The 144,179-nt window shown below is 40.6% G+C and overlaps 4 protein-coding genes across 7 annotated transcripts; all 4 read left to right on the top strand.

Moving 5' to 3' along the window:
• The first annotated feature begins 13,055 nt into the window (after positions 1-13,055).
• Positions 13,056-24,409, top strand: LOC125247916 (receptor-type tyrosine-protein phosphatase eta-like). Its single transcript, XM_048159467.1, has 8 exons — positions 13,056-13,136; positions 13,424-13,672; positions 13,868-14,128; positions 16,228-16,473; positions 16,656-16,904; positions 23,069-23,317; positions 23,602-23,850; positions 24,045-24,409. Exons 2-8 carry the CDS (start codon positions 13,438-13,440, stop codon positions 24,299-24,301), a joined length of 1,746 nt encoding a protein of 581 aa, XP_048015424.1. The 5' UTR covers positions 13,056-13,136; positions 13,424-13,437; the 3' UTR covers positions 24,302-24,409.
• A 25,061-nt stretch (positions 24,410-49,470) lies between these two features.
• Positions 49,471-51,386, top strand: LOC125247920 (receptor-type tyrosine-protein phosphatase eta). Its single transcript, XM_048159470.1, has 4 exons — positions 49,471-49,908; positions 50,108-50,356; positions 50,643-50,891; positions 51,085-51,386. Exons 1-4 carry the CDS (start codon positions 49,674-49,676, stop codon positions 51,351-51,353), a joined length of 1,002 nt encoding a protein of 333 aa, XP_048015427.1. The 5' UTR covers positions 49,471-49,673; the 3' UTR covers positions 51,354-51,386.
• A 7,529-nt stretch (positions 51,387-58,915) lies between these two features.
• On the top strand, positions 58,916-72,918 carry ptprjb.2 (protein tyrosine phosphatase receptor type Jb, tandem duplicate 2). The gene is made up of 10 exons (XM_048159469.1): positions 58,916-59,445; positions 59,539-59,583; positions 59,784-59,871; positions 60,008-60,098; positions 60,947-61,020; positions 67,850-67,984; positions 68,092-68,208; positions 68,326-68,486; positions 70,360-70,495; positions 72,676-72,918. The coding sequence occupies exons 1-10, from the start codon at positions 59,312-59,314 to the stop codon at positions 72,805-72,807; spliced, it is 1,113 nt and encodes a 370-aa protein (XP_048015426.1). The 5' UTR covers positions 58,916-59,311; the 3' UTR covers positions 72,808-72,918.
• A 5,010-nt stretch (positions 72,919-77,928) lies between these two features.
• Positions 77,929-143,784, top strand: osbpl5 (oxysterol binding protein-like 5). 4 transcript variants are annotated; one of them, XM_048157653.1, is made up of 23 exons: positions 77,929-78,450; positions 100,645-100,702; positions 111,230-111,386; positions 112,998-113,071; positions 119,076-119,156; positions 120,710-120,811; positions 120,894-121,097; positions 121,178-121,262; positions 121,350-121,512; positions 128,186-128,387; positions 130,610-130,794; positions 130,913-130,994; positions 132,500-132,598; positions 133,876-133,972; positions 134,072-134,170; positions 134,439-134,536; positions 134,619-134,708; positions 138,573-138,709; positions 139,532-139,711; positions 139,870-139,999; positions 140,110-140,224; positions 142,205-142,307; positions 142,404-143,784. In XM_048157653.1, exons 3-23 carry the CDS (start codon positions 111,251-111,253, stop codon positions 142,537-142,539), a joined length of 2,598 nt encoding a protein of 865 aa, XP_048013610.1. In that variant the 5' UTR covers positions 77,929-78,450; positions 100,645-100,702; positions 111,230-111,250; the 3' UTR covers positions 142,540-143,784. The 4 variants fall into 4 exon arrangements, with proteins under 4 accessions (XP_048013610.1, XP_048013609.1, XP_048013611.1 ...); XM_048157652.1 differs by lacking the exon at positions 100,645-100,702 and having other exon boundaries at positions 77,932-78,450; XM_048157651.1 differs by lacking the exons at positions 77,929-78,450; positions 100,645-100,702 and adding an exon at positions 82,972-86,389.
• Positions 143,785-144,179: the final 395 nt, after the last annotated feature.

The raw sequence follows: 144,179 nt of genomic DNA, 5'->3' as shown, positions 1-144,179 counted from the left end.
CAACGAGTCTGTGCCAGTAGCTCCATGCCCCGCCGAGCCGGTAGCTCCATGCACCGCCGAGCTGGTAGCTCCATGCACCGCCGAGCCGGTAGCTCCATGCCCCGCCGAGCCGGTAGCTCCATACCCCGCCGAGGCCGCTCCATGCACCAAACCTGCTCCAGCCTTTCATGAACCTGCTCCAGCCTGTCACGAGCCTGATCCAGCCTGTCACGAGCCTGTTCCGGCCTGTCACGGGCCTGCCCCAGTCTGTAACGAGCCTGCTCTAGCCTGTCACAAGCCCGCTCCAGCCTTCGCCACCATCGAGCACGTTCCTGCCACCACGAGCCCATTTCAACCATCGCTGAATCTACTCCAGTAGTCAATGAACCCTTCAAACTCCTGAAGTGGGGTAACCAATCTTTTCCTGGATGTTTCCCTACAAGTCAAGTTCCAAGTCGAGTTCCAAAAGGCTCTTAGGAGGATCCATGGCTGTGCTACATCCATTGAGAGTCCATTGGAAAAAAGCTCCATCGACATACCTGACAGTTACTCCCTGGCTCCAGACCCGCCGTGGCCATCCCTGTGAAGCCCAAAGATTATTGCCCCGTTGTAAACACCAAAAGTTTACATACTAAATGGTAGAATGTGATTCCTGGAAAAAAACAAAATATGTTTTAAGGGTTTTAGTGAACAAAAATAACACCTTACGTTTAATATTGCATCTTAACCCCCTGGCATTTAAGAAAACTAAAGATAATGACATGTCAACAACCAACCTTGAACAAGAGCTGCTTCAGTCAGCTGAATAATATATGCTACTTTGCCAATAAACAAAATAAACTGTGAAAAAGTAACTTATATACATAATACAGAAAGACCTGAGAATCAGTGTTTACACCAAGTAAGTTTACAAACAAACATGGCTTCATACCATTGCACTGTTCAAATTAGTCAGACATCGCCACTGAAGGAGGAAAGACCTCCCTCCCTTCAATAAAAGCTTGGCCACCCACAAAATATGCTTTCTTACCCGCCTTGAGTGCGGTATCAATCACAGGCCATAACAGCTGTCTTTTTTCGCGATCAGTTTTACACAGGTCTTCGGTGAAACGAAGCTTATTTTCTTGCAAAAAAGATGATTTTTTGGCTGCTTTCCAAACTGTCACGAAGTGCACGAGAGCTGAACTTCATGAATCCTTCTGCTCCTTCCTTTCGGGACCCAGGCGATGTACTGCTTCTATGCCATCCACAAGCCTAGATTTCTCGCCTAGGCAGATCTTTGTGACTTCCCTCCAGACGTCCTCTGCCTCGGTCTCGCGAACTCCATATAATTTAAGGTTCCATCGCCTAGAGTATGCTTCCAAATCGTACACATGCTTTTCAATCTGATCGACCGAAGTAGTACACCTCTGCACCTTTTGTTCCATGCAGAAAATGTTTTCTTTAAGCATAACAACTTCAGCACAGCTTGATTCAATTTTTTTTCTCCAATTCGTCCAATCTAGCACCCAACTTTTTTTCAATTCTGTCCGCCCTATCGTTAATGAATTGGGAGAGCGTGGTGATGATATTGTCACTATCCATTGTAATTTCTTTTCTTCTTTCTCTTTTTGGAGCAGGAGATTCCCTAAGAGTAACTGGCAATTGAGGGAAGTCTTCGTCATTAACAGTTATCAACTGTTGGACATAACCATGACAGACGTCCATCAAAACATTCAATTCAATTCACATTTATTTGTATAGCGCTTTTCACGATACATATCATTTCAAAGCAGCTTTACAGAGAATGCATGTCAACATTACAATTTAAAGAATGCAGTTAGCAAATAATGTAATAATTTAGGCAATTAATTTACAATCACTGTTAGCAGTTTAACTGAACATAGAAGCAATGAGCTCCTGAAAAATGAATTACATTAACAATAATTAGGATATAGAAATTGTGTAATGTGCATGTTGATCCAGATGATTGCATCTTCTGAAGTCCTCACAGGAGTTGGCGCCGTCTCTTCATAGGTGTTGGTCATCTGAGGTCTTCTTAAGAGGCTGGATCCAAACTGAAGCTGAAGTCCTCTCTAGTCACCTTGGGACGGGTGTCCCGAGGCAAAACAGAAAAGTAAATGGAGAATAATTAGCGTAGCTGCTGTTCATAACATTAAGCAAAGATAGTCATGTGCAATTGATCTGATATGAGATGCATTATGTGAATGCTTGGCTAAAGAGATGCGTCTTTAATCTAGATTTAAACTGGGTGAGCGAGTCTGAGCCCCGAACATTATCAGGAAGGCTATTCCAGAGTTTCGGAGCCAAATGTGCAAACGTTCTCCCTCCTTTAGTGGACTTAGCTATCCTAGGTACAACCAGAAGTCCAGAGTTTTGTGATCTTAAAGAGCGTGAAGGATTGTAGGGCGACAGAAGATCAGTTAAGTACACAGGAGCTAAACCATTTAGAGCCTTATAGGTCATTAGCAATACTTTATAATCGATACGGAACTTAATAGGTAACCAGTGTAGAGATGATAAAATTGGTGTTATATGATCATATTTTCTTGACCTGGTAAGAACTCTAGCAGCTGCATTTTGTACTAACTGTAGCTTATTTATTGAGGAAGCAGGACAACCAGCTAATAATGCATTACAGTAATCTAGTCGAGACGTCATGAAAGCATGAACTAACTTTTCTGCATCAGAAACAGATAACATATTCTGTATCTTAGCAATGTTTCTGAGGTGGAAGAGGGCTGTTTTTGTAACATATGAAATATGATTTTCAAAGGACAAGTTGCTGTCTAATATAACACCCAGGTCTTTAACTGTCGAGGATGGAGTAACAGCACATCCTTCTAAATGCAGATTGTAGTCTGAGAGATTCTGTGTACAGGTTTTTGGTCCAATAAGTAATACTTCAGTCTTATCTGAATTTAATAGAAGAAAATTACTAGTCATCCAAAGTTTTACTTCTATAATACATTCTGTCAGATTGATTAATTTAGAGATTTCATCTGGTTGTGTTGAAATATATAACTGAGTATCATCGGCATAGCAGTGGAAACTAATTCCATGTTTTCTTATAATATTGCCGAGTGGCAGCATGTATATTGAAAATAGCAGAGGGCCTAACACTGATCCTTGCGGCACTCCATAGTTTACTATCGTGATCTTAGATTTTTCCCCGTTTAGATAGACAAAATTGTGACGGTCTGATAGGTATGACCTAAACCACCGTAATGCCTGTCCCTGAATACCAGTGTAATTTTGTAGCCGATCGAGGAGTATTTTATGATCTATAGTGTCGAACGCAGCACTGAGATCAAGTAACACTAGTATTGAGACACAGCCTTGGTCAGAAGCTAGAAGTAAGTCGTTTGTAATTTTAACGACCGCAGTTTCTGTCCTATGATGAGATCTGAATCCTGACTGAAATTTTTCAGGAGCATAATTGGACCCACACCACTTTTTCTAGTATTTTAGACATAAATGGAAGATTTGAAATGGGTCTGTAATTTGCTAATACATTTGGATCTAATTGTGGTTTCTTAATGAGAGGTTTAATAACTGCTAGCTTGAACGGTCGTGGGACGTGACCTAGAGATAAAGACGAGTTGATAATATTGAGAAGAGGCTCTTCTGCTACAGGTAACAATTCTTTCAGTAGTTTAGTGGGTATTGGATCTAATAAACATGTTGTTGGTTTAGACGCAGTGATAAGTTTATTTAGCTCTTCCTGTCCTATAGTTGTAAAGCACTGCAACTGTTCTTGAGGGGCGATAATTGAGGCTGAATCATAAAAATCTGTTAAAGGTTGTACATTTACAATTGTATTTCTGATGCTTTCGATTTTCTCAGTAAAGAAATTCATAAAGTCATCACTACTAAACTGGAATGAAATGTTTTGTTCTGGTGATGTCTATTTATTTGTTAATCTAGCCACTGTATTAAACAAGAACCGTGGATTGTTTTGGTTAATTTCTATGAGTTTGCGGAGATGGTCGGCCCTGGCTGCTTTCTATAACGGGACGAGCTGTCTTTCCACGTGATTCTGAAGACCTCTAAACGAGTTTGTCTCCATTTGCGTTCTAGATTGCGAGTTTCTTTTTTGATAGCACGAGTAATACTGTTGTACCAAGGTACAGTATTTTTCTCTCTAACCTTTTTTAATCTCATCGGTGCAACAGTATCTAATGTACTAGTGAAAATGGTGCACATGCTGCTAGTCATTTTCTCAAGATCATTTGTGTGTTTAGGTACGATGAGCAGTTGAGACAGATCAGGCAGGTTATTTGTGAATTTATCTATAGTTGTCGGGAGAATTGTTCTGCCTAGTCGATATTGCGGCGCAATTTGACAAATATCATCAGTATGCAGTACGCATGTTACAAGGTAGTGATCAGAGACGTCATCACTTTGCGGTAGAATTTCTATATCGGTTGGATTGATTCCATGTGATATAATTAAATCTAGTGTATAATTAAAACGGTGAGTGGGTCCAGTGATGTTTTGTTTGACCCCAAATGAGTTTAGTAAATCAGTAAACGCAGCCCCTAACGTATCATTTGTATTGTCAACATGAATGTTAAAATCTCCAACAATCAGCGCTTTATCGATGTTGACCAATAGGTCTGAGAGAAAGTCTGAAAACTCTTTTAGGAAATCAGCATAAGGCCCTGGAGGTCTATAAACAGTAGCTAAAGCAAGAGATAGTAGCGACTTTTTACTTATATCTGAGAGTGTAACATTTAGCATAAGAATTTCAAATGAATTAAACCTATAGTTTGTTTTCTGAGTAACATTAAGATTATCTCTATAGATTGTTGCAACACCACCGCCACGGCCAATCAGACGGCATTTATTTTTATAACAGTAGCCAGGTGGACAAGACTCATTAAGACCGAAATAATCATTTGGTTTAAGCCATGTTTCAGTAAGGCAAATTAAATCAAGACTATTAACTGTGATCATTTCATTTATAATAACCGCCTTAGGTGTCAGTGATCTAATGTTTAGTAGCCCTAGCCTTAGAAATTGTTTTTGTTCAGTAATTTTGCGAATTTCTGGTTTGATCACGATCAGATTTTTTCTAGATCCTTTATTTTTATTGTTAGACCTCACTATTCGGGGAATAGACACAGTTTCTATAGACTGTACTACACTCACATTTCTATCAATTAAGTGGGCAGAACACAGACTGTGATTTGAGGTTTGACTTACTAGTCATACGGTGCGAAGCATCTTGGAGATGTTCTCCGACAGAAGACTGTTCTTGAGGGGAGATAATTGAGGCTGAATCATAAAAATCTGTTAAAGGTTGTACATTTACAATTGTATTTCTGATGCTTTCGATTTTCTCAGTAAAGAAATTCATAAAGTCATCACTACTCATGTCATCAGCTCTGATTCTGCTGGGGTGCAGGCCATCAGCACGGAAGAGCCTAGGACGCTCCCAGAAAAGATTCCAATTATTTATAAAGAGCAGCTTCTGTTCATTACACCAAGACATCAACCATTCATTTAAAGCAAATAATCTACTGAACCTTTCATGTCCTCGTCGGTACGTCGGAAGCGGTCCGGACACGATGATCCTCGTCGCGGGCGATGTGGCTCGTACCTTCTCGATCAGGCTCCTGAAGTCCTGCTTCAGCACCTCCGTCTGCCGCAGCCTGGTGTCGTTCACCCCCGCGTGCAGCACTACAGCTCCAATGGTCTCAGCACCGTTGAGGATCGCGGGAACCTGCGCAGCGACATCGAGAACACGAGCACCAGGAAAACAGTGACTGCGCACCTTATCTTTGGCTGTGGTAGCGTGGACGTGGCGGACGATGGAGTCTCCGATGACCACGGCGTCGCGTTCCGCCTCGCGAAGAGGGGAGAAGCGGTTCCGTGTCGAGACCTCGAAGATCGGGGGCGGCGGAGGAGGAGAGGTCCTGGTCCGAAGCCTGGCTCACGTCTTCCGCTGCTGAAGCACCCAAGGTCCCTGGTGAGACGGCGCCGGAGTGAACGAGGGCTGGGATGAACGCGTTCTGGGTGCTCGGGCCCTGTGCAGAGAAACACACGGCGTAGAGGAAGCAGGAGTGTTAATATCGCGCTGTAAACTTACTGAGGAGCGGTGAGCGTCAGCACGGGAAGTTTCCAGCGCTGTCTGCCGCTCGCGTAGCTCGGCCTGCTTCTCGAGAAGGGTCCGGATCTGTCGCTTCACGTCCTCCAGTTCCAACTGCACCGCATGCAGCTCAAACGTGTCCTCACCTGCACACAAAGGTAGAGAAGCATCCGATACACTCGCCATTAGAATAGATGAACAATAATATAGTGAGAGAAGAGTACAAACGCTAGTGTGCCACGCCACTATTGCTAACGGGCTAAAGCTAATAGCGAATGTTCGGGAAGTCGGATAAAACTAGCGATATCAAGGTAATCTGAGTGTTTTTTTATGTAAAATATTGTTGGGGATGTGTTCCCCCCCCGAAAAAGAAAGAGTGATATGTTATAAGTTTGATTTTAAGAGACAAAAACAAGCAATTAGGAATCAGCTTGACGGAGCTCTAGCTCAAACAGCATGGCAGCAACAAACAGGAAGTCCCAGGAAGTCCACTACTACATTGGTAGTAGTGAGGGAGTTAGCACCTGTGTTCGATCCTTTTCTTTTTTGCTTTAAAGATATGTTTCCACCACAAGCCAACCAAGTATCATATATATAATTTACTTGAGATGAACGATAGAGAACTGGGTCTTTTATAATGAAAAAAATACCTTTTCACGGTCAAAATACAAGTTGGCAAAGCAGAGCTAATTAAAGCACGTCTTCTCTCTGTGCCATCTTGCCATCCCCCCAGCTGCTGTCATTTTGCAACTATAGAGAATACAAATCTGACGTCACGCCACATTGAGTTCTGGGTAACTTCTTTGTTTATCTGCCATACTGACAGAATCGCGCAGCCTTTCCGTCATTGAGTTTAGTGCAGTAATTTGTTTTCTGTCATGATTGTGAAAAAATGCCACCACTGTATGTCATTAATGCTGCAACGATAATGGCGATAGTAACTCTGATCATTGTTCTGAGAGAAAACTGGACAGTGAAAAACTTTTTTTTTTTTTCGCCTTTTCTACATGTAAAAACGCCAAGGGAAGCAGGTCGAGGAGATGATGAGAAGACGCCGGATGGCAAATCTTTTAGTAATGGCACTGACTAAACCCACTGCTTATCTCTCAATAAAAGAATCACATTGCTAAGTGTTTTTGAACGTTTTGATTTTGTTTGGTTTAATAATTAACATTATTACCTTTTGCGAGTCTGACTCTCACTCCGCTTGTGAATTAGCAGAATTTGAACGGCGACATTCAAATGCTTAACAAGAAAAACACTTCATGTGGCTTAATGCACAGAGAGAAACACAAATTCTGTACATATTTATTTAAGCATACTGTGTGGAAATGCGCACATGAGCCCAAAATATGAACGCAACACGTTAAGTGCGGTTTCCTCTCATGTAAAGAAAACACTTAAAGGGATAGTTCACCCAAAAATGAAAATTTGATGTTTATCTGCTTACCCCCAGGGCATCCAAGATGTAGGTGACTTTGTTTCTTCAGTAGAACACAAATGATGATTTTTAACTCCAACCGCTGCCGTCTGTCAGTCAAATAATGCGAGTGGATGGGAACTTGGATCAATAAGAGTCGAAAAAACATGCACGGACAAGTCCAAATTAAACCCTGCGGCTCGTGACGACACATTGATGTCCTAAGACACGAAACGATCAGTTTGTGCGAGAAACCGAACAGTATTTATATCATTTTTTACCTCTAATACACCACTTTGTCCAACTGCGTTGATCTGATCGCGCTCTGACAACGGCAGTGATGTCTCGCAAAAACCGATCGTTTCATGTCTTAGGACATCAATGTATCATCACGAGCCGCAGGGTTTAATTTGGACTTGTCCGTGCATGTTTTTTTGACTCTTATTGTTCAAGACAGTTGACAGAGGGCAGCGGTTGGAGTTAAAAATCATAATTTGTGTTCTACTGAAGAAACAAAGTCACCTACATCTTGGATGTGCTGGGGGTAAGCAGATAAACATCAAATTTTCATTTTTGGATTAACTATCCCTTTAATGTTGCTTAATGCACTGAGACTGATATTAAAGAGACCAAATTCTGTTTACAAATAAAGCATTTGTGCAGAAAAACAGATGAGACCAAAATATAAACTTTCAGTATCACTTAAAATGCAAGCATATTAAGCATTTTCTTCATAACAGTTTTATAAAGGTAAGAAATTGCTTAATGTGTAAATAATTAAACGCGCTGTGTTCATATTCTGGGCTCATCTGCACATATTTTAATATAAGTACACTAAGCCAGCGTTTTTAAAATGTCCACTTGCAGGGAGTCACTACTAAACTGTTCACAAGCTCCCTGGGTTTTGATTTTGGTTGTCATTTGTTGAAATAAATATAAAAATACAGTGTGTTCGTGTCCATCTGTCTGCTGAATTTGACCCATAATCTGATTCTCCTCATCTGTGATCGTGGAAAAGGGGAATATTTACAATGACAACAGTTGTAGGCCTACTCAATATGCTTGTTTAAGCATCATTTAAACGTTTCCAACAAATAAATGAATCAACTTTTCTCAGCGTGTTGAACACATACTTTTATTTGGATATTCATGTGATGGCTGAAGCAGCAGTGAGCGTCCAGCGTGCAACACGATAAACAGATCAACATTATAAACAAAATTCTACAAAACTTAATTGAAAAAAAATAAAATAAATAAACAATGAGGCATGACGTCGATTCGTATTCTCTATTGTTTAGTTCACTGTAATGGATTAAGACAACACACAGACTGACACGGTCCAATCTCATATATGTCTTATCCCCATTATTATTTATGTGGAGTGAAGTTTGCAGTCACCATCGTGGTGACAAGTGTTTGCTTTAGTTGGGCTCTTGACTCTTTTACATTAGCTTTCTCTGGCTGCTGTAACTGAGTGTTTATAAAACACATTTGTTATGGCAGGAAAAGGCCAACGTAAAGTTGATCAGGTGTTTGGCTGTTGTGATGATTCTGTAATCATCTTGGACTTGTCTAATTCACTGATCTCTTTCTGTGTCTATCTTTATTGATTGTACTATATCTGTGATTCAACAGCATAAGAACAGTGAAGAACAGTGATTCAACAGCGTAAGAATACATAAATCTTACAATGCATATAATATTTTGAGCTCCTGCATAACTTGGACAGCAGAGACATCAACAATCAGAATATGAATCTCAACAATGGTGACATCCAAAAGTTTAATGTTGCAATGCATGCTGGATGCCAGCATAGTACAAAACTCCCAGCATGCACTGCAGAATGAATAAATTATGCAGCTTTATTGCCACCATTGTCGAGATTGATGTGCTGATTTTTGATATCTGTGTGTGTCTAAATAATGCTGCAGCTGTTTTTAGTGCATGGCATTTAAAATAAAAATAAACTCTTTTAGCTGATTGTTGTTGGAACTCTTGCTGTAGTTTCACAGTATTGATAATGTAAAATATTAGTTTGTTAATAATGTAACAATGGACAAAACACAGTATGAATTCAGTGAATCGAGAGATTATGTGATGGTTATGTCTTCAACACATAACTATCAGCACTCAACAACCTTTTTTTCTCTATATTTGTTTCTGCCATAAATATATGAATAGTTTAAGAAGCCAGAGAGAAAAAAAACTGATATATTAAAAAGTCATGGGTAAAGAGCTCAACTAAAGCAAAATCTCCTCAATGGTAACATCAAAACAAACATTTTCACCAAAATATCAACATCTAAACTCAACAACAACAGTGTTGCCAGTATTTTACTGTAAAAAAAAGCCCAGCAAGGTCTAACAGTGTAGCAATAGCATAAAGCATAAGATCCCACCCTCCCTTCAGAGCGTCTCCAAAGGCTCACCTCCTACAAAACACATGAAAGCACACAACCAGAGCAGAGTCTGCATCATGAGAGAGGGTGTAAATTTACCTTGTGTCTCAAAGTACTCATGCAACAATTAGACAAACATATTTTGGTTCAAACTTTTTTTGAAAAACATTGCCTACCTTAGCTTTAAACTTTTGATTTAAAAATGTAATTTTGTAATCTTGAACGAAGAATCTTCTGAGACTTAAACCTCTTAAGCCTTAAAACCTCTTATTTAATTTTGCTTTGAAAACTGTAGATATCATGTACTTTTTTGTTCTTTGAGTAACAAAGAAACTTTTCATCACTACTTATCATTTTGATCTCTTTTCCAGGCACAGGGCCAGATGTGATCAGTAATCTCAAAGTGACTAACATCACAACATCATCTGTGTTTCTGAGATGGGATGAACCAATTGAAAATATAACTTTCTTTAAAATTACATGGACTGGTGATGATGCAAATGTTGATGAAAATACAACAACAACTAGCACTTCCTATGACATCACTGGTCTGACTGCTGGAGTTAAGTACACATTTTGTGTCACTGCTGTTATTGAACATAACAAGAGAGAAAGTGAACCATCCTGCATCTCAACATATACTGGTATGTACAGTTTTAAAATATCTTTTGTTGCATCATACACATCATGCACAAACCGACTTATTACCCAAGAATAATTATTCCAATTCCTAAATACAGTAGAACTATTACTGAAACTATTACTGTAGTGTAAACTCAAAACTGCGGGGAAGAAACTCAAAACAGTGGAACAATAGAAACCCTACCGCCAAACAGCGTTTCAGCAGTGTAATTGCAGAGCAAACGCAGACAGAACGAAGAAGTATAAATACTCACGGCAGTGTCGGCTTTATGTGTAGTCTAGAATGTAGGCTAAGACGTACACTCAATGCAGAAGTATAAATTGGCCTTTAATGTCAATTGTATGACCCATTTTAGGGGCGATCAAAATTACATTTTTAATTCAATCAGAGCTACAGTATTACTTTCTGGGGGGATCAAGCCTTAATTATTGGGGTCAGACAAATGCTGTATCAAAGCATAAATGTATCATTACATCTGTTCTTTCACCACTTTCATTCCCCCACACAGAGCCAAATAGGATCAGTAATCTCAAAGTGAACAACATCACAACATCATCTGTGTTAATGACATGGGATGAACCCATTGGAAATAGATTTTTCTTTAAACTTAATTGGATGGATAAGAAAACAAATGTAAATTCAACAGAAACTAGTAACACTTTATTTAACATCACTGATCTGATTCCTGGAGTCAATTACACATTCTGCATCACTGCTGTGGCAGCAGATCATTCAACAGAAGGCAAAGCTTTCTGCATCTCACAATATACAAGTATGTAAAATTATAAAATATCTGTTGCTTGTAAATTGTAAATTGTAAAAGCAGTAGAACTGCTACTACCACCACTACTAATTTGCCTCCTACTTTTTTTTCTTTCCTTTTTGTTTAGTATAAATCTCTATCTAAAGCTTCTGATACAGATTAAATATCAGAATTATGCCTTCCATCTTGTCAGTCTATTATTTATTAATTTTCCCCACCAGTTCACATTTCTTCCTAATTGTATTTATACTTTGTTTGTGTGTTGTTAAAATTTGTGAATTGCTCATTTCTTCCCATGCACAGGGCCAGATGTGATCAGGAATCTAACAGTGTCTGAAGTCACAACATCATCTGTGTTTTTGACATGGGATAAACCAATTGGAAATAGATCTTTCTTTAAACTTCAGTGGACTGATAATGAAACAAACAGAAATTACACAAAAACTAGTAACATTTTCCATCTCATCACTGATCTGATTCCTGGAGTCAAATACACATTTTGCATCACTGCTGTGGCAGCAGATGAAGACGAAACAAAAGGCGAAAATTTCTGCATCTCACAATATACCAGTATGAAAATTATAAAATATGTTTTTTTATACATAGTATGTTTATATTAATTGACTAGACTCCCATAATTTTTTATAATAATTAGAAATGCACTCTAACTATACACACGTCCACCACAACTCATTTGCTGTATCTTCATTTTATACAAATATCCTTCCAAAGCTCTGGTTATAGGTACTTCAGAAAAATGCCTTCCCCCTCGTCAGTCTATATTCCATTATTTGAGGTGTGGATCTAATTGCAGGCTTTAATAATGAAATCCAAAACTTAGACATACAGGAAACATCCTATTTCAACCTCTAAATCCTACAGCATTAGAGTTAAACCTGTCAGCATAAACATGGATTGTGTTAAACAAGATCTGACAAACAACTCATGAAAAGGAAGGGTATGAATACACAAATTATAGAAACTAAACTAGAAAGAGCTGAGAATGATTAGTAACTAAGTTAACCATGATAAACAGGAAATAAACTACAGTAAGCAGAAATACAACCAAGAGTCTGTGAACATATCAAAATAAAAGTCTTTGAATGTAAAACAACACATGATTTTTAACATTTTCCCCTCACCCCCTTAAATGGCAGTCCTCATGCCAAACAAAACAAATCAGTTCAGGTGGGCATTGCTTGTAGGTGGCAGTAATGGGAGGGAGGGCCTGGGCCATAGAAGAACAAATCACAGCTCTAGAGAAATAAAAAAATAAAAATAAATAAAAATATGAAGATAAGAATGTGACTACTGAGAACACTTCTATCCAAATAAATGATCTAATTTCTGGAGCACATTTCTGATTGCAGTTTCAGCTGATCATGTGACTGAGGGGAGACCCAGTAAGACCATTGTTTGGATGTTAATGAAACAACTCAACATTCAGCTACAAAAACCATTAAATATTTATTCACTTTAAGCAGAAAAGTTACAGTAACTCCTTAGGATCCCAGAATTTCTTAACTCTAGTCTAATTACAAATGCTATTTGTATTTCTAATTGAAATTATTTTTTTTCCCGCAACACAGAGCCAAATGTGATTGGGAATCTCATAGTGTCTGAAGTCACAACATTATCTGTGTTTCTGTCATGGAATGAACCAATTGGAAATAGATCTTTCTTTAAACTTAAATGGACTGACAAAACAAAGGAAACTAGTAACACTTCCCATAACATCGCTGATCTGATTCCTGGAGTCAATTACACATTCTGCATCACTGCTGTGGCAGCAGATAATTCAACAGAAGGTGGTGCTATCTGCATCTCACAATATACAAGTATGTAAAATTATAAAATATCTTGTTGCTTGCTACATAGTATGTTTAAACTCATTGACTTCTGACCCACCAATATTTTTGGTCTAGAACATTATAAAAGCACTAGAATTATTCCCATGTCCACCACCACTCATTTGCTCCCTTCTTTTTAGTAAAAGGATATTTCTCATAAGCCAGATACATCCTAACATTCTTATCATTGCTAATGCCTTTTCTATCTATAAAGCCTGAAAAAGTTTTTAATGCATATTTTAAATGCCAAATGTTCCTAATTTTTTCACTCACAGAGCCTGATGTCATAATGAACCTCACAGCTGATGATATTACAACATCCTCTGTTTTACTAAACTGGACTAAACCAAACGGTCAAAGCTCCCGTTATCGTGTTGAATATGAAAATAAGAATGTGACTACTGAGAACACTTCTATCAAAATAAGTGATCTAATTTCTGGAGCACAGTACACATTCAAAGTGTTTGCAGTTTCAGCTGATCATGTGACCGAGGGGAGATCCATTCAGATTTCACTGTACACCAGTAAGACCTCTGTTTGGATGTTTATCTTAATGAAACATCTCAACCTTTAGCTACAAAAAACACTGAATATTTACTTGCTTTAAGCAGAAAACTGTACAGTAACTCCTTAGGATCCCAGACTTTCTTAACTCTAGTCTAATTAGAAATGCTATTTGAATTCCTAATTGGAATTCTTTTTTTTCTCCCGCAACACAGAGCCAAATGTGATTGGGAATGTCATGGTGTCTGAAGTCACAACATTATCTGTGTTTCTGTCATGGAATGAACCAATTGGAAATAGATCTTTCTTTAAACTTAAATGGACTGACAAAACAAATGAAAAAACAAAGGAAACTAGTAACACTTCCCATCACATCACTGATCTGACTGCTGGAGTCAATTACACATTCTGCATCACTGCTGTGGCAGCAGATAATTCAACAGAAGGTGGCGCTATCTACATCTCACAATATACAAGTATGTAAAAGTATAAAATATCTGTTGTAGGGGTGGCCCTGACTAAGGATGTACATAGTTGAATCAGAATTGTGAAGTCTTGCCTATAGTTGACTGATAGTTGACTCATTGCGGGGGTGGGTGTGTCTGATTCACATACAACAGCGCATGTGCGAGTGACTTGAGCTCCTGAAAACAGCAGTCCACTAGATAGTGTGCACACACGAACGCGTCTTTCTGTGCTCAAAGTCCAAAGGAGTAGGCTTATACAGGCTTATAGTATATATAAAGGCTTGTGCGCTCAACTGTGCATGAGACGGAGCAGAACGCGGAAAATTAAGTATACCTAGGCAGTGTTGCCAGGTTACTTTTGGGCTATTTTTACACTGTTGCCGCAGGTTGTTTTTCATGTCTGCATGTTGAATTGACCCAAAATAACATGATATTTAGTCCCTGGAATGCAAATTTTATCAGGGGAGCCCCGCCAAAAATGCTAATTTTACCCCCCGGAACGCGATTTTCACCGTGGGACCCCCTAGTTGGGCTAGTTTGGGGCTAGTATTGAGGAGAAATTGGGTGTGTTTTGTTGTGAAAACCTGGCAACCCTGTACCTAGGCCTTAAGACCACTTTTATTTTCTTTCACAAACATCACACAGAAACAACTTTCTAATAAAGTGACCAAAACTGCCTGTCAAGTGATAGACGAAACTGACAATGCCTTTTTATCTATTTTAAATTAAAATGAAAGGCAATGTGGATAAACATTCGTAAAGCGATTCCTCATAACATTTTACAGCTACAATGTACAAAACACCACAAAGATTTAAAAGAAAATGAATAAAAACATTTTGGATCATTAAACCTAAATAAATAACTGCAGAAAGGCCACACTGCAGACAGGATTTGCATTTCACATGTCGGCAAATTAAATTAAATCGGCTAAATTGCCTGTGCGAGCACACTCTAGCCTACAGTTCAACATCGATGCACTGAAAAACAATCAAAAATTAATTTACAGAATTGAATTATTATATTATATTCAAACACATATATTATTTTCAAAACACAAGCCAAAAATAGTTAAATTAGATAGCTCAGAGTGATCAATAAATAAAATAAAAATAAACAAATTATTAAAATAATGAAAGTATAGCCAGCATTGTCAACTTTGTCTTTTTAACTGCAGAGACATCAATAAACACTAAACTGGAGTGGCAGTCTTTTTAGCTAAACATGTTCAGAGCATCCAAAACTCAAATTAGAACTGGCTGAAATGTTTTGAAATCACTTGCAACCTACCTGATCGGCGGGGGGAATCCAGTCTTTCACTCAATCTGCTTGTCTCAGTTTGAGTCTTTTTAAATAGTTTGCAAGGAAAACCGACTTGTTACCATTGACCGGCAGAAGTGCGCCTCAATATTTGTTGTTGAGTGGTAGGACATGAGCTGTTGGCACAACTTGCATCTTACTTTTTTTGGATCATCTTTTACTATTTCAAAGTGCATCCAATTCCACACTTTAGATTTTCTTATCCCAGACATTATTAAAGATTTAAATTTCTGCCGCCATGATGCTCCTCTGTCACGGATCATGGAAAGTAAAACTTAAATCTGTCACAGGAGTGGTTGGTTTTATTTATGCATGTTAAATAATATTTATTAAAAGCTTTTTTCTTTTCACATTTTTATTTACAGCTTGATCATAATAGGCTGTATATTAACTTATTGTGAGAAAACCAGTAGTTCTATGTGAAATCAGACATTGAGCAACCCCATATAGCCAAAACGGCATGATCCTCATCTGATAACACCCCTGTGAAAATTCAACTGTGAGATTGGTAGTCGAATCAAGCTCCTCCTATCGAAGCACTGAATCTTCAACTATTCAGTGTCACCTCTAATCTGTTTCTTGCTTCACAGTAACTCATTGACTTCTGATCCACCAATATTTTTTGTCTAGCAAACTGTAAAAGCACTAGAATTATTCCCATGTCCACCACCTCTCATTTGTGTTTGGTTACTAACATTTTATCATTGCTAATGCCTTTTCTATCTATATAGCCTGAAAAGTTTTCAATGCAAATTGTAATTACCAAATGTTCCTAATTTTTCACTCGCAGAGCCTGATGTCATAATGAACCTCACAGCAGATATTACACCATCCTCTGTTTCACTAAACTGGACTAAACCAAACGGTCAAAGCTCCCATTACCGTGTAGAATATGAAGACAAGAATGTGACTACTGAGAACACTTCTATCAAAATAAATGATCTAATTTCTGGAGCACAGTACACATTCAAAGTGTTTGCAGTTTCAGCTGATCATGTGACCGAGGGGAGATCCATTCAGATTTCACTGTACACCAGTAAGACCTCTGTTTGGATGTTTAATCTTAATGAAACTTTTCAACGTTCAGCTACAAAAACCATTAAATATTTATTCGCTTTAAGCAGAAAAGTTACAGTAACTCCTTAGGATCCCAGAATTTCTTAATTACAAATGCTATTTGAATTCCTAATTGGAATTCTTTTTTCTCCCGCAACACAGAGCCTAATGTGATTGGGAATGTCATGGTGTCTGAAGTCACAACATTATCTGTGTTTCTGTCATGGAATGAACCAGTTGGAAATAGATCTTTCTTTAAAGTTAAATGGACTGACAAAACAAAGGAAACTAGTAACACTTCCCATAACATCACTGATCTGATTCCTGGAGTCAATTACACATTCTGCATCACTGCTGTGGCAGCAGATAATTCAACAGAAGGCGGCGCTATCTGCATCTCACAATATACAAGTATGTAAAATTATAAAATATCTGTTGCTTGCTACATAGTATGTTTAAACTCATTGACTTCTGACCCACCAATATTTTTGGTCTAGAACATTATAAAAGCACTAGAATTATTCCCATGTCCACCACCACTCATTTGCTCCCTTCTTTTTAGTAAAAGGATATTTCTCATAAGCCAGAAACATCCTAATATTCTTATCATTGCTGATGCCTTTTCTATCTATAAAGCCTGAAAAAGTTTCAATGCAAATTATAATCACCAAATGTTCCTAATTTTTCACTCACAGAGCCTGATGTCATAATGAACCTCACAGCTGATGATATTACAACATCCTCTGTTTTACTAAACTGGACTAAACCAATCGGTCAAAGCTCCCGTTACCGTGTAGAATATGAAGATAAGAATGTGACTACTGAGAACACTTCTATCAAAATAAATGGTCTAATTTCTGGAGCACAGTACACATTCAAAGTGTTTGCAGTTTTAGCTGATCATGTGACCGAGGGGAGATCCATTCAGATTTCACTGTACACCAGTAAGACCTCTGTTTGGATGTTTAATCTTAATGAAACATCTCAACCTTTAGCTACAAAAAACACTGAATATTTACTTGCTTTAAGGAGAAAACTGTACAGTAACTTCTTAGAATCCCAGACTTTCTTAACTCTAGTCTAATTACAAATGCTATTTGAATTCCTAATTGGAATTCTTTTTTCTCCCGCAACACAGAGCCAAAAGTGATTGGGAATCTCATAGTGTCTGAAGTCACAACATTATCTGTGTCTCTATCATGGAATGAACCAATTGGAAATAGATCTTTCTTTAAACTTAAATGGACTGACAAAACAAATGAAAAAACAAAGGAAACTAGTAACACTTCCCATAACATCACTGATCTGACTGCTGGAGTCAATTACACATTCTGCATCACTGCTGTGGCAGCAGATCATTCAACAGAAGGCGACGCTCTCTGCATCTCACAATATACAAGTATGTAAAAGTATAAAATATCTGTTGTAGGGGTGTCCCCGACTAAGGATGTACATAGTCGAATCAGAATTATGAAGTCTTGCCTATAGTTGACTGATAGTTGACTCATATGTTTATGCGGGGGTGGGTGTTCAATTTCAATTTTCAATTTCAAATGAGCTTTATTAGCATGACTGTGAATCACAGTGTTGCCAAAGCATTAACATATTATACATAAATAATAAAATAAACAAACAAAAAAAACATATATTTATACATCATGTTACATGCAGCAATGCAAACAAATCCATCTTAGTAAATTAATAAATAAAGCAGGTCTCTAGAGAGTTATCCATCTCTAATTTTGTGAATGGCTAACACATATTTTGCAGCTAGTGTAGCTGTGTTATCATCTTCACCAAGCATGAAGGGTATTTTCTCAGTATCACTCAGTTCAGTGAATGATGGAATTAGTGTTCCAAGTATGGAGAGAAATGTTTCTCTTGCATTGTGATATTTAGGACAAACGAGTAGAAAGTGTTTCTCATCCTCTATTTGCTGTAGATCACAGTGTCTACAGATCCTCTGCTCTCTCGCTATCCATGTTTGTCTATGTCTTCCTCTCTCTATTTCTAGATCATGGTCACTTAATCTGTATTTGGAGAGGATTTTCAGGTGTTTCTGATTCACATACAACAGCGCATGTGCGAGTGACTTGAGCTCCTGAAAACAGCAGTCCACTAGATAGTGTGCACACACGAACGCGTCTTTCTGTGCTCAAAGCCAAAGGAGTAGGTTTATACTAGTATATATAAAGGCTTGCACACTCAACTGTGCATGAGACGGAGCAGAACGTGGAAAATTAAGTATACCCTAGGCAGTGTTGCCAAGTTACTTTGGGCTACACTGTTGCCGCAGGTTGTTTTTCATGTCTACATGTTGAATCGACCCAAAATAACATGATATTTAGTCCCTGGAATGCAAATTTTATCAGGGGAGCCCCGCCAAAAATGCAAATTTTACCCCCCGGAACGCGATTTTCACCATGGGACCCCCTAGTTGGGCTAGTTTGGGGCTAGTATTGAGGAGAAATAGGGTGGATTTTGTTGTGAAAACCTGGCAACCCTGTACCTAGGCCTTAAGACCACTTTTATTTTCTTTCACAAACATCACACAGAAACAACTTTCTAATAAAGTGACCAAAACTGCCTGTCAAGTGATAGACGAAACTGACAATGCCTTTTTATCTATATTAAATTAAAATGAAAGGCAATGTGGATAAACATTCATAAAGCGATTCCTCATAACATTTTACAGCTACAATGTACAAAACACCACAAAGATTTAAAAGAAAATGAATAAAAACATTTTGGATCAATAAACCTAAATAAATAACTGCAGACAGGATTTGCATTTCACGTCGGCAAATCAAATTAAATCGGCTAAATTGCCTGTGCGAGCACACTCTAGCCTACAGTTCAACATCGATGCACTGAAAAACAATCAAAAATTAATTTACAGAATTGAATTATTATATTATATTCAAACACATATATTATTTTCATAACACAAGCCAAAAATAGTTAAATTAGATAGCTCAGAGTGATCAATAAATAAAATAAAAATAAACAAATTATTAAAATAATGAAAGTATAGCCAGAATTGTCAACTTTGTCTTTTTAACTGCAGAGACATCAATAAACACTAAACTGGAGTGGCAGTCTTTTTAGCTAAATATGTTCAGAGCATCCAAAACTTGTTGAGTGGTAGGACACGAGCTGTTGGCACAACTTGCATCTTACTTTTTTTGGATTATCTTTTACTATTTCAAAGTGCATCCAATTCCACACTTTAGATTTTCTTATCCCAGACATTATTAAAGATTTAAATTTCTGCCGCTATGATGCTCCTCTGTCACGGATCATGGAAAGTAAAACTTAAATCTGTCACAGGAGTAGTTGGTTTTATTTATGCACCTTAAATAATATTTATTAAAAGCTTTTTTCTTTTCACCTTTTTACTTACAGCTTGATCATAATAGGCTGTATATTAACTTATTGTGAGAAAACCAGTAGTTCTATGTGAAATCAGACATTGAGCAACCCCATATAGCCAAAACGGCATGATCCTCATCTCATAACACCTATGTGAAAATTCAACTGTGAGATTGGTAGTCGAATCAAGCTCCTCCTATCGAAGCACTGAATCTTCAACTATTCAGGGTCACCTCTACTCTGTTGCTTGCTTCATAGTATGTTTAAACTCATTGACTTCTGATCCACCAATATTTTTTGTCTAGCAAACTGTAAAAGCACTAGAATTATTCCCATGTCCACCACCATGTTACGGTAGCTGGTAGAAGGATGAGGCAGATACGGATTTCCACAATAATACTAGATATACTTTAATAAACCAAAGGCAGGGAACACCAACATACACAAACACAACAGAGAACCGACGAGGAGTGAATGGAGTGAGTGCAATATAAAGGCAGTGAGGATAATCAAGTCCAGGTGCAGGTGATGAGTGATGATGGGGAGATGACGAGGGAAGTGAGTGCAGGTGTGGAGAACAGGAGGATCATGGGATATGGAATCCAGGGGAACAAGGGATCTGTAACAGTACCTCCCCCTCCCGGTAGGCGCGTCCTCGCGCCGTAGATGTAACAACCGGGAGGGGGGTGGGCGCCCTGGAAACCTTAAGCCGGAGCAGGGGGAAGAGCAGACTGGAGTGGAGGTCTCCAGGGCGGGCTCAAAAGCCATGGCGGGTCAGGGGCCGAGGGCAGCCATGGCGGGTCAGGGGCCGAAGGCAGCCATGGCGGGTCAGGGGCCGAAGGCAGCCATGGCGGGTCAGGGGCCGAAGGCAGCCATGGCGGGTCAGGGGCCGAAGGCAGCCATGGCGGGTCAGGGGCCGAAGGCAGCCATGGCGGGTCAGGGGCCGAAGGCAGCCATGGCGGGTCAGGGGCCGAAGGCAGCCATGGCGGGTCAGGGGCCGAAGGCAGCCATGGCGGGTCAGGGGCCGAAGGCAGCCATGGCGGGTCAGGGGCCGAAGGCAGCCATGGCGGGTCAGGGGCCGAAGGCAGCCATGGCGGGTCAGGGCCGAAGCCGAGCCGTTGAGCCCAGGCGTCACTGAAGGACTGGCGGGTGATGGCGGAACTGTAGGCTCCGCCGACCGAAGCGCAGCCGGGGCTCCAGAAGGCCGTAGTGGAAGCAGTAAGACAGCCAACAAAACGAACACCGGGGGGAGTGAGGAGGCCAACTGAAACCGAGGGACAGAGTGACGGAGAGGAGACGGAGGAGTGTAGTCCAGAGGGGAGGGCAGGCTGACGAGTGACCAAGGTGTGAGTGGAGGCAGAATGGATACTGGTGATACTGGTGGACTGATGGGCAACAGTGGAGCAGAGGGAGGTTGGAGCCGGGGTGAAGGTAATCGCCCAGAGGTCCGAGGTGGAGATCTGGGCGAGGGGGCTTGAGGTGGAGGTTCAGTATGGGCATGGATAGGAGGAGGCGGGAGAGGGAGGCAGGGAGGGAAAACAGTCTTTGGATTGGAGAGTTCAATAACACAGTTCATAATAGAAGCGGGCTCGGCGGCGGAGACTGGCGCTGCTTGCTCGGCGGCGGAGACTGGCGCTGCTTGCTCGGCGGCGGAGACTGGCGCTGCTTGCTCGGCGGCGGAGACTGGAGAAACTCGCTCGGCGGAGACTGGAGAACTTGGCTCGGACCAGAAGTCTATGAGCCAAGCAGCATCATCTGGCGGCTCGCACAGGGATGGAGCTGCAGGCTCGGAGAGGGCTAGAGCGGGCTCTGGGGTTGATTCTCTGGCTGGAGAGGGCTCCATGGAGACTGGAGCGGCTTGCTTCCTCCTCCGCTTGCGGGACCCAGTGGAGGAGTGTGGGTCCAGCATTGAACAGGCAGGAAGTTCGCTGGAGGGGTATGCGGAGGAAGACGGTGGCTGACTGACTAGCCCGGCCAACCGTGTTTCTGGATGGACTGGAGACATACACTGATCCTGAACCATATCCAAGAAGAATTTGGAGCCATTTAACCACAAAATTAAATTGATAGTTTCACTTAAGGAGAAACGATAATCAGGTTAATCAAAACGGATAGTGTCATCATCCAGTCCATCCAGAAACAGGGAGATTAAACATGCTTCAGGCCAGTCAGACAAAAAAGAAAGCTCAATGAACTCCTCCACATACCTCTCCAGCGAACGACCCACCTGTAGGAGCCCGATGAGGCGATCGCCAGCAGACAGAGTTGTAGCGTGAGGCATGGGAGAAGTTGGAGCCTGGGAGACCGAGAATCCCTCCATGTTGTGGAAATCCAGTCGGTTTATGGTCGGTTCTTCTGTTACGGTAGCTGGTAGAAGGATGAGGCAGATACGGATTTCCACAATAATACTAGATATACTTTAATAAACCAAAGGCAGGGAACACCAACATACACAAACACAACAGAGAACCGACGAGGAGTGAATGGAGTGAGTGCAATATAAAGGCAGTGAGGATAATCAAGTCCAGGTGCAGGTGATGAGTGATGATGGGGAGATGACGAGGGAAGTGAGTGCAGGTGTGGAGAACAGGAGGATCATGGGATATGGAGTCCAGGGGAACAAGGGATCTGTAACACACCACTTATTTGTGTTTGGTTACTAACATTTTTATCATTGCTAATGCCTTTTCTATCTATATAGCTTGAAAAGTTTTCAATGCAAATTGTAATTACCAAATGTTCCTAATTTTTCACTCACAGAGCCTGATGTCATAATGAACCTCACAGCTGATGATATTACAACATCCTCTGTTTTACTAAACTGGACTAAACCAAACGGTCAAAGCTCCCATTACCGTGTAGAATATGAAGACAAGAATGTGACTACTGAGAACACTTCTATCAAAATAAATGGTCTAATTTCTGGAGCACAGTACACATTTAAAGTGTTTGCAGTTTCAGCTGATCATGTGACCGAGGGGAGATCCATTCAGATTTCACTGTACACCAGTAAGACCTCTGTTTGGATATTTAATCTTAAATGAAACTTCTCAACGTTCGGCTACAAAAACCATTAAATATTTATTCACTTTAAGCAGAAAAGTTACAGTAACTCCTTAGGATCCCAGACTTTCTTAACTCTAGTCTAATTACAAATGCTATTTGAAATTCTAATTGGAATTCTTTTTTCTCCTGCAACACAGAGCCAAATGTGATTGGGAATCTCATAGTGTCTGAAGTCACAACATTATCTGTGTTTCTGTCATGGAATGAACCGATTGGAAATAGATCTTTCTTTAAAGTTAAATGGACTGACAAAACAAATGTAACTAGTAACACTTCCCATAACATCACTGATCTGATTCCTGGAGTCAATTACACATTCTACATCACTGCTGTGGCAGCAGATAATTCAACAGAAGGCGGCGCTATCTGCATCTCACAATATACAAGTATGGAAAATTATAAACTATCTGTTGCTTGATACATAGTATGTTTAAACTCACTGACTTCTGACCCACCAATATTTTTGTCTAGACCATTGTAAAAGCACCAGAATTATTCCCACGTCCACCACCACTCATTTGCTCCATTCTCTTTAGTAAAAGGACATTTTTCATAAACCAAATACATCATAATATTTTTATCATTGCTGATGCATTTTCTATCTATTATAGCCTGAAAAAGTTTTCAATGCAATTTTATTTGCCTAATGTTCCTAATTTTTCACTCACAGAGCCTGATGTCATAATGAACCTCACAGCTGATGATATTACAACATCCTCTGTTTCACTAAACTGGACTAAACCAATCAGTCAAAGCTCCCGTTACCGTGTAGAATATGAAGACAAGAATGTGACTACTGAGAACACTTCTATCCAAATAAATGATCTAATTTCTGGAGCACAGTACACATTCAAAGTGTTTGCAGTTTCTGCTGATCATGTGACTGAGGGGAGATCCATTCAGATTTCACTGTACACCAGTAAGACCTCTGTTTGGATGTTTAATCTTAATGAAACTTCTCAACCTTCAGCTAAAAAAAACATTGAATATTTACTTGCTTTAAGCAGAAAACTGTATAGTAATACCTTCAGATTCCAGACTTTCTTAACTCTAGTCTAATTACAAATGCTATTTGAATTCCTAATTGGAATTATTTTTTCTCCCGCAACACAGAGCCAAATGTGATTAGGAATCTCATAGTGTCTGAAGTCACAACATTATCTGTGTCTCTATCATGGAATGAACCGATTGGAAATAGATATTTCTTTAAAGTTAAATGGACTGACAAAACAAAGGAAACTAGTAACACTTCCCATAACATCACTGATCTGACTGCTGGAGTCAGTTACACATTCTGCATCACTGCTGTGGCAGCAGATCATTCAACAGAAGGCGACAGTATCTGCATCTCACAATATACAAGTATGTAAAATTATAAAATTTCTGTTGCTTGATACATAGGCCATATCATAAACCTGACGCAATGCTGCGCCAGGCTCAACCAAGTGTTTTTCGGTAGTTTCAGCCTGACACATGTATTATTTTCACGTCCTGCACCACGTTGTTTAAACAACAAATGCATTTGCAGCCATTTGTGCGTCCATGGGAGTGCTGGTCTGAAAACGTGTTCAGGTGCATTGTAGGTGCCTTGCCATTGACCAACTGAAACCTGGTCTAAAGGAAATGGTGCAATATTTGTTTTGTTATTTAAAGGGATAGTTCACCCAAAAATGAAAATTCTATCATCATTTACTCACTGTTATGGTATACAGGAGACAGGTAATGTAAAAGGTAATGGTTGTTTATTTGACCACAGTAGAGCAGGTGAACACACACAGGTGAGTGAACTGGTTGTAGAGAGGTTTGAGCAGGTAATATGAGGAATAGTTACTGTCCTTTCTTTTGCAGGTAGATATACGCTGGAGCTTGGAGATCGCTGGAGAACAGGGGAGCTGACTGGAACACACCCACACAGCAGACGAGGCACACAGAGGGAAGGAGACACGCTGGAGACAGGTGAGTATACGAAGAGGAGTCCTTGAGGTAGGCATAACATGGGATATATGCGAACGAGACCGGACATGGAGTGCTGTGTGCGTGTGTGCTTTATAGTGCTGCTGATGAGTGAAGTGATGAGGTGCAGGTGGCGGTGATCAGTACTCTGGGGATGGCGTGCGCTGTGATTGGTGGAGGTTGGATCCTGACGTGTCTGTGACAGTACCCCCCCCTCCACGGCCCGCTCCAGAGGGCCGAGGACCCCGACGCCGTGGTGGTCGTCCTCTTCCCCGCGGTGCCGGTTTCTCAGGGTGACTGTCGTGGAATGTTTGGAGTAAGCTGGGGTCTAAGATGTCGTTCCTTGGGACCCAGGAGCGCTCCTCGGGGCCGTATCCTTCCCAATCCACTAGATATTCCAGCTGACCACCACGACGCCGGGAGTCCAAGATCTCACGAACCTCATATGCAGCTCCGTCCTCCAGGATGAGTGGAAGGGGGGGTTCGGCGGGAGCCACGTCAGGTCCTGTGGGAAGAACAGAAGGGTGGTGAGCTTTCAGAAGTGACACGTGGAAAGTGGGGTGTATACGATACCCTTGTGGAAGACGGAGTTGGTAGGTGACTGGGTTGACCTGCTTGACGATGGGGAATGGGCCAATGAACCTGGGACTCAGCTTTCTGCAGGGCAGACGCAGTCTGATGTCTCGGGTGGATAGCCAAACCATCTGACCAGGCTGGAAGACAGGGGTGTTGGAACGTCGGAGGTCGGCTACCATCCTGCATCTGCGCAGGGCTCGTTGCAGTTGATGGTGTGCTGAGTCCCAGACCCTCTCGCTCTCTCGGAACCAGTAATCCACTGCCGGAACGTTGGAGGGTTCCCCATCGCAGGGGAAGAGTGGGGGTTGGTAGCCGAGTACGCACTGGAACGGTGTGAGTCCTGTAGTTGACTGTCGGAGAGAGTTTTGGGCGTACTCAGCCCAACCCAGGAACTGGTTCGAAGAGTCCTGGTGGTCATGACAGAAGGTACGGAGGAAGCGGCCAATCTCCTGCACCTTCCTTTCCGTCTGCCCGTTCGATTGCGGGTGGTATCCGGAAGTCAGGCTGACGGCCACACCTAGGAGGGAGTAGAACGACTTCCATACTCTGGATATGAACTGGGGTCCTCGGTCGGAGACTATATCCTCTGGTATTCCGAAGTATCTGAAGACTTGGTTGAAGAGAATTTCGGCGGTCTCCATGGCAGTGGGTAATCCTGGAAGTGGGATCAGACGGCATGATTTGGAGAAGCGGTCCACAACAACTAGGATGGCGGTATTTCCGTCTGAGACAGGGAGATCAGTAATGAAATCCACTCCTAGGTGTGACCATGGGCGATCTGGAACGGGCAGCGGAAGGAGTTTCCCAGCTGGCAGATGACGAGGAGACTTGGAGATGGCACACTCCCTACAGCCCTGCACGTACCTTCTGACATCCGAAGCCATCCCTGGCCACCAGAAGCGTTCTTTTAGCAACGAGAGGGTTTCATTGACCCCCGGGTGACCAGTGCCAAGTGACGTGTGAGCCGAGTGAATGGTGGGAGTGCGTCGTGTCCGTGGAATGTACAGCAAGCCAGGTGGACAGCCCGGCGGAGGATTCGTGGAGGCATTGGAGGAGGGGATGGTCTCTTCTGACCAGGTAATAGGACTCACGATGAGAGAGCTCGGGATGATGGGTTCAGGTTCCTCGGTCTGTTCGTCAGGAGCATGGAGACGGGAGAGAGCGTCAGCCTTTACATTTTTGGTGCCTGGGCAGTAGGAGATGGTGTAATTGAAGAGGGAGAAAAACATAGCCCAACGGGCTTGTCTAGGGTTCAGTCTCTTTGCTGATCGAAGATATTCAAGGTTTTTATGGTCAGTCAGTACCAGGAACGCATGCTTGGCTCCCTCCAGCCAATGCCTCCACTCTTCCAAGGCAAGCTTTACAGCCAGAAGTTCCCTGTCACCGATGGAGTAGTTGACTTCCGCCGGGCTGAGCTTGCGGGAGAAGAAGGCACATGGATGGAGTCTACTTGGCGTCCCCTGCTGCTGCGACAACACCGCTCCCACTCCAGTTGTTGAGGCGTCCACTTCGACGAAGAAATTGCTTCTCTGGGTCTGGATATACGAGTAAGGGAGCGGTGGTGAAGGCTTCTTTCAGTTGGTTAAAGGCGTTGGTGGCTGCCGGGGTCCAGGACAGAGACTTGGGCTTATGGCGGAGCAGGCTGGTGAGTGGATGGGCGATGGAACTGTAACCTTTGATGAAACATCTGTAGAAATTGGAGAATCCGAGGAAGCGCTGGAGTTCTTTTATGGTGGTGGGTTCTGGCCAGTTGGTAATGGATTCCACCTTCCTCTCGTCCATCCGGATGCCACTGTGGTCTATGTTGTAACCCAGGAACGAGACGGAAGGTTGGTGGAATGAGCACTTCTCTGCCTTGAGGAACAGGTTGTATTGACGAAGACGGGTGAGGACCTCCGCAACGTGTTGGTGATGTTCGGCCTGGCTCCGGGAGTATATGAGAATGTCGTTGATGTAGACTAGGACAAAGCGGTGGAGAAACTCCCGGAGCACCTCATGAATGAAATCCTGGAATACGGAGGGGGCGTTGACCAGTCCATACGGCATAACCAGGTACTCGTAGTGGCCAGTAGGGGTGATGAAGGCGGTCTTCCACTCGTCCCCCTCACATATCCGGATGAGGTTGTACGCGCTGCGGAGGTCCAGCTTCGTAAACACAGTGGCACCATGGAGATGTTCCAGGGCCGCTGGGACGAGAGGAAGGGGATACCTGAACTTGACGGTTATTTTGTTGAGGGAGCGATAATCAATGAATGGCCGCAAGCCTCCGTCCTTTTTAGCCACGAAGAAGAAACTGGAAGCAGCAGGGGAAGTAGACGTAACCTTGGGCGAGGGCTTCCTTGATGTAATCCTCCATGGCCTTCTCCTCCGGGATGGAAAGAGGGTATATCTTACCCTTTGGCACTGGTTCACCCGGAAGCAGGTCAATGGCACAGTCCCATGGCCGATGTGGAGGCAGCTTGGAAGCCCGTTGCGGGCAGAAGACATCGCTGAAGGGGGCGTAACACTTGGGAATCTCGACGGAGCATTGTTCGACTGGACATTCGATGGACGTGGCGCAGAGAGAGAGGTCAGGCGAAGGAGATGGTGGAACAGGAAGTTCAGCCAGACAGCGAGAGAAGCATGTGTCGCCCCACTTCAGGATTTCACCCGTTTTCCAGGAGATGATCGGGTTATGCTGCTCCAACCAGGGGCGCCCCAGAACCACGTCAGCGGTGGAGTCCTCCAGAACCAGCATATGAGCCTCTTCTCGGTTTAGTAAACCAACTTGAAGTGTTACTGGTCCAGCCACGGTGCGGACGCACTTACGGCTCAGGGGTCTGCCGGTTAGTGAGTTGAGCTTGTAGATGGTAGGAGACGGAGTGGTCTTGAGACGTAGTTGGCGACAGATGGCGCCGGAGATGAAGTTGCCGGCCGACCCCGAGTCGATGAGCGTGACCACTGAAAGGGAGACAGTAGCGGCAGTAAGATTGACGACAGTAGTGAGTGGTTTCATCTTATGAGTAGCAGGAATAATAGCACTCACCAGGGGTCGCGGCGGTCATGTGGGGCATGCAGCAATCACATGCCCAGGTTCTCCACAGTAGAGACAGAGACGAAGGGTCAGCTGGCGGCTGCGTTCTTCAGACAATAGACGAGAGTGTTCCACGTCCATTGTTTCTTGAGCTGGTTCTGGGGTGCTGACGGGTTCGGATCGGCAGAGGAGCACGTTGGAGAGGGACTGGTCCTGGTGCTCTTGGATGCACGCTTGCATGCGAGTGGCGCAGCGAATGGAGAGCTGGATGAACTTTTCAAGGCCGATGGAGTCCTCGCATGCAGCGAGATGCAGCCGCACCCGAGGTTCTAATCCTTGACGATAAGTTGTTATCAGGGCTTGTTCATTCCATCCGCTGAGTGCTGCAAGCGTTCTGAATTGCAAAGCATAATCGTAAATAGACATTGATCCTTGTTTCAAATTATAAAGTTTCTCACCAGCTGAAGAGTCCGTGATCGGTTTCCCGAACACTTCCCGGAAGTGGGAAATAAACGCCGAGTAGGATTGGGTTACAGCGCCCCGCTGGGACCAGATGGAGTCGGCCCATTTTAATGCTTTGCCGTTGAGCTGAGAAATAATGAACGCTATCTTGGATGTGTCACTCGGGTACAGGTGCGGCTGCATTTCCAGGACCAGTGTGCATTGCAGCAGAAATCCGCTGCAATCCTCCGCCGATCCAGAGAAGGGCGCCGGTTTAGCCATGGGACTGGCGTACGGCGGCAGTGAAGGAGGACTGTTGACATTGTCGGTGGTGTTCGCTGATGCAGGTGAAGGGACAGTAACTGGAGATGGCGGTGGAGGATGGATGGTTAATGTGCGCCGAAGCGCATCCACGAGTTCCTGGAAGGGATCCGGCTGGCTCATACTGGGTCTGTGGTGTTGGTCCGGTCTTCTGTTACGGTATACAGGAGACAGACACAGATGTAACAGGTAATGGTTGTTTATTTGACCACAGTAGAGCAGGTGAACACACACAGGTGAGTGAACTGGTTGTAGAGAGGTTTGAGCAGGTAATATGAGGAATAGTTACTGTCCTTTCTTTTGCAGGTAGATATACACTGGAGCTTGGAGATCGCTGGAGAACAGGGGAGCTGACTGGAACACACCCACACAGCAGACGAGGCACACAGAGGGAAGGAGACACGCTGGAGACAGGTGAGTATACGAAGAGGAGTCCTTGAGGTAAGCATAACATGGGGTATATGCGAACGAGACCGGACATGGAGTGCTGTGTGCGTGTGTGCTTTATAGTGCTGTTGATGAGTGAAGTGATGAGGTGCAGGTGGCGGTGATCAGTACTCTGGGGATGGCGTGCGCTGTGATTGGTGGAGGTTGGAACCTGACGTGTCTGTGACACTCACCCTCAAGGTGTTCCAAATCTGTATAAACTTATAGACTGTATAGACTTCCATAGTAGGAAACTACTATGGTTAATGGTGCCCCAAAACTGTTCAGTTTAACACATTCTTCAAAATATCTTTCTTTGTGTTCAACAGAACAAAGAAATTTATACAGATTTTGAACAACTTGAGGGTTACTAAATGATGATAGAATTTTCATTTTTGGGTGAACTATCCCTTTAAAGAGCATGCTAGTAATATGCGCCTATATGCGGGTGCACAACGCACGTTCACTCTGCTTATTATTCATACAAGCAGCACACAAACATGCCAAATATTAAAAATAAAAAGATTACATTGTAAAAGATTATTATTGTGTGCATAGGGATAGAAATGGTTTGGTGGAATCCGGCTTGTCCCGTAGATGGTCTGCTCGCGCACTTTAACCTCACGGACGAGCAGATCCGCTGTATTTAGTTTTTCCTGACCTAAAACCTAACGCTCCGCCTCTGTTTAATACCAACAAAGTCCCTCGTGACCAGGATGACTCGGGGTGCTCCCCTATTTTACCCTGTGACTTCCAGCTGACTATCCCTATAATCTTCTCGCGTGCATGTATTGCAGGTAGTAGAATATTATTTAAAGGTCCCGTTTTTCGTGGTTTTTTGAAGCTTTGATTGTGTTTATAGTGTGCAATATAACATGTGTTCATGTTTCGCGTGTAAAAAAACACAGTATTTTTCACATAATTTACTTATCTGTATACCGCTGTTTCCACTGTCATAAAAACGAGTTCTGATTGTGTCAGCGGTTCCTGTGTTGTGATTCAACCGCAGCTTAGCGCACCTTGCCCGGAAAGGTCACGACTCTTACCATAACGTGGAGATGCATGCGCTCAGTGTTATTGTAAACATGTCTTTAATTTTACCCTATCAATTTGAGCCGGAATCAAACCCGGTGATTGGACTGCGGGATGAAAATAACAGCGTTTCGACGACATGGCGACAAACACACTCTACAAACGCAACTCTTGTGTATTCCTGTGGGCGGAGGTTAGTTTTAGTGACGTCATTAAAGAAGGAAGTAGAGGGATGTAGTCCAAACTGGCCGTTCGATGTAGGCGACTTCTGTTAAATAAAATATCTCGCTTGGCATTGAACTTTGAGCTTTAAAATTTTACAGATTTTATTTATACTCTAACAACAACATTACACACTAACTAAAGTTTGAAACATGGGATCACGAAGAACGGGACCTTTAAAAAAAAACAACACTTTTGGAATCCGTTCTTCACAGCTTCGCAACAAAACCATTTGTTGGTGTTTCGCGACTGCGGATTCAATTGGAGTTTTATTGAAAGAAACAGGTGACAATCGGAAACAATGGCTGGTGAGTTTATTTACATATATGCTTGGGGTTTGTTCACGTTTTCCCAGCATTGTTTTGGTCGCCATACAGTGCTATAATAAATTGAAGATGTAGTTTAGACCACGCTAGGAGTGTGTGCGCTTTGTATAGTGATCGGTATTTGTGCTACAAGAAGTACAATACTCTGCTGGGTGCTTGTTCAAGTAACACAGTAGTTAATTTAATGAGTTAATTTGCCCATATAATCTTTAGGGTATTAGGTTAGCTAATTTGGCTTGCTGTCCACTGAGGAGGGGCTCGATGAAGCAGCTTCAACTCGAGCTCTGATATACCCCCCCAGTGAATAAATATAGGATATGATTACATAGGGCAAGGTACCTGAGATGAAGGTGGAGTTTGGGGAGGTGGAGGAATGCTGGAACAGCTGAGACTGAAGAGAGATAAGCAGCTGCTTATATACTCTGGCTGTTGATTGGAAGATTAGATGGGCTCACTCCTCCCTAAATTACGTTTAGGAACTTCACATTGTGGAGGCAATTAAAATTTTTCCTTTGTATACATATAGGTGAATATATAATACATTTTATATATAACAACATACTCATATAATAAATTATAGTACAAAAAATGTTGTAATATATATACATATACACTAAAATACTAAGTGTTTGTATAAAATATTATATATATTATTTCTCTACAGTAGATATTCTGGTAACAAGGATGGCTGAGTCCAGCAACAGTCAGAGAGATTCCGCTCGTCCTACAAAAATAATTTCTGTTGTCAGAATGGAAAGAATATCTCATACCTGTGCATTGTGCATGACCATGCTGCAGATGGATGATGGGCATGACTGCTACCCTGTCTGTTTAGGCCTGGAACACTTGAAACAGGGCCTCGCAGAAGATGCTTGCATGATCTGTAGTGTCATGTCTTGGGAGTGGAGAACTTCGACAATAGCTTTAGTGGAAGGACCTTTGGGTGAGTCGCTACCACCACCTCCGCTGAGTAAAGCAATGCATAAGCATAGAAATGTTGAATCAACCAGTGCTTCCGCTGGCAAGAGACACAAAGAAGACCACTTAGTCAAGAAAGTGGATGTGTTAACTGCTGAGTTTTCTCCGATGAAGTCTTTGCTTATGAATTTACAACCGGGCGAGAAACTAGTATCTGTAGTCGAAGCACCCTCCATGAAGTCGCCCATTGTGGAGAAAGATGCCCTATCAATGGCGGCGTCTCACAACCAGTTCTATGATGAGGAAGAAGTGGAGGTTATATCTGATCTCCAGTCCCATCTCTCCCATGATGGCTCCCAGGGCATTGGTCACGGATCTATAGAAAGTCTGCAGTCAGAGCAAGAGCTGGTGAAGCAAGTTCTTCAGGCTGTATTGGCTCGTCTTAACACAGCCCAGGCGGTGGCAACCACTTCCAGCACTTTTTTCAGAGGTTCAGCACAACCCTCTACTCTTACCATTCCACCATCGAAAGATTATATTGAGGAGTTGCAAAGATGCTGGGCTAACCCTGGATCTCTTCATCAGGAAGTGATCCTTTAAACTCAAACTTAAGTGATGCCTTGCTTCAGGCAATGGCATTCATGATGTAGCATATGCACACGTATCAGGATAATCAATAAACTTGGGAATGTTCAGAACGCTTTTAGCATGCTGGACTGGGTTGTAAAACCATCTCGACTCTGAATAGTCTGCCATAAGATGAGCCCACTTGACACTTTTGTGGACAAGCGATGGTAAACAGTAAAGTCCAACTTCCTCTCTTTGGTGACTTCAAAAGGAGCACCTCCCCCCAGAGACTGACCAGATCCACATTCCAACACCCCACACGCACAGGGACACACAAAAACACACACACAGACACACACAGAAACACACAATCATACATTTTGAACTGTATTTGTAAACTACCACTATGCTGAAATATATATTTCATATATTTTAGGGCCTATGCATGTTTCCTAGTGTTTAAATGAGTGTAAATGACTTGCCATGCTAGTGTGCATTCCTTAATAGTGGAATTCTGTCTGTAAACCATAACTTCTTGTCTATGTTTCCTTTATGATCTGTCGAGTTTGGTCTCTCCGTAAAGCTCCGGACATCTGAGCTTATTTACTGAATGATATGTCACACCGCTGACAAATGCATTTTTCTATGTGTTTAATGATACTGTGAAGGAACACACTGAACATTTGGAGATCTGAACCTGATAGTCATAAATCATGCAGATTAAGTCGTGCAGGCCAAGCAAAGGAAAAGCTTTCCCGCCAACTTTGCACCCATGTTATTGGCTACCCCACCTCAAGGAGGTGTGTCGGCTTATCTGTCATAAAAGCAAAGACGCACAATTCCGGCTCTCGCTCCCGGCTCTCCCCGATTGTCTCACGAGCCTCTCGTGCACGTCTTTCCCGGACATCTCCGGTGACCACGCGCTGCCATCCGCGCTCAGCTTCGGGACCGCCATCTTCCAGCGAAACTCACTCTCAAGTCCTCAGTTCGAAACCTTCCCGCGGAACGGAGGAAGCCAACGAACTGCACCAGCGCTAACCTGAAATTCGACACACGCAACCAATGCAAGTATACTGCCGTTTCTCAATCTTAGATGATGAAACTGATTTCCGTGCTGGCCTTAGGACTGGTTGTGAGTTTGCTACTTGCCTTCTCTCTTTCCTTCTCTACTTCCACTTCTTGTACATAGGTGTGTATTCTTGTATATATATTTAGATGTATAACCTCTGTATTCGTAGTTTGCATTTATTAAAACGTTATTCACGCTCGATTGTTCTGTTTGTTCTTTCAGCTGAAAACCCAAGTCACTTTAACGTTTTTCGATCGCTTTATGCTTTAGTTATTTTCATGGCCAGAAAATAACTCTGTTTATAATATTCTGTGAGGGACTTAGTTTGCTGGACAAACGAACAGTTTCTCTAGATAATTATTAAACCAGAACTAATCATATATGTAATTGATTATAATTCGTTGTAATTGATTCACAATATATGTTTAATTCCCCGTTGGGTTGATATATGAATCATAATTTATTCATAACCTTATGAATTATTATATTCATATTTCATCCATAAATTGATTAATAACTGTACGAACCGCTACATTCGTTACATATATTATTTGGTGGAGGAATTCGCGAGCAACGTTTTAAACTTGGTTTTCGTGTAAAGAGCAATGTAGAATAATTTTGTGTGATTTTGATGTGTGTATGCGCGCTTTGATCAGTGAGATGTACGCATTTTCACTTTGAAGGAACGTTAACAAGCTGCTATTGTGTACACAGTAGTCAGTCGTTAAACCGTGAAATAAACTGCAGTCCATTAATATTCAGACTTGTATGCGAAAAGGCGACAAATTTTCTGCAATACAGCTAATATTAATTTCCGCTTGAATAAACGAGTTGAGTCGTATTCAGCGTGTTTTGAGATCGTGCGGCAAGATTCCCACTAAATCTCTTGAAAGGCCTTTATATTTACCCGCTATTAAATCTGAATCGTTTGTGTCGTCCAAAAATTCACAATAGCCGGTTTGCTCCTGGGTTGCGTCGTTTGGCCTAGCTACCCAAACCACATGACCCCCCTTACAAATCTAATCGGAGAGCAGTTCATCGATTGGTGTGTAAAATTGTGGAGCCATATCAGCGCCTGATCCAGCGTGAACTGTAACAGCGGCGAACCCCGCAAAAGTTACATATTCGCGTGCATTAAAGTTTGCACCAAAGGGACTGATTCCCAGAGTTGTGTACCCGTGAGTAAAACGGTACATATATATTTATGAAAGAATCCGCTGAGGTTCTAGTTGCAATCGTGACCGTGCAGTTAAAACAGCGTAAGGGTCAGAACCCAACGAGCGCTTGTGTTTATATCACGAATTAAAGAAAGGGGATGCAGTAACTCTGACCCGACGCCAGAGGGCAGTCTGCTCAGGTGTAGCACCCCTCCCTACTTATTGGTTGTGTGGACTCATTGACGCCACCGCGTGGACGTTCTGAGTTAAAGCCGCTCCATACTTTGAACTGAAATTATATCCAAATTATCTTTGCTTCTCTATACTGCGGGGAGTTGTAAAAGTAATTTGCTTTTGGTGGTTATGCTTTCCAATCGTTATTGGAATGGGTTTTACTGATTTAAATTTAATTTAAACACGTTTAAATTTTTAATTTAAATTAACTTTCCCTTCCAACAAGAGAAGTCACTTTCTGAGAGTGCGCCCCCTGGTGGACACTGCCAGATAAGTCAATTCTCTTTTCCTTGCATTCTTTTCCTGTATTCACAGATCTACTCTATTTTATTTTATTTTATTTATTTATTTTATTTTATTCTACTTTGTTTTATTTCAACTATTCCCTTTTTGTCTTTTCTCTCTCTTTCTCTCAAGTTACTTCTTTAGTTTTACTTTGGAAATTCATTCCCTTTTATTACTTAATGTTTTATTTTATTCACTCTTAGCCCTGTGTCCTGTTTGTTATTGCCTAAGTAATAACATTCACGCACACCCAAGCCTCCCTTATTTCATACACTTATTTTAAATTTAATTAAATAACATTTAATTGAATTTTAAAATTAAGTAGTGTCAATCAGTTGGCATTTTGCTCATAAAAGAAGCAATTCTCTTCAAGGAAACTTACAAATAGGGAAGGCTTTCTCCTTTCTTTTTCCCGTTCTGTTATTCTATGCACTCATTTAAATTTGACTGAAAAAGATTTCATTCAAATTTGAATCAAATGCATCTGAATTATCCTCGTTGCTTTCTCTTTTCCCATTCTGCTATTCGGCGCACTCGTTTAATGCAAATTTGAATCAAGTGCATCTGAACTATTTTGTTTTTGTTTTACCCCCTCTGCTCATTTCAGTTCTAGTTTAACTAGTTCATTCTGACTGTCATTGTAGGCTCATTTTCTTTTGTCATACACACTTAATTATTTAAATTTGGTTTAAACAAGAGTTAAACTGAGATTTAAATTTACAATTAAGCTGTGTTTGTGTGACCACTTGTGTATTTGCAGATAAGGCCCTTTAGCGCCCTGTGGTGAGCTGACGGTTGCTCCAGTGAGTTCCAGTGAGTGGAACTGCCTAGCCTAGCGTGTCTTACACTAACCGTGTGTGAATCGTGGACATTCTGACCTCGTATCACGGGCAACACGCAAGGACATCGGCGAGTTGTGTATCAGGTACAGGGAGGCAACGAGACCCAAAGTGACAACAAACGGCAATTTTGTTTAATTTCCCTGCTCAGGCTTCTGCACGACAGAACCGCCCGTTTGGAGTAACTGCCCGTAAAGGGGACAGACTCTGGGTTCAGGGAAAACTCAATTTTGACTGGTCACTCGGGCCGTTGGCGCAAATACCTTGCCGAAGTGCGCAATTGTGCTGATGTTCCCTGTTTGAGAGGTTGCACCGTGTTACAAAGGGGACAGGTGACCACGGACACCGCAGTGGAGTGTTTGAACGTCGAGGAAAGGTTGCCTGCCATTGAGTTCTTGTCTGAGCACCCACAATTCACCCAGGCCTAAATTAGTGACATACAGTCACTTCACCTAATTGAAAGCCACAGAATATTACATATTCTTTGATTATTCAGGTGCGGGCCAACCCTTATACTCTTGAGCCATACCATCCCTCTAGGTTTTATGACACAACAGTGCACTCGCCTGACACTGTCATAAACCCAGCTGGAATAGGAAGTTTAAGTTTCACTTCTCCCCTCTAGCCCTTCTGTTTTAGTTTATTGCTATTCTATTTTTATTCCTATCTATTTGTCTACTGCTCTATTTCTCATTTAATTGCATCCTGTTCTATTCTGTTCTGTTTTGCTTTTCCACTGTGTTTGTTTCTTTCAGTTCATGTAAAAGCAGAGCCTGTGAGAGCCATCACGGAAAACTGAGGAATAGATAGACGACCGAGCAGCGAGAGTCATCAAAGGACTCTTAGGGCCACCGCCTGTCAAATTCTTTGTTTAAATCCGGCACTCACCCACACAAATTGACCCGCGTGGTCCTTTTGGCTATTGACAATTAAGTGTCTAGCCTACATTCCACTAACTGTCTGCACCAGTTAACTGGAACCAAACCAAAGAATTATATAATCATGCATTATTATAAGTCGTTAGTTCTGCGCGTGCTTGCATTGGTTCTGTTTGTGCTGTCTTTCTCTCGCCAACAGCAAGCTAACGTGTTCAGAGCAGCCAGCCCCAGCACCCACGGGGACCGACTCAAGACCTGGTTGGGCTCCCTGACCAGCACGTTCCTGCCCAACGCCGCTGTGGATCCCCAGCACCCAAGCAACGAGCAGCTGGACGACAACCTGAAACGACTGATGGCCCACGATCCGACGCCGAGCTACAAAGAATGGGCGAAAGTCATCCGAGCCATCGCCCACAACCTCAAGCTCCAGGCGGAGGATGCCCGGCGGAATCAGGCCCAGATTCATCGTCACCACGATCAGCGACTCGTCGAGACCCAGGACCAGCGTTGGACAGCGGATGAATCCAAACCCGAGCTACAGGAGGAGCTGCAAAGACTTCAAAAAGCCCTTGCAGAACTCCACCTGGAGGTGGAGCGTAGAGAACTGACTGAAAAACTACAACACAGCGAAGCTCCCCTAGCCAAAGCAGAGACTAAGCCGAAAGACAGACACACTAAAGCCCTGACCTGTGAAAATCATCTTAAACAGGCCCAGAAAGGAGTTATGGCTCCGAAACAACAAAGAGACTATGTGAATGAACTTGACACTGGTTACAGAGAACTGAAAAGTGGCATGGGAGGGGAAACACACATCACAGAGTTTCCCCTAACCAGTCAAGAAGCCCTAATTCCAAATGGGGTTAAAAGTCCACTGCCCAAAACGTCCAGCGGCCAGGAAACTTTGCCAGCAGCTGTCACGTCCAACTGCCAGCACCTGCGACAGGCTCTGATCCAAAAGCTTCCTGACCCTGCATCAGATCAAGGGCTCCCTGCTGCCATGGACCTTAAAACGGGGCAGACTGAAAAACCCATACACTTGCTACAGCCGAACTGCAAATGGCCTACTTCAGAGCACGTGGTCAGCCAGCAATGGAGGAAGATTTCATCTTCAAAACTCTGTTTCTCCCAGAACTGCACCCTGCGGTGAGTGATCATCTGGCAGCCTTGGCCTGCTCATGCAGTATGTCTACTCAGCAGCTGCAAAACTTGGTCGATGAAGCTCACTCCAAGCAGAACACTGCTCCTGAAAAGACTGTAGAAAATCAAACCAGTTACACAGTCTCTGATCACTGCCCAGAAACCTGTCCTTACCTTGTTGAAAGACTGAGAAATGAAGCTGAAAGCCAAAATCAGACTCTCAAGTCACAAAGATGTGAGCTGAATGTGCAGTCGCACAGTCCAAATGAGGTCCACCCTGAACACACAGCTCCCACGCACCACACCATTGGTCGAGTGAGCCTGGTACCTCCTGTGTGCGTAGCGCAAATGGACACGTTTCTCTGTTTCACCCACAAAGACCCGCTAGACTGTTTTGAGCCCTTATTGAACGCCAGACCGCTGAAAATCTGGGCTCAAGTGTGTGAACTTCTGCCTTCCCAGTCACCCAGACCACCTGAGCCAGACGGTCAGGTCACAGAGGTCGCGGGAAATCTCCCAGCTAACCGCGGGAACCCCGTCTCAGAGCACAGTTCAAGTTCGCTACCCGGCGCACTTCAACTCACCATAGACTGTAACTCCCTCTGCTCCAAGGTCACGACAGACTCACAGCTGAATGATGTAACTTACAACAGACATTATTCTCACACTGTGGGCAGACAACTCAGCCTTCAGCCACACGCTGTTAAGTGCTCTCAGTGAAGGGACACCGGACCTCCCATTTGTCAACATGCAAACACGCTTCCCATTGGACTTTCGTCTGTCAACCACGATGACCGTCAAGGCCACCTGTGTTGTGAACTTCAAATGGAACAACCGGCATTTAACCCATCACTTCCTGGTCCGTCCAGACCTCCTGATGCACTCTAATGCTCATACGGACAATGCAAATGAGTTGTTGTGGGCCCCAATGACTGTACAGCTTCCTGTTGTTCCTGTCAACACTGCCAACTTCCTGTCAGGCCAGACCACCCAACAGGTCTGCATCCTGATCAACATACAGGAACCTGTAGTACCACCTTACACCAAAGGGGGTGCTATTTGGATCAACATACAGGAAATTGTAGTACCACCTTACACCAAAGGGGGTGCTGTTTGGCTCCACACACAGGAAACTGTAGTACCACTTTACACCAAAGGGGGTGCTGTTTGGCTCAACAGGCAATGTGGTCAAACCCTAAGCCACATGCTGGGCTCCTTCACACTTTCACCTGAAGGCGTGGAACTTGGACTCACTCTAAAAGCCACACTGCTAACTGAAGTGTCACCCTACGTAGTTCACAGTTGGCTCAACGAATGCATGGTCACAGACAGCGGCATTCCCAAAGCCTACCATCTAGACTGGATAGTGGACCACGGCCTCTATGACTTTAAACTCAGGTTAACAGTCATTAACTTAATACCAGCTGCCATGGTCCCAGAAGGAAGCTTAAGCAACACAAGTTTCACAGCATCCTTCAAGAGCATCTCCATCACTTCCATCAAACTGGTACCCACAGAACAGGTGCGCAGAACGGAGCTGATGGAGGACAAACACCTTGCAGTACCCACAGTCTCTGACCAGCCTGCCTGTAAAACTCAAAAAGGCGCTGCACCTCTGACAGCCAACCTGACAGCTAACACCACAACAACAGAGCCATTCCCAAGGTTTGAGCCTAAAGGCCAACAGATCCAGAAAGATGCAAGTGCCCTAAAGAATGACGCAGACTGTCAAAGACTCAGAAACATCTTGAACAAATTCAAAGTGACATTTGACAAAGACTTTTTAGGCTGTGGTCCCACTAAACTTCACACAGTGCATAGTGCAACACACCCAAATGCTCCTCCCACCTTCATCAGGCAGTACGAAGGTCACATCGCCCCACATGTACCAGTGCAGGAAACTATTCGTTTCATGGAAGGAAAAGGTGTTAGCTGCCCATGCAACAGCACCTATTCAGTCCCCATCTGGTCCATTGTCAAACCAGACAGCAAGTGGCGACCCACCATCGACTTCAGGATGTCAAACCAGCAAGTGCCACTGCCACGACGTGCCAGAAAGCACAAGTCTGCACAGAGCGGAGATTCAGCTGCCTGCCAAAACTGCTATAACAGCACACCAGCGTTGACACTTGTGATACTGGTACCCCAACAACAGCGACCAGCCTGTCACAGATACCTCAAAGAGAATGCGTGCCAAGGAATGCCCACGGCCTACGTCAATGGACGTTTCTACACCCATAAGGGCATCCCACAGGCAAATGCAGGGGTACGATGGTTAAGAAACCAACCCTGCCAACCACAGAACAGCAGGTGGGGTCCCCAGTCATGTCAGTATGGTGAAGCAGCAGCTACCCTCAAAACCCTTCACAGTCTCCTCAGCTCATAACATCAGGGAACTCATGTGCACAGACTCACACTTTGCCAGACCTTGTTTCACATGCCATCTTCTGGGCTGGAAACAAACTGGTTTCAAGACTGAATGCAACAAGCAGGTGAAACATCAACACATGTTCCAGACACGTGATCACCTCACCCAAGCACACGACATGATCGTTTACTGGGAAAAGGTGAAAAGATGCTTGAAAGCAACCAGGGTGTGACAAAGGTGGGAACGACCAAACTAATGCCCTTGCCAAGACTGGCACACTGCATAACAAGCTATGGTCACACCCACCCCATTCACCCACCCTTAGTGTGGCAACAACAACCCGCAGCCAGCGGACTGTTCCTGCAACATTTCCCACCTTACTGCCACTGCCACTGACAACCAAACTTGCCAACACTTCCATGCGAAATGCTTTGTACCACCACTCATACCCCTCCAACCTCCCGTTCACGGCATCTGGTCCCACGACGGCCCCTGGCCACAAACAACTACATGAGACCAACCACATGCTGCGTGTGGGAGTGAACTTTCTAAAATATGTCCCTGATGCCCTCACAGCGCCAAAGCTTGTACTGCCACAGGGCCAAAAGGGGGGTGAACTGATATACACCCACGACACACCATGTGCCAAAAACCATGGTACCAGAACCACGGACGAGACATTAAAACAAGTGGCGCACTGGCCCAACATGCAGCAAGATGTGGCAGAGCGCGCCAGAGGATGTCAAGTTTGCCGTCACGTCCAGACTGCAAACGCAAAGCACCGAGCTCCACTGCAAAACCGAGGAGTCACGTTTCCACGGTCAGTCGACCAGAAAGACTGGACTGTAAAACCTCCTCTGATGCTCATGGCCATCACAGACACCATACAGGAGTCAACTCAGGTGTTCCCCACAGAACTACTGATGGCACGGCAGGTGCCACTGCCGCTGCACCTGTACCAACCAGGAGGCTCGGGTGTCATCCCAGCCTACCCCACTCATCAGCATCGCAACAAGCTCCGCCTACAGCTGAGAGAACCACTCGCAACACAGAGCCAAACCCTGCAAATCACCTGCAAATCCCGGAAAGGTATTGTGATGGTTCTCTGTAATCACAGTTTCCTGCTGATCCAAACGGCGAACTCAAGGAAGCAACTGTTTACAGTCCTCCAGAATGACTTTGCCCAAAATCAGCTGGTTATAGCTCTGTTGACAGACCTGCTGCGAGAAATTAGCTTCTCTATGGACAGAGTGGCTATGAATAGGATCCCTCAGTATCCTACACAAAGTGTGCTGGACTTTGCTACTGGCAGACCCACCAAGACTGTTCCAGCCCACCTCACTGACTCCCTGGGTGCTGCCATCCTACTGCACGTCGACCCTGAGCAGAATGAGTTGGCTGTCCTTCTCAATCTACCCAGCGGTGAACGAGATAACCTCTCCAGACCCAAAGACAAGGTCAATATCAGGTGGTGGCAATGTAACACCCATGCCAAGAAACACACCTCAGATGTGGTAGCCCACCACAACAGCAACCCACGGCTGTGCCTGGCTCCCCACTTTCGCAGGTGTGGTTTCACCAAAGACTTGCAGTACTTCTGCCCAAACCAGCTCTTCCTCAGAAACCACACTGAAGGAATGGGCCGGTTGCAGCTTATGACCAGCAACACACGCTGCCCTGCCGAGGCCAAGCCTCGCACCCCAGTCAGCAGAGCACAAGCCGAGATTGTGGGTGATCGACTGCTCGTCCACACCCCCACTCATGCTGCCATCCTAATCTACAAGCAGCACAACACCGCCACTCGTGTCGGCCTGCCCATTCCAAGTAAGAGGATCCAGGTACCCCTGAGTCCCATCCTTCATCGCAGCCATCTGGCAGTGCACTGTCTCTCAAGCAAAGAGGACCAGTCAGAACTGGAAATCCCAGCTTCCTCCAGGGATCACCATCACACCTTAGATCCAGGAATGGAACTGAGGATTGACAAAGGGGGGTCCCAGCTAAGTGACAGTACTCCTATTGATGCAGCCCTCCAAGCACTCTCACGACTGCCTGTCCTGCCCAGCTCACCTAAAGCCCAAGCTTGGACTGCTGTCAGCACAGTCCGTCGCTTCTCCATGGCAATCAAGTACACACTCGCCCTGGGCTTGGCCTTCATCCTATCCCAAGGGATCAAAGGGATGCAAGAGTCCATGAACAAGTGCTTATCGGCCCTCCCTCAAGGACCAGTAGGAACCACCTGCTGCGTGACCATCCGGATCCATGTGCCGTCGAACTTGGTTACCGTCCAACGAAGTCCGCACGGGGACTTCGTTGGCCGAAGGGGGGTCTGTAGCATATGCACACGTATCAGGATAATCAATAAACTTGGGAATGTTCAGAACGCTTTTAGCATGCTGGACTGGGTTGTAAAACCATCTCGACTCTGAATAGTCTGCCATAAGATGAGCCCACTTGACACTTTTGTGGACAAGCGATGGTAAACAGTAAAGTCCAACTTCCTCTCTTTGGTGACTTCAAAAGGAGCACCCCCCCCAGAGACTGACCAGATCCACATTCCAACACCCCACACGCACAGGGACACACAAAAACACACACACAGACACACACAGAAACACACAATCATACATTTTGAACTGTATTTGTAAACTACCACTATGCTGAAATATATATTTCATATATTTTAGGGCCTATGCATGTTTCCTAGTGTTTAAATGAGTGTATTTGTGCTAGTGTGCATTTTAATAGTGGAATTCTGTCTGTAAACCATAACTTCTTGTCTATGCCTTTATGATCTGTCGAGTTTGGTCTCTCCGTAAAGCTCCGGACACGAGCTATTTACTGAGATATGTCACACCGCTGACAAATGCATTTTTCTATGTGTTTAATGATACTGTGAAGAACACACTCCATTTGGAGATCTGAACTGATAGTCATAAATCATGCAGATTAAGTCGTGAGGCCAAGCAAAGGAAAAGCTTTCCCGCCAACTTTGCACCCATGTTATTGGCTACCCCACCTCAAGGAGGTGTGTCGGCTTATCTGTCATAAAAGCAAAGACGCACAATTCCGGCTCTCTCTCCCGGCTCTCCCCGATTGTCTCACGAGCCTCTCGTGCACGTTTTTCCCGGACATCTCCGGTGACCACGCGCTGCCATCGCGCTCAGCTTCGGGACCGCCATCTTCCAGCGAAACTCACTCTCAAGTCCTCAGTTCGAACCTTCCCGCGGAACGGAGGAAGCCAACGAACTGCACCAGCGCTAACCTGAAATTCGACACACGCAACCAATGCAAGTATACTGCCGTTTCTCAATCTTAGATGATGAAACTGATTTCCGTGCTGGCCTAGGACTGGTTGTGAGTTTGCTACTTGCCTTCTCTCTTTCCTTCTCTACTTCCACTCTTGTACATAGGTGTGTATTCTTGTATATATATTTAGATGTATAACCTCTGTATTCGTAGTTTGCATTTATTAAAACGTTATTCACGCTCGATTGTTCTGTTTGTTCTTTCAGCTGAAAACCAAGTCACTTTAACGTTTTTCGATCGCTTTATGCTTTAGTTATTTTCATGGCCAGAAAATAACTCTGTTTATAATATTCTGTGAGGGACTTAGTTTGCTGGACAAACGAACAGTTTCTCTAAATAATTACTAAACCAGAACTAATCATATACGTAATTGATTATAATTCGTTGTAATTGATTCACAATATATGTTTAATTCCCCGTTGGGTCGATATATGAATCATAATTTATTCATAACCTTATGAATTATTATATTCATATTTCATCCATAAATTGATTAATAACTGTACGAACCGCTACATTCGTTACAATGATAAGAGAGCTGGGCTGGCTGATGTCAACGCTCACACAGACATGCCGCCAAGTTTGGCTTGCACAATCACCTCTGTCTGAGGCAAGTAGGAAAACACTAAGGGACCTTCCAGTAGTTCCAGGACAGCTCTTTGGACCAGCTGCGCAGCAGACATTGGAGCGCAGTGTCCAGGTGAATCAGACCAGGCATCAATTTACTGACCTGAGGAGAGTTCCTCCATCTCAATTACATTACAGCCAGCCCTCTAGGGGGCATTATCTACCAAGCCCTCAGTTTTCAGCACACCCAGGTGATATTCACAGAGGCCAGCCTCAGCGCTTGGAGCGATCTCAACGAGAAGAACGTTCTACCCAGCGGCCCCAGGCTCGGAGAGAGCAAGTATTTCAGGGCCCAAGGGGCAGAGCACCTGGCCAATGGCCCCCCAGGGATTGTAGAGGCCAGGGACGCAGGACCTGAAGGTCTGTGGCCAGCCGTCGGACGTTTTACTCCTCAGCAGCTCAGTTATTGGGAAACAACAACCTCCGACCCATTGGTTATAGCAACGCTAACTCAGGGGTACAAGCTGCAGTTCCGTCGGTGGTCGCCCCTTTCAAAGGGGTCAAGATGACCATAGTCTCAGACCCCAACAGTTCACTTTCACTAAAACAAGAAATAGCACAACTTCTACAGAAGGGTGCCATCAAACCAGTAGAATGGTCAGAATTGCTTGGTGGGTTCTTTTCAATATACTTCATAATTCCAAAGAAAGACGGGGGAGTCTTTCACCATACTCGACCTTCGCGACCTAAACAAGTTCCTGAAGATCTTATCATTTCACATGTTACGAATATGTTCTCCCGTCGGTCAGACAGCAGCACTGGTTCACTACAGTAGACTTAAAGGGTGCGTACTTCCATATTCCAATTGCTCCACAACACAGGCCGTTCCTGTGCTTTACATTTCAGGAACAGGTCTATCAGATCTGTGTCCTCCCATTCTGCTTCTCTCTATCCCCACGAGTCTTCACCAGGTGCATGGCTGCAGCACTGGCTCCAATCCAAGCTACAGGACTACAAGTGCTTCCGTACATGCATGACTGGCTCCTTTGCTCCCACTCGCAGGAGCAGGCAGTCCTGGAAATCACACAGCTGCTGTCACATATTACCCGACTGGGTCTTTCTGTGAATTTCAGCAAGAGCCAGCTAACTCCAAGTCAGTCTGTGGGGTTCACAGGTGTCATGCTGGATTCACGAGTAATGAAAGCCTCGCCATCAGCACAGTAGGTGGACAATATACGGCTCCTCCTTCAACGGTTTCAAAGGCAGGCCAGACTTCCATTTAGGTGCATCCTCAGGCTCATGGGTATGTTGGCGGCAACAGCTGCTGTCATACCGTTAGGCCTCCTTTCACTCCGCCCCTTTTAGATATGGGTGAACAGTTTCCACTTGAATCACATTTGGCACAAGAAAAGGTGGATCAAGATTACAGAATGATGCCTTCTGGCCTTGAAGTCATGGAGGAGGAGGTTGTATCTGACAAAAGGGGTTGCTCTGGGCGTTATTCTCTCTTGAAGGGAGGTAGTCCAGACCGACACGTCTCTTACGGGCTAGAGGGCAGTTTGTCAACACAGAGCAGTCAGAGGACATTGGAACCCCCAGGAAAAGAGCACGAGTATAAATACCCTGTAACTTTGTGCAGTACAGTTGGCTCTGAAGCACTTTGCACCATTTTTGAAGGGAAGGCACATTCTCGTCAGGTCCGACAACACTTCAGTGGTTTATCACATCAACCATCAAGGGGGCACGAGGTCCAGCCAGTCCCTTCAAGTATCACAGGAACTGTTTACTTGGGCTTTCCCACAGTTTGCAAGCATCAGAGCAATGCACATTCTGGGGGTGTCAAACGTGGTGGCAGATTATTTGTCGCGCCACAGACCTCCATCGGGGGAGTGGAGGCTCAACCCAGAGGTGGTAGAGATGATATGGCAGCAGTTTGGAAGAGCGGAGGTGGAGCTTTTCGCCTCTGCAACATCGACCCATTGCTGTCTCTGGTTCTCACTAGTGGAGGAATCCAGTCCTCTGGGGCAGGATGCTCTAGCCCACGCCTGGCCAGATCACTTACTTTATGCCTTTCCCCTGATACCATTGATCTTGGCGACTGTTCACAGGGTCCTTCAAGGTAACCACAGGCTGCTATTAGTAGCACCTAACTGGCCAGGGAGACCTTGGTTTCCAATACTGTACAAGCTCCTAGAGCAGGATCCCTGGAGCCTTCCCAGGAAAATGGATCTTCTCCACCAGTTGGAGGGTCAGATTTGGCATCTGAATCCAGACCGCCTGCAGCTCTGTGTTTGGCTTCTGAAGGGCCGGAACCACTTTTCAGAGTCTGCGATTGTGAGGTGCAGAACACCAAATTGAACTTCAGAGCGCCTTCTACCAGGAGTGCTTAAGCCTGTCGATGGAAGCTCTTTGCTGATTGGTGCAGAGAATATGCAGTGGTCCCAGATCAATGCCCTGTTCCCCTGGTTTTATGTTTTCTGCAGTCACTGTTAGAAAATAATAGGGCAGCTTCTACCTTGAAAGTCTATATGGCTGCATTTCAGCATATCATGTGTGAATAGATGGTCAGCCATTGGGACTCATGCCTTGGTTACTCAGTTTCTTAGAGGTGCTCAATGACTGCACCCTCCTCAGTCCACTCAGGTGCCCTCATGGGACCTGAGTCTAGTACTAAAATCTTTTACATTGTACCCGTTTAAACCTCTGGAGCAGAGTGACCTGAAGTGGGTCTCACTGAAGACAGCGTTTCTCTTGGCCATTACTTCGATTAAGCGTGTGAGTGAACTCCACGCATTATCAGTTAGCACATCCTGTAGGCACTGGAATGTAGATGGCTCAGTAGTGATGTTATGGCTGAACACAGCATTTCTCCCCAAGAGGCTCTCTGCCAATTTTAGAAACCATGCTATTGAGTTGACAGTGTTTAATCCTACAGATTTGAGTACACAGGAGGAAAATGGAAGCAGACTTTTGTGCCCAGTAAGAGTTCTCCAGGGCTATCTGAGGGCCACTGTTTTTTGACAATCAGACCAACTTTTTCTTTGTTATGGGGGGCCAAAAAGAGGTCAGCCCCTCTCAAAGCAGAGATTGTCGCACTGGGTAGTTGAGGTGATCACCCATGCTTACAAATCAAATAATTTTCCAGTGCCATTGGGGGTGAGATGTCATTCGACAAGGGGCATCTCAACATCTTGGGCTGCACTAAAAGGTGTCCCTCTAAGTGATATCTGTGCAGCAGCTACATGGTCATCAACAAGTACCTTTTTCAGATACTATTGTGGCTGCTTCCGATACTATTGAGGCAGCGGTCCTGTCTGGACCCTCAACTTCCTCTTAAGGGTAAGCAGGACCTCCTCGTGACCTTGTTGTTATAAGTCATCCAGTGTGAAGCACTGCCTCTGGCGGTCAGGAAGAATGAAATAGAATGAGAGTTACATATGTAACTGCGGTTCTATGAGTTCATGATGACTGCCAGAGCTTTCTGTACTCGGAGTCGGGGCGAGAAGATTTTGTAGGGACAGTCTGCTGGAAGTCACAGGGTTAAAAAAAGGGGAAAACCCTCTAAAAACTACACCTATGCATTTGCAACAGTGTGAAGCACTGTTTCTGGCGGTCATCCAGCAAATCCGCCATAGAATAGGGACAGCCCAGTTAGACCATGCGGCAGGTGCGCTAACCATTTTTCACGTCGTTAAACTAGACACGCCCTTCAGACACACCCTAAGTTCACTTGCACCGTGCGCTTTAGACCATGCGCTTAGATTGTTAAAATAGGGCCCAGGATGTCAGGGTTCTGCCCTGAGAGCCTTGTGTTGTCTTTGTTTAATGTTTCTATGTTTGTGTTGTGTGTCAGCACATGGCTTTGTCTTTGTTTGTGTTTGCCATGTGCTCCTCTGTTCCCACCTCCTTGTTTCCAATTACCTCGCCCTCTTGTTTAGTCGTCGATCACTCCTCCTTAGTCTGAGTGTTGTCACCTGTTCCTCATGTTCTTTGCTCCCTTTTTATTGTGCCCTCTTTCTCTCATGTTTTGCTAGTATGTTAAATCTGGTGCCTCTGTGTTCTAGTCCTCTGGTTTCTAAAGTGTTTTTGTAGAAGTTACTTATAGCCTTTTGTTTTCTAGTCATGTCTTGTTCTGCCTGTTCCTGACTCCCTGCCTTGTTTTGTCGAGTCCTGTCCTGTTTGCTGTGCAGAATCCTATCCAGCAAGCTGAGCTTCCCTGGCCACTCTCTCTCCCTGCCAAGCAGCAAGACTGGTGCAGTGCCTGATCGTGCCCCATGAAACTACTACGTGTGCTATGTGATCCTGTCTGGCTCTCGCTGCATCTATTGGCCTCGTACTGCACACCTACCAAGTACCAGCCTGTTTACACCCTGGGCTGATCTCAGCGGCCATTCCCTTAGCTTGCTTGTCACCGTGCCTCACCCCTACCTATTGTATGGACTGTGTTCACCACCTCAACCTCAATATCTCGTCTTAAGTCTTGTCTTGTCAATAAACAAGTAACACTTGTAACACTCATCCTGCGTTTGAGTCCTCCCTTGTAGATCTCTGACACAGTATGTTTAAACTCTTTGGCATCTGACCAACCAATACTTTTTGTCTAGAAAATTGTAAAAGCACTAGAATTAAGGTGTGTTCAAGCCATATCATAATTCCTGTAACTACGAGATTCTGGCTCGTAAAAAGCGCTCACGTCCTCGTAGGGCTCGTAATTACAGCTTCTAAGCTGGGAGTTTTCTGAAAGCTCCCACATGTACCACCTGACCACTGTACCACCTGACTGCTGTAGATTCATTTAGGCGTTGATAGTGGTGCCATAGAAACGCATAATTCCCAGTCAAAGGACGTGAACAGCTCCGAATACAACGTCACGTGTTGTCATCTCAAGATTCCGGTACACACAAGGTGGCGTGAATACAGCATTATTCCCACATCCACCAACACTCATTTGCTCCCTTCTTTTTAGTAAAAGGACATTTTTCATAAACCAAATACATCCTGATATTCTTATCATTGCTGATGCCTTTTCAATCTATATAGCCTGATAAACTTTAATGCAAATTCACCAAATGTTCCTAATTTTTCACTCACAGAGCCTGATGTCATAATGAACCTCACAGCTTATGATATTACAACATCCTCTGTTTCACTAAACTGGACTAAACCAAACGGTCAAAGCTCCCATTACCGTGTAGAATATGAAGACAAGAATGTGACTACTGAGAACACTTCTATCAAAATAAATGATCTAATTTCTGGAGCACAGTACACATTCAAAGTGTTTGCAGTTTCAGCTGATCATGTGACTGAGGGGAGATCCAATCAGATTTCACTGTACACCAGTAAGACCTCTGTTTGGATGTTTAATCTTAATAAAACTTCTCATCCTTCAGCTAAAAATAAAAAAATATTGAATATTTACTTGCTTTAAGCAGAAGACTGTACAGTAACACCTTAGGATCCCAGACTTTCTTAACTCTAGTCTAATTACAAATGCTATTTGAATTTCTAATTGGAATTCTTTTTTCTCCCACAACACAGAGCCAAATGTGATTAGGAATCTCATAGTGTCTGAAGTCACAACATTATCTGTGTTTCTGTCATGGAATGAACCGATTGGAAATAGATCTTTCTTTAAAGTTAAATGGACTGAGAAAACAAAGGAAACTAGTAACACTTCCCATAACATCACTGATCTGATTCCTGGAGTCAATTACACATTCTACATCACTGCTGTGGCAGCAGATAATTCAACAGAAGGTGGCGCTATCTGCATCTCACAATATACAAGTATGTAAAATTATAAAATATCTGTTGCTTGCTACATAGTATGTTTAAACTCATTGACTTCTGACCCACCAATATTTTTTGTGTAGAAAATTGTAAAAGCACTAGAATTATTCCCACGTCCACCACCACTCATTTGCTCCCTTTCATTTTAGTAAAAAGACATTTTTCATAAACCAAATACATCATAATATTCTTATCATTGATGATGCCTTTTCTATCTATATAGCCTGAAAAAGTTTTCAGTGCAAATTTTAATTACTAAATGTTTCTAATTTTTCACTCACAGAGCTTGGTGTCATAATGAACCTCACAGCTGATGATATTACAACATCCTCTGTTTTACTAAACTGGACTAAACCAAACGGTCAAAGCTCCCATTACCGTGTAGAATATGAAGACAAGAATGTGACTACTGAGAACACTTCTATCCAAATAAATGATCTAATTTCTGGAGCACAGTACACATTCAAAGTGTTTGCAGTTTCTGCTGATCATGTGACCGAGGGCAGATCCAATCAGATTTCACTGTACACCAGTAAGACCTCTGTTTGGATGTTTAATTTTAATGAAACTTCTCAACCTTCAGCTAAAAAAACCATTGAATATTTACTTGCTTTAAACAGAAGACTGTACAGTAACTCCTTAGGACCCCAGACTTTCTTAACTCTAGTCTAATTACAAATGCTATTTTAGTCCTAATTGGAATTCTTTTTTCTCCCGCAACACAGAGCCAAATGTAATTAGGAATCTCATAGTGTCTGAAGTCACAACATTATCTGTGTCTCTGTCATGGAATGAATCGATTGGAAATAGATCTTTTTTTAAAGTTAAATGGACTGACAACACAAATGAAAAAACAAAGGAAACTAGTAACACTTCCTATAACATCACTGATCTGACTGCTGGAGTCAATTACACATTCTGCATCACTGCTGTGGCAGCAGATCATTCAACAGAAGGCGACGCTCTCTGCATCTCACAATATACAAGTATGTAAAATTATAAAATATCTGTTGTAGGGGTGTTCCTGACAAAGGATTTACATAGTCAAATCAGAGTTGTCAAGTCTTGCCTATAGTCGACTGATAGTTGAATCATATGTGTGCGGGGGAGGCAGGAGGTATGATCCACATACAACAGCGCATGTGCGAGTGACTTGAGTGCTTGAAAACAACAGTCCACAAGAGCAGTCGCACACATGAACGCGTCTTTCCACACTCAAGGCCAAAGGAGTAGGCCTATACTTGTAAATATAAAGGCTTGTGCGCTCAGTGAATGGATGATGCAAGAGAGCTACTACGCAGTATTACTGTTGTGGCTCTCAGCGAAGCAGAGGGCATTGACAGCTCTGGAGCCCCTGTCACAGGGGTAGGCAAGTTCGGTCCTAGAGAGCCACTGTCCTGCTGAGTTTAGCTCCAACCTTAATCAAACACACCTGAACAAGCTAATCAAGCTCTTCAGGATTACTAAGGCTATAGGCAGCTGAAGGTTTTTTTTTCTTTTCAGGGTTGGAGCTAAACTCTGCAGGACAATGGCTCTCTAGGACCGAACTTGCCTACCCCTGCCCTGTCATATCAAAATGGTGCAATAAATACCTGAACGCCTGAATTGCAGAAGAGAGTGTCATCATTCCAGATGTAGATGGTGAGGACCTGGAAGAAGTGGATTCATGTGACCAAACACCGACAGACCTACAGCATTGGGTGACAGACCAGCATTGGGTGACAGACATGTGAGGAGAGCAGGTCACTTGAAGTGGCTAATAGTGGTCAGGATAATATGCACTTCCTCCCTGAGATTATTCCCAATATAATCTGGCTTGCAAGTACTTACCACTCTGGACAGAGGTAATGATCCCTCACTTCTGAAGGCCCAACATCACGGCAAGTTCAACCAATGTTGAAGCAGAGTTGAAAAACTTCAAACACAGCCTTTTCAAGCATAAGAACTTTCCTATTCAGGTGGATCTATTCATTGTTCGACATCTGTCCTTAATTGAAAGCAACATGCAAATTTGTTCTGCAAAAAATCAAAAACAAAAAGATGAAGAAAACGGTAAAGAAGATGCAGCTTTTGCAATGGTGATCATCACAGGAGCCATTCCACTACTCACAACAACTTGCAGTGTAGATGTAAAACGTCTCGGTTACGCATTACCTTAGTTCCCTGAGTAGGGAACGAGATGCAGGAAACTATAAAGCCTACCCGAAAACCCATTCATTCAGCTTCTGGAAAACTGAAGCAAGTCACTTAAGGGCATGCTGGGAGTAAGGCAGGGTGACGCAGCGTCTCGTTCACTACTTAGAGAAATCCAGCATTAGCGTCAGTTCTGGCAGGTCACGTCAGTCAAGCTCGCATCAGCTGACTCCCAGGTGACTTATGTCTACCTATAGAAATACGACACCTATCACGACATTCATATATAAGCTCCTCAGTATTATCAGCAGCTATTGCTTTTCTCAGGAGCTAATTACCCTCCTCCATCCCCAGCTCCTCCTCTCGTCTGTCAGGATTAGCCTTATGATTCCCCTGAATTAGACAAATTCTTGAAATATGTGTACATGTTAAATTATAGACATTAATTATATGTGCAAATGTTGGTTCTGTTCTGTTTACCCTAGTGGGGTTATTTTTGCTCTCCCTGCTCTTATCCATGCTAGGCTGCATGGATGTGCAGGGAGTTCTTGCCCAGAACAGAGCAATACCGTCAATACAAACTATTATCGATCAAATTTGACGATAGTGGTCCTGACAGAACTAAGGTTACATGCGTAACCTTGACGTTCCCTTTCAAGGGAACTCGAGCTGCATTGAAATGCTGCGGGAACGCTAATACCCACGTCACCATATGAGCAAGTTACCGTCTGTGTGAAATCAGTGCACACACTAGGACGATAGCACCTGCACCCCTGGGGCCGGCTGCACCAGCTGGATGTAAAACAGTTGGGTGAAAACTCTACACTGGACGCTGTTACGTCCAGCTTTCCAATGAATATATACACCTGTTGCACCATCTAGAACTATGAGTAGCCGCAGGTACGCTTAACGTAGATGATGCGTGTACACACTGGCATGTTCTACATGTTGAGACGCCGTTCACGTTACTATGGTTATCAATTTGAATTTATTCGCTACAACGAATAGATGAAACATGACTGCTGAGCCGAAAAAAGAAAAATAAATTACTTAGATTGTGAAACAAGAAAAATGATTGACCTATTCAGTAAGTATATGCAACCTGCTGAAATGAAACCTTTCAATAAATTCTGTCTCCATATATATCTAGCATCTATAGAGGATTGGTGCAGTCTCTCATTACTCTTTCACACCGGAAAGCCCGCTGATCATGTAGCCTGTATACTAGACGTGCCATCGTCTTAACGTTTTTATTTATCTTTATTTTCACCATGGAAACAAGTCAAGACTTCTCACTTTACACCTACCTTTGACTAGGCGTAAGATTTAGTCTCAGACACGCACTATGCCCAGATGGTGCAACAGGTATTAATTCTACGCAGGACTTTAAATGCATATTACGTTAAGCTTAGTCTTACGACCGGGTGTACGTTCAGCTGGTGCAACCGGCCCCTGGAATAGAGCCGAGGTCCAGTTCAAAGAACCTCATGAAGGTATGCGTAGAGGACCAGCCTGCCGCATCACAAACTTCCTGGAGAGAAACTCCTGACAATAGCGCTTTGGAAGCGGCCATACTCCTGGGAAAGTGAGCTCGAACAGCCAAAGGTGAAGGCTGACCAGCCAACTCATAAGCAAGTGAGATGGCCTCGACCTCCCACTTGCTCATCCTCTGCTTAGATGCAGGGTGACCTTTTCTAGGTGACCCGAAGCAGAAGAACAACTGTTCTGATTTCCTCCACAGGGCAGCTCTGTGGACATACGCATCTAATGCCCTCATAGGGCAGAGCAGATTCACTTTCTCCTGGTCTGACGTCTGGAAGGGAGGAGGACAGAAGGCTTGCAGTACAATAGGTCTTACAACATTAGTAGAGACCTTCGGAATGTAACCCAGTCTAGGGTGCAGGAAAGCTTTAACCATGCCGGGTGCAAACTCCAGGCACGAGGGAGATACCGAGAGAGCTTGAATGTCTCCAATCCTCTTGAGAAACAATATAGCAAGCTGAAAGATAGTTTTCAAGGTGTGAAACTTCTCAGGGACTTGTAACACCTTGTAACACAACAGCCAGGTCCCAGGAAAGCACCCTCATGCGAACTGCAGGTCTGAGTCTCAAAGTGCCACGAAGGAAATGAGTAATAAGCGGGTGTCTCCCCAAAGATACACCACTCAAAGGAGCTTGGTAAGCAGCTAAGGCCGCTACGTACACCTTTATTGTGGAGGGAGATAGCCCTGTGGAAAATCTTTCCCTGCAGGAATTCCAGCATTACGCCAACGGGGCAGTTAACTGGATCCCACTGGTGATTTCTGCACCATGAAGTGAATAATCTCCACTTCAAGGCGTAGAGTTTCCTTGTGGAGGATGGTCTCAACAACCTCAGTTGAGAGACCTGAACTCATGAGCTGGGCCCCCTCAGAGGCCAAGCTCATAGTTTCCACAACTCCGGGAGGGGTGAAGGATTGACCCGCTCGGCTGAGAGAGAAGGTCCGTCCTGATCGGAATCTCCATCAGAGAGCCATCTAGAAGGGATATCAGGTCCGAGAACCATACTCGGGACGGCCAGAATGGGGTCACTAGGAACAGATGAACCCTGTCCCGGCGAACTCTCTCCAGAACTCCCGGGAGCAGCACAGCCTTGGCCACACCTGTACCATTGCATCCAGCCCCAGAGGTGCTGGGTTTGTCATGGTGAAGCATAATGGACAGTGAGTCGTCTCTCGAGATGCAAACAGATTCACATCGGCTCGACCAACGTTCTCCCATAGGTGCTCCACCACCTCGGGGTGAAGTCTCCATTCCCCGGGCCTCAGCCCCTGTCTCAACAGGATGTCTGCTCCCAAATTGAGGTACTATGGGATATAAACTGCCTTGATCGCGAGCAGCTTCCCCTGGGTACACAGGAGGCTCTGATGAGCCAGTCTGTATAACGGCCGTGACCTCAGATCCCCCTGATGATTTATGTAGGAGACCACCGATGTGTTGTCTGAGAGAACAAGTACATGATGGCCTCTGAGGTCTGGAAGGAAGTGGTTCATAGCCTGAAACACTGCCAACATCTCCAGGCAATTTATGTGCCAGGTGAGATGATGGTCCTGCCACAGACCTCAAGCAGAGCGACCACTCATGATCGCCCCCCAGCCCGTGAGGGATGCATCTGTCGTTAGCGTGACGCAATGACCAAGAGCTCCCAACACAGGTCCCTGGGACAGAAACCAAGGTTGTTTCCATGTGACTAAGGCACGAAGGCATCGCCGCATGACCTTGATCACACGAAAATGATTCCCCCTCAGCGAGAACCCCTTGGTTTTGAGCCACCACTGTAATGGTCTCATGTTCAGGAGGCCAAAAGGTATCACATTGGATGCTGCTGCCATAAGACCTAACGGTCTCAGAAACTGTTTGACAGTGAGTGACTGGCCTATCTTTATATCTGTTACAGCTGAGAAAATCGATGCTATGCGAGCAGGCGACAGACGAGCACGTGTGACAATCGAATCCCATACCACGCCTAGATAAGTGTTTCTCTAAGCAGGAGAAAGTACACTTTTCTTCGCGTTTAGCCTCAACCCCAACTTCTTCATAAGTGCGAGAACAACATCTCGATGTTGAACCGCCATCTGCTCTGATTGAGCTAGAATCAACCAATCGTCAATGTAGTTTAGAATGCGGATGCCCTGCATGCGCAAGGGCGTCAGAGCCACGTCAACACATTTGATGAAGGTGCGGGGTGACAGTAAACCTGCGGCTTTAATACTGTTTGGTTTCTCGCACAAACCGATTGTTTCGTGTCTTAGGACATCAATGTCATGAGCGTCACGAGCGTCATGCAGGTTTAATTTGGATTTGTCTGTGCATGTTTTTTTGTCTTTTTTTTACTCTTATAGATGGATTTCCCATTGACATGCATTATACTACTGACAGACGACAACGGTTGGAGTTAAAAATTATCATTTGCGTTCTACTGAAGAAACACTTTTCTGTAGTGTATTTATTGTAGTATAATATACCCTATAGTTGTAGAAAACTTACAGTATAGGGTAAAGTAATTTGTTTATATTACAATAACCATTACTATTACCACAGCAACTATAGAATTACCACAACAAATTAATTCAAGTACTTTACTATAGTATGGTTCAAAAACACTATAGTATTTACTATAAATTACTGTAGTACAAGGTTCCCAGTATAGTTTACAACACTATTTGAGAGATTTGTTTTTATCTTGAGAAAAAAAAAAAAAATTATCTTGAGAAAAATTGTTGTCCCCTCGGAACTATGAGGTTCTATCTGACAGGATTCACCAATAGGGAAACCAATCAGAGGAATAATATACATCATATGTGGTCACCGTCAGGGAACCACTACATATGGAGCACTAGCCAGAGATATATTCTTTTGTAGAATCCTCTAGGAACAACTGTCACACTTTCAGGTGTGTGCTTAGCAGACAAACAGAAAGATAAAAATCCAATATGAAGTTTAATCCAAACAGGCAAAGTGATCCAACAAAAGCTAATAAACACACCATAACATAAACGAGACCAGACAAACACCAAATGAACAGGAGGAACTTAAATACACAATGGTGATTAACTAAACCATGAACAGCTGTGATGATAGTTAGTGTCCATGGTAACAGATGAGTGAAGGGAAAATCAAACAAAGGAACACAGAAACTGAAGAAATACAAACTAAAAGTACATGAACAAAACTAAACTGAACATAATTTTGACAGAACACCTCTATCCGGCAAGGTGCGACCTCGCACCGTAGCTGAAAAATAACAGAGGGAAGGATGGAGGAGGCTTAGGAGGTGGACAAAGGAGTGGTGCAGGGATGGTAACGGGAAGGCAAAGGGATGGTCGTCAGCAGCGACGGAGGAGGGTGACCAAGGAATGACGATGAAACCCCAGTAGCAAAGATGTATAATGTCCGCACAGACCCAGAGCTTCCCAGTGCTGACAGCCCATGGCAGAGTCTTGGGAGGGAGGAGCCAAGATGTAGATGCTGTGGCAGTCAACATCTGGGGCCTGACTGATGGAGACAAAGCCAATGGATCCACTGGCGCAGACGGAGGGCCAATGGAGCTGCGTGTCGTTGCAGGTTCTGGAGACCCCTAAGGACTCTTAGGGGACCAAGGTGGAGCCAGTAGGACGGGGGAACCCGGTGGAGCCACTAAGCCGAGGGTCTCTTGTGGAGCCAATGGTGGGAGGAGCCAAGGTGGAGCACTGCTGAAGGTTGTGTGACCTGCAGCTCGACATAATAGCAGGGACTCCCCAGAGACAGCACAGGGCTGCAAACATCCGGCAGCGACAGGGCTAGAGGACTGGCTGAGCTCTGTGGTGGTGGCAGTGAAATGAGATTTGACAGGATGACAGTAATCATAACAGTCCACACAGGTTAATAAAAAGTATAAATCCCAGTCCATAATGTTCACCATGCTGTCCTTAGACAGTGATAATTCTGAACAGACTGATGAATCAGAATCCTTAAAGTTCTCCATAAGCAATAAAGTGTCAGATACTGGGTTAGGGTTAGGGTGGGAGTCCCCAGTGAGGTCAGTCAGCCAGTCCTCCGTCTTTGTTCCCTCTGCCATTGGTGTCGCAGGCTCACTCCCCTGGTCAGATTCACGTCGGGGTTCCACTTCCGAGGCGAGTCCTGTCCTCTCTTCCACAGGCTCTCGCTCACTCACTGCAGTGTGTTGACCCTCAACATCTGCGGGGGGCACACACGATTCCTCCATGGTCATATGGGATGAAAAGGGTTCTGGGTTGTGTTCTGGATTGGGACCCAACACTCTCCAGACACCTAATGACAGTTTCCCTCCAGTCCAGTCTTGTGGTGTCTGGGAAGTCGATGGGGTGGTTGAAGGTAGCCTCGATCCAGAACAAGGTCTTCAGGGTATCATCGTCAAGGGATCTGGTGACAGCATAAACATGACCAGACAAACACTAAATGAACAGGAGGAACTTAAATACACAGTGATATTGAATTAAATGATGAACAGCTGTAATGATAGTTAGTGTCCATGGTAACAGATGAGTGGCGGGGAAATCAAACAAAGGAACACAGGAACTGAGGATATATAAACTGAAAGTCCATGAACAAAATTAAACTGAACATAATGGTGACAACAACACTGGGCCAAATATTGGGCTGATTTTTGACATTGTTCTGGCAGTGATCTGTTTTCTCTTCATCATCAATTTCATTCTCTTCATCTGTCTAAAACTGTTTATGACCATAAGACTTTTTTCCATTGCAAAATGATGTTCATGACAATTACACACCAAGAAACAATTATGTATTTTAATGTGAAAAAAATATGCCTAATTGATTTTACTCACAGAGCCAGGCATCATAATGAACATCACAGCTGATGAAATTACAACATCCTTTGTTTTACTAAACTGGACTAAACTTAATTCAATTCAATTCAATTCAAACCAAATGGTCAAAGCTCCCGTTGCCATGTGGAATATGAAGACAAGAATGTGACTACTGAGAACGCTTCTATCAAAATAAATGATCTCATTTCTGGAGATCAATACAAAGTGTTTGCAATTTCAGCTGATAATGTGACCGAGGGGAGATCGAATCAGATTTCACTGTACACCAGTAAGACCTTTGCTTAGATGAATAATTTGAACAAGGATGAACAATCTTCTGAAAATTCAGCCTTTTGCTTGCTTTTAGCAGAAAACTGTATAGATATTTTCACAAACTCACTGCTTAAAAGTTCCTTAAATTTTCCTAACATTTATTTCAATCATAACAACTGTTTCTTTATTGGGAACATTTAATAATTTACCATATTCTCATGTTATACCATATTCTCATCTCAGATTTCTCTGGGAACAACACTGGGCCTAATATTTGGCTGATTGTTGGCATAGTTGTGGCAGTGATCTGTTTTCTCTTCATCATCTCTCTTATTTTAATCTATTCAAGAAGGTGAGTTGCCAATATGAATATTAGATAGAGCTTTACATTCAAAAGTTACCCAATTTTATTTTATTAACATTTCTCCATTACTCTCTGTTCCAGTCAAAAAAAGAAACAATGCCCCGACTTCCCTTTACACATTATTAGGTAAATTTGTATGATGTTCATAGTTAAATATTTACTTGGTAATGAATTAATTTTTTCCTGTTTCCAGAGATAAATAATAATACAATTATTTATTTATTATTAATTCACATTTTTCATCATATGTAATATAACATGATTCTTTTTTTCTATTTTTGTTACGTGTTTTTACACAATGGATTCTTTTTATTCATGGCACACAGTAAGATTGCTTCGAGAATAGAAGATTATGAAGATTACTTTATTAGGAATCATGCAGATTCCAACTGTGGTTTTGCTAAAGAGTATGAGGTACAGATGGGAAACAAATATTTAAAAAAAAAATATATATATATATTATTACATGATAATATATTTAAACAGTTGTGCAGATTTACATCATAGTGTTATTAATGTCTAGGTCTAAATAAGTGCTGTGTTGTTGCAGGAATTGAAATCTGTTGGAACGGCACAGTCAAAGAAAGATGCCCTGGCTTTTGAAAACAAGATGAAGAACCGTTACACTAATGTGTTACCATGTAAGCAGACCAACTATTGCATATTGTACAAAAATGTGGCAAGAACCTTTGAAAAATGGCAAGTTCAAATCTGATTAGCTGGTTGTTATGCAGTTTCCAGCTAGAAAATGATGACTTTCTGACCAATGCAATGAAAATACCATCAGGAACTTGCCCAGATAATTTTGTACCAGCAAAAGTAAACAAAAGCGAAAAGTCACAAAATTCACACACACACACACACACACACACACACACACACACACACACAAAAAAAACAAACAAAAAAACAACATTATTGTTATAAAAGTGCTGGGGAGGTTGGCATGAAATTGCACATTAATTTATGATTTAAATCAAATGTGCAGAATTATAAGGAAATTTGGGTTTACATTAAAATGACATGAATATGAAACTACATGAATTGTACCAAGACTACTCACACAAAAAAAAATTGATACATTTTCAGTTCATTTCCACATATGAACGTGGTTCAGATTGGAATTGGAAATTGAAAATTCAGTGTGAATTTTACTGCTTCACATTCACCCAAAAAAGCTTATTGGCACATATGAAAGAAAACAATCAGATTATGGCCATATTCAACTCCATTGTGAATTTAGACTTACTGTAGTATCATATATTTCATACTTTCCCAGCCATGAAAGTCTTATAATGAAGCGAACAGTTGCTTAGACAGTATAATTGGGAAGAATAAGTATTATTGAGAATTGGGAAGACAGTATTATATTGCCCAGAATAAGCTACAATGTGCCTTTATACCAAATCAGATGTAGGCCTATAACTTTTACATTTTTTACTGAATAAGCACTTTCTGATACTAATTGCATCATGTTTGCCTTTATGAGACGATGCTTCAAGAGTGAAATTATCAATGTGTGGCAACCCCTTTGATGACTACATCAATGCCAGCTATATCCCAGTGAGTATTTATACAGAAGGGAAATTCCAGCATGTCTCAAAGTGACTTTTGTATGTTGCATTTATGCATGTTTTTCACTTAAAGAGTTAGTTCACAAAAAGTGAAAATTCTGTCATTAATTACTCACCCTCATGTTGTTCCAAACCTGTAAAACTTTTGTTCATCTTCGGAACACAAATGAAAATCTTTTTTTAATAAATCTGAGAGCTTTCTGTCCCTCCATTGACAGTATGTGCAACTACCACTTCCAAACCCCAGACAGGTAGTAAAGACATAATTAAATTAATCCATGTGACTCCAGTGGTTTAACCTCAGTTCCCTTTCAGTCGGTCACGTTCGACGTACGTCAGTAGTGACCGACGAATTGGGATATCGCTTAGAGAGCCCTATCAGCTTCGTGTGAACTAAAACAAGCCAATGGAATTGGCGTGCGATATTTGCATAATGCGCACCGCCCCCGACAGGTGTATATAAATAGGAAGCGGATGCAATCGCACTCTGTCTTTCGCTTCGGAGCCATACACTGGTGTCCTGCTTCAGAAGACTTTCTTCAAAAGTGAAACTAAAACTGCCTCAGAAGAGGATTAACAGCGAGCTGTTTGTGTTGGCAGTGAAGGCACTCCAGCGAGGTCGCGAGCCCCGAGGAGCCGAGCTATAAGCTCTCAACTGCTGTTTTAACAGCAACACTCTAAAAGTGTGTGTGTGTGTGTTGCGATTTGGGCCGGTTCCTCGGTGTGTTCAGGGAGTGGTGTACCTGAGCACATCGCGTCACTCCCTGTGTGCTTCAGCACAAGTGAGCTGATCATTCCCCTTCTAAAAGAGCTTTACAGACGAACCCTGACAGTATGTCATTTCGTCTGTGCGTTACTGGGTGCGGTCGTTCCCTGGTCCCTGCTGATGGGCACAATCGCTGCATCTCGTGTTTGGGCGTTCAGCATGCTGAAGCAGCTTTTGTGGATGGTTCATGTTCCCATTGCGGGAATATGACTATCGCGGTGCTGAGGTCTAGGCTCTCCTTCCTGAAGTCTCAGGAAGCGGGGGTCCCCTCCCCTATGCCCCGTTCGACCGTTTTTTCCGGCCCCGGTCGGAATGACGGTTCGGCGGTGTATAGGAAGGGCGACCTGAGGATTACGGTCAGGGCTTCCCCGCCGAGCGGAAACGCTCCGCGGGCCCCTGCCGCCTCATCAGCACCGCAACCCATCGTGCCACCGTTGGTTTCCGCTGGGCCCTCTACGGACTGTCCAGCCGTTACCTTTGGTGCGCCTGCGGCGGAGCAGATGTCGATCTCTGCATCGGAAGGTGAGCCAGAGTCCTCGGGGGAGGAAGATCCGGACGCGCTGCCGCCCTCCGTGACGGTAGCGTTGCCCGAGTCGGATCCCGAGTTGACGGCTGTGCTTTCCCGGGCCGCCTTGTGTGTCGGGCTCGAGTGGAACCCTCCACCCTGCCCCGGCCCATCTCGGTTGGATGATTGGTACTTGGGGGGGGGTCGCGCTGGTCAGGTCCAGCGTCCCGCCCCAATGCCATTCTTCCCGGAAGTGCACGATGAGGTGACTAGGTCTTGGCAAACACCGTATAGTGTTCGTGCGAGGCCCGGTCCCTCGTCTGCCTTCACCTCCCTGGACGGCGGGGAAGCCAGGGGGTACGCGAGGATCCCGCCGGTCGAGCGGTCTGTTGCGATGCAGCTGTGTCCAACGGCCACTGGCTGGCGTGGTGAGCCGCGCCTCCCGTCCCGGGCCTGTAAGTTCTCAGCCGGTCTGACTGAGAAGGCTTACAGTGCCTGTGGGCAGGCTGCCTCAGCCCTGCACGCGATGGCCCTTTTGCAGGTTTACCAGGCAAAAGCGCTGTCGGAGATGCCCCAGGAAGGGCCTGACCAGCAATTGCTTGGGGAGCTGCGCGCTGCCACTGACCTTGCCCTCCGGGCAACGAAGGTGACAGCACGCTCCGTTGGTCATGCGATGTCTACCCTGGTAGTCCAGCAACGCCATCTCTGGCTGACCCTGGCGGACATGCGGGAAATCGACAAACAGCGCTTCCTGAATTCCCCCGTGTCCCCGGTCGGCCTCTTCGGCGACGCGGTGGAGAGCTTCGCCCAACAGTTCTCCGCTGCACAGAAGCAGGCTGAGGCCATCAAACACGTCATGCCACGGCGGTCCGCTGCTGCCCCCACCCACCCGCCCGTGGCTCAGCCTCAGCCTGCTCGTCGCCGAGGGCGCCCGTCTGCGTCGTCCTCCGCCCCTGCTAGTTCGGCAAAGCAGCAGCCTACACCAGCCAAACAGCAGGGTGCCGGTCTCGGACGTGGTGCCCAGCCCGTCTCTGCCAAGCCAGGTGGCAAACGAAAAAAGAAGTCACGGCCCTGAGACGGGCAACCTGGAGGGGAAGGTTCTTGCTCTCCGGGAGAGTTTTCCACCTTCTCTCCCACCCCCGGAGGAGGGCCGGGGGGAATTTGTGATGTCTGTCCATCTACCGCCGCTGGCTCCCCGGAGTCCAGCGGTACCCACTTTATCACAAAAAGAGCAGTTTCCTCAAACTCCAGGTCACAACAGGGTGCGTCTGCCAGTGTGCCAGGCCCCGCCTCGCCGCTCGCAGCCCCCTCCCATTCCGCCAGCAGGTGGCAGTGTGATGGTGCAGGCCGCGTCCCGTGCGCCGTCTCCCATACGCACTGCTGCCTCCCAGAGTCCGACCACACTCCGGGCCGCTCCCATGCCGTCCGAGTCGGGTCCCACTCTGCCTTGCTGCCCCACCCCCGGTGCGTCTGTGGTGCCTTTGGTCCCGCTGGCTCGGAGTCTGGAGGCGTGGATCACGCTTCCCAGCCCGTCCCGCTGGCTCATTCGCATTATCAGACTCGGCTATGCGATTCAGTTCGCCCGGCGTCCCCCGGTTTTCAGGGGTGTCCACTTCACTCAAGTGTCGTTGGACAGTGCACCTGTTCTCCGGGCGGAGATTGCTGTCCTACTGGCGAAGGATGCAATCGAGCCGGTCCCTCCAGCCGATATGAAGTCGGGGTTCTACAGCCCCTACTTCATTGTACCGAAAAAGGGCGGTGGGCTACGGCCAATCCTGGATCTGCGCGTCCTGAACCGGTATCTCCACAGGATGCCGTTCAAGATGCTCACGCAGAAGCGCATTTTCGAATGCGTCCGTCCCCGGGATTGGTTTGCAGCAATCGACCTGAAGGACGCGTACTTTCATGTCTCGATTCTGCCTCGACACAGACCCTTCCTGCGGTTTGCGTTCGAGGGTCGGGCATATCAGTACAAAGTCCTACCCTTCGGGCTGGCCCTGTCACCCCACGTCTTTACGAAGGTTGCGGAGGCGGTCATTGTTCCCCTCAAGGAACAGGGCGTTCGTATTCTCAACTATCTCGACGACTGGCTGATCCTGGCCAGCTCGCGAGAGCAGTTGTGCGAACACAGGGACATGGTTTTAGCTCACCTCAGCCGGTTGGGTCTTCGGGTCAACTGGGACAAGAGCAAACTCGCCCCCGGGCAGAGGATCTCTTATCTCGGTCTCGAGCTAGACTCGGTCGCACGGACTGCGCGTCTCACCGAGGCGCGCGTCCAGTCGGTGTTGAACTGCCTGAGCTCGCTCAAGCGCAGGACAGCGGCCCCACTGAAAGATTTTCAGAGGCTCCTGGGGCATATGGCATCTGCAGCAGCGGTCACGCCGCTCGGATTGCTCCATATGAGGCCGCTTCAACACTGGCTCCGCGGCCGGGTCCCGAGATGGGCGTGGCAGCGCGGCACGCTCCGTGTCCCCGTGACACCGAGCTGCCGTCGCACCCTCATCCGGTGGTCGGATCCTTCATTCCTGTGGGCCGGAGTACCCCTCGAACAAGTGTCCAGGCATGCTGTGGTCTCCACAGATGCCTCTGCCACGGGATGGGGGGCCACGTACAACGGGCATGCAGTGTCGGGTCTTTGGACGGGGCCTCAGCTGCATTGGCATATCAATTGCCTCGAGTTGCTAGCAGTACGTCTTGCTCTGGCCCGCTTCAAGGAGCTGCTGTCAGACAAGCACGTATTGGTCCGTTCGGACAGCACTGTGGCCGTTGCGTACATCAACCATCAAGGTGGTCTACGCTCCCGTCGCATGTCGCAACTCGCCCGCCATCTCTTGTTGTGGAGTCAGAAGCATCTGAGGTCCCTTCGGGCCACTCATGTCCCAGGTGTGCTCAACCGTGCGGCCGACGAGCTGTCACGGCAGCCTCCACTTGCGGGCGAGTGGCGGCTCCACCCCCAGGCGGTTCAGCTGATTTGGCAGCATTTCGGCGAGGCCCAGGTAGACCTGTTTGCCTCCCCAGAAACTGCCCACTGCCAGTGGTTCTATTGCCTGACCGGCGGCACGCTCGGCACGGATGCCCTGGCACACAGCTGGCCCCAGGGTCTACGCAAATATGCGTTTCCCCCAGTGAGCCTTCTCGCACAACTCCTGTGCAAGGTCAGGGAGGACGGGGAGCAGGTCTTGTTAGTGGCTCCGTACTGGCCCACTCGGACCTGGTTCTCGGACCTCATCCTCCTTGCGACAGCCCCTCCCTGGCCGATTCCTCTGAGGAAGGACCTCCTGACTCAGAGACGGGGCACCCTGTGGCACCCGCGTCCCGATCTGTGGAACCTCCACGTGTGGTCCCTGGACGGGATGCGGAGGTTCTGAGTGATCTCCCGCAAGCGGTCGTAGACACCATCACTTCCGCTAGAGCTCCTTCCACTAAGAGCCTCTACGCGCTGAAGTGGAACCTGTTCGTCGAATGGTGCGCCTCTCGCCGAGAGGACCCCCGATCATGCTCGGTCAGATCTGTGCTTTCCTTCCTGCAAGAAGGGTTGGAGCGAAGGCTGTCTCCCTCCACCCTGAAGGTGTATGTTGCCGCTATCGCTGCACATCACCACGCAGTTGAGGGTAAGTCCCTGGGGAAACACGATCTGATCGTCAGGTTCCTGAGGGGGGCAAGGAGACTGAATCCTCCTCGCCCTTCCTCCGTACCCTCTTGGGATCTGACCCTGGTTCTCTCAGCTCTCCGGGGTCATCCCTTTGAGCCCTTGCGATCAGTCGACCTGAAACTAATGTCTCTGAAAACTGTCCTTCTGGTCGCATTGGCTTCCCTTAAGAGGGTAGGGGACCTGCATGCGTTTTCGGTCGACGAAGCGTGCCTAGAGTTCGGGCCCGGTGATTCTCACGTCATCCTGAGACCCCGGCCTGGATACGTGCCCAAGGTTCCTACCACTCCCTTCAGAGATCAGGTAGTGAACCTGCAAGCGCTGCCCTCGGAGGAGGCAGACCCAGCCCTAGCTTTGCTCTGTCCCGTCCGCGCTCTGCGTGTGTACGTGGACAGAACGCGAAGCTTCAGGACCTCAGATCAGCTCTTTGTCTGTTACGGAGGCCAGCAGAAGGGAAAGGCTGTCTCCAAGCAGAGGATGGCCCACTGGATAGTGGATGCCATCGCCTTGGCGTATGAATCCCAGGGCGTGCCTTGCCCGCTCGGGTTGAGAGCCCACTCCACCAGAGGGGTGGCCTCTTCCTGGGCGCTGGCTCATGGCGCCTCGCTGACAGATATCTGTAGAGCTGCGGGCTGGGCGACACCTAACACGTTCGCTAGGTTTTATAGCCTACGTGTAGAGCCGGTATCTTCACGTGTACTCGCATCCACTAGTCGGTAGACGTGTTGTAGTGTCGGCTTGCAATGCCATTCCCGCCCCTTGGCCGGATACGTGCATACTTTTTACTCCAGTCGTGTTCCCCGCTTGGCGAACCCTGTCGAGTTCCTCCGCCTCCCCCTTCGGCTCGGACATTGCGGAGTGTCTGATGCCAGGCCTACATCCGTCGCTGACGCTGTCTGTTGGCTGGGGCCCATATGTCGTGACTCCTCTACGTGAGCGGTCCCATATGTGTATTCATCCACGGTGTAAAACTCCCTACGGGCCGAGTCCGTGTCTTTCCCTTAGCAGAGCCAGCTCTGCTGTCACCTGTCAGATGAGTCTCCCCCTACCCAGGTGGAGCCATCCCAGGGACTCCATATGCGTACTGCCCCCCGGGCCAGTCCATATGTGTATTCTCCACGTAAACTCCTCCCCCGTTGGGTAGGTAGTGGCCTCCGCAGCGTCCCCTATGGGTTCGCTTCCCCAGTGTAGTCTAGTTTACTTAGTGGGTATCAGGTAAAACAGCAGTAAACTCCTCGGCGTGAGCTCGCCCCCTAAAAAGGCTATGGGCGGTTAGAGCTCGCGTTGAGCACTGGAAGGGGTTTCGTAACGGTGGCGCTTTAGTTGGGATCCCAATTCGTCGGTCACTACTGACGTACGTCGAACGTGACCGACTGAAAGGGAACGTCTCGGTTACGTATGTAACCCTCGTTCCCTGAAGGAGGGAACGGAGACGTACGTCCCGTCGCCACAGTTTCTGTACCCTCGCTGTAGTGCGGACACCAGTTGTCTCCTCAGCGAAAAACAGAGTGCGATTGCATCCGCTTCCTATTTATATACACCTGTCGGGAGCGGTGCGCATTATGCAAATATCGCACGCCAATTCCATTGGCTTGTTTTAGTTCACACGAAGCTGATAGGGCTCTCTAAGCGATATCCCAATTCGTCGGTCACTACTGACGTACGTCTCCGTTCCCTCCTTCAGGGAACGAGGGTTACATACGTAACCGAGACGTTTTATGAAGCGACACAAGTGCTTTATTTGCGCAGAAAGCTCACATATTTCATTAAAAAGATCTTCATTTGTGTTCTGAAGATGAACGAAAGTCTTACAGGTTTGGAATGACATGAGGGTGAGTAATTAATGACAGAATTTTCATTTTTGGGTGACTTAACCCTTTAAAACCTTTTGTGGTAAGGGCTACAAGTCAAGAGAAGAGTTTATAGCTGCTCAGGGTCCACTGTCCATCACAATAAATGAATTCTGGAGAATGATCTGGGAGAAGAACGTCTACACCATAGTGATGCTGACCAAATGCAACGAGCAGGGAGAAGTGAGTTCAAAATTTAGTACTGAAATATTATTAGTCACATTGAAAAGTGGTGAAATGTGAAAATGTAAATGCAAAGTAAAGCTAACAGGTAGCACTGTTTTCTACAGGTTAAATGTGAGAAGTACTGGCCATCTGGGACAAATCATTATCATTACATCTCAGTGACGACCACCTCAGAGACAGCACTGGAGAGCTGGACCATAAGAGACTTCGGAATAAAAAATGTGAAGCAATACTTCCTGCACCTAATATCTCATATAGTAGCATAAAGGAGTGGAGTATTTTGTTGCTGTTGTTGTTTTAAAATCAGTAATACAATCATATGTTTGGCAATATTGTAGGAGAAGACAGAAGAAACTCGTAATGTACGCCAGTTCCACTTCACAGCGTGGCCGGATAATGGAGTTCCACAGACTACTGAAGTCCTCATTTATTTCAGGCAGCTGGTGAGAAAACACATGGACCAGTACTCACGCCACTCTCCTACTGTGGTGCATTGCAGGTAAACTAACTAGATATGAGTTTGTTATAAAATAGCGTTTATGAATTTATATTACTGTCATGGTTGCAGGAGTAGGAGATGTGGTTAGGATCTAAGTTCAGCTTTTTTAGGAAAAGGTAACACAGGGATCAAGAAGAAGAACAAGAAGATAATCCAAGGCAAATGCCTAAATTGTGTCAGAGGAAAGCAAAACTTCAGGTGGGTTTTGCATGTAGAGGGCAGTATTGACAAGAAAGGAGGGAGGGCCAGATCCATGGGTAGAAAACAGATTCTGTCTTCAGGGCAGTCAAGAAATAAGGGGGGGTCAGAGGAACTGGAAATTGTGCCGAAGGCCGGAGGACCAAAGTGGAGCCCGGAGGATCAAGGTCGAACCAGTGGGATGGAGGACCAAGTGGAGCCGGTGGAACAGAGGACAACGGGGGGGATGGAGGCTTAGGTCAAGCATGAGGATCAGAGACCCTAAAGGAAGGAAAACACCAAGCTGACGGTCGGCCGCTGGGCAGTTTTTGTTCGTCGGCCGATTAAGTTTTCTCAGTGTGTTCCGCACCGTCGGCTGAAGCTGGTCCTTGTCGGCTTTTCCCCGGCCGATTTCACATGTTAAATTGGCTCAGTCGGGCCATCTGATCATTCTGATTGGCTGTTCAGCTACTGCCAACTGCTGGTACGGAAAGGCATTTCATCTTGTGCAGGCACAGAACAGACGTGCTACTTGGCCGTTGGCGGTCGAGCGTTGGTTTGGTGTGTCAGGGCAACTTTGGACACAGACTCTACTGACGTGAGCCGACCCCACAGTCTGCTTTCGTCATCACTAGTTCATCGGCGTTGGTGTGTTCCTGCCTTAAGCGGAGTGGGCTCCAGGAAACTAAAGTGGACTCTGTAGGGGGTTCAAGGGAAATTGGAACAGATTCTGGAGTGGGCTCTGGGAAACTGGAGCAACACTGCAGGAGAAATGGAGCGGTCTCTGGCGTGGGCTCTGAGCCTGGAGCAGGTTCTGGAGCAAGGTCCAAAAAAACTTGGAATAGGTTGCAGGAGGATTGGAGCAAACTCTGGAGGTTCGAGGGCAGGGGTGCCTAAAGCCCTGGGTATACTGTTTTTATTTTTTTTACACGTACACCAGTATATAATATACTAGCAAAGTATACTTCAAATTATACTTCACTTGACTTGTGTGCATGTATTGGAGTTCAACACATGCTCAGTTTTGAGTAATCTCTCGCCATGAGTTACAACCCATGTAAATATATTTGTATTCTTTCATGGTAGAGTTGTACAAATGAGGGTACTTTCTAACCTCTTTGCACAATCTGTCTATATAGGCCTCCATTTTTATTGTAGCATGTATGCGTTCCAATCTGTTCTGTTTATGCAAGTTTTCTTCAACTACCTTGTGATTCGACACCCCCAGGGCACAGTTGCCACCTTGAGGATAAACTAATTACTGCAAAATAATAAAAAATAATTAAATGTGCATGTGCGACCAAAGTGTACAATAGATCTTAGCAGCTTCAACAGCTAAGATAAAGTTAGCAGCTCTATTAGTAAGGCGAGGAGATAACACAGGAGTGAAGTAGAACAACATAAGAAGATTTAACAGGCTGGTGGTAAACACAGACTACGTTGACACGCAGAGAGAGTTAACCAGAAAATACAGTGTCCTAAATGAACTGATGATTGACAACAAGTAAGGAATGATTGATTGACAGAAATGAGCACATGAAATGAAAATTCAGCTTGACACATGAAATGAAAATGGTCTGGGGTTACTTCAAAATAAAAGTCCTTTGAAAAGAAATAACAGATTCCATGTGAAAACTACATTGCAAAAATGCATGCATCAAATTTGTATTTGTTTTTTTGTTGTTGTTTTTTTCAGTTCTGGTGTGGGAAGAACAGGGGCTTTCATTGCCATTGACCACCTGATCATCCAGATTGAAAGAGACAGTATGGTGGACATCTATGGAATCGTTACTGACATGCACATGCACAGGCCTCTCATGGTGCAGACTGAGGTAAGGGACTAAAGGGGAATATTCTGGGTTCAGTACAAGTTACAAGGGTTAGTATTCTTTGAGCTGTAAAGCAGTTTAACACTCTGAGGTCTGAAGGTATCGCCGGCGATACCACCGTGGTTTTTTCTTATCAGTGTGAAAGAGACTCAAAATACTCCGTCAATGTTGCACATACAATTAAGAGTTATACACCATTTTAATCTGTGGAATATCTTCTTTCATTTGTGTACACTCAGAGTAAAAACAAAATGTTGTGCTCTTTGTAAAATAAAGAAAACTAACATGATGCGTGATCTCTCATCTCCCTCTGAACGAAGTCCAATCTGATAGTTCTTAGAAAATGAACTGTAACTTAGTGAATACTAATGACAAAAAAATTACACTTATGTCTAAAAAAACGTTAAGATGTCAGGTTTTAAAACATGTAAGTCAAATCGAAAACAAACCTTCTGTGTTTATGTAATCTGTATGAAAAGAGAGCCATGTCAGAAGTCCGTGATTCAGCTCATTATCCGCTAATGTGGCCACGCCCACGGAGCCAGCGCTATTCAGACGCAAATTCAGAGGCAATACATGCATTCATCATCTCAATCGTGTATTTATTGTCTTCAAAAGTGTTTTGAATAGCCATAATTAGCGATCTCTTGCCTCTGTTAGTTCCTTGATTGTCACATGATATTCCTCTTCTTTTACTGAGGCATTTGTGGACAAAAGGGGCAGAGCGCCCTCCGGCTGCAAGTATGAATGATGAAAACACAGTATCCAGCACTCATAGTAATGACAATAAATATAGAATAATAAATATTATCTCTGTATAGAAAATTGATATAAACATATGAGAATCCATCAATATTTCTCCAAATGTGTATGCTTTTAAGCATATTAAGAAATTATGGTCAATATAAGATTTTAAGAGTCAAAATGTGAAGCTTGAGTCTTAGATCTTTTTAATGATGTATAGTTTGTCAACTGCACATCAACATTTAGGCTCTATAATATAACAAATATAGTAGCCTATATGAAATGCCCTAGAGGTAGGAATGTTCAGACGCTTTGCATCACAGAAATACATTACATTTGAAAGTATATTAAAATAGAAAACCATTATTTGCTTAGTGACTTGAGACTTCTTTTAAAAACATTATAATGGCATTATAATGTGTTCAAAATTTTGACTGGTAGTGTAATTTAACATAGGCCTATACAAAATTTTCTTCATATCATGTGCAATAATACGTGCATGCATGAGATCACAAAAATCATGTTTTTTTTGTCCTGAGTGGACTTTAATCCTGTTATTAGCATGATCACAGAGGGTTTTTTCACAGCCTACCTGACTGAAAGGCCTCATTAATATGCAAGTCATTTCAGGTCATTATTATTCAATTCTTTTGTCTTCTCAGGTGAGAATCACCCATTATACATGAGGATTCCCGCCTCCTCGCATACTGTGTTTCTTGACCAAAAGTGTCTTAGAAAATTTAAATCTCTCTATTGTTTTATATGAAGGAGTAGGAAGGATAATTTTTACTTCATTCTGAAGCAAAAACTCTAGTCTACAACCTCCAATACCTAGAAGTCTTATGAACACAGATTTAATATACTTTTTTTGGCCTTATTTCAGTGACTTAAGTTTTTTGTTTTTTCAATAACCACGCATAAACATTATTCCTTCAAAAATACAAACATGTACGTACATGTTCCTCACATATTATTGTAGCCTAGTTTGTGCTGAATACAGTGTAATGACACTTTTTCCATTAATATGTTTATGAACAACTGAAAAAAGCACAAATGTCAGGGCATGTCAAAACTTCTCCAGGGCCCCAAAAATCCTCAGACCCCTGAGGGTTAAATAATCATTTCTTATAGTCATTTTAAAATGTTACTGATTTTTTTTTTAAAACTAACATCATGTTAACATGCATTTTGTTTTTCTTGTTGCTTTTTTAATGAAAAGGGGGTCAAGTGAAAATCTTTATTTATTTTTATTTATTTATTTATTTTTTGATAACTAACATTATGTCACAATGCTGTTGATTGAACTGAACTTTTACTGAACCCAAAAGATGACATTAGCATAGAAACTGGTGCTGACATTTGTTATGGTAAATTATGGTAAAGAAGCATATATTTACACAATTTTATGTTTTCTTTTTTCTTTCTGATTTCTACAACAGGAGCAGTATGTTTACCTCCACCAGTGTGCGTATGACATCATTCGATCAAGAACTGGAACCAAAGAGGACTTAATATACCAGAACACAGCAGCACCCCCGATCTATGAGAATGCAAATAATCTTAAACAGTAAATGCAGATGGTCTTAAAATGACCCTCATCAAACTATCAAAGAAATTAAAGTTTATATAAAGTGCATTTTAAACTGGATTTTAAAATAATGAAATACACTCTTTACACATATACTACCAGTCAAAAGTATGGAAAGTTGGAAACATTACTATTTTTAATGTTTTTGAACTAAGTCTCTTATGCTCATTAAGGCCACATTTATTTCGTAATAAATACAGAAAAAAACAATAATATTGTGGTTTCTATTTTAATATACTTTAAAATATAATTTATTCCTGTGATCAAAGCAGAATTTACTCCAGTCTTCAGTGTCACGTGATCCTTCAGAAATCTTTCTAATATGCTGATTTATTATCAATGTTGGAAAACAGCTGTGCTGCTTACTATTATTTTATAACCTGTGATACTTTTTTGAATAATTTTTATTCTTTGATGAATAAAAAGTAAAAACATATATCAGCATTTATTTAAAATAGAAAAAAATAAAAAAAAATAAATAAAAGAAGACCAATATACACTACCATTCAAAAATTTGGGGTCAGTAATTTTTTTCTTTCTTTTTTTTTTAAATAAATTAATACTTTTATTCAGCACGGATGTGTTGAATTGATAAAAAGTGATAGTAAAGATTTATATTGTTAGAAAAGATTTATATTGAATAAATTCTGTTCTTTTTAACCTTTTATTCATCAATGAATCCTGAAAAAAGTATCACAGGTTCCAAAAAAATATTAAGCAACTGTTTTCAGCATTGATAATAGAGTATCAAATCATCATATTAGAATGATTTCTGAAGGATCATGTGACACTGAAGACTGGAGTAATGATGATGAAAATTCAGCTTTTCATCACAGAAATAAATTATATTTTTAAGTATATTCAAATAGAAAACCATAATTTTAAATTGTAATAATATTTCACAATATTATTGTTTTTTCTGTATTTATTATGAAATAAATGCAGCCTTAATGAGCATAAGAGACTTAGTTCAAAAACATTAAAAACAGTAATGTTTCCAAACTTTTGAATGGTAGTGTAGTTGGATGTAATTTATTTCTTGCACAATATTCGAAACATTTGAGTAATATTTACATTTTAATATTTTTTTTATTATTATTATTTTAATTTTTACTTTTCCAAATATTATATTTGTATAATTTGAAATGGTATGTTAACTTCACTAATGACATGATTGTATATGCTGATAGGGGTCTTGTAAAATGTGATTTGTAAAATGCTTATTGCTTTTAGGTTATTTAAAAGAATATACATTATATATACATATACAGTTTATATATATATATATATATATATATATATATATATATATATATATATATATATATATATATATATATACAATTTTATTATTATTTTAAAAGCTTAGCCTTCTGTGATAGATATGATTTGTAATTTATGTAATGGAGCCTCAGAAAGTAAGAGTGGGAGCCAAGTGCTGCATTTTTAATAAAGTAGTAATAATCACAAAGGTACAAGAATCTCATGAACACACCAAAATGAAAACACAAGTGCTTAAAAACAGAGAGTAAACAAGACAAAGGGTAAGAACAATGACAAAACTACAGCACAAATACACAAGACAGTTTCTGACTAAAATGGCCACATACTATTTTGTTCAACTGGTCCGTTTACAAAGTGCTCTGTGCATTTTTCTTGAACATTCATTGAAACATTTTTATCTTCTTGTTTCACTAGAGGGCAGCCAAGCACTTTTCCTGTCTAAGGTAATGAGAAATGTCAAACAGGCACATTTCACACTTGGGGTTTATAGACTGTAAAATGTAATGCTATATCTACTATGCAAAATTTTGGCAAAAGATTAAAAGCAATATTATTAATTAAATTCAACAAATAGAATTGAGTTAATATTAATCAAATTAATTCCTTATATGTCAACCATTTAAAATAAGTAAAATTTAAAGGGGGTTCACCCAAAAATGAAAAATTGATGTTTATCTGCTTACCCCCAGAGCATCCAAGATGTAGGTGTCTTTGTTTCTTCAGTAGAACACAAATGATTATTTTTAACTGCAACCGCTGCCGTCTGTCAGTGGTATAATGCAAGTCAGCGGGAACTTGGACTATAAGAGTAAATAAAACACGACAGACAAATCCAAATTAAACCCTGCGGCTCGTGACGACACATTGATGTCTTAAGACACGAAACGATCGGTTTGTGCGAGAAACTGAACAGTATTTATATCATTTTTTTACCTCTAATACACCACTATGTCCAACGGCATTCATCACTCGATTCGTAAGGTCTGATCGCGCTCTGACAGCGGCAGTGATGTCTCGCTCTCATTGAAGTATAGAGGGTATGCACGTGACTTCACCGTCGACCGTTACGACTGCGGTCACGTCCACTGAGAGGCAAAAGACTGAGCGGCAACATTGGTTTTCAGCGTAAATGTCGCGAAAAACACACAAAACACATCCAAAACGGGAAAGAGCTTTGTGATTGACTGTACAAATAGCTTTGACACAAACCCTGAGGTATATATTTAAAGACCGCCGAAAGCTACAGAAAAAAGAAGCAAATGGATCACTGTAATTCACAGAAACAACTTGACTCTAGCAGATAAACATGGATTTAATCATTTTGTGTCAAATTGTTGGATTTTGAGGTAAAATCATACCGTATATTGTATTGTTATATTATGTTGACAACTCATCAATTAAATATTTTCTATCTTATATTCTGCATAATTGGGTGTTTTTAAATAAACAACACTGACAAAAACTATACTATAAAATTATATATGTTTTAAGGCTGGACAATATGACGATATAACATTGATATAAGTGATTACGCGGATTTAAACCTACCTATATTGTAGTTATATAAAATATTCACAGGCAGATTTGCTTGATGTATTTCCCCGCCGTCGAAATCAGGCACATATAAATGTCAGGAAACATGACTCCTGGCTGCATGCAATATCCATGGATTAGGTTTATTTGACAAGTTGTAAGGAACACATTCAATTCCAACCTTTAGTGTAATTCGTCAGTTTTACTCGCGTTTTCGCAGTTTCCTCCAGTCACGCAGCAGCTTCTTTTGCCACTCAGTCCAGCTGAGGGAGCGCGCTTTCGGCGGGAAAGTGACGTCGATGCATACCCTCTATATGCGCGAGACATCACTGCCGCTGTCAGAGCGCGATCAGACCTCACGAATCGAGTGCTGAAAGCCGTTGGACATAGTGGTGTATTAGAGGTAAAAAATGATATAAATACTGTTCGGTTTCTCACACAAACCGATCGTTTCGTGTCTAAGGACATCAATGTGTCGTCACGAGCCGCAGGGTTTAATTTGGATTTGTCTGTTGTGTTTTATTTACTCTTATAGTCCAAGTTCCCGCTGACTTGCATTATACCACTGACAGACGGCAGCGGTTGGAGTTAAAAATCATCAATTGTGTTCTACTGAAGAAACAAAGACACCTACATCTTGGATGCGCTGGGGGTAAGCAGATAAACATCAAATTTTTATTTTTGGGTGAACTATCCCTTTAAAGGTGTTCTAAGTGATCCTGGGTGGAGTAACTTCCTGTTGACATTCGAAGTGTTGTCAAACAAAATAGAGGCTAGCTAGACCCTCCCTCCGCCTCCTCCTCCCCCTCGGTGCTTCCTGAAACAGTCATGAACGCACATTTAAAATCATTCTTGTCGGTTATTGGCTGGAGCATGTTTATTATGTTTTGTGGGCCAGGCTGCACCAGTTTGTTTTTATTGCCGTTTTTGGAGCTTGTGGCGACTACAGAGACCGTGTTTTTTTACAGTCTATCTATCTATCTATCTATCTATCTATCTATCTATCTAAATGAATAAGTAAACATACTGTCTACATATAATAACCACATAACCCTTTATCAGATTTTGTAAATTGTGTCCATAGTTAGTGAATGGGTAAATTACGTAACGGGTCAGTTTTTTTGTCCAAAGTCCTTAATATTAATAAAAAACAAAGATATGACATCCAAAGTATATAAGGCTGTAGAACTAGATCTCTTTTATTGAATCGAAAAGGTTTCAATTATATTTTGCTACATATAAAAGTATTTTAAAGATTTTGATTTATCAAAAGGTCATTTGGTTTAACCGTACAAAGGCCAATACAGCCATTTCATTTGTGAATAAAATATCTCATAATGTAATAAATGTATATATTTTTTATTCAGGCATGATTTTATAACATCATATATCAACATAGTGCAAAATGGTATTAAAATTATGTGTAGAAATTGTCGCTTTGTTATGAGAAAGAATGTCTGGAAAAATGAATTTCATTGATGTCATTTGGAGTAACCAATATAAAGGGACCATTTTGGATCAAGTCATGCGGTCAATATCATGTGACAGGATGTGACATCATTCAGACACCTGCAAAGGACCACATGATCATGAAGCAAAGTAACTAACTCTCTTTTAACTATTAAAAAAAAATCATGTTTTCACTTGCTCATACGCATGTCCCGAAACATCAGGTCATTCGGTACAACCGCTATAAAACATGGAAAATGTTGTAATATTTTAAAAACTGGTACTAAATATAAAATGTTTTTGCTAGCTAGCTAGATATCAGACTGTTAGCATTGTTTGAAAATTTCGTCATTTGGTATATAACCAAAAGTGTCATTCGGTGAAACCGAAATTTTGGTTAAACCAAATTACTTTTTTTTTTAGAGACAAATTTTGTTAATGTGGTAAAAAATGACAAAAGCAGTGTTAATTGATTATATAAACCACATAATCTCATTGTTAACACTTAACAAAACGTCAAAATTAATTATATCTCCATTATGTTTTTGTTTTTTGTTTTTTTTACACTTTTTCGTCAATGACCCAAATACAGTTTAATGAAACACAAATATTGTATTGTGTTATACACATACATATTGGCCATGAAGCTTATTGCAATTGCAAAGATTTCTGTGTAAATACTAAACACAATAGAGTATAGATAAAAGAGACAGAGATAATGCCAGCTGCATGTCAAAGGGAAATACATGCAATAATGCAATCAGTATGAACCTCAGTGGAACAGTTGTACGGACAGATCTGAATATGCTTAAACGCTCTTAAACACTTCGCTGAAACAGAACATGAAGGAAAAAAAAAAAGTTCTACTGTTCAAGAATGACGTCAGGCTGTATGAGGGTTAAATCCAGCGCCCGCGTTTGTTCCACTCTGGCTGGTTAAGCGCCTCCTTTCCTCCAAAGGCATTTCCTGCCGTCCGCACTCCCAGAATACACAGCTGTACGCCAGCGGTTATGGCATGCTATGGACCGCTATTTTATCTCTCCATCATCTTCCATCTCTTGAGGATGCAGGTGTACGCGGTTAACTTTCAACTTACAACTGTATCGCGTTTGGAAAACAGCGGCCTGTCCACATTTTAAGACGGCATAATTCGCGAGCGTTACTTTGTTTCGGGACAAACACGAGCGTCTCGCAGTTCCATTCCACGTAACAGTCTTCATGACTGACGGTCGTTGAAGTGATTGGAACCCAATTAAACCCAAACCGACTCGTTTTTGATCCGAAATGAAGTCGTTCGGATACGTCTAGATCTCCTGCCACGTTTCTATCTTCGAGGGCTGAAGTTGCGACTGCAACAGAGGTAAGACAAATCTGCCATAATATATGACAGCCAAATATGACTGTATTACAGCTGCTGTGGTTTGAATCAGGATGAAATCATGGGCTGTTTAGCATAAATAACCACAACGAGCATCATCATTTGCATTTAGATGTGAATGTGATTATTGAATTTCCTCTCCGGCATCCATCCATCAATCCCTAACCAGCACGAATCATTTTAAACGTTACAGCGCTGCAATATTCCATATTTTTCTCTCTCTGCAGTTGAGGTGACATTTCAAAGTCGCCTACTATCCATCCGTCCCCTCCCTTATTTAGACATTATTGAATATTGTCCTATTGGCAAAAAAACCCCACAGCTGTCAGACATCCAAAGTTCCAAATAATGCGTTGTTGTATTCATATTTTAATATCAATATTGTTTAACAATCTTTAAATTTATAATACAGTTTTTAAGGAAATCTTTTTTATATTTTAATAAAATAACAGTATCAAAACTTGTTTATATAATGCCTTTTTGAACATATGTTGCTTTAGAGGAGATTTCATATAGTATAAATACATGTAATATTTAGGCAATAGGCCTATACTAATTTTATATAATATAATACAGCAATTTTTAACTGATTTCTAAATAAAATATAAATAATTATGCAATAAAGGGTCCGCTGAAGGGTGAATACTTTATCCAGCATCCATCAGTTTAATAATAATAAATAAAGAATACTGGGAAAAATAATAAAAATAAATTATTAAACAATATTATTATATTGATTATATTAACATCAGGTAACACTTTATTTTACAGTGCCGTAGTTACACGTTATTACATGTACTTACTATAGTAATAACAGCAAATTATGCATAATTACAGGTTACTAACCCTAAACCTAACTGTAGCTTTATAGTAAGTATGAAGTTAATTAATAGTACTCAGTACTTATTTGAGTAATTACAATGTAATTACGGCACTGTAAACTAAAGTGTAACCTAACGTTATGTTAAAGGATTATTCCACTTTTAAATAAACTTTTCCTGATCATTTACTCACCCCCATGTCATTCAAGATGTTCATGTCTTTCTTTCGTCAGTCGAAAAGAAATTAAGGTTTTTGATGAAAACATTCCAGGATTATTCTCCTTATAGTGGACTTCAATGGCCTCCAAACAGTTGAAGGTCAAAATGACAGTTTCAGTGCAGCTTCAAAGGGCTTTAAACAGACGAGGAATAAGGGTCTTATCTAAAGAAACGATCGGTCATTTTCGGAAAAAATACAAGTATATATGCTTTATAAACACAAAATTTCACCTTCGGCTTTCTGCACTCTTCAAAACGCTTACGCTGTATGTCCTACGTCTTCCGTATTCTACTTACGGAAAAAAACTAAACTGGCGCCGCGTTCGTTCCGTAAGTAGAATAGGATAGCGATATTTTGTGTTTATAAAGCATATACAGTTGTATTTTTTTCGAAAATGACCGATCGTTTCTCTAGATAAGACCCTTATTCCTCGTCTGGTATTGTTTAAAGCTCTTTGAAGCTGCGCTGAAACTGTAATTTTGACCTTCAACCATTTGGAGGCCACTGAAGTCCACTAAAAGGAGAATAATCCTGGAATGTTTTCATCAAAAACCTTAATTTCTTTTCGACTGACGAAAGAAAGACATGAACATCTTGGATGACATGGGGGTGAGTAAATTATCAGGAACATTTTATTTAAAAGTGGACTAATCCTTCAAATGTATTATATTAATTTTGTTTCGGTATTTAATGCTGCAAATATAATCACTCTTTTTGTACCTTAGAAGTGTGTATCTAATACATAATTTTGCCATGACCCTGCTGACATCAGCCAAAATCGTTCCATTCCCACCAGCAGTAGAGTGTGAATAGTGTGGCGACCTAATATGAGTTTGCTGATGTTTCTCTTTCATTAGGATAAATATATCTAGATATAGGATATAGCACATTGCAGCACCCTGCTCTTTAAAACGGCCGACCGCTAGTTCACATTCAGTACCAGATTGCTTGAACAGAAGTCTCCAGTGACATGTTGGGAAGAGCAAATCAAGAATCAAGCTGCCCTAACAGCCCAGTGTTTGTTCTTTAATTTATTCGTACCCTCCTGTTCCAACTGTGTCGATTCTCTCGCTGATCGCTGTTTGTGAGAACTCCAGACAGCTGAATTCTTTTTTTAAGGGGTCATTGACTGGTCAGCCTGCATTTTCTGTATATACAGCTGAGCGTTTCTGATACCAAATTCTATGGAGCTGTTGGATTTTAATGGGGGAAAAAAAACTAAAAACAAAACTAAACTAAAACTTGAAGTCAATTGCCCTAAAAAAAGAGTAAACACTGTGGTTTTGTAGTACTATTACATTTCTTTGTGTTTTGGAGCGCAACATTGGCTTGGCCAATAGCGTTTGGGGTGGGGCTATTTTTTTTTTTTCGACCAATGGGAGTTGGAAGGTGTACTCCATGAACACTTCAACTCCTGGTGGATAAAATTAACAATATAATATCTAAATAATAAGTTGTCCCAACCTACATGGTTTCTTTGTTGAATATCCTGTTTCCCTTGGAAATACGCCATGATGTGAAGATAAAAAGGTTTGGAAACGCTGTTTCAGATTGACTTCAAGGTTGCAAGATTGCTTTTGTTTTAGCATCACAGCAACATTTTTAACAGAGCTCTGTGTTAATTTGCTTGGAGCTGCTACATTCCTGTAGTGCCAAACTCTTCATATTTAGCCTCTCATCCACAAGTACCGCGGTCCAATAGGAACTGCTGATTACTCATGCTTGGCTCATGCTTAAAAGCTTGAAATATGGCCAAGTTGTTTCTAGAAGTGCATTTACATACGAGTGGGCTAGAATTTTTTTAATCATCAATAAAAAATGTTGTTAACTGTTTATAAACCGCACTTAGGGATGCATAGAAATTCTGGCCGATAATGATTACTAGATTTTCATTTTCATGGCCAATAGTCTATCCTAAATCTAAAACACAATAATAAAACACAATCCAAAATGTGCAATATGAAAAACATCTTTTGCAATCTGATATGGATGAAAAATAGCCTAAACTATTTTAGAAAATATTAGACCTTGTGTTTTCATCTTCCAATGTTGACCAATGGCAAAATTTGAAAGAAAATTGCTAATAATGAGCGCATTAACATGCTCAGCCTAACTCTGATTATTCAGAGGTTGTGTAAAACTGTGTATGGTGTTCATTTCTCAGGTTACAAAAGATGTGTTATTATGTTTTAATATCAAGCGCAACGAAAACTTTTGTTGTCCATTAATTAATTGGCATGTAAACCCTTAAAGTCAGGCATGAAACGGATGATGCAATCTTATTTTCTTCCCTATTGTGATGTATATCTGAGTGTAACGGCTTCTCGAATTAGAAAAAATGTAGAGTCGTTAGGGCTGCACGATTAATCGATATTAACCCGAAATCGCGCTTAAACCGATCTGGCTTAGTGCGATTATTAAATCACAAAGGCTGCATTTATTTTATGCACAGCTTGTCCATGAAGCACGGCTCTCTGATCAGTAGTAGATGCTGCTCCATCTGAAAGCACTGCGAGATTTAGTCACATTTGAAAAAGCAACATGCATCAAATACCTTTCCAAGCATTTATGAACCTCTTGTCCAACAAAAGATAACATTTAATAACATTTTTTTACTCCAAACTCACTTCATATCGTCAGTTGAGTGTTTGAAAACATTCTTCTGTGAGATGATATGGCTTCTTACACAGAATGAGGCACACAACATATTATTTCATAGTATTCTATACAGTGATAAAGGCTATGTCGATTAGCATTGCATTATAAATATACTTTATTGTCATGAAAATACTCGAGAAGGCTTGAAGAACTTAGATAAACCATATATTGTCATAGTCGTGTGTTTATTAGTCATGTTTAATGTTTTGTTCATTAAGCTACAGCGATAGTATGATGTCCATCGGGATTTCCTGGAAGGACATGTGCTATCTTACTTCTGTGGGGCATATTTTGAGTTTCTGTGCGAGAGCGCCCTCTGGCTTTCAGATGGAGCAGAATTTACTACTAATCACAGAGCTGTGCTTCACTGAGAAGCTGCGCATAAAAAATCGCAACCTTTGCCAAATCGCGTTTGGTTTCATTTTGATTAATTGTGCAGCCCAAAGATTTTGTCCCATCAGGAATTGATTGGATCGTTGTCATTTTCTATTGCTTTGATCTCATGTGAGTGACAGGTTTCCCATCCTTGCACCGCAAAACTTAAAGGATTAGTCCACTTTTAAATAAACTTTTCCTGATAATTTACTCACCCCCATGTCATCCAAGATGTCCATGTCTTTCTTTCTTCAGTCAAAAAGAAATTAAAGTTTTTGATGAAAACATTCCTGGATTTTTCTCCATATAGTGGACTTCAATGGGCACCAAACAGTTGAAGGTCAAAATTAGTTTCACTGCAGCTTCAAATTGTTCAACACGATCCCAGATGAGAAATAAGGGTCTTATCTAGTGAAACCATCGCTCATTTTCTGAAAAAAATGTAAAATTATACAAGTTTCAACCATAAATGCTCATCTTGAACTAGCTCTTATCCATTTTGTTCCATTCTCTGCTTGTTGATTTCATTGTACAGCAAGAATGTTGTGACAGCTGGTCAGTGTTGTATTTGTCCCGCCCCTCCTCCACTCTGATTGGACGGCTCACACATGTGAGCTATCATAGACGAATCACCTGGTTATCTTATATCGGGCTGATGTTGATGATTACATTTTAAAATCAGCCGATTCCGACATTTTGCATCTTATACTTCAAAGTTTTTAAATGTTTGGAAAATGTTAATGCTAAAGGATAATCTCATGGTTTAGCTTTGTTTGGACTGATGTCTTGTTATTGGAGCGTAATAGAGTGTTCTTAAGTTCTCTGTTCCGTTGTTTGACAGTGTCTAAGTGGTGTCTGAAGATCTGCGAAGATGTTTGTTGTGGAACCGCTGGCCTTATTTCATTAAAAGCATCCTGCTTAATACCTTTACACCTAATCCAATATGTTAAGATCTCACTGTTTGCTTTGTAAATACAAAGAGTATTGCTTGGAAATGGAGAATGAGGAATGTTTTTGTTTAAATATGTCAGTCCCTTATACCAATAGTGTATCAGTGATCCAATATATACAGGCCACTGAAAGTACATTACTGAGGCTATACAGTCATCTACTCAGGAGGAAGTTTTTGAAGAAGCCATAGGACACCATACTCAGTTATGTATTGTAAGTGGGCAGATGTGAACACGACTTTCTCCCACCCTTAGAATCCAAACATAATAGTTTTCTGCCTCTGTCATCCTTCATTCATCTCTTGCTAAATCCGTAGATATGGTGCCGTTTTTCAGCTTCCCTCAATCCATTTAGAAAACATTTACCTCAATACCAGCATGATATATTAAAAAAGAAAGTGCAGCAGCTGTTTTCATCTGTCCGGTGGCAGTAGGATGGTTTTTGCAATGCTTTATGCTTTTTAGAAAGGCATTTGTACAGAACCACAATGTAATAAACTGATCTATGTTGTGAGCTTTAATACTGTGCTAATCTCTGGCTTTAGGAGTTTAATATCAGTCATGCTGTATTTGTTTTCCATTGAGTAAAGTAGCTCATGGCATGTTTGCACAGCTAAGTGTATGTGCGTACACAGAACCAAACTTCCCTCTTTTCCTTCCTTTACGAACCATGATTTGATACAGTGTATTTTTTATTACACTTTTACAGTGTATTTTTAGCCCCAGAAGTACGAGATTTGAATCTGCCATCTTTGCTCATGGGACCACAGAAATGTTTGTCAATGGAGAAAAAGATACTTTTTTTGGCCTAGAATGGTATGGTTGTGGCATTTACCAGCAGGTGCTAACTGCTAATGCTAACTAGCCAAACATTGGCCTCTTGGTGCATGATTACAGTAATTATTATTTATACACAATATGTTGTGTATCACATTGTGTCTGTATTTGTAGTCATCTAGCATTCACTTAAATGATCTAGCACAATGTTGCCAATAACAATGGTCAGGCTGGAGAGTTTCTTTTCTCTTGCCTGTATTCATATCCATTTTACCTGATTTAGAAAACCATGATTGACACAGTCTGTAATTTACAGTGGAAGCTTCTAGATTATCCCTCTCTCCCTTATCAAGTCTATATGGCATCAGATGCTGCAGGCTGCTGTTCAAGTTTTCCTAGTCTTGACGTTCAGTGTTTGAAGCAGTGGAAGACATCCTGCCCTACTTTCCCTCCTATGAGGCTGCAGTGTGACTATGTTAAAAGACTGTGTGCTATTCTGCACACACTCACGGGGGGCTTGTTACAGAATGACACAGCAAAGTGCAGAGAAAGATGGGTAAAATATGTAGGACATTTTAGATATAGTGGAAAGAGAACAGGAAATGATAGGTGGAACTGGAAATGAAAACAGAATATATATAAAAAGAAAATTTTATTTCATATCGCCCATTGTGTGTTTGTGCTACCTGCTGGTCCATTACAGTAATGTCCACAACATAATTTACACCAGTATGTAAACAAATGCTTCAACGCTAGTGTTTTATGCTAGCTAGCTGTTTTAGCTTCTGCATGTACAACCTATTTACAAACAATTTCTAAGACTAGAAGTTAACTTAAGTGAAATTGCTAAATTAGACCAAATAAATAATATGGCTCAATATTTTGTAGCATGCTCATTAATCCTAGTCCATTACGGTAACACTTAATGTAGTATATTTTACACAAGTAAACACAAGCGCTTCATGCTAGCTAGCCATTTTAGACTATCTGTACATAGAACTTAGTCACAAAGATCACAATATGTAGGGGTTAATTTAGCTTGTGAAATGGGTACCCAATAATGCTACAGGTATGTTTTGTAGCATCTGCGTTAACCACTAGTCCATCAAGGTAACACTTAAGCATTTTTTTATGTATGTAAACACAAATGTGTAAGCTAGCTGTTTTAAGCTGTCGGTGTGTCTCAATTCGTATCTTATGCTTCATTCTTTTACATTATGTAGTATAATTAATGTTAATGAAAATGACAGAAATAACAAACTTGTGCACTTCAAGCCGATGTTGGATGACATATTAACCATATAAAACCATATAACCATATAAAAGTCATACACTATGTCTTTCTGAAACACACCTGATTCAGATAATCCATGCAACATTGTCTCTGTGCATGCTGCATTACAGTAACATTTGTGCTTACAACATATTTTACACAAGTAGCTCTGTAAACACAAACGCTTCATGCTAGTGTTTTATGCTAGCTAGCAGTTTTAATCTTTAATTGTCTATCAATACAACCAGAAAAGTGAAACTTGAGCATGAGCGTGATCCAAAATTGGTCACAGATTCGAAGAAACTAAATGGATCACAGTGTTCCCTCCATGTTATGCCATCTGGAAACGGAGATCTTTGTGCAGTTGTGGGGAATGCTTCCTCAGAGATTGGGCTGTCCTGAGCTGTAATTGGTCCCTCTAGATATTCTAAGGTACATAAACACTCCAATCTAGTCTGTACTTAACGCCTGACTGTGCTTCATGAAGAGTAAACAAGTCTGTTCTCTCCTTCGTTGTGTCGGAAGAAAGCTAAGGGGAAAAAAGGAAATATAAACATACAAGAGATGAATTGTGAGGAGGAAGAAATCCAGGCAGGGTTGTGCCAAGTTCTGCCCTTGCAGCTAATATCCGAAGATCCTGTAGACCAGTTATCAAATAGTTACAACAATAGTGTCAAGTAATACGATTAAAGACCATCAGATGAGGAAAAAGTTCACCTGAAAATGTCTATTTTGTCAGTATTTACCCTAATGTCGATCCAAACCTTAGGCCTATGATGTTTTTTTTTTTTTTCTGTGGAACCCAGTAGAAATATACAACAGCAGATGGGTTTGGAACGACATGAGGGTGAGTAAAGAAAGACAGAAAAATTTAGATTTTTGAAACATTATAATTTTCATTTTATTTTAGTATTATAACATTTTGTTACACTTTATTGCCAGTGGCTCTCTTTAAGGTTTGAAAAAGGGCTTATAGTCAAAGTCTTATCACTGACAGTAACGATACTCTATACAGTGATCTCATGTGGCATTGAGCACATGCAGGGGGGCGCGGGCCGGATTTCACGCACCCCCGTGCCAGAGGCGCTGCACTCACCAGCCCTCCCTGCTTATGTTTACCTTGGCAACCAATGCTGAGTGTAAACAAACACGCCAGGGGTGCACCTCTGCAGCACTGGTGTGTGTGTGTGTGTGTGTGAGTGTGTGAGTGTGTGTATGTGGTTGGTAGGAGCTGAGTATAGTAACGGCCCATGGGGAGTTGATGTACAAAGAGAGGTCAGCTCTGCTTTCCCACAAACCATCATTTTAGCAGAGAATGAATGCTGATTGCTGTTATGGGTAGAGTTTATAGTTATAGTTTAAACTATAGTCTACAAAGTTTCAAATCCATCTACTTTGAGTTGTTGTTGTACAAATATTATTATAAAAGAATACTTTTGTCTCTCTTTAAAAAATAAAATAAAATAAAATAAAATTTATATTTTGCATGAGAAAATTAAACCAGTTTTAGGACTATTAAGCGCATTTGCTATGAATTTTAATAACTCTAATGCAAAAATGCCATTATCATTATTATAATGCAAATTATAAAATTTAATCCTCATTTTTGTAATACAGTAATGAAACTCATCCACTCTCTGTGATGTTTTTAGGTAAAGTCAGCATGAATAATGGCATTCAAGTTGAAATTTAATAATAATATTTTCTGAATGTGTATATATATATATATATATATATATATATCACACACTTGTCGTGAAATTAAGCATACACCATTTAATTTATCTTGTTTAACACATCTATTTTGCCATCATTGCCTATATCCAGCAAAGTAAACCATCAGATTGAAGTGTGATTTTCACAAAACTGTATTTTTCAGCTTTTTTTCAAGGTAAATTTAGATGTCTTTCCAAAAAAGGACACATGCAGATTCCAAAAGGACACCAAATATCCAAATGATATGATTTCATATAATTCATGTAGGCTACACCAAAGCACCCAAAAAAAGTTTCAGAATTCACAGTGTATAGTATGTGCAGCAAACAGCAAAGAGCTTGTTTACATTTTAGACAAGTCAAGTTGCGATACTGAGCAGGACCACATGGAGATGCCAAAAAAACCTAAACCAAACACCTTGACCTGCATATATATACTAAAGTACACAGCAACATACACAGGAGAAATCCAAACATTATCCTGAATGTGTGTGAAAACAACGTGAATGTACTGAAATGTGTCTGTGCATAAATACAATGTGCGATCGGTGCATCGAGAGCGCTCATACATGATTTGTTTGCCCATCAATATAACAGACTCACGCGTGCTTCTGTATGTCACCACAATCGTCTTTACTTTGATTGCAATCCTCATCCATCAAAACTTTCATAGCAAGAAGCTGGTTTGCTTTATCCATCCGAGAAACATAGTTTTCATATCATCTGGCAATACATTGGTGGGATGTTCCGACGTTCCGTTCAGACAGGAACAGCGCGATGCAGGAGGGCTTGCGCTCTTCAGATACAATGACAGAATATGACAGAGAGTTTGTGTTTTAAAGCGAAATAGACACTGGAATGAATAATTCTCTCTGCATCTATGATATTAACGCATTAAATTATTTTAACGCGTTAAGGATTTTGAATTAATCGCATACGTTAACGCGTTAACGTTGACAGCCCTAATATATATATATATATATATATATATATATATATATATATATATATATATATACATTTCTTTCTAGTTCTCAAATCTGATTGGCTGAGAGCCATGTGATATTCCCCTAGTATCAATACTGGAACCATTTCGGTAAGAGTTTTGTATTTAGAGTTATTTAGACCTCAAAATGTGACTCTATTTGACAATTTGTTTAGATGCTTTCGAAGATGTGAGCTCCAGGCCATCAGCAGGCATTCAGCGCTCATGTACCCGCTGAGAACAGCTTCATCTCGGCCAGTCCAATTTGCCTCTAACTCTTATATAATATAATTCATTTGGGGTATATCAAACAGGCAGTCTTTAGTCTTATTAATCTATTACTTGTTCCAGATGTAAATCAGTTTGGGTAAGGGGAAAATTAAGTTTCATAACTTTATATTTATGCCATATTTAACTTAAATTGTGTACTAAAGCACTGCATTTGTATGTTTGACTGAATTGTTTGCTTGTGTTTATTCCCTATTATGTAATGGCTATTGTTGTTTATTTAAAATATTATTTTTTATAAATAATATGCCGTATTTGGTATTGAGAAAGGGTTGTGAAGGGTTTGGTTTGTGATTTCAAGGCAGTATCATTCATTAATAGCTGTATTATAGATTTAGGTTTTACAAATATATCCCAAAAACATTGTAGTGTTTTGTATAAAAACTATTTTAGATAACTAATATTTAGCCAAATGTGGCACCCAATTACAATTTGAATTGTGTTACGTATACAGTTATTTTTACGTTTCCATTAAAAAAATGTAGCAGATGTTTAAAATTCCTTTTAAAAAGCCGGAAATCTTTTTAACCCCCATGAAAGTCGTTGTATTATTCACACACTGCAGTAGATTAATTTACTTTGTGGAATTTTAAAATGTTCTCCTGCGGGTTAAATCTGTAAACCTCTTTAGTCTCTCTTGGTATGATGATGTTTAGTAGATTTCATGGTGAAATAACCAGTTCAACAAAAGTGAGTAAGAAGCACACCCTCCCCTAAGAGAATTATATGAATTCTGCTATTAGTCAGTTGCTCTCAAGTTTTTCTCACTTGCATTTGTGCAGCAGGGAGATGTTTTTTTAAAGGTGCAGAGAGACATGAGGTCAATTGTGCTTTTGAGCTCGCTGAATGAGAAAATATCACCAGACACCATTTCAGCCTATCAGAGGAATAAGAGGGGGCCGGCAGCTGCATTTTCCCTCAGTGTTTTTGTATAAAGCTCACATGAATGAGAAATGCTTCTGATTTTCTCTGCAGCTTATATTATCTAGATGCTTTTCAAAATGAAGCTTATCATACTCTTTAGTTTTTGCTGCTCTTGTTTGCTAGTGAGCACATTTTTAAGGAATTCAGAAAGGGGAAACAATGTCAGGAACAATGAATAAGCTGAATCAATCCCAGCGTAGTTAAAGCTTGGACACATTTTCAATTTAGGTTCCACCAAAGTGATTCTCCAGGATTTAATGTCAACCAAGACTGTATGTTTTGGTTTGTTGTGGTTGTGTATAAATGGGGCATCTAATCATTGACCGAGCAAGCATGATTTGTGTTACGTTTACAAAGTTTTATAGTATGTGGTCAAGGTTTCATGGATTTGACTTTAATAGACCTAGAATAACTGTGTGATAGGTTAGTAGGCAGGGCTGTTGTCTTGATCCTTCAAGTTATATTGTATTTAAAAGAAAAGCTTACCCAAAAATAAGTATTCTATCATTTACTCACCCTCATGTCGTTCTGTGGAACACACACACAAAAATATATTTTGAAAAATGCCCTTGCAATGAGAGTCAATAGGGTCCAAAACAACACGGATTGGACCCTATTTACTTTTCTGTGAATTTACTTTTCTTCTGTAGATGAAGGGAGGTCATTTTTGGAATGAATAAATTATTTTTTGGAGGAACTATCCCTTTAATTAATAGGAGGTCTGTGGGTCACTTTTAATGTCCCAGATTTCCAAACTGATATTCTTAGATCATTTTTTTAAACAAACTTTGCATTGTAAAAATCTCAGATTGAATCATTACAACTAGCAGCTCACGAAAAAGGCCTCTACAGGGTTGACTTGGTTAATGATGGTATAGTGAGCTATTATTTGAGCAAACTATCACTTTGTAATGCGTTAATGGCAGTATTTTGGTGATGTTTTTTTATTGTAGGAAATGGAGGAAAACACCCCCATGTCATTAACAGCATTGTTGCTAATGCTATCAAGCAGTTCTCCAAGCCAACAATGACTGATTGGTTAGATCATTAAACCTCTGACTGTGACTATCCATTTGACCTTATTCTGAGTGAGTTAAAGGAATAGTTCACTCAACAATAAAAAAAAAAAAATGGTTTACTCAGCCATATACTGTTCCACTCCCATATGAATTTCTTTCTTCTTAGGAACACAAAAGGAGATATTTAGTAGAATGCTCAAGCTGCTCTTTTCCATAAAACAAAGTAGAACAGTGACTGCTGTTAAATTATAAAAAGAACAAAAGAAAACTATAGAAGTACTTAAAGGGTTAATTCCTCCCAAAATTTCTGTCATTAATTACTCACCCTCATGTCATTCCAAACGCGTAAGACCTTTGTATTATACAAATTAAGATATTTTGATGAAATCCAAGAGGTTTTTTTTATCCTCCATTCAAAGCAACGAAATCACCACATTCAATGTTCACAAAAGTAGTAAAAGGGTCATTGACGAATACGTTTTTTAAAAGTGAAAAAAAAAACAATGTAGATATAATTAATTTTGAAGTTTTGTTAAGTGTTAACAATGAAATTATATGGTTTTTATAATCAATTAAAACACAGCTTTTGTCATTTTTTACAAGATGGGCAAAATTTGTCCACCAAAAAAGTCATTCGGTTTAACCAAAATTTCGGTTTTGCCAAACGACACTTAGGTTATACCGAATGATGATATTTTCAAACAATGCTAACGGCTAATATCTAGCTATTATATATTATTTAGCTATTATATATTAATATCTAGCTAGCTAGCAAAAGGACAATCAAACAATTTATATTTAGTACAAGTTTTTAAAATATTACAACATTTTCCACGTTTTATAGCAGTTGTACGGAATGACCTGATGTTTCGGGATGTTTTTCAAATAGTGAGAGTTAGTTACTTTTCTTCATGATCATGTGGTCTTTTGCAGGTGTCTAAATGATGTAACATCCTGTCACATGATACTGACTGCATGACTTGATCCAAAATGGTCCCTTTATATTGGTTACTCCGAATGACATCAATGAAATTCATAATTTCCGGACATTCTTTCTCATAACAAAGCAACGACTTTTACACATATTTTTAATACCATTTTGCACTTTGTTGATATATGATGTTATAAAATCATGCCATAAAAATATATATATAATCACAAATTAAATGGCTGTATTGGCCTTTGGACGGTTAAACCAAGTGACCTTTTGACACTTCAAAATCTTTAAAATACCTTTATATGCAGCAAAATATAAACCTTTTGGATTCAATAAAAGAAATCTAGTTGTACTACCTTACATACTTTGGATGTCACATCTTTGTTTTTTATTTGGACAAAAAAATGACCCGTCATGTCATTGACCCAAAAACATCATTAAAATAGTCAACGTTACTACAGTGCTTCAACCTTAATGTTATGAAGCGACGAAAATACCTCTTGTGTGTAAAAACAAAACAAAAATAACGACTTTTATACTATTAAATTGTGTGCTATATTAATAGTACTTTTTCATTTCATCATCATCATCATTATCATCATTTTTTATTTTTTTTTTTTACTTGAGGACCATTGTTTACTACATGTATTGTAAAGAAAAAAAGCAGCTTGGAAATTCTTCAAAATGTTTTGTATTCCACAGAAGGAAGAATATTATCCAGGTTTGGATACTGTTCCTTACAAAATCGTTATTCGTAATGGTCGCTTTAGATTGACACCCATTGGAGGATCAGATACAAACAGTGTCAAGCCATGCAATGGTGACCAGGACAGATTGTTAAATGTGTACAGCTCATAATTCCACCTCCATTCCCATTCTAATTGAGTGTGTTCGCCCACAATACATTTTGGTTTTATCACACTTTAAGCTATATTAGCATTCTCTAAAACCCAATGACCATGTGTTAATTATTGCAGTCCAGAGCTGGTCTCTATTGACCATCATCAGTCAATAACCTCAGAGGACATCAGGACAGAAATAGACATATGCCTCTCTGGGAAAGGGAACTAAAGGTCAAAATCTCAATGCTTTTTCCATCATGTTAAAGATAGCCATCAGTGATCACATCCATTAGCATTTGCCCTCTTTCAAGTCAGATTATAAGTCATCACATTTTGGGTAATCCAACCTCTGCTTTAACAGTTGAGCTGGTATTTGCTGGATTATTCTATCAGCACTTGCACATTGCAAAATTCTAATATAAACCTAATGCTGCAAAAGGCTGTTCTTTTTCTCTAAGAATATCTGGAATTTGGTGTCTGAGTGTGCACATACTCCCTTGGACTCCATTCAAATTGCAGAACATTATCTTTTGGCAATTTCATGTCTTAGTGAGCCTATTAGTGTCACCGAAATGTTAAGAAACAGACGTTGTTGGGAGATTTTCTGCTAGAAAGCCATATTAGTCATACATGTCCGGGATATATTTCATCCCAAAACCAAAAGAAAGAACTAGGACATTTTATTTTATTTTATAGTTTTTTTTGTAACATTGTTTGAGGCATTATTTATTATATTACTTTAATTGATCACGATTAAGTACAATTCTCATTACAGTAATATGATAAAAAAAACAACAAATCATATTAATGTGAAAAAAATTGTATGTTATTTAAATGTAAAGTATTTCTAAAACATGGAAGTTTTAGTTGTACCTTTTATATATGCTGTTATAAATTTTTTTAAATGCAGCAAACAAATAAGATTTCCTATTTTCTTTATACAAAATATGTTTTCATATATATTTTTCTTTTTAATTTTAGGGGCATGTTTTCATGATTCACCACTAATGCAGCTTGTAACAGTAATAATGTAATACTTTATCCATATAATAATTATGGTAAGTAAATTAGAAATGATAAAAATGTAGTTGAAGTCTTCAGTGTTAGAAAAGCAGTTGTAGTTGGCAGCCATATTGTTTAAATCTTTTGTTATTTAATTTTTGTCTTATCAGTAGAATGTCGGAATGCACTGATAACATTCAAAGTAACTAAAGGTTGAAGAGTTTGAACAGGAAATGGAGTGAATGAACTAAAGGACCGTTTACACAACACCATTTTTAAACTAAAAACTGAAAACTTTTTAATGCGTTTTGGACATTCATTTAAACAACAACAGTGTTTTGGGGGCCTGAAAATGCAAACTTTTGAGAACAGCTTTCAAACTGCAAGTTTTTGAAAACGATAGCGTTATCGTTTCAGTGTAAACCACAAAAATGCAAATTTGTGAAAACTGTGACGTCATGCGTATGTGTATTACATGGGGCTCGGGACAATACATCGAATCTCGATTCGCGATACGAAGAGTCTGGAAGCGATTCTGATATTTTCCGATGTATCGCGATTCTCTCTCGAATCAATTCTGAGCTTAGTTTTTAAACAGCAGATGGCGCTACTATAAGTTACATGCTTTAGGAAACACTCGTACACTGCTTGCTTCCAGTTTCTTTACACACACCACTTAAACCTAAAATAATCATTCATAAAGTTTGAAAAGGTTGAAGTGAATTACAAATCTCATAGCATAAAAGCATTCTTACATGACTCAGCCAAACACATGAGCGCTGTCCAGCAGTCTTCCTCATGAGCGTTTGAGAGTGTGTGGTTAAAAACTAGCCTAGAGCGCCATCTGCTGTTAAAATAAAGCTCAGAATCGATTAGAGAGAGAAAATATCAGGATCGATCCAGATTAATTTGCCCTGTCCAAATATACACACCATTGCGGTTGACCACTTGTCTACTTACATGACGTATTTCCTGTAAGTGTTCAAGTGGGCGTGAAGACTGCAAGTATGTATAGAACTATTGATTACCCGATGGGACACACTTATAGGGCCCTATTTTAACGATCTGAAACGCAAGTGTCAAAGCGCGAAGCGCAAGTAACTTTGTGGGCGGGTCTCGGCGCTGTTGCTATTTTCCCGGCGGGATAAATGGCTCTTGCGCCTGGCGCAAATCTAAAATGGGTTGGTCTGAAGTAGCTTCATTATTCATAGGTGTGGTTTGGGCGTAACGTGAAATAAACCAATCAGAGTGTCATCTCCCATTCCCTTTAAGAGCGAGATGCGCTCGCGCCATGGCGGATTGCTATTTACATCAGTTAATATATATGTGTGTGTGTGTATTGGCACGATTGTTCAATTAATTAGCCAATTTCGTTCATCATTATAAGTAGTAATAGGCTGAATTGAAAATAGGTAGCCTAATTCTAATACACGCAATGACTATTCATCATTACATTTTTATATTTATGTACACAATAATATTCTTTTACACTGTAATCCTTTTGTTTTTAATATTTGGCATGTTTGTGTGATGCGCATCCCTGTGTGTAATAAGCAAAGTCAACGCGCACTGTGGACGCGCCCAGAGGCGCACTTTCTACCAACGCGCTCTAACAAAAAAATATTGCGCCATTGACTTTAGACCAGGTTTGTGTTGGTCTATGGCGCAGTCTATTTTCAGCTCCTTAAAATAGCAATGCGCCTGAACACACCTCCTTTTTTGCGCTGAACCGCCCAGGGAGCGCAAGTTCATTCACTAGTTTAGCGACGTGCTTCTGTGGAGGGAAAAGCGCGCTTTGCGCGGGTGCAAAATAGGAATGACACATGCGTCGGTGTACAAAGTCAATTGCGCTGGGTGCAAGATAGGGCCCATAGTGTTGCAAAAATTGCAAATGTTAACAGAGATTTTTTTAAATTATTATTTTCAACACTTTGCATTTTAAAATAAACTTCTAAATGCCTGTTCAGAATTCGCTATGTAACTAACAGAAGACACAATATTAAAAATGTGGTGCTTCTAATTAAGTAATAAAAAGCAGTCGCAAAAGATGTACAAAATACACATAGCCTACTCATCTTTGTACCAATAAAATGTGCAACACTTTAAGTTTTACTACCAAATTATATGTAATATCTAATTAATTTAACTTTGAATTTAACGTTTTCACTGACATCTCGTGATTTCAGGGCACGCAAGTTCCCGAACATAATGCATGATGGGACACGCTTAGCTCCGAAGCAGTATTTGAGATAGTGTTGGTTTAGTGTGCTTTAAGGGCACTGCACTTTGGCATTTTTAAGACATAGGACAGTCTTGCGCACTTCCTGACACCTGCACGCGCCCTCAAGTGGCCAAGGCCGCAAGTGTGGGTATTATCGTCCCAGCCCTAGTATTGCGTGTGTTTAGTCTACAGGTGCATAGTGTTTCTTTACAAAATGACATCGCCATCTACTGGCCTGGCAGCATATTACAGCGTTTTTAGTAATTTTTGCGGATCCCTGTGAACGGGGATTGTTTTGACGTCTGTACACGTACTTGTCGTCTGTACATAAAAAAAAAAAGGAAAAACTGTTTCATATTTAGTACATCGTTGTCATGTAAACGTACCCTAAAATACACTGAATGGTACTGGAAATTTGAAGGGTATTCAGGCTCTATAATCCAGACGTTTGTAATTAGATGTTGATTATGTTTAACACAGCCCTTGATTGCAATTAGTGCTGATGGGAATATAAACAGGAAGGAACAGAAGAAACAAGGTGTAATTTTGAAAACCTCAAAAAGCTGCAGAAATTAGGCTATGTGGGGTGGTGGGAGAGGGAGGGAGATCTTTTACGGAAGTCTTTGAATTCTCATTCATTTGCTTTGACCTACATAAGACGCATTAAAGTCTGTGTTAAATGGAGTGTGTGATGTGATGTAGGGTTATGATGGAAAAACACAACCTGCTCAAAATAGTGCTGAGGTACAGACATGGCACCATTAGCTGGGCTCTAATGCATCACACGCCAATGAATAAATAAAACTCGTAGGCTAAAGCTCTACCTCACTAGTGGACACAGTGGTCCTAGTATAAATATAGACTTTAGAGCTTGTTTAGTTTTTCTCAATATCTCAAAGGAATAGTTCACCCAAAAATCTTGTCATTATTTACTCTCCCTCATGTCAATCCAAACCTGTTTCCCTAAACTTTCTTCATTCTGTGGATCACAAAATGAGAAATGTTGAGGAATGTACTGGTCCATGCAGTTATAATGAATGGGGACGGGAGCTTTCGAGCTTCAATAAAAGACATGAAAGTATCATAAAAGTAGTTCATATGACTATATTTCTAGTTTTCTGAAGCTGTATGATAAGTTTTTGTTAGAAAAGACAGAAATTTAAGTCATTATTCACTGAAAATCTTGAGAGTAGTTGTAATGTCAAATTTTTTTGAGTCAGTTTTGTTCAATGAATCATTTGTTTTGGTTTACAGAACCAGCCTGAATGATTCATTCAGGATTTAGACTTTAAAGTCGGCATGAAATCAAAATTGACCCTATTTACTTTGTTAGTGCATATTACTAGTCTTGTGGTGAGCAATTAATCCGTGCAAGTTAATACACCGAAAAAAATAGTTTGTCACGGTAATCTTTAATCAAAATCTGAAAAGTTACTTCCGGTCTGGAATGGCGTTCCTTCTCTGATGACATCAGTTTGACGACTTGGGTTGAACATGCTAAAGTAAGTAGTGCTAAAGTAAAACTCTGCCCTCTATTTAATATTCCGTTTCACTTGAAAATACGTCCCAACACTGTAGAAAAGACGTTTGCAACTTCCGGTTCACGGGGACTTTAACAAACTAGAATTTCAAATGGCAGCGGCTATTTGCACTAAGTGAAAATTACAATGTATTGTATTTACGCTAAGTGACAATAGCAGCATTTTCTTAGTGATATGATTTACACTCTGTGAAAATAGCGATAGATTCTGTTTACACCATGTAAAAGTATCAGTTCTTTGTAATAAGAGTAAATAGCAATCTATACTTCATATTAGCAGATACTATTTGCACCTCAGTACTTTTGTACATTAACAGATGCAATAATATTATAGAGTGTAAATTATTATATTAAAATTATTAAATGGATGCTGCCTTATTGGGAGAATAAAAACCCTCCCTACACCTTCCCCTAACCCTACCCGATAAATACTTTTAATATTATTAAACATTCACAGTTTTTTTCCACTTTTAGAACATTATTTCATTTTTATTAAAAATAAATGCGAGCTCAGCTAAAGGCGGATTTGAACCCACGCAATTGCGTTAAAAGCCAGGTCTCGCTACTGCTGTGCCACTGAAGATGTTGAATTCTTTGCGTCTTTTTTATAAAACTTGAGTGGTCCAAACAAACATTGCTGGGTGGAGCTAGTAGCGTTTGCCAACAAGGGACGCTATTTGCACTTAGTGTAAATAGACACGCCGATATCAAATTGAGGGGGTTAACAAAAAAAAAAAAAGGAATCATACTGGTTAGGAGCAATATGAAGGTTAGTGAATAATGACATTTTTAAGTAAACTATTTCTTTAATAATTTTCAAACCTGGCTTTCTTTCCAGGCCTCATAGTTTACTCAAAAATGAAAATTCTGTCATCACTTACTCACCCTCAAGTTTTTCCAAACCAAAAGTTTATTTCTTCTGCTAAACACAAAAGAAGATATTTTTTTTTATTTTTTTGGGTGAACTATCCCTATAAGAATGTTTTTTTTTTTTTTTTTTGTGGCAATGTAGTCACAGCATTCAAGGGTTACCCTGGCCTTCAAGAACAACATTTGCTCAGTCCCTTTAGTGGTTGTGTCCCTGAATAGCACACAATCAAGCCTCTCAAGAAACCGTAATTGCTGCTTCTCAGACAAGAAAGTCAGACTGAGCACTGTCAGCCTCCAAGATGAAGGTACAATCTAGCTCTGAGTGACCTTGTTATTGGTCATGGTCGCCCATGAGGCAGAACTCATCATTAGTGGAGCTGAGAGCGCAGGGGCCATGCTGTCATTCTATTTAAAGAGACTGCTCAGTGAGAAGCCAGTGTTTTTAGACTTTCCCCTTGTGAGGGCCCAAAAATACCTCCCTGATCTCCATTTAGCACACTTGAGAACTTTTAGATTCAAACTTCAGTCAGACTTAACACTTATATGCAGGTATCAGCTTGTCAGGTGTATGTCTTAAGCCAGTTTAACCAGTTTAAAATTATGATGGGTTAGGATTTTTACATTTTTTTTAAGGCAGTGGCTGTTTGCACTCAGGGTAAATAGTTGTTAGATGCTATTTATCCTTTATAAAGATACTATTTGCACCTTAGTGTACTGTAGTATATAATAAAATGGTGCAATAATAACAGCATATTCAGTGTATACAGTTATATTTATTAAAATCCTAAATAGATCCTGCTTTAATGGAACAGTACTAGTCCCTGTCACTAATGCTCCCCTACATCTACCCCTAATCCTACCTGTTAAACACTTTATTCCCACTATTAAATATCCGTTAGGCACTTTATTTCCACTTTTCGAATATTTTCTTATTTTTTATTTAAAGTAAACCCCTCTCCGAGCTGATATGCAATGGGAAAAGGTAGAAGAATGAGTTCGGAAAAAGGTGTATTCGAACTCGGGTCAGTCTGTTAGCAGTGGGATTTTTTTTGTAATTATGTCTGGCTCAGTCAGACAGTGGTGGGCGGAGTTAATGTAAATAGCCTCTGCCAACAAGGCAGCCTATTTGCACTTGTTGTAAATATATACTCCATTTTTTTTTTTTTTTTTTTTGTTGTAAGAAACCCAACACCTTGCCCTGGTTGTTGGAATAGTTTCCGCTCATTCTAACAATTTTTGTAATGTGATTTACAGGATGTATAATGACTTTAATATGTAAAGTCAGGAATTGTGAAAATTGGTCAATACATTGGTCAGTAAATTTATGCTATTTTTGTCTATCAGTTTATTTAAAAATAAATACATTAAAAATGCAATTCACACATCAACTTGAATATGTTTTAGATTTCTGTTTAAAATATTTTTTTTTTTTTTTTTTTTAGAGGTGCAAAAAGCCAAAATGTCAGGCTGGTACAACTGTCCTGATATCATAATGAAGAAAAAAATGTAATTAAAAGAATGAAAATCTTAAAAATGAAATATCCTATTATTAATTATTAGAAAAAGAGATATTTTAACAAAACTACTTTGTTGTTTATTCTTATTTGAAAAAAATATATATACAAACAAGCGAAAAAACTGATATCATCAGTATTTTAATGTAAATTTTTAAGTACTTAAGTATCTGTACTTTATTTTTTTTATCTGTAAAGTATTTTTATCTTGGAAAACTTTAATGCACTATACTCCAAAGCATAATATGTGATTTTTACTCCACTACATTTCATAAAAACATATTGTTCCTCATTATTTTTAACTGAGTATTTATAGTGTTTTTTATTTAGTTAAATTGTATGTTATATATTTTATTAGGGTATCTGTACTTTTACTCAAGTGCTTGATTTGTGTACTTCACCCACCACTGGATATCATAGAGATGACAACTGTAGACCCATGTGACTGTGTGTCAAGGTCAAAAAGTATCTTAAAATATCAGATATTTCCAGGTTAGGTAAGGTTGTAAAATGTCATTTGGTGTGACTCCCCAAAAGTATAATAATTCATGATAGTTGGCACAAATAAAGGTTAAAGGAAGAAGTATTAGTGATGTGAAAAGGAAAGTCGTTTAAAAGGCGGAGCAAGCTATTACATTTTGATAAAAGATCATGAATGTTGGTAGATTAATCATGTGCATAGATTAATCATGCACAATAATACCAGGAATGTGTATTAAGGAAATAAACAGGATCAGTTTAATTACATATTGATTTATTGTCAGTCCATTCACTATTTAACCAACCACAAAATCCGCTTGTAACTAAGTCTCCATTGTTTATTTATGTTTCATCAGTCCCACGTGTTTCTTTCTACTTCAGTGGAAGCTTTGGTTGGTGAAAATGAGGTCACCATGCGATATATGTCAGAGACCTTGTCTCGTGAGATACGCCATGCTCTGTCTGCTGTTCTGGTGCCAACAGTAGTAAATAGGTCATATGGCCAGGCCTTAATTCCAGTTCTAGGAGTTGGATTAAAAGCCCACTAAGGGTGGAGATTAGCTGAACCCAGCAGGCGTGAAGTCCGTCTGTACACTGGGCAGTCCAGTGATCCACAGACAGACATTCACTCGGTTGTCAAAAAGGATCATGTCACAAAGCTAATGGATATTGGATAGGTGAAAACATGGGGTAAAACCCTATTAAAATGGGGCAGAGGCAGCTAGATGAGAGAAAAGTTAGTTACTGTTGTTTTTGTTTCTGTAGCTCTCATCTATTGTGCTTTTACAGAAGTCCAACTGGGGAAGTTCCAATTTATGAGTTGGTAAGTCGTAATCCACCCATTCCCTCTCATTAATTCATATTTTCAGTGCTGTTCATGTTAGTTCAACTTGTAAATATGATCTTTCCAACATGACCATACCTGTTAAAAAATCCTGTTTTTAGCCAATGGATATTTTAATAGGATCTGTAATTTAGACAAAAATGCAATGAAGTGATGAAATTTGCTATAGGTAACAATTAATAAGATCCTGGTGGATGAGTGATGATCTTCCAGCGCTGTTTCAGCTGTGTGCTCCTATTCTATGGCACACAATAAATCAAGACCTGTCAATCTGAGTGATTGATCCAATCCAAGTGCTCTCCAGCTGTTAAACAGTGTCCAATTGGACACATCGTCCCTACCCACCATATAAAAAGATCCAGTTTCTATTGATTGGACTGCAACATGATCAAGACATGATCAGATCCCAGAAGTCCTATAGCTTTAGCCAAGCAGCATGTCATGTCACTCCGTGATGATTTTCTCAAGATCTATGCATCATGCAAATGCCTCATCTGTATACTGTTTACATGCATGTTGGTGGCAACTTTTTACGTTTTTTCATCATCAAAATTGCGATAGGTTTGTGAGATCGGCCAAATGTAGTGACTTCTGATTGAGTCTTAATAAGATATGTCAACATTTAAACCGCTTTAAAGTGTTTTTGTAACATTTGTATTGTTAGATATTCCACTATGTTGGAACTCAATATTGAGTATAAGTACTTACTTACATTTGAAAGTGTAATCCGTCACCAGCACGCAGTGAATCTTGGGATAGTCTGAGCCATCAATATGTTCATGGCCCGGGAAATGAAAGACACATTTCAAGGCCACATGTGAAGGAGCCCTTAGAATTGGGACAGCCTTCATTGCACCAGAATGTTGCATTCAGTCTTCAAATGCAGCCTTCGAAAGATGCAGCCTCTGATTTAATGTCTGGTATTGTTTGTGTTAACACCAGTTTTCTACTTAAGATCCTATTGTTAAGTGTTTAATAAATAGTATTTTTATTATTCCTTGTCCGTTTCCTGAGCAACCCATGACAGAATGTTTATTACAATACAATTTTATTGGTGCATATAAATAAAAAAAATCTTATTTTCATTAAGTGGAACTGTGTTGAAGACATGCTTTGATTATTTTTGTATAGATTTTTCACCATTCACTAATAATTGTGCGGATTATTAGTATTTACAGGAGAACTGCTCATGAAAATGTATGCCTGCTGTAATTAACAAAAGATGAACGCACATGAATTTGCTCTTCATTCTAATGTTAATGAATTTGGAGTATTATAAATGAGCAACTGCATTCCATTTGCATAAAACAAATGACTAAATGACCAAATTACCAAACCATCTCTATATAAGGGCTTTTATGCACAACCTTTCAATAACAGCAAGCAGTGTTGTGGAAAGTTACTTTTAAAAGTAATGCATTACAATATTGCGTTACTCTAGGGCTGGACGATATGGCCAAAATTTATATCACGATATAATTCTTAATTTCGGTCGATACGATATAATTCGGATATCGATATGAACTATATAATAGCCTCAGAAAAACTGCCAAGAATGGCCACAACGGATGTCTGTACCTACAACCGTCTGAAAAATTAATTTGCCAAATCTATGAAATCTCTTCCTATAAAACTATATAATATTTTAGAAATAAAAACAGTACAAATAAATTTATGTTCAGCTTTTATTTGTATTTAGCCTTCATACAAACATAAAAATAAACATAAGACTCACTCATTTTTTAGTAATATTAATATCTTTAACATTAAACTATAACGTAGGCTGATTTTATTATTCTTAAAGGGTCATGAAACCCCAAAACACTTTTGAGATGTAAACAGGTATAGGCTGCACATCATTGAAAACACTAAAGGTACTCAATGTTATTAATAAGTGAAAAATAGTTATTTTTGCATTTTTCAGAGCAATTTCTGTCTTCCTGTTTGAAAAGCTGAGTCGGAGCAACGTCACAAAATCTCACGTAATCGTGTACTTTCGGCCCAAGTATGGGCATGGTCGAACATGCTGACGTAGACCGTTTCGAGCGAATCTTGACATATATATTCATGACATAAAGCTCATTTAATCCAATCACTGCGCTGTAGTATGCATACGATTATAATTGCGGTATTATGCATGAGGAAGCATCACTTCTCTCGCCTCGGTCTGTTGTCATTCAGAGACATCGTTGGTGTTTGTTTCCTCAGTGCCACAACACAATATGTTTTCCTGAGACGCGACCAGAGCAGAGGTTTGTGTGCATGTGGATTGTTTTGCTGTAATCTACAGCACAAATGGAAAATATGTTCGCATGAGATCGCATTACAGCGGAGAATTCAAATATCACAAGTGCTGTTCATTCACCTCTGCCTGCTCTAGCTGCGTTCAAACACGCGAGCCATAGGCTGTTTACCTCAGCACAGCACGTGTGTTGTTTGTATTTTGCTCGCGATGCGGTCAGAACTGGAGTTTGAATACGAACACATGAAAAATATGATTGTTTTTATGATATACAGGCGGAGCGCGCATATTCTCGGTTTCAGCGCGGAGCTCCGCGATGAGTTTAATAACACTAGCCACGTGACACATAGCTCATACAGAATAAAGTATCCGTGTTTAAAGTTTTTATTTCACACATTCTCCTGCACCAAACATTAACCAGCACGGTGTAGGTATGCACACATATTTTCATCAAGTTGTGGAAGCTTGTTCCGTCACATTTGCATCAGGTGTACTCATTTTGTAAAACTTGCAGCGTTCGCGTTTGGTTTGATCCAACTGCAGAGCACTGGCTGGTGGTTGCGTTGTCTCTGTGGTGTACGTCATCACACAAATAGCCAATCACGTTCTGCTCTTTCTAACAGCTGCGCCTGAAGTCAGTGAGAAATGCTGTAATGTATATATCGAAATACCGGAAATGTGTTTAAAAATCATATCACCGTTATCAAAAAAAAAAATATTGCAATATATATTGATATTGAATTATTGTCCAGCCCTACGTTACTCCCTAAAAAGTAATGCCATACATTACTTTTGCATTACTTTTTCTCATCTGGGCTGGGCTTGCTTGTTTGTTTGTTTTTTAATAACAACAAAAAAGTTCTATTTTTGGCAAATGTTAAGGCTCTTTCATACCAAAAGTGAAATGAATACGCCTCAGGCTGAAGAAAATGCATATTTACTCCTGTACAGTAGAGGGCGCAGCTCAGACTAACCATTTAGCTGTGCTGCCATATGGGATTAAATTCCCGCCAATAGTATTGCAGTCACGGATCAAAAAATAATAACCGTGAATCAAAAATTTAAAGACACATGTAAAAATATATAGCACAAACTTAAAAAAATATTGCTAAATGATCAGAATGGCAAAGAACTTGGTCACTGATCAAAATATAACAAGCGTGAATATAAAAATTAAAAGCGTATTTAAAAAAATAACAAGCATGAATCAACTTAAACACAAACTTTAAACACATTAAAAATTATATTGCACAAATCTTAAACTTGTGTTTGGCTGGGCTTAAGCGTAACCATTGGTCCACTAGTTCTCGATTGACAGCTCCTCCTCTAGCCAATCAATGGAAGAGAGGGAGATGACATCACTTCAATGCGACTCACGGCTGATGCTCACAGTCATACAGGGGAAGATAACCGTCACAGCTGGCAATTTCCAAACTGGGGTAAAATCTTCTGTGGCAGGACACCATTATACTGTATATTTGCCTGTCACCGGTATATACATCTATCTGGACAATCTTTTATTGTTAAATTCACCATCCTAACGACAACCTGTCACAGTTGTGCCTGTCTGACGATCCATCACTGTTATATTCACCTTTAATGCATCTAGCACTGGACCTGACACCGCAAAACACAACTGCCACTATGCAGCGGCCTCAACGTCACTTTTATGTGTGCCTGGCTCGTCTATACCTGTTATATTACAGTTAGATATTTTTAGTATTCATACAATAATAATAATATATTCTTACTTGTTGTCTCTTCAATTCATGTCTTTTGCACAAGAGAATATAACATACGAAGCCTACCTTACTAATATATTTGCTTGTGAATTACAGTTAAAGTGAGATATGTCATCGCAGTTGTTTAGATCATTGTATATTGCTCGTAATTGTAAACTGCCTGCATATTTTGTCATGTATTGTTTTCCTGTAAACAGATTTATAGATTTTGTCTTCCATGTACAGTATGTCATTGACAAGGGTGTTGGTTTATGAATTTTATCACATTTTAGCACCAGGATTCTAAAATTATAAAGTTAAGCAAGAGTGTTTTCCCTAATATTAGAGCGATTGTAAATGTTTACTGAGCTATTGTATAAATCAATATAGCAATAAGTTAATTTTGAGTGTATTTTTGCACTGTTTTGATGAAAGGAGTATCAAAACAAAGCCACAGCAGAACAGCGTTGCTTGTCTCTGAGCAACACAGCAGTGTTTTGTAATTGAATTCCCGATTTGAACAAGAAGTTTGAAAGAATGACTCGCTCGTAAAGACAGTAACTTGCTGCCACCTGCTGGCCCTTTAAATTCATATTTCCATAACATAGATGAGCAATGTCGGTCCTGGAGTGCAGAGTTTAGCTTCAACCCTAATCAAACACACCTGAACCAGCTAATCAGTGTTTTCAGGATTATTAAAGGTGCCCTAGAATTAAAAATTGATTTACCTTGGCATAGTTAAATAACAAGAGTACAGTACATGGAAATGATATACAGTGAATCTCAAACTCCATTGTTTCCTCCTTCTTATATAAATCTCATTTGTTTAAAAGACCTCCGAAGAACAGGCAAATCTCAACATAACACCGACTGTTACGTAACAGTCGGGATCATTAATATGTACGCCCCCAATATTTGCATATGCCAGCTCATGTTCAAGGCATTAAACAAGGGCAGCCAGTATTAATGTCTGGATCTGTGCACAGCTGAGTCATCAGACTAGGAAAGCAAGCAAGGACAATAGCGAAAAATGGCAAATGGAGCAATAATAACTGACATGATCCATGATAACATGATATTTTTAGTGATATTTGTAAACTGTCTTTCTAAATGTTTTGTTAGCATGTTGCTAATGTACTGTTAAATGTGGTTAAAGTTACCATCGTTTCTTACTGTATTCACGGAGACAAGAGCCGTTGTTATTTTCATTATTAAACACTTGCAGTCTGTATAATTCATAAACACAACTTCATTCTTTATAAATCTCTCCAACAGTGTAGCATTAGCCGTTAGCCACGGAGCATAGCCTCAAACTCATTCAGAATCAAATGTAAACATCCAAATAAATACCATACTCACATAATCCGATGTATGCATGCAGCATGCATGACGAACACTTTGTAAAGATCAATTTTGAGGGTTATATTAGCTGTGTGAACTTTGTTTTTGCAATGATAGAGTCAAGAGCTCGGGAGGGGGCGGAAAGCGCGAGCAATTAAAGGGGCCGCAGCCTGAATCGGCGCATTTCTAATTATGCCCCAAAATAGGCAGTTAAAAAAAATTAATTAAAAAAAATCTATGGGGTATTTTGAGCTGAAACTTCACAGACACATTCAGGGGACACCTTAGACTTATATTACATCTTGTGAAAAAACGTTCGATGGCACCTTTAATACAATAGACGCATGAGTTTTTTTTTTTTTTTTTTTTTTTTTTTTTAATTATCTGGGTTGGAGCTAAACTTTGCAGGACAGTGGAACTCCAGAACTGATGTTGCCTATCCCTGATCTATAATTTTGTTTTAAAGCTATATTTAAAACATTAATCTTATAGTATAGTGCATTTATGCAGTTATGTAAATAAACACAATAAGTGTGTGAATAAATCACTGCAAATCAAATCCACCTGGTTTCTGTAACTATCTCCTCTGTAGTAACTATCTCCTCTGTATCACCTATTGTAGTCAATGCAGAAATTATATATTCAGTCTTAGAATTCTGACAGGAGAGCTGTCAGTCTATAAATGTAAAAAAACGTAACTTGCGTTACTTATTTTAAAAAGTAACTTAGATATTTTGATGCAAATTGAAAAAGTAATGCGTTACTTTACTAGTTACTTGAAAAAGTAATCTGATTACATAACTTAAGTTACTTGTAATGCGTTACCCCCAAACACTTACGGGAAGCATATGATGCTCTCTAAAGGCGAAAGGTTATCATCCTCAAAACCAATTCAAACACAATAAACACCTTTTATAGAGGACAAGACATAGATACTACATTTTATCCAGAGGAACATTGTAATAAGAATCTGAACTAAAAAGTGTATAAGTGCAAAAGTGTTGTCGAACTTCACTCTGGTACTTTTACACTGCGATCCATTGAGTTGTCAAAGCCGCACTAGCTATGTCAACCTCTCTCTTTGTTAAGAAGCGATTAAAGATGTCAGCTGCCAGGATAAAGGGTTGTTTTCTTCTGAAATCTCAGTAGGGAGTGTTTTGAAGCTGCTGTGGAGTGCCAGACCTTAAATCAGAGTTGCCGGGTCACAGGAGGACGGACGCTCGGTAGGCTGTGCAGACGGTGGCTTGGCATCGCTCTAGTTGTTCTTCTCAGGTTTTTTTACCATTCATTTACTCAGCTCTGTTTAAAGATTACTAGAGTGGATCATAGTGCAGGCATGCAGGGTCAAAACGCTCATCAAATAACTATGGCTGCTGGTTATGAATGGAAACATCTAAACAATGGCTGTATGCTGTTTGCACGAATCAGGCGAACAAAGAACAGGCAGTTTTGCTCAGTAAATATAGAGTGACTTCAAGAGTGTCACAAGAAATGAATGGCTCGTCTGTAAAACTTCAGGCTGTTTTTGTATGAATAATGGCAGCGTATTATTTTCCTGGCACTTTTATTGCAAACCACCACTAGATCTCTCATATGCCAGCTTCTAATAATGTGCTTGCTCACCTCAATCTAAAATTGAATGTGGCATTTTGTTAAATTTAAAATTACAATCATTATTAACCGTGCCCCTTTCGATGTAGGAAGTGTCATATCAATAAATGAGCTTTTGAAACACTTAATAAGACCATGAAACACCCCTTGCTCCATCAGCCAGGCCTTTATGCCACACACAAAGACATTCGCAGTTGTCATTTAACATTAGAAACATGTCCTTTTTGTATTCAGGTTGGTTTAGAAAAAAAATGTTATACTAATTTCAAGAAAAGTCTACATTTAATGACTCTAAAAAATTAATGTGGTGTAACTATCAACATTAACATTAGAAACATGTCCTTTTGTATTCAAGTTGGTTTAGAAAAACTTTATACCAATTTGAAGAAAAGTCTACATTTAATGACTCTAAAAATGTCATGTGGTGTAACCATCAACATTATTTTCTAAAATGTATTTAAATATTTTAAAAGTAAAGTATTTTTTAAAGTATTAAAGTATTTTTTTTTAAATACCATGAATTAATTCATAAATTTCATGTTTAATAAGTTTTTTTTTTTCTTTTTCATTATGGTCATTAAGGGCAGTTATCACTTTATGCCCCACAAAATATCAAAACTGAATTGCATTTTGTTATGTATTTTTGAATAAATTATTAAATTGGACAAAAATCACATCACTGACCCTTATATGACCTTGAGCCATTCTGAAAGTTTTATGTGAGGATTGTTTTGTCCTTTTTGACAGCCTTTGTCTCATTCATTTCTATTTTATTGTTTTGTGTTCCAATGAGGAAAGAACATCAAATGAATTTGGAACGAGTAAACGATTTTCATTTTTAAATGAACAGTTCCTTTAACATTGAAAAAATTGTACACTTCACCTTTAAAGAGATCTCTTTTGTCATTTTCTTGCATATAAAAGGGCTTTTTCATTTTCTTTTTGCAGGTGTTATATTTGTTTAGTCTATTCAGGATGTGTTTTCGTCTCTCTGCTGCTCATAGTCTTATAAACAGAGCAAAACTGAACAGCAGCCAGATGCATGGCCAATTGAATCCATCCCGTCCTGCCCTCCAGCTGTGGCCCTGAGCTGTGATTGGTTCATTTGACTGCTTGGCCACATGCAGGGCGGGGTTCATTACCCTGCAGAGCTCTAGTGAGAGCAAGAGAGGTAGAGTGGGGTTTGTAACTGTGCACCTTAAAGACGGCGGCTCCCACACCCCCCGTCAGATCCACACTGCAGCAGAAAGACTATTTTTAGCTCCTTTTTATGAGAAGGAATGATGCTGGGAAACTTGATTCAGATGCTCTGCAACTAAAAGCCCATGCTGTTTAGACTTCCTCCTTTGATTAGTGTCATCTTATGTAACCTAAAACCTTTCATTTCACAACCCTAGAATTTGAACCTAATTATCTAAAAAATGCGTGTGGGTAATGTAGTGATTTAGTGAATATTTAAAGGTAAGGTATGTAGGTTTTTAGGGTATACGTATATAGTATATATTACTTACGTATATATATTAAGAAAAAAATTTTGGTTGATTTTGAAATTCATATATAGGGAGTGCAGAATTATTAGGCAAGTTGATTTTCTGATCATATTTTTTTCCCAAGCACATGTTTTTAATCATTTATAAGTGATATATAATTGTTCATGAAGGCTGGAAATGAAAAATGCCTTATATTCAGGTGTGCAGAATTATTAGGCAAGTTTTCTTTTACAGGCAAAATGAGCCAAAAAAGAGATTTAACTCAGACTGAAAAGTCAAAAATTATTAAATACTCATGAGAAGGACGCAATACTAATGCAATACTAGAAATTGCAAAGTTAAAGCATGACCAAGGGACAGCAAAATGCACATTGGGTCAGCGGGGTCAGACAAAAACAGGTGGAAAAGAAAAGACACGTTAACTGCAAAATAATTAAGAATTATGTGTGAAACCATCAGGAACCCTTTAGTCTCCAGCGCCACCATTTTCCAGAACTGCAACCTACCTGGAGTCTCCAGAAGTGCAAGGTCTCAGGATCTCAGAGACTTAGGTTAGCTAAAGAATCCTAAAAAATGACCCGCACTTGATAAGAATCACAAGCTGAAATGTTATAAAATACATGAAGACTGGGTTTTTATAGGCCTTATAAACCGACAGCTTGAGAGTGACTCCTGAAGGACCAGCACCACATCCTCTTGTACCACTGTTTGAAGAATTTATCTTCCAGAATCTGGCAGTAAGTTTTGGAAGATCATTTTTAGTCCATCTCTGCAAGACAGACATTTCAGGATAAGAGATGGACTAAAAGTGAACTCAAACACCTTACTGCCAGATTCTGGATAAATTCTTCAAACAGTGGTACAAGAGGATGTGGTGCTGGTCCATCAGGAGTCATTCTCAAGCTGTCTGTCTATAAGCCCTATTAAAACCCAGTCTTCATGTATTTTATAACACTTCAGCTTGTGATTCTTATCAAGTGCAGGTCATTTTTTAGGATTCTTTAGCTAACCTAAGTCTCTGAGATCCTAACACCTTGCACTTCTGGAGACTCCAGGTAGGTTGCAGCTCTGGAAAATGGTGGCGCTGGAGACTAAAGGGTTCCTGATGGTTTCACACTTAATTCTTCACCTTAATTCTTAATTATTTTGCAGTTAACATGTGTCTTTTCTTTTCCACCTGTTTTTGTCTGACCCCGCTGACCCAATGAGCATTTTGCTTTCCCTTGGTCATGCTTTAACTTTGCAATTTCTAGTATTGCATTAGTATTGCGTCCTTCTCATGAGTATTTAATAATTTTTGACTTTTCAGTCTGAGTTAAATCTCTTTTTTGGCTCATTTTGCCTGTAAAAGAAAACTTGCCTAATAATTCTGCACACCTGAATATAAGGCATTTTTCATTTCCAGCCTTCATGAACAATTATATATCACTTATAAATGATTAAAAACAATATTAATAGTAGTTATTAAGATTGATGTGGATTGGAATTGGTAAAATGTGCTTGGGAAAAAAATATGATCAGAAAATCAACTTGCCTAATAATTCTGCACTCCCTGTACACACGGATGGATGGATGGATGGATGGATGGATTAGGTTTATGAGATTCAGTACAGATTCAGTGAGTTTTTATCAGTAAAGGACTGGTTCAATCTGGTAACTTTTGAGGTTTTTTTTTTAATGATTATTTACATGAATAAGCTCATAAGAGTAATTTGCTAGGACAACACATTAGAAAGTGGTGTTTTCTTCCCATTATTTTGTTGTAGATGGCATTATTATCTTTCTCATTAGAATCAGTTCAGTTTGCAAACTCACATTTAAGAGTTCATCATAAAATATTTGTCAGCTGTTCTTCTCATTTAGCATCCATTTTTATGTTGCATAAGCTTTCTGGAACCATTTTCATCCAAGTTTGAGCGGATACATTTGCTCACACACTCCCACTTTACTTTGCTGATTATCTGTTACCTCTGTTAAGGGCTGCATGACACTGCAGCATTAACATTAATCTGTGTGTGTGTGTATGTGTGTGATGATCCATTAGTATTTCAGTGCAGTATGCTGCTACAAACTATAATGATATTCCTCCTTTCTCCTCCAGGTGGACAGACTGGCTGGCACAATGAAAGAGGAGAACTTGTTCCGCAGACGGTTCTCTCTCTGTCCCACAGCCACGTCACCTCCCAAGATCGACCCACGTGTACTGACCCGCAACCTGTCCTATGGAGGAGACCATGACCTGTACCCACTCAGCCCAGGTATCCATTCTATTCCTAAATGTGTGGAAGCACTAGCACAATCAGAGCAGGAGCTCTGATTCTAAGTCACTATGGTTATGGTAAATAGTTGTGTTAAAGAATTCAAGAGCTGCATGTTTTTCATCACAAATCCACATTCATAGTGCATTTGACTTCCTTCAAGGGATAGTTCACCCTAAAATGAAAATTCTGTCATCATTTACTCACACTTAAGTTGTTCCAAATCTGTATTAATTTCTCTCTTCTGCAGAACATAAAAGAAGATATTTTGAAGAATGCTGGTAACCAAACAGTTGATGGGCCCATTGACTTCCATAGTATTGTTTATTTTTCGTAATATATTCTTTTGTGTTCAGCAGAAGAAAGAAATTCATACAGGTTTGGAACAACTTGAGGGTGAATAAATGATGACAGAATTTTCAATTTGGGTTAACTATCCCTTTAATATTTCACATAGCAATGCCCTGGCAACCAACTAAAACACTCTGCATAGCAACTTGCTAAAAATGACTCAGAACACCTTTGCAATTGAATTGCAACACTCTGGCAACCTACTAAAACACTTTAAAACCTAATAGAAATGCACTAACAAACATTCAACACCTTAGCCGCATAACAATGCCCTGGCAACTACACAAAACACCCTACCAACTGTAAAGTAATGCACTAACAATAACCCAACAAAACAAAAAACCCTTGAGCAACTGCAGGGAAACCACCAAGAACATGCCAGGAATAGCATAGCAACATCCTGCAAACCACTCAGAAGACCTTAGCAACCATATGAGAATGCCCAGACAACCACCAGGAACACTTTAGGAATTTCATAGCACTATGCTACAAACCACCAAAAACACCTTAGCAATCACATAGCAACATCCTGGCAACCACCCAAAACACCTTAACAGAACCCTGATGTAGATGTAGTCACACACCATCACCCTGGCAACATCTTAGAACAATTTAGCAACTGCATAGCAATGTCCTAGCAACCACCTAGAACCCTCTAGAAATTTCATAGCACCAAAAACAGCTAAGCAACAGACATAGCAACACCTTAGCAACCATGTAAGAATGCCCAAACAACTACTCAAAACATCATAGCAATACCCTGATGCAGATCACCCTAGCAAAAACATGGCACTGTGAACACTCAGAACACCTTGTGCTACAAAAGACTGCCTGACAACCACCTACAACACTTTAAAAACCCAATAGAAATGCACTGAAAAACACTCAGAACACGATAGTAATCACATTGCAAAGCCCTGACAGCCACCCAGAATGCCCTATCAAACAGGTAATTAACCACTCAGAATGCCTTAACAACCACATAACAATACCCTAGCAACCACACAGCAACAAACAACTGAGAATGAATAAATTGTGCACAATATGGGACATTTATTATGAAAGGAAAGTGTAAAAAAATATGTATTTCATTTAATCTTTAACTGAGCTGACTATATTTTGATATCCCCGATGTTATTTACTGTAGCGTTATATGTGTATTCCGTTGTGGTTATCATTTATTGCCCTTGATATTAATTAGGCATTTGTGTACTGGTGTGGGTGTGTGTGCGCGTGCGTGTGCGTGTGTGTGTTCTGCAGGTAATGAAATGGAGCGAAATGGTTTGCCCTTACTGAGGGACGAGGTCAGTCCAGCCCGGTCGCCCAGCAGCGTGGTGCGTTAATGTTTTTGTTGACTGCCTGCATGGAATATGTCGACATAATAATGCAGATGGGAAAGAAAAAACCCTGTACTTGCTGGTTGCAGAACATTTCCATAACACATTTGTTATTTCAACCCACTTACTAGTTAACCTTTCACTAGAATTAATTTCTGAATGCTGCTAAGTGAAGGATTAAAGGAATCACTACAATTATTAAAGGATACACTGCAAATGCGAAATGACCTGCAATTAGCGCATGCCAAAACTCAACCAATCATAGTCTCCCTGATTCATTTCTCTCCAAACCGTTTTACATGTGGTAAAAGATTTTAGTATATCAGAACTCATGTCTCAGGCACATATAAAACGCATCTGTTTGTATCATGTGTTTTTAATGGGAAAAAATAGAGTAAAAGGCTGTCATTCATTGACCCATGTGAGACATTAATCTAATACACACGGATATAATGCAGCATTAATGCATCTCATCTGTATAAGCCTGAAAAAGAATTTAGCATTGCACCTGCTACTGTAACTTTTCATTGGATATTCTGATAATACTTTGATTACTAATAACTATTTTAAGAAATTAAATGTAAATTCATGTCCCATTTTCACGTTGTCACATTTTCCTGGTAAAATAAACATTACGTTACGTTAAAAAAAGGAAACTAATTACAATTATATTTTGTATTTTTAGATTAACAATGTTATTAATGTTCTATTAAAACCTGGTATAAATCTCATCAAGTTAGTGTTTTTAAGCATTTTTATTTTTTTCCCAAAATAATACCTAAAAGCAGTAATAATTTAAACAATATATTTTATTTGTGAACTGATGTTAAGCTTTTCTTTTTAGTAGTCATCTTATTTTCGTATATCATCAGTCATCAAGCTCAGTAAACTCTGGTCAAAGACACAGTGTACCTTTAATTTCACCAAGCTGATTGCTCTATAAAACTCCTCCACAGTCATGATGCTTTCAGGCCATTCAAGTTTGATTTTGACACGACAAAGTGGTGATATCTAAGTGGGTGAGATGTTTACTTACTTTTTATTAGTCTTCCCATCAATGCCATCAGTTTGTTCATTCAGACCATAGGCTGTAAAAAAGGATTCGGACTGATTCTTGAACATGCACGAAAACAAGAGGCAGGATTTATCGCACAAACCAATCGTATCCAAACATAACATCTAGGTTACTAATGTAATCCCTGTTCTCTGAAGGAGGGAATAGAGACATTACGTCAGAACTACTGACAAATTGGGATCTTGTCTGAGAGGGTGAAGTCAATACCGAGCAGAGACAACAGGGCGGGCTCTGCCAAGGGAAAGACACGGCCAACAGGGGAGCTGTACTGTGGAAGAATACACATGTGGGATCACCCGTAGGGGAATCACAACACATGGGCACCTAGTCTAGTACAGGGGCTGACCTTCTGGTCATACACACGAGTGCTAGACCTAGCGTCTGACATCTCCACCGTGTCTGACTGCCGAGGGTGCTGGAGGAAATCCATGCAGGGTTTGCCAGGCTCTACACGGAGATTGTAAAACCTCACAAACATGTTGGGTTTTGCCCAGACTGCAACTCTACAAATGTCTGTCAGCGAGGCACCATGCGCCATCACCCAGGAGGAGGCAACACTCCGAGTGGAGTGAGCCCCTACCCCAAGGAGGAACGGCTGGTCTTGAGCTTGATATGCCAAGACTATGGAATCCACTATCCAGAGGGCCAGCCTCTGCTTGGAGACAGCCTTTCCTTTCTGCTGGCCTCCGTAACAGACAAAGAGCTGGTCTAAGGTCCACATGTGGACAGGACAGAGCAGAGCAAGGGCTGGGTAATCTGGGGGCAGCACTTGCAGGTTCACCACCTGATCCCTGAAGGAAGTGGTAGGGCACATATCCAGGCCGGGGTCTCAGGATCATGTGAGCTTGGCAGGCCCGAATTCCAGGCATGATTCGTCAACCGAAATGCCTGAGGTCCCCTACCCTCTTGACAAAAGAGTCAGGAGCGCTGTCTTGAGAGACAGGATCTTAAGCTGAACTGACTGCAGCAGCTCAAATGGCACTCTCTGCAAGGCTGACAAGCAAGGAGAGGTCCCAAGAGGCTACAAGGTGAGGACGGGAAGGATTCAGCCTCCTCGCGCCCCTCAGGAACCTGAAGATCAGACTTTACATCTACTGCATCCTGATGTGCGCCGATAGTGGCAACATACAATATCAGTGTGGAGAAAGACAGCCTTCGCACCAACCACACTTGCAGGAAGGAAAGCACAATACTGATCAGGCACTTACCTTGTCTTCTTGGTGAGAACACCACCATTCGACGAAAAGGTTCCACTTCAAAGTGTAAACGCCTCATAGAGGATGCTCTTGCTGAAGTGATAGTGTCTACCACCACTGGGGGTCAACCACCTAAGTCTTCCACGTCCTGTCCAGAGACCACACGTGGAGATTCCAGAGGTCTGAACGTGGGTGCCTTAAGGTGTCCTGTCTCTGAGAAAGCAGGTCCTTCCTCAGAGGAATTCACCAGGGAGGGGCTATCACGAGGAGCATCAGTTCGAGAAACCAGGTCCGGTTGGGCCAGTATGGTGCACCTAACAAGACCTGCTCCTCATCCTCCCTGACCTTGCACAGAGTCTGTGCGAGTAGGCTCACTGGGGGAACATACTTGCGTATTACAGAGGACAACTGTGTCCCCTCGGTCAGGGAGTAAAACAGCTGGAAGTGGGACTTGTCTAGAGAGGCAAACAGGTCAACCTGTGCAGCTCCAAAGTATCTCTAAATCAGCTGGACCATCTGGGGGTGGAGTCTCCATTCTCCCAGGAGTGTGGGCTGTTGTGAGAGCTCGTAGGCTGCGCGATTGACCTCGCCTGGAATGTGAATGGCGCAAAGTGACCTTAGATGCTTCTGACCTTAGAGGAGATGGCGTGTGAGTTGTGACATGCGACAGTAGTGTAGACCACCTGATCTTTGATGTATGCAACGGCCGCAGTGTTGTCCGTCCCAACCAACACATGCTTACCCTGAAGCAGCAATCTGAATCGGCGCAGAACAAGCCGTACTGCTAGCAACTTGAGGCAATTGATGTGCCACTGATTTCGAGGTCCTTTCCAGGAGCCAGAGGCAGCATGCCCCATTGTTAATGGCACCCCAGCCTGTTGAGACAACACCATACTTGGACACTTGTTCTAGGGGAATTCCTGCCAGTAGAAAAGCAAGGTCTGACCATGGGCGGAAGGTTTGGCGACAGGCCTGTGTGATTGCCATCCGGTGTGTGCTGTGTTGCCATGCCCATCTCAAGACTCAGCTGTATAGCCATTGCTGAAGCAGTCTCATATGAAGCAACCCGAGCAGTGTGACTGTGGCTGCGGATGCCATATGCCCCAGGAACCTCTGAAACAATTTTAGTGGAACCACCATCCTGCCCTTAGTCTGTGTTGAGGGAGAATCGAGACATGAAACTATGCATCCTTCAAGTCGATCATTGCAAACCACTCTTGGGGACAAATGCATTCTGAGATGCGTCTCTGCATTGACATCTTGAATGGGAGCTTGTGAAGGGCTTGATTGAAGACATGAAGGTCCAAGATTGGGTACAATGAAGTACGGGTTGTAAAACACTGTCTTCATATCTGCTGGAAGGACCGGCTCTATCGCGCCTTCGCCAGTAGGACTGCAATCTCTGCATGAAGGACAGAAGCATCCTTGTCCACCACTGAGGTGAACAAGACACCTTTGAACCTGGGGTGACACCGGGCGAACTGAATCGCATAACCGAGTCTGATAGTCCAAATGAGCCAGTGAGACTGGGAAACTCAATCCAGGCTTCCAGATGGCGTACGAGCTGACGCACCCGCAGTGGGGCAGCGTCTTTGAACCGCACACCAATGTCTGCTGGCGATAGGAGACGGGCTGAGCTGGCCGTGCCGGAGCACTTGCCTTTTTCTTTTTTTTTTACCGCAGGGGGACGGATACCCTTGGCAACGAGCAGACTGAGGGGCAGTTCCCAATGGCCTGGTAGCACATCGGAGCAGGCTCTTCAACTGCTGAGCACAGTCCTCGACAGTGTTGCAGAAAAGGCCCCCTGTGAAATGGGACCATAGAGAAAGCATGCTTTGTCAACATCTCGCACCTCTGCAAGGTTTAATTTCTGGACCACCAAGGTGGACATCTTCTGGCCAAGGGCCTGCGCTGTCACTTTCATCACGATCAGTCACCGTGCACAGTTCCTGCATCAACCCTGGCACAGAACTACCCTCATGCATTATGAGTGCTTTGGCCTGGTAGACTTGCAGGGTGGCCATCACATACAGGGCAGAGGAGTGGGAGGTCCGGCAGAGAAGCTCCCACTGTAATCCTTGGTCTCCCAGAGTGTTAAGCAGACTCATGGCTGTGCTTTTACACACAAGCGGTGGCTGGTTAACAGCAGAGGAGCTCAAGCCTTTACGAGAAAGGTGAGACATGAACAGCGTGCCGACATGGTCATTTTCTCATGCGAGAACATGAACCACCCACAAACGCCGTCTCAGCATGCGTATGCCCAGGCATGTGAGACAGCGATCATGGCCATCAGATGAGGACAGAAAATGGTCACAACCAGAAATGCATGGACGGAGAGTCGTCTTTAAAAAGACGCTCACCGTCGCTTGCTCTTTTACGGAAAAAAGCTCTCTTAGTGCTGAAGTGGGCATGGACGGTTGCTGCACGGCATGCAAGACCCACTTCAGGCAGTCTGCACTGTAGTGTGGGAAATACTCTTTTAGGAGAACTGCAATGAATGCAGAGAAAGCTCTTTTAGAAGTGACCACCGCTGATGCGCTGTCATACCAACACTGTCTAAAGAGTTTCTTCCTGGTTCATTGTACACACTCAAATGGTGATTGCAGAAGAGAATCTTCAGAAATAGAAGAAAAAGCTTGAATGGGTGAGTTCAGCATACTTCCATTCATACCCGCTTCGCGGGGTGTGGTTCGCAATGCAAATCTCACTCGCAAATGTCCATTGGCTTGTTTTGTTTACACTGGAAGGAATTGGGCTCTCAGGCAAGGTCCCAATTCGTCAGTCGTCTTGACGTAATGCCAAACATGACTGACTGATAGGGAACCAATCATATCCAATCATAGCGCAATGGAGGCATTGCTTCCACTCACGCGTCTTTCCCATATTCATTCTCAATTACCCCCCACTAAACCCAGCGCACGCTTTGGGGGTCTGTTAAAACTCAATTGGCTCAGGGGAGGCAAGAGAGATGCAGACTCCCGCTAGAACTTTACCTGCTGGTTCGCTGTTGGACAGTGTTATTTTAGAAATACGAGTGATTTATATACTTTTTCATGTCACATTTTTTTATATTTGCATTGTTTTATTTTTGTAATATGGATTATTTTCTCATCCAATTTTTTGAGGAGGCACTTCCTCCCTTGCCTCCTCGGAGAAAACGCCCCTGAATATAAAACAGTGAAATAACATTACTGCTGTTATTCTGGACTCCACACTCAATCATCTGGTTTACAGGCTAATTTGGGCCTAAGAGGGAAGCTGTCTTCTCCATATTTTGGTTCAACTGACACCCACAGCTGACCAAACAGACCTGCTGCATTTAGCCTGGTGCCTTTTGCAGTTAGTGTGAAAGAGTTGTAGCTGGATGTTGCCTCAATTGCATTATAATTTCTAAATTAATATAATTAATTAATATGGGGGGACTTAATTAATATGGTTATTATAGTTGGAAAGTGAGCATGATACGGCATTCACAACACGTTTTGTTTCCGTAACAAAAGGAAATTCAATGAGAATTTTTTTTTTTATCAAGTCACTTTATAGGTGGAGCAAAATGACTACAAATCCTGTTTTCTTTGGAATAATGTGCACTGCTGAATTGTTCATATTATGCTCAGGAATATGTAATAAGAAAGCAAACAGAATAAATTTTGATCTCATCTTGACTTTACATGAATTTTAAATGGATTTTTCTGGGATTTTCTTTTTTGCAATCTCTTTTTTGCCTCAGTCGGAATCCAGGATGTTTATTGGTTTGGAGAAGGAGTCTTCCTCACCCACGGAGAAGCTGGCAAGGAAAGAATCGCTTAAGGTATGATGTTCTTCCCACTCAAGGCAGAGTTCCTGACCCAGTTTCTCAAAACAGCAGCTTGTTCGCGTTGTCACCTCCAGTACTAGTCGACAGGTGGATGGCACAGAACCTGCATACAGGCACTTCCTCTATAGTAAGCAGAGGAAATACTAAAATATTGATTAAAATATTTAATGCAGATTTTCATCTGGCCTGTTTCTCATATTCTTACTTTGAACAGCTACAAATGTTAGCCCACCAAACTTTGCATGTGGCTAATAGCATTTTGTCATTTTGGTACAAATATATATGGTTGCTAACAGATAGTTAATATTCAAAACGTCAGCCCGGCTACCCCGTTTGAGGTAGAGAATTCAAATTTCACAGAAACATCTCACTCCTCACTAGGAACACGTTTGCCTCAAAGACCTATACGTTTTGTCATGAAAATGTTTTTGGTATTTGATATTTTAGGTGAAACCTTTAAAAATCTTTATCTAATGAACCACTCGTCCAGTGCAGTGTTGTTATTGTTGTCTATAAATATTAAACACATTTTTGTTGATTGAAATAAAATTAATTAAGTATTAAATAAGTTTTCAAATTTAAAAAAAAAAAAACTTACAACTTATAAATGTAAAACTAAATTGAAGTACTAAAATTACTAAAGCTAAAACTGAAATAATTAAGCTAAATAAAAAAAAAGCTAATAAAAAGAGCACAAAACATATCACTAAAACTAAATAAAACTGAAATGAAAACTGAAAATATAAAAATAAAAGCTAGTTTTATATTAAGAAATAAATATTAAATATTAAGAAATACAATACTAGTATATAAAGTATTATTACTAAAATAACACTGGTCCAGTGGAACTCTATTATTTTTTCTACTATTTTTATCTTTGGCAATACCCTTAAAAAATTACATTTCCGGTAAAAAAAACTGTATGATGGTTTGATGAGTTTTTGTGAATCTTGAAATTAAAATGAAAGACAGTCAGTGTAACTCCATAGACTCCAGTGTTAATTTGGGGTTATCCTTTTACAAAAACAAAAATGAAATGAGATGGCTTGAGATGAGTTATGTTTGCATTGCATTGTCCAATCAGAGTTCTTCTCCACAGTCTAAAATTGAGAGAGAGTTTAAAGAGAGATTTAAAGATATATTAAAAGAGGTATATGATTTAAGTTTTGTACACACAATCAAAAATATGAAGTGTCATCTGTAATGCTATTAAAATCAACCACACAAAATACCTAAGCTTTGTCAGGTATATAATAATCTACAGTTGAATTGTTCAACAAAGAGATGTCATAAAAGACGAAGCAAAACATGTTAAATTATGAACACAATGTCCATTTCACCTATTTCTTAATAGTAGCTCCAAATTTGATCCAACTCATTTCTGCTTGCAGCTGTATCTTTTGCTGGTTTGTAGCTCTTTGGTATTGTATATGGTGCACTCTAGTGTTCAGCAAGGTTTTTAGACATTTTACATGTCTTGCCGTCCACTTACTCCCCCTAGCTGATGTTTGAGCAATGCGTTAAACCTTAACCTTTTAATATTGTAGGTTCAAAAAAAGAACTATCGACAGGAAAAGAAGAGGGTCGCCAATGAATTGTTCAGTGCACTTAAGGATCCAAGTGTGGTTATTATGTCCAACTGGCTAAAGGTTAGTTAGTAAATCTCATTGGTTTTCATTCTAACAATGAATGATTTTGCAGTAGCTTTAAGATGTTGTTCTGTTGGATCAGATTCGGGGAACATTGAAGAGCTGGACGAAATTATGGTGTGTCCTGAAGCCTGGCATTCTCCTGATTTACAAGACGCCCGGTTCGGAACACTGGGTGGGAACGATTCTTCTCAACGCCTGTAAACTCATCGAAAGACCCTCAAAGAAGGACGGATTCTGTTTCAAAGTCTACCATCCGCTGGATAAGTCCATATGGGCCATGAAGGTTAGACAAGAACATCTTCAAGAACACATTTTCTTGACTTTATTGTTGGGATTGATTGATGTCTGTGTTTTTTTTTTTAGGGTCCTAAAGGAGAATCCGTTGGTTCCATCACACAACCCTTGCCTAGTAATTACCTGATCTTCAGGGCAGCATCTGAATCCGATGGTGAGCATTGGCATTTCTCTTCTGTAAAACTGCCTTCTCAATATGGAGTCCACCTGAAGGCTATACAGCTTATGTCATCTGCTCCAGGACGCTGTTGGATGGATGCTCTGGAACTGGCTCTCAGCTGCTCCAGCCTGTCGAAGATGACAGCAAAGAGCTGCAGGGATGGAGATCTGAGCAGCTCCTCTGAGTCTTCACACATACTGCAGCTGCTGCAGTGCACGGCTCTCACAGACCAAGACCTTGTGCAGTGAGTATTACCCACAGTACTGTTTTTGGCATGTCAGCATATTTTCAGCATATATATATATATATATATATATATATATATATATATATATATATATATATATATATATATATATTTTTTTTTTTTTTTTTTTTTTTTTATATATAAAGGCCTGGTTATCAAAGTAGACAATAGCATTGACCCAATCTTTCCTTTACTCATCTGTGCTAAAGCTTGCAAGTCCAGGATTGGCAGCCACTTCAGAGCAAAACATATATCAAGCAATTCAAAACATCATGGCGAACACTGTGCATCTGAAGTGTTTCAGCTGAAGAAAATAATCAATTATTAATCGACTTTAATATACCTCCATTTTCAGAGCTTTGGTGCTCATGTGGGAAAACTGGGTTTGAGTCTGTGACATCATATTTAGATCCTGCCCTCTCTTGTCTCCCAATCATTTTTGTCTATCAATAAAATGCCAGAAACTCTAGAATAGCTTTTGTACATTTTAAACCTATGTTACAGTCAGCCACCTTCAGAGTGTGTTACTGCAACAGTTATCTATTACTGCTCTTATGAAACATTTAATGCACTAAAGCTTCAGCTGAAGCAAAATACAGATCAGACTTGACATTTCTACACTCCGCTCCCCATCAAAAAGGGGTGTCCACATGCCTTAAAACAACATACCCTTAATTTCTGTTATTCTATAAAAGAAAAAAAACAAACAATAATAATATACCATCCAAATAAAATGTCCAATTATTGCTAAATGATACAATATGAAATACACCAAAACTATTTTATTTTAAAAAAAGGATACCGCAATTGAACATAAAAATAAAAAAAAAATCCACAAATAAATAGCTGCAAGCAGCAATTAAGGGACCAATCACCACAGAGGCAGAATGAGGAGCTAAACATCAAGTCAGCGAGCATCAGACCAACTGCAAAAATGAGTAAAGATGGAGATGATTTTAAGCAAAATTATTGAAAGCCCATAAATACAATCATTTGTAATGTGACATAATTGCTTATTACTTTTGACCAATATGTGGTGCTGACACAAAACTGATCTGGTGTGGTCAGTGTTGGGTGACAATTACACACATAAAGTTTCATGTCAATGTCAAATCTTTCAAAAGATACAGCCTCAGATGCAGTTTGGCATTATGCCATCAAATTCATTTATGCAGTATATACAAAAACAGTTCTTCAGCCTCTTATCAACACAAAATCCAGAACTTTCTGCCGGCATGGTGTGATGATTGGACTCGAATTGAAGTGAAAATTTAGACAAACGGTCTAGGAGTTTGAAAAAGTAATTTTTTTTAAAAGAAATAAACAATTATTGCAGTAGAATATGTTGGATTTGGCATGAAGGAGTTCATATTCTCTTGAATGTTGGGCTCATTTGTTAGTGGTTAATTTATGGGATCTTCATTTTCAGAACCTTGGTGCTCATGTGGGAAAATTGGGTTTGAGTCTGTGACATCATATTTAGATCCTGCCCTCTCTTGTCTCCCAATCATTTTTGTCTATCAATAAAATGCCAAAAATCGTAGAATAGCTTTTGTACATTTTAAACCTACGTTACAGTCAGCCACCTTCAGAGTGTGTTACTGCAACAGTTATCTATTAGTTATCTATATCTCTTACGAAACCTTTAATGCACCAAATGGATACTTTGCTTCAACTGAAACAAAATACAGATCAGACTTGACATTACTACCCCCTGCCCCCCATCAAAAAGGGGTGCCCACATGCCTTAAAACAACAACAAAAGTCCAACAGAGGAGTCCAACAGCTTTGCATCCTTATGATAAGGATGCAAAGCTGGCAAACAGTATAACCCAGGATGAGTGAGAAGCCAGGGAGGAGATGACAGTGGGAAGAGCCAATGGTGGGAGGAGCCAGGTAGTGACCCCATGGTGGAGCCATGATGCAGCGTTGGTAGAGAGACCAGGCGTAACAGGTGGACAACTGACAGATGGAGCCGAGGTGGAGCCAAAGTGCTGGAGGACTGAGGCAGAGCCGGAAAGAAAGAGGAGCCCAGTGTAGCCGAAGGGGTGGAGGGCCGAGGTGCAAACAAAGGCCCGGATGTCTGTGCTGAAGGCAGAGCAACAACTGACCAAGGTGGATCCGGAGGGATGAGGAAGCCCCTTGTAGCAGATGACGATCCCAGGTGGAGCCGAGGAGCGAGGATCCAGGGTTGAGCAGATTGGTCAACTGACCAAGGTAGAGTGAGGTGCTTGGAGGTTCGAGGTGGAGCCTGAGAGTCGACCCACAGGGCAGAGCTGGCAAACAGGAAGCCCAAGGTGGATCCAAGGTGATCGGAGCTGATGAGCGGACCAAGCGAAGGAGTCGCAGAAGGGCTGAATGGAGCCAGCGGAGACAGGGCCAAAGAACTGCCATGACAGGGCTATATATACATGCTATATATATATATATATATATATATATATATATATATATATATATATATATATATATAGTTGATTATATATTATGTGCTATAATGTAAATAGTAGTAGTAAATAACAAATATGATAGATCTTACCTTTCAAGCAATACGGAAGGAAAATGACTAAACTTAAAAAAAAATAAACGTATACTTATATTTGCAAGCACAGACCTTTATTTAGTTTAATCAGTCTTTCTTTTATTATATAATTAGCATCAATCAAATGAACAATATAGTTCTTATTCACATTGATTAAACATTATTAAATGAAAAGATTGAAAAATGATTGCCACCAAATAGCTAGTATGATGTGTTTTTTCTTAGCGTCTGTTTTCATGGTGACTCGTCGATTCGTCACTCTGTTGAGAATGTCTTGTGAGTTAACCATTAACAGACTCTGGGTTGGCTAAACTTACTCCAGGATGCATTTTTGGAACCAGAATACCTCGAGTAAGCAAGGTTTGGGTTAATCAACCGAGAGTTCAGGGCATGTTTGACAGTAAGATAACCTTGCTTTCTGGAATACCCTGGTTACAGCAAATATACCATACCAAACACTTACTGCATTTCTTCATTTATTCTAAAACATCTACAGCAGAAGTTTTTGTTGTTGTTGTTGTTTTTTGCTTTGATAAGCTGACAATGACGATGTCACGTTTAGTTAGTTTTAGTTTCATTTTCATGGACTGTTTTTTCTTTGTTGCCGTCTGCCTATGTTCCTGTTTGCATGTTATTCATCAGTTGTCATGGTTACTCATTAGGTTAATAATTAGAGCACACCTGTTTAGCATTGAGTTTATTCTCTTATGTATTTGAGACCTTCAGTTCTCTGTGTTTATTGTCGTGTTGAATGTGTTTCAGTACATGCTGTTTCTTTGTTCCTTTTTGTTATATTGTTGAATTAAAAGCCAATGCTACGGTTTATTTGAAACCTTCTTCTTCATCATCCTTTCTGGACCAGCCCCTGTCAGAACACTAGACCGCAAAAGAAGAAAATGGATTTTGCAGCGAAACTCATCGACTTAGCACATGAGAATCTTTCTATCTTGGAGTACTCTGCCCGCTTTAGTCAACTGGCTGCAAGATCCAACTTTGATGATGAGACAATAAAGCCTCTTTTACAGCCCCCTTGAGTTACCAGACATGGGAAAAGGAACCTGGAGAGAGGTCATCTTCCGTTGTCTGCTGTGCGCATACCCACAGCAGATGGCCACTGCAAAGTTGAAGACCACACTGACACCCACCACGGACACTGAGCCAATGCCTGCAGTGGAACTAGAGCTTGAAGCCAAGTCTGTCCCGGATCTGAGTGTCACCACCCAGTCTGACCAGGTTTGTGTGCCAACTTCTACATGGGAAATAGAGAGGAGCTTGAGGACAATGACAGCCTTCCTCCCCTGATTTCTCTCAGCCCAAAACCTTTATCACTACGGGTCCTGTCCAGCTCAAAGACTGTTTCACTACTGGTCCTGTCCAGCATAAAGCCCTCATCAGCACTTGTCCTATTCAGCACAAAGCCCTCATCACCGCTGGTCCTGCCCAGCTCAAAGACTGTTTTTCACTGCTGGCCCTGCCCAGCTCAAAGACCTTTCACTAATGATCCTGCCCTGCTTAAAAGCTGTATCACCACTGGTTCTACCGAACCTAAAAATCTCACTACCGCTGGTCAGGATCAGTTTTAAAATTTCAGTATTGTTGAAGACACACCCGCCCTGCCTCCCTCTCCCACCTCCTCTGCCCTAATCAGTCAGTCCTTCAGCTCTGCCTTTACTGGTGCCCTTCAGTCCCTTGGCCCCACTGTTCGAACTATACTGTAAGTCGGTTCTGCCTCAGATCTGCTGGGCACCAGCTCTGCCTTGGGATGTGGATCACCTGGCTTCGCTTCAGGCTGCCATTCCCGTAACTCCACCTCAGCCCATTGACCAGTCAGCTCCACCAGACTCCCTCCTCCCTCCATCTCCATCTTGCCTGCACAACGGACTTCTGGGCCTTTCACTGTGCTCCATCTCACCGCCTTCCCTCCGGATCCACCTTCATCCTCTGTCACACTGGATTCGCCTCAGTTCACCAAAATCCTGGCTCCACCTCAGGTGCTTGTCGCTGTGGCTCTGCCTAGGCCTCTGGATCCTATGGTGTCATCAAGCCCTGTCACCACCTCAGCTTTGCCCAGGTCTCCAGAGCTCTTGGCTCCATTGCTGGCAGTTGGGCCACTAAATCCACCCTGGCCATTGGCCTTTGTAGCACCTGTGCTCTGGGCTTCCACCTGCATCATCCTACCATCGCCTCCTCCCTCGTTCCTCCCACCATCTGATCCACACTGGTACTCTTATGCCACCTGTAATTGGGACCTCCATCTGCATTCATCTCCTCCCTGGCTCCTCCCTCCATCTGATCCACCCTGGTACTCTTCTGACACCTGTAATTGGGACCACCATTTGCCTCCACCTGCATTCATCTCCTCCCTGGATCCTCCCACCATTTGATCCACCCAGGTACTCTTCTGCCACCTTCTATGACACTCCCTTTTAAATGGACTGCCCTTTTAATCTCTTTTATGGCATTAGGAGCCACCTTCTGGAGTTGGGGAGTTCTGTCATGTTTAGTTTTAGTTTAATTTTCATGGACTCTTATGTTTCTCTTTGTTGCCGTCTACCAATGTTCCTGTTTGAAAGTTATTCATCATTTGTCATTTTTACTCATTAGGTTAATAATTAGAGCACACCTGTTTTGCATTGAGTTCATTATCTTGTATATTTAAGACCTTCTGTTCACTGTGTTCATTGTCTAGTGTTGAATGTTGTTGTTGTAGTTTTCTTGTTTATTTTTGATTTGGCTTTTAGCATGTTGCTATGCAGTTGCTAAGTCTGTCTGGTTTATCAAACATCACCAGTAATGATATGACCATATACAAATTCTGATGTGTCATAAATTAGATTGATTGATTGGTTTCCCCTGAACACAATTTTATTATTCATTGTATTATTATTATTATTATTATTATTATACCAGCTTACTCTGTATAAATGCTGAATTAAATTTAAATACAAATATTGTTCAGTGATTAGAAATACTATCTTGTTAATATTGTGTGACATACAATACCATTAATCAAAATCAATAGCTGAAACACAGGCCTATAACCATAACATGAAATATCACATTAACATTAATAATTAATTTTCATTCTCTGCACAATAATCAAATAAGATTCAAAGTGTTTAAATTCCATAGTGTTTGCATACCTGAGAGGAAGAGAAATAGTAGACGTTGTTTGCCAGTGACATCCTTGGGCTGGCAATCATTTATATATTCCAAACCCCACCTCTTTCTAGCCACTTTGAAGCTGTCGTCCAATCAACTGTGCCCTAAAGCTTTACGTGAAAGGCAGAGAAGCAGGAAGAGATGAGGAGAATGTAAACCCAACACCACCATCAGCACAAACAAACACACTCATACAAGCGCTTGCACACGTCAGAGAAGCTGTGAAGCTGGAAAAACAGCTCTGGAAAACACGTTACTGCAGAGGTTTCCTGTGCAAACACCAGTCGAAACAGGAACTGCAGGGGGAAATCACTGTGTTTTGACTGTAAACAAAGACTTTTTTTTCTGTGTTTTTATTATTTTTTGTTTACCAATCTTTGGAGTATCAGGAATGAATTATTCTTGGCAAGGTAAGGACATATTTTTTTGTTTGGCTTGCTAGTCTGCTGACAGCCAGCGACGCAGGACGTGTGCTGGTTTTCCTCTTATCTCTGTGTGTGGTGGACACAAAGAGATTATTTTATGTCATGTTTTTTTGCTAATGGTCAGATTACTTATGTAAGACCTTTTTTTCCTAGTCAGATGCTTCATATTTCTCTTTAGAGATTTTTTGCCTGAAGCATCAAATGGGACAAAACAGGAATTTTGAAAATAACGTTCATGCTCATTTAATGAACCTCTTGTGACCATGGTGACGGCCCTGTCCTTCAAATTACTCGTGAAGATGAATGTCATGTGATTTGTTGCTTTGGCAACTGATCTCGACAGGCTTTGAACGTGAACATAACAAATCTCACTGAGATAAATATTTCAAAAGGGAGAAGCAGAATAATATATAAAAAAAATAAAGAGTGAATAAAAGAAAAAAAATTAAATAAAATACAAAAAAGAATAAATATACAATAAAATTGTGCAAACTGCACCCAAAACAAATCTCACATGGTCATTTGTTTGTTTGTTTTAAAGGTTGAATGACTCCATGTTGGAAAACCATATGGAGAACGACGCCAACTCGGACAAATCAGAGAGGGAGACGCATGAAGACTCAGACAATGCGGCCAATGAGAATGGAGGCAGATTGACTGAGGAGAGTGATATAGACCAATCGGATGATGTGTGTCTCCAGGCAACAGCATTTGTTGAAGAAGCCTATGAAGAGATGGGAGAGGTGATAACTTAATATGGCTTTATCACAGTCTCTGTTTGGTCTGAATGAACTGCTTTGTCTATCCAGCACAAACTTAATTACGTTTTGGTTATGCAGTGATGCAATAAACATGGTTCCTGTCAATGAACACAAGCTAAAACAAAGAGAAATTGTACGTTAGCCAATTAAAATGTGCATTTTTCAGCTTAAATGTCATTTTAGGCCAGACTAAAATACTCAGCTTTATTGTAATTGAAATGATGCTTCATCTGGGGCATCATTTATAAAGATGTGCATAGAATGATCCTAACTGTGAACGTATAACAATTTCTGAAATGTTCCTAATAATGATTTATGAAATGTCCATATGCTCCAAAAATGTTCCTATATGCATCGCACTTTATAAATCACAGTTCATCTTAAATCACAAAGCAGTTGCTCATTTACACCTATAATAATATTATTAATAATATTAAAGATGTTGAATTATTTAAATTATTGGTATACAGTATATGAGCGTAAAATGTTCATATACATGCTCTTCCCTTACTTTTGACATAAGATGAAATCCATGGAATCAGAATCAAATCCGCTTTTATGTGTTTTATAAATGAGACTCCTTGTCTAGAAAAAGCTGTTTTATTCTACATAGTGGTGGTCTGCCTCATGGTGGCAGTCATTTTGAGATCACATGACCAGCCAAATACTACTCACTTATTATTAATACCATAAACCCCCAATATTATGGTATTATTATTAAAGGTGCTCTAAGTGATGTCACGCGTTTTTAGGCCAAAACATTTTTTTTCACATACAGCAAACTTCTCCTCACTATCCACTAACTGCCTGTCCCCTGAACACACTGTAAAAAAACACGGCCTCTGTAGTCGCCACAAGCTCCAAAAACGGCAATAAAAACAAACTGGTGCAGCCTGGACCACAAAACATAATAAACATGCTCCAGCCAATAACCGACAAGAATGATTTTAAATGTGCGTTCATGACTGTTTCAGGAAGCATGGAGGGGAGGGGGAGGAGGAGGAGGAGGGAGGGTCTAGCTAGCCTCTGTTTTGTTTGACAGCACTTCGAGCGTCAACAGGAAGTTACTCCACCCAGGATCACTTAGAGCACCTTTAACAAAAACATTTGGTTTTATGTGATTCTACTTCCACACCAATAGGGGTCAGTATAAAGTCCAAGGCTGCTGTTGTATTGGTCAATGAAGCATACAAAAAATTAATTGGTGTCAGTCAATATACGGTGCGTTCCAAACGGGATATATCGCCCTCCGAAGGGCACTTCGGAGTGAAAACAATCATGGCTGCCATATTGAAGGGTCGTTCCAAACCGAAGTGTTCAAAACTGGCCACTTCAAAGGGCCCTTCGGAATGAAGGATTTCGAAGGGTACAACTGATCGACACTTCGGGCCCCCCTTTGCACAGGGAAGTTGTTTGGCATCACAGAATGGTACAGGAGGCTCAGAGTTCGATTTTACCTGTATGTATAGTATTTTTCTATACTACTGTAATATTTATATGAGTTAAATACTTTACAGCTACCTTTATCAGTCCATTCAAATGTTTTAAATACATAGACACAATATACAATATGGTGCGACAAACCAAAAATAAATAAATAACGTTAAACAAAAGGCACAGCTTGCACAATATACTCATTGTTCAAAATTTGCGACGAAGGCGCCTCCTTGATTGTCTTGTTAAGATGACGCAGAAGTGCTTTCCAAAAGAAAGAGTTTGTTTGACCCCTTCATCCCTTCATCCCTTCATCCCTTCAAAGCTGTCACTCCGGAGGGTAAACCCTTTGAAGGGATTAGGGCATAGGAATGAGCCCTTCCGAATGGAACGCAGGAAGAGTGGTGAAGGTATGATGTAAATTTGTAGGCCAACAGGCAGTTAGCATCATACTGTTTCCTCGACAAAAACCCTTTGACTTCGGGATGATGAAACCGGAAGTGCTAAAATGCTAACTCACTTCCACGTTTTGGCCTCAAATTTTTGTCATACCTGCATGACTCTACAACACAAGCATTTTTTTACTAAAAGTACATGAATGACAATGGGTATCATCTTTTATCATTTACATAAAAATTTAAACATTTATGCATTTCGCAGATGTTTTTATCCAAAACGACTTACATTGCATTCAAGGTATATATATATATATATATATATATATATATATATATATACATACATATATTTTTTTTCTGTTGTCATCACAGGCTGGTGAAGCGTCCCAGGTCGAGACAGTCTCTGATGAGAATAAGGGTTTAATTTGGACTCTCCTGAAGCAGCTGAGGCCAGGGATGGACCTGTCTAAAGTGGTTTTGCCAACGTTTATCCTGGAGCCACGTTCATTTCTGGACAAGCTGTCAGATTACTATTACCATGCTGACCTGCTGTCCCAGTAAGCACCTCATTAGCATCACTACTGCAGCCAGCCGCACTTTACTAAATCTAGCATTTTTAGGTTTCACTGAGTTTGTTGGAGAAGAGATAATCATCATATATATTTTTTGTTTCAGGGCTGTGACGGAGGAGAGCCCATACTGCAGGATGAAGCAGGTCTTGCGCTGGTATCTGTCAGGATTCTACAAGAAACCAAAGGCAAGTTGGATGAATTGCTCATTTTTGGATTGAGATTTTTAGAATCATAAATCAGCTCACAGTAACCAGGCTCCCATACATGTATTTTTATGCACATTTTGGGATATCACATAAAAAAAAAAAAAACTGTATGAAAACACCAAAATATACCAAATGAATCGTTCAAAAGTTTTAGGGTCGGTACTTTTTTTTCCATTTTATGAAAAATATAGTAAAAACTAACATTTTGTGAAATGTTATTACAATTTAAATGTTTTCTATTTTAATATACACTGCTCAAAAAATTAAAGAAACAGTTTTTAATCAGACAATAGCATCAAGTCAGTTAAACTCCTGGGATATTGATCTGGGGTGCGTTTCCCAAAGCGAACTATGGTCGTAAGTTCCGTCGTTACCAATAGAGTTCAATGGGACTTACGACCATAGTTCACCAACGATGCTTTCGGGAAACACACCCCTGGTCAGTTCAGTAGCAGAGGGGGTTGTTAATCAGTTTCAGCTGCTTTGGTGTTAATGAAATTAACAACAGGTGCACTAGATGGGCAACAATGAGATGACCTCCCGAAAAGGAATGGTTTTACAGGTGGAGGCCACATGACGTTTTTTCCCTACTCATCTTTTCTGACTGTTTTTCACTAGTTTTGCATTTGGCTAGGGTCAGTGTCTCTGCTGGTAGTATGAGGCGAAACCTGGACCCTACAGAGGTTGAACAGGCAGTCCAAATCCTCCAGGATGGCACATCATTACATGCCATTGCCAGAAGGTTTGCTGTGTCTCCCAGCACAGTCTCAGGAGCATGGAGGAGATTCCACAAGACAGGCAGTTACTCTAGGAGAGCTGGACAGGGCCGTAGAAGGTCCTTAACCCATCAGCAGGACCAGTATCTGCTCCTTTGTGCAAGGAGGAACAGGATGAACACTGCCAGAGCCCTACAAAATGACCTCCAGCAGGCCACTGGTGTGAATGTCTCTGACCAAACAATCAGAAACAGACTTCATGAGGGTGGCCTGTGGATCCTCTAGAGGACCCTGTGCTCACTGCCCGGCACCGTGGAGCTCGATTGGCATTTGCCATTGAACACCAGAATGGGCAAGTCCGCCACTGGTGCCCTGTGCTTTTCACCACATGAAAAGCACAGGGCACCACATAAAAAAGCACTCTATAGGTTGATAATTTTCATTTCCATCATTACCCATTCCATATCAGTATAGATATCCAGCATGATATTTTTCCCCATTGAGATCTGATGTGTTTTCAAAGTGTTCCTTTAATTTTTTTGAGCAGTGTATTTTTAAAATGTAATTTATTCCTGCGATGGTAAAGCTGAATTTTCAGCATCATTACTCCAGTGCTGATTTGCTGCTCAAGAAACATTTATTGAAATAGAAATCTTTTGTAACATTATAACTGTCCCTACTGTCACACTTGATCAATTGAATGTGTCCTTGCTAAATAAAAATATTACTTTCTTTAGTCTTACTGGTGTTCATTTGTATATCTTTCAGGGTCTGAAGAAACCATACAACCCTATTCTAGGAGAAATGTTTCGATGCTGTTGGCTTCATCCACAAACAGACAGCTGTACATTTTACATAGCAGAGCAGGTAAGACTCTAGAATTAAGTGGTTTTAAGAAGTGTTTGGACTGTCACGCTTAAAGATATTTGACATTGCAATTAAAAGGTTAGTTCACCCCAAAATGAAAAAAAATCGTCATTGATTACTTGCTCTTATGTTGTTCCAAACCCGTAAGACTTTCGTTCATCTTCAAAGCACAAATGAAGATATTTTTGATTAAATCTAAGAGATTTTTGTCCCTCCATTGACAGTCCACGCAACTACCACTTTGATGCTTCAAAAAGTTCATAAAGAGATCGTAAAACTAATCCATATGTATTGAGTGGTTTAGTTAAAATTTTCTGAAGAGACTCTATTGCTTTATATGATAAACAAATTGAATTAAAGCTTTTATTCACATATAAACATTGATCAGCGAACATAAACAGAAGCTCAACCGTACTTGGTTGACGCACGAGAACAAACCACATTGGTTCTTGCAGAAGCTCAAATGTGCTGCGTAACACGAGAATGAACCTCATTGGTTCCTGCACGTCAAGCAAAACATGCTTGAGCTTCCGTTTACCACAACTGATGTGTGAGTTGATGAATGTTTTCTATGTGAATAAAAACCTAAATTAAATCCGTTTATCATATAAAGTGATTGTCTGTTCATAAAATTTGGACTAAACCACTCAATTCATATGGATTAGTTTTACAATCTCTTTATGAACTTTTTGAAGCATCAAAGTGGTAGTTGCGTGGACTGTCAGTGGAGGGACAAAAATCTCATAGATTTAATCAAAAATATCTTCATTTGTGCTTCGAAGATGAACGAAAGTCTTACGGGTTTGGAACAACATGAGAGCAAGTAATCTGACGGTTTTTTTTTTTTTTGTTTTTTTTTGGAGTGAACTAACCTTTTAATGCAATGTCAAATATCTCTATATGAACATTTTGAAGCATCAAAGTGGTAGTTCTGTAGGCTGTCTATGGAGGGACAGAAATCTCTCAGGTTTCATTAAAAATATCTTCATTTGTGTTTTGAAGATGAACGAAAATCTTACAGGTTTGACCATTAAATTATCACAGAATTTTCATTTTTGGGTGAACTATCCCTTTGAATACAAAGTATCAAACCCAGTGCCATTTTAAACCAATATACTGATATTAAAACAAGTTTCTGGACACTTTCTGTTAGTAAATCTTAATGTAGAGAATGGTGTTACTCTGCTAGGACGATTGTCTTGTGCAAACATTGTAAACATGACAACAATCTCTGCAATGGAAACCATCTGATAAGCAGTTGACTTTTGTACTTTCAGGTTTCTCATCACCCTCCTGTTTCAGCCTTCTACATCAGCAATAAGAAAGATGGATTCTGCATTAGTGGAAGCATTCTGGCCAAATCCAAATTTTATGGTATGTAAATTTCATGCTGCAGTTCAAATGCAGACATACAGTGGTTTTAATACACAACCTTTGCGATGCTGGTTATAACCTCAGTGTCATTTCTTAAAGGGAACTCGCTGTCTGCGATACTAGATGGAAAGGCCAGGCTCTTGCTTTTGCCCCGAGATGAAGAGTATATCATCACAATGCCGTACGCTCACTGTAAAGGTGATGGACTTCAATCTGAAATCTAAATTTCATAATTAAACCATGCTGAATTATGTCTTAAAGGAATAGTACACCTATGAATAATTATTTGTTATCATCAATGTAATACTTTTATCATTCTTTACTCACCATCATTTTATTCCAAAACCATATTATAGTATTTCAGTTATTTCTTGGAATGAAATTAAGGTGAGTAAATAATGAGAAAACTGTCAACGTTAATGTTTTCATGAAACATTAATAAACAGAAATTGTGACTTTCTTACAGGTATTCTGTATGGTACAATGACTTTGGAGCTTGGCGGGAAAATCACAATTGAGTGTGAAAAAACACAATGTTATACAGAACTTGAATTCAAATTGAAGGTATTATGGAGTTCCAAACCTAGCCAATGCCAGCTCATTTATTTTTTTTAATCATAATCTTACAACTTTTTCTCTGTACCAGCCTTTTCTTGGCAGCTCTTGCAACGTTAACCAGATTTCTGGAAAGATACGTATGGGGGAAGACGTTCTGGCTACAGTAGATGGGCACTGGGTAAGAGTATTTTCAGAACAGTCCACAACATTTCCTCAAAAATACCAAAATATTTTTTTTTAATAAAATATAAAATAACATTTTATTCTAAAATAAAAATAAAATAAGATATTATTTCATAATTTTTTAAATAATACAAACCCAATTCCAAAAAAGTTGGGACACTGTACAAATTGTGAATAAAAACAGAATGCAATGATGTGGAAGTTTCAAATTTCAATATTTTATTCAGAATACAACATAGATGACATATCAAATGTTTAAACTGAGAAAATGTGTCATTTTAAGGGAAAAATTTGTTGATTTTAAATTTCATGGCATCAACACATCTCAAAAAAGTTGGGACAAGGCCATGTTTACCACTGTGTGGCATCCCCTCTTCTTTTTATAACAGTCTGCAAACGTCTGGGGACTGAGGAGACAAGTTGCTCAAGTTTAGGAATAGGAATGTTGTCCCATTCTTGTCTAATACAGGCTTCTAGTTGCTCAACTGTCTTAGGTCTTCTTTGTCGCATCACCACAGAACAGTTTTCCACTTTGCCACAGTCCATTTTAAATGAGCCTTGGCCCAGAGAAAACGCCTGTGTTTCTGGATCATGTTTAGATATGGCTTCTTTTTTGACCTATAGAGTTTTAGCCGGCAATGGCGAATGGCACGGTGGATTGTATTCACTGACGATGTTTTCTGGAAGTATTCCTGAGTCCATGTTGTGATTTCCATTACAGTAGTATTCCTGTATGTGATGCAGTGCCGTCTAAGGCCCGAAGATCACGGGCATCCAGTATGGTTTTCCGGCCTTGACCCTTACGAACAGAGATTGTTCCAGATTCTCTGAATCTTTGGATGATATTATGCACTGTAGATGATAATAACTTCAAACTCTTTGCAATTTTTCTCTGAGAAACTCCTTTCTGATATTGCTATTAACCACTATGTTTCGCCGCAGCATTGGGGGAATTGGTGATCCTCTGCCCATCTTGACTTCTGAGAGACACTGCCACTCTGAGAGGCTCTTTTTATATCCAATCATGTTGCCAATTGATCTAATAAGTTGCAAATTGGTCCTCCAGCTGTTCCTTATATGTACACTTAACTTTTCCGGCCTCTTATTGCTACCTGTCACAACTTTTTTGGAATGTGTAGCTCTCATGAAATCCAAAATGAGCCAATATTTGGCATGACATTTCAAAATGTCTCACTTTCAACATTTGATATGTTATCTATATTCTACTGTGAATAAAATATAAGTTTATGAGATTTGTAAATTATTGCATTCCTTTTTTATTCACAATTTGTACAGTGTCCCAACTTTTTTGGAATTGGGTTTGTACATTTTAAAGGGGTCATGGCATGGATTTTTTTAAATATTTGAATGTTCCTTGAGGTTCACTTTAATGTTAATAAAGTTTTTTGCACAATATATATATATATATATATTATATATAATGTGGAAAACCGTCATTTACAGATTTAGGGCTGCCCCCAACTAAAGACTTTTCTAGTCGAATAGCAGTCGTTCATTTAAGCCATTAGTCGATTAGTCTCACGTTTATATTAATTTAATTACTTAAATATACTGGGGGGTGGAATATCCCTCGCGCTCAAGCGTACTCATGAAGCTTGCCGCAAAGCATTGGCAAAAGTAATGATTATGAATATGTCGGAAAAAAATAGCTCATTTATCGAAGTTTATTATTATAAAATAACATTTTAAGAATTGTTTATTAATAAACTAGTGTTTTCTGAGTCAGTGCCAGCTGCAAAGATGAAATTGACAATGCTGACTTGTCATCTCCACAGTAGCTATAGTGGACACGCCTATAGAGAGAAATGCAACTTTCATATGGATTACATAATCAGAGAGTATTTGCTTTCTTTTCAAATTGGTTTGTTTAAAAGTAGACATTTTCAGCTTTCTCTAGATATATTTCTCATGTCTGTGAGGCAAGTAACCTATACGCTGAGTTTCGGTTCATTTATGGGACTGTTCAGGGAGACCGAGATGGCAGAAAGCGCATCCTGTTTGTTGTCATTATTTTAGAAAGGCACAACATTTTGTTGTTATTGTGAGTTTACACAAATAAAAGTAGTTCTGAATGATGTATGACAAAAAATTATGTATTTTATACATATACGTATTTTATTTATATTGTATTTTACTTCACTTTATTTAAAAAAATGCAAGTGATCGCGCCGTTGCCTCCAAAGCTTGCAATACTTTAGCTGCCTTCAACACTCCGCAGGAGCATTGGATATATAATGGCGCACATTTATCTAGGTTAATGTTAAAGCGAGCAGCCATGTAAAGTTGCTACTACTTACATGTTTCAAATGATAAGCCATATTTGAGGTCGATGGATGATAGGCGACCGTTTGGATGTACTGCTTGACTGTAATTACCACAAGGACCCACTGTTAAAGGGTTAGTTCACCCAAAAATATAAATTATGTCATTAATTACTCACCTTCATGTCGTAAGACCTTCAAACCCATAAGACATCATCTTTCATCTTCAGAACACAAATTAAGATATTTTTGATGAAATCTGACAGGTTTTTTTATCTCACTTAGAAAGCAACGAAATTACCACATTCAAGGTCCAGAGAAGTAGTGAAGACATTGTTAAAATAGTCAACGTGACTACAGTGGTTCAACCTTAAAGGGTTAGTTCACCCAAAAATGAAAATTATGTCATTAATGACTCACCCTCATGTCGTTCCAAACCCGTAAGGCCTCCGTTCATCTTCGGAACACAGTTTAAGATATTTTAGATTTAGTCCGAGAGCTTTCTGTCCCTCCATTGAAAATGTATGTACGGTATACTATCCATGTCCAGAAAGGTAATAAAAATATCATCAAAGTAGTCCATGTGACATCAGTGGGTTAGTTAGAAGTTTTTGAAGCATCGAAAATACATTTTGGTCCAAAAATAACAAAAACTACGACTTTATTCAGCATTGTATCCTCTTCCGGAATCCTTTACATTGAATTGATTCCATTGAATTGATTCCATTGAATTGATTCTATTGAATTGATTCCATTGAATCCTTTCATCTGTCGGCATTGGTAATGCACTTTTACGTCATTGTTTTTGGCGATTAGGACATCCGTGACATGCACACTTACGCACCATTTTAAACAAAAATAACGACTTTGTTCAACAATTTTTCCTTGTCCCCTGTCATTAGTTGATGTAGCAAACACAGTGCAGAGCTTCCGTGTTCTACGTCAGAACACCGACTCTGTATTCACAACATTTGTCCTGTTGTTGACAGACTCAAGCTCATGGAGTATGAAAGAAACTGAACGTGCATCTGTATACTGTGATCACTGTAGACAATGTCAGTAATTATATTATATAGTGAGTTCTATTTTCTTTTTATGCTACTGGCATTGTAGGTAAATGTCAGCCGTTAAGCAACTGAATGCCAGTGGGCGGGGCCTATGGTGTGATGATGTAAATATTCGACATATGCAAAAGTATTTACCAGTGTGACATCACAGATCAAAATGAGCCATTTTCTGGAGCTTGATTAAATAAATGCTTTATAATTAGTAGGACATTTTAAGCTAGGAAACTTGCAGTGTGTTTAATGGTACAAGGACCTCTTATATGTCAAAAGAAAAGATCAAGGCAAATATGATTACTCATGTCATGACCCCTTTAAATAAGAACTATTTTTGGCTTGTTTCATCAGTAACTTACAGGAAGATGTGGCGAACTTAATTCTTCAGGTGTCTCTTCAATAACACAACTTTATTGATCCCCAGGGTGAAATTGAGGCAAGCGCACAGGCTGCTTATCACAATGGCTGGCAACACATTATCTCACAGGCGTGTTTGAAATCCAAATCTTTCCCCAGGATAGTAAAGTGCACCTGACTGAGAAGAAGACGGGCCACCAGGAGGTGCTGTGGAACCCCAGTCCAGACATACGCAGACAGAGGCTGAAGAGACAGGTGGTGCTGATGGACCAGCAGGAGGCGTTCGAGTCTCAGAGGTACAGAAACACAAATTCGTGAACAAAAAGGCTAAAGACAACAGGGACAAAGAATGCTACAAAATGGATTATCTATATGCAATTTTATTTGTGATTTACCATCCATTTTTTGTTTTATTTATTTTTATTTTTAATGTATATTAGCATATATTAATAAAAAAAAACTATAATTTTATATAGCTATTAAATATATTTATATTTTATAAATATTAAATATAATAATAATAATTCACATTTATAATGTTACAAAAGCTTTCTATTTCAGATAAACACTGTTCTTTTGAAGTTCCTATAAAAAATTATCAAAGAATCCTGAAAAAAAATGTTTTCATAATAATAAATGTTTCTTAAGCAGCAAACCAGCATATTAGAATAATTTCTGAAGGATCATGTAACTGAAGTCTAGAGTAATGATGCTGAAAATTCAGATTAAATTAAATTAGATTTTCAAGCTCAGGTAAAACATGTACATTTATGAAATTATATATTAGCCATTTATATTTTGCTTGCAAAAATGTTGTCATTTACATGGCTGTCAATGGAGAAAGATGGTTTTTTTGGACCAGATGATGTAGTTACTGCATCTACCAGCAGGGGCTAACAGCTAATTCTAACCAGCCAAATGAAAACTACAAACCTATTCAGTCTTGACCTCTAAATCACCAAAAAATATGTGTCATTCAAAATGACCTCTACTTCCTGGTTTATATTATACCACATCAAAGCGCTGTGGAAAATGTGTTGTGACTAGTGACTAAACAATAATGGCTTTTATAAGATGTTAAGCTTATAGTGGAAAATTGTTGGTGTGTTTTCCTGCAGGCTGTGGCAGCATGTGACCAGAGCGATTACAGATAAAGACCAGAACAGTGCCACCCAGGAGAAATTTGTGCTGGAAGAGGCTCAGCGTCAGGAAGCCAGAGAGAGGGGCGAGCGACCCTGGAGCCCACGTCTCTTCACTCTCAATACCGACGCTAATGAGTGGCACTACAAATATGCGGAGTATGTTTACAATGAGCCACTTTGTATATGAACGCTACAGAAAAATAATGTGATTTAAAGCAAAATTAACTGATTCCCTAATTTCCATTGGTTACAAATCCCAAAATTTGGCAGCATTTCAATAACTATTAATCTCCTCGTCACAATTTCTTTCTCAGCACTAAGCCGTGGGATCCGGACCGCTGTCTGGTACAGTTTGAGAAAGACGGCATCATCCAGACAAAAGAGAAATCCCAACGCCAACGCAGCAGTTTCTCCTACAGCCAGAACTGGGCTGGACAGCAGAAGGTGAGTCACAGTTTCCTAGTATTTTCTATAGAAGGATTCTTCTTGGGCTCCTTTGGGTGAGCCGATGCCCCTTTAGGGTGTGTTTGACTTGACAGATGTGTGTTTCTCAGCTGCGTGTGAATGGCAAGCACAGGAAGTCAAGCAGCCAGCCGTCCAGCTGCAGTCAGAACACGGAGAGCAGCAGTACCACACCAGAACCCAATCATGAGTCATCCGACAATGAAGGCAAGTCATAGTCCCGTTAGACTTACACACACCATACGCAAATAGAAGTGAATGTATTGTGATGGTTAAGAGGTGAATGAAGAGTTCTTCCGGCAATTAAAATAGTTTGTGAGCCTGACTGTTGACTATTAGACTTCAAAGATAACTTATCCAATCAGATTTTGAAATAGTTTCTCAGATCCTCTAGGCTATAAAGGACTAAAATTTGACTTTTTTTGCTGTTGCACTTACAAATATAATTTGGACACAACTTTTAAATACCTGTATAAAAATTCATAAAAGAATATTTATACACAATTTGACCATTTAAGTAAACAACAACAAAAGAGATCATAAGAACATGAAGTAAAACAGAACTGATTAAATCCAAACAGCTTGGGAATTTTTTAGAGGAATTAAGTAATCGTCGGCTGATTACACAATGTAAAAATCTGTATAAAAAAAAAATATATATATATGTATATGTAATATATGTAATATATATGTATATATATATATATATATATATATATATATATATATATATATATATATAATTAAAAAACATAAATGAAAAAAATTCAAACAATATATGTATTATAAAATGAAAAGAATATTTATTATGAAATGAAATATATTATAAAATACAAACATATATTATAATGTAAAACTATTATAAAATAAAAATATATATCCCAAACATTTAATATTTAATTATTAATATATAATTATACTGAACAAAAAAATATTACAAAACAAAACAAATATAAAACAAATAATTAAACAAATCCATTACCAATAACACATTTATTATTATTATTATTATTATTATTATTATAAATATTTTTTAATATAAAGTTTTATTATAAAACAAAGAAAATATTTTAAACAAAAATAAATATATTATGAATATATAATTATATTAAAAAATACAATTATAAAACAAAAAAAATATTTATTATAAGACAAAAATAAATATTTGTTATAAAATAAATGTATATATATATATAGAAATAGAAAATATTGAATTATGAATATATAATTATATTAAACAAAAATAAATATCAAACATATGAAACATAATGTATTATTTCATTTATTTTATTTTATTATTATTCTTATTGTATTATTTCTAAATAATAATTTATTAAACAATTTATTATTTAGAAATGATAAAATAAAAAATAAATATTATAAAACAAAGAAAATATTTCTAATAAAACAAAACTATTTATTATAATATGGAAATAAAAATATTTAATTATGAATATATATATTTTAAAAATTAAATACTATAAAACAAAAATATATGAAACATTTATTATAAAACAAAAAGTATTAAAAAACTAAAATAAATATTTATTATAAAATAAATCTTGTAAAACAAAAAATATATACGAAACATAATTTATTATAAAACAAAAAATATTTATTAAAAAGCTAAATAAAAAATAATAAAATAAAACAAAATAATTATAATTATACTAAACAAAAAATAAATATAAAACAAAGAAAATATTTTTATAAAACCAAAATAAATATGTTATAAAATATATATATTTAGAAATAGAAAATATTGAATTATGAATATATAATTATATTAAACAAAAATAAATATTGTAAAACCCCAAATATATATGAAACATAATTTATTATAAAACAGAAAATATTTATTAAAAAAGTAAAATAAAATAATAAAATAAAAAAATGAATAGTTCTTATAAAATAAAATATATATGGAGATAAAAGATATTTAATTATGAATATATTATTTATTAAACAAAAATAAATATTATAAAACAAAAATATTTGAATCAAAACATTTATTATAAAACAAAAAATATTTAAAAAAATATATATATTTATTATAAAACAAAGAAACTATTTCAAATAAAACAAAAATAAATACTTATTAAAAACACTAAAGAAATGAATATTTATTGTAAAATAAAGAATTCAAGACTTCAGATTGTTTTACATGTCTCATTTTGACTTCATCAGGCTTTATGAGAGAGTGTGCAAGATGCACTAAAGAAGTGAAGGACATCGCCCTCATAGAGGCCTCAGTAGCAGCTATACAGAAAACACAGCAAGACATACAGAGGCAAGTACACCCTTTGAAATACTGTATTCAGTATTTCAAGTTGCTCTGCTATATTGTATATGTATTACACTGACTGTATCTCAATTATGTCTTCAGAAACCTGAGTGCACTGGGTCGTCAGATAGCGCGACACAAGACGTCGGAGGAGAGCAAGTCCTTGAGCGGTCGCCACTGTCTCATCCTGTGCATGCTGTTGCTCTTTCAGCTGCTCATCAACTACGTCTTCACTTGAGATGCCGTCACCTAACGACCATCGCCTAGCAATTGTTGCCTAGCAATAAACACAGCCAAACGATCACCGTCACACAGCCCCTTGAATGCCCCACCATGATGTTGCTACCAACCGTAGCCCACCATCAAGCACTAAGCACTTCAACTAGAGAGAAAGAGACTCTTATTTTAATTCATATGACAGATAATCATTTCAGAGTGGATGTAAAATGCTGTACTGCCACTCTTGTTAATTGATGTGTTCCCTCTTCCCTACGTACTTCCGTTTCTCTGCAATATTGGTCATCTATTTGTGTCATTTGAATGCAGTTGAATGGGTTTGTGTCTGCGTGTGCGTAACTCACAAAATCCTCTTCCATTTATACACCGGGCCTTAATACTGATGCCAAAAAAAAGGGGAAAAAAAGAACCGAAAAGTCAGTGAAGTCCGCCAGTGCAATTCTTTATGCTTTCAACCACACAAATTTGCTCATTTTATTATTTTACCAAAACAGTGTTTCTGTATAGAACAATACAAAGAAGAGTACATTGTTTACAAACTTGATTGTACACTACACAAAGGAAAACAATGCTCTGACACCAAATGCGTAGAGTAGATTTAGATGAAGTTAACAGAATTGGCGGTAGCACTATGATAACAGAACGAACAATCAGCCATAAGACTGAGATATTCATATTCATGACTGTTTGTTAGGCATTGGGTAGGTCGGTCACAACAGAGACACGTGAGGCCTTCTGGGAAGTTCCAGTTCATTGATGTCGCTCCGATGAAGTGCGATACGTTCGACAGCGAAGGCATGACTGGGTAATCAAAAGTGTACATATTTGTTTGAAACACTTGAGAATGTATTTATTTGATCATTTCACTTGATTTGTTTTATATATAATCATACTGTTTTTAAGAACATGTTCATTCAGGTTTTCTGGGAGCAAGTACAGTCGAGCATCAAATTACTTGAGTTTTTTGTTGTGTTGTAAAGTTTGAGTGAGTCCTTAGTGGGGAACTGTTAAGGTCAAAGTACAAAACTTCCAATGCAGGATTCATATAGGAAATTTGTGCTTGAATGATGCTTGTGCCCTTGAGCCATAGTTCAACCCATTGAAATTTAAAAATCATTTTTCATTTACTTTTTCCTTTTTTACAGAGCAATCAGTACAATGTTATCTTGCCTGAATGAAGTGAATGGCTCACTGTTTGTTAATGATTGTTGCAATTACAGCACCACAGTAAAGTTTTACATTTCGACATGCTGCTTTGTCATCTTTGAAAGATTCACATATACAATAAGGAACACATTTAGATTCATATACTCAATAGTAATAGTAATATGCATTTTCTACCCAATGTAAGATAAGTTGGAGGTTATTCAAACTTTAAGATGATTTTTAAGAAGATATTTCTTCAGTTTTGTCTTAAGAACAATCTTAAAAAATAGATGAGAAGAACATATTTCTACAAAAGGATTACTTAATATTTTATCCAGATTACCATGTTAAGCTAACTTAATGCTAATGTAGCTTATGCTGCCTTCACGTGCTATCGGAAATTTGATAATTCCCATTTCTTAAGTCTTAAGTGGTTACGAGCTCATTGCATTCAACTTTCGAAATTGGAGGCTGTTCGTGTGCAATTTTTACCTA

Source organism: Megalobrama amblycephala, linkage group LG15 (assembly GCF_018812025.1).
Source record: "Megalobrama amblycephala isolate DHTTF-2021 linkage group LG15, ASM1881202v1, whole genome shotgun sequence".
NCBI classification, from domain to species: Eukaryota; Metazoa; Chordata; class Actinopteri; order Cypriniformes; family Xenocyprididae; genus Megalobrama; species Megalobrama amblycephala.
The sequence above is the reverse complement of the archived record's forward strand: the minus strand, read 5'-3'. Positions and strand labels throughout refer to the sequence as shown.

Bases quoted from the DNA above. Each gene is read 5' to 3' on its own strand.
- LOC125247916 (XM_048159467.1), top strand. From the start codon at position 13,438: ATGAACCTCACAGCTGATGATATTACAACATCCTCTGTTTTACTAAAC. The intron at 23,318-23,601 runs GTATGGAAAATT...TTTCACTCACAG, and splicing joins CTGCATCTCACAATATACAA to AGCCTGATGTCATAATGAAC. The intron at 23,851-24,044 runs GTAAGACCTCTG...CCCGCAACACAG, and splicing joins TCAGATTTCACTGTACACCA to AGCCAAATGTGATTAGGAAT.
- LOC125247920 (XM_048159470.1), top strand. From the start codon at position 49,674: ATGAACCTCACAGCTTATGATATTACAACATCCTCTGTTTCACTAAAC. The intron at 49,909-50,107 runs GTAAGACCTCTG...CCCACAACACAG, and splicing joins TCAGATTTCACTGTACACCA to AGCCAAATGTGATTAGGAAT. The intron at 50,357-50,642 runs GTATGTAAAATT...TTTCACTCACAG, and splicing joins CTGCATCTCACAATATACAA to AGCTTGGTGTCATAATGAAC.
- ptprjb.2 (XM_048159469.1), top strand. From the start codon at position 59,312: ATGTTATACCATATTCTCATCTCAGATTTCTCTGGGAACAACACTGGG. The intron at 59,584-59,783 runs GTAAATTTGTAT...CATGGCACACAG, and splicing joins TTCCCTTTACACATTATTAG to TAAGATTGCTTCGAGAATAG. The intron at 67,985-68,091 runs GTGAGTTCAAAA...TGTTTTCTACAG, and splicing joins AATGCAACGAGCAGGGAGAA to GTTAAATGTGAGAAGTACTG.
- osbpl5 (XM_048157651.1), top strand. The intron at 121,098-121,177 runs GTTAGACAAGAA...TTTTTTTTTTAG, and splicing joins AGTCCATATGGGCCATGAAG to GGTCCTAAAGGAGAATCCGT. The intron at 130,995-132,499 runs GCAAGTTGGATG...TATATCTTTCAG, and splicing joins GATTCTACAAGAAACCAAAG to GGTCTGAAGAAACCATACAA.